This window comes from Sphaeramia orbicularis, chromosome 6, assembly GCF_902148855.1.
Source record: "Sphaeramia orbicularis chromosome 6, fSphaOr1.1, whole genome shotgun sequence".
In the NCBI taxonomy this organism is placed as follows: Eukaryota; Metazoa; Chordata; class Actinopteri; order Kurtiformes; family Apogonidae; genus Sphaeramia; species Sphaeramia orbicularis.
The window spans coordinates 40,405,250-40,525,800 of record NC_043962.1 but is presented as its reverse complement, the minus strand read 5'-3'; the positions used below and the strand labels follow the sequence as shown (position 1 = coordinate 40,525,800).

Below are 120,551 nucleotides of genomic sequence, written 5' to 3'. Positions count from 1 at the left end.
ACACACAGTCTTACACAGAGGTACATTGGATCATAAACATTAAACACTCTAACTATAGATGTGACAATAATAATAATAATCAGAACTGTCAGTTTAGTGAGTCACAGGAAATGTCCGTATTACAATAATTTTTTGTTTGATTTTAAAGCAAAAATGCCAAAAATATTCCTGCTTAAAGCTTCTTAGATGCCATATCTTAGTTTTAGTGACAGAAAACGCTTAAAAATTAATAACTATAGTGAGAAATTATAGCTTAATCTTTAGTTGTTTTTAAGAGGCTAAACACAAAATCTTAAATTGTAAAAAATTATCAGGAGACTGATAAATGCCAAAATTAGATGAAATTCAAACAAAAGTTTAAAAGAATTATAATAAAATGTAGGTGAGTGATAATGTGCAGAACTTCTTTGGTTTTTATATAAAATTTCAGCTACAGCGGTTTATCAATTAATAAGTTGCTGAAACTGAATTAATAGACAACTGCTTTGGTAAGTAATTTTAGTAAAAAGGTAAATATTTCGTTTTTTTAAAAGTGAATATTTCCTGGTTTCTTTTATCCTCTGTGACATTTAACTTTGTATGTTTGAGTTGTGACCAAACACGATATTTGAGAATGCGCTCTTCACCTTTTTCTGATGTTTTATAGACTATACAACAACCCAATTAATCAAAAATCATCAGATACAATAATCAATTTAGTAATCAGTTAGTTAGTAAAAAGCTAGACTGAAAAAGGATAATTGTTGTAAGAAACAACAATCGTAGCTCAAACTGGACAAAACCAAAGACCATCATTGACAATCATCATTGCTGTGCAGCTACACATGGACCCACTTTTATATGTTTATATTTAGACACTTCCATTGTCCAGGGACTCCTATTTTCATGTGTGACTTTTGTAAAAGCGTGTGTGTTCAGACAGGTGTGTGATCGCTATGTAAAAATAAACACTAGTTGTGTTTTCTTGTGCTGTTGATGTGTTTGTGTATCTGCTCTAACCCACGCAGCTCAGGTTTTATTTAACACCCCAAAATGAGGGCATCCCTGAAATGTTCTGACAGCTTTGAGGAAGCGTGGAGGAAAATGTCTTTGTAGTTGTGGAAGTTTTTTTTTTTTTTTTTTTTTTTTTCATTTTTCAGAAAATGTGTACCGACTGCAGTGAATGTCATCTGGAAAACATCCTGTATTTTCCGTCACAACTCAAGCACGTTACCTTTTTACTTTATTTGGTTTTTTAGAATAACCCTTTCATGCATGAATTTTGAGAACCTTAGTCAAGATTTTTTTCCTCAATGTTTTTATTCATCTTTAGGCATAAAAAAACAGTGATTGAAATTTTTTATGAGGCTATTTTTCATGGAGTTACAAAAATGTCCACTCAGCTGGACACCATGCATTTAATATTTGAAGCAAAGATTAAAACCATATACTGTTTGAAAATTATGAAATAAAAACATTTTTCACGCAACTCACATTTTATCATACTCTAATACTAGTTATTACTCACTTCATGGAGATAATATGCAAAAAAAAGCCCACCTTTTTGATCAGGAAAATAGTTAATTACAGTCTAACAACAATTAGCAACTGATTTACACTAAAACATGTTAGTGCAGATCAGGTTTATCACGAACAGCAAAGTTACAGTAATGGTATGAATGTCAGTGTATGGGATGGTGCATAAGCGTCCACTGTGTTGGCTGATGTGGAACTAAAACAACATAAAACATAGATATACAAGAGAACAGCTGTCCACTGTAGTGACCAGTATGCATGAAAGGGTTAAACTACATCGCAGTTCTTGTACTTCTTCACTGATGGAAAAACCAGACGACAACACACCAGCGCCTTGCATCTATTTTTTTTTTTTTATTTGTATAATAAATAAACTTCATCAGTCGGTGCATTTTAAGGGTTGACTTTCGGAATTTAAACCTACGCTATAATTTTTTCTAATATGTCTACGTCTTAAATAGTCTGATAGATCATAACTAAGAGGCTTTTATCGACTTGGTCTGGGTTTAAATATTGTGTAGCATTAAAAGAACTGAGCATTCTGGGGTAAAATCAAAACATCTGGAGCTACTTTTTCATTTCATTGTCTTTAATTATGTCGCTCCGCTGTGTGGCTACAGTGTCAGATCTACTTAGTTCTACTGATGACATTCTAATGTAAGGCCACAGAATCAGCATTTTTCACACTTAATAAGAAATATTTTTGTTTTGGAAGCTTTAAGGTCGTGTACATCTCTCTGTTCTCTCTTTGTTTTCTTTTTAGATGTCCAATAGGCTCCTCAAAGACAAAAAAATATATATTGTAAATAAATACTTTGTACATACAACAGTGTTTTATTAACTTCAGGTGAAATAAAAAAAAAAAAAATAGTGGTAGGAGGGGGTAATGCATCAAGAAAAAAACCCCCAAAATATTACAGATTACAGTATTTCTTTTCAAGTGATTTCTTCATAAATGTACCATTTTGTTCTCTGAAAATCCTTTTTTTTTTTTTTTTTTTTTACCTATTTACCTCTTCATCCACAAAACATTGCTCATTTTTTTGCAAATTCATAAGTTTATATTATAAGAGAATATTTGATTTTTTTATTCAGTTTGATTTTTTATTTGGAAATTTATTAATTTCATTTCTGTACTTTATTATTTGAGTAAAATTACAACTTTTGATCTTTTTCTCACAAATTTCAGATTTTTTATATTTTCAGAGGATCTGCAGCGAATGTCATCTGGAAAACATCCCGTATTTTCCGTCACAACTCAAGCACGTTACCTTTTTACTTTATTTGTTTTTTTTAGATTAAACTACATCGCAGTTCTTGTATCTCTTCACTGATGGAAAAACCAGACGACAACACACCAGCGCCTTGCATCTATATTTTTTTTATTTGTATAATAAATAAACTTGTACTACTTCAGAACCACAGTTCACAACCACACACAGGGGATGATAAACCATACTTTGAAAGTCTGAAACATGAAACCGATGCAGGTAAAAGTGCCAGACTGATGCTCATATGCGGGTCTGTTTCTTTACATTCGTCATGACGACTGTCCTGCAGTGACAGAAAAAAAAAACAAAAAACAGCCGAAACCTCCACCTGCCCCTTCGTTACTGTGATGCTGTTGGTTTTACAGTGAAGGATGAAATCTACCAAACACTCCTTTGGTAAAACACAGCTGTTACAAAAGTACAGAAACAATAATAAAAACATGCAGCCACTCAGCACATGAAGGTCTGCAACACAAAAAGACACAAGCATGACCTCTGACCTGCAAACGAAATAAGACAAAAGGCATGAAAACACCTGACAAATGAGACTGAAACTCACTTTAAAAACTCAGAGTATTGTCATATAAGCACAATCGGATTTGTCAGCATTAAATACTGTCTATGTTGGAATATTATGAGTTTATTTGTAAATCAAATGCAGGACGTTTAGTATCTTTAGCTCAACTTTACTATTTTATTAAGAAAAAAATAAACATTTCTTGTTTTAATCTTGTTTTTTCAACATTGGTGTGGATCCAATTCAGTCAGAAACTCGCATAGTGATGTTTATTTTTTCAGTATTTAACCCTTAAAGACCTAGAACTGGTAATGATTCTCTACATTTAACCATTTTTAGTGATTTATCTCCATTTGTTATAACATTGTCTGCATTTATCAGTAAAAATCTGATATTTTCCTAATATGTGATTTACTGATCATGTACAGTCGTGGAAAAAATTATTAAATCATCAAAAGTCGCCAAAAACAATGGTTATGCAATCAAATACTAACTCCTGTGTATCATGGGACTAAAACAGACAAAAAAGAAAACATGGAATGCCTAAAAGTTTTTGTCAGTACAATGCCATAAATATTAATGTAAGAACTAAAGGGATTTTGGTTATTAACAAGAAAACATGGAAAATGGCTAGATAACAGCTCTGAAATTAAACTCTTATGAGCTATTTTTATTGTTATCATTATATTTGTCCAAACAAATATACCTTTAGTTGTACCAGTCTTAATAATTTTTTTCCACAACTGTAGATGTTCATAAAAGCTCAGTAAATTCAAAGCAAACAGGAAGAAAAGTAACTTTTTCAGCTAAATATATCATTAACTGAACAAAGAAACAAGTGTCTATGATCGCAGTCATTAGTCAAACAATATGGGTTTTATTCATGAATGAATGTTGTAGAACACAGGTGTCAAACATGCGGCCCGGGGGCCAAATCCAGCCCACCAAAGGGTCCGGTTCGGCCCTTGGGAGGAATTTGTGAAATGCAAAAATGACACTAAGATATTAACAATCCTTTTAGTTCAGGTTCCACATTCAGACCAATTCAATCTCAAGTGAGCAGGATTCAGTCAAATACTATCATAATAACACAGAAATAATGACAATTCCAAAGTTTTGTCTTTGTACATGTAAATATTTTCATGTATTTACACTAAAACAAGATATAATTTCGCAAAATGTGAATAACCTGAACAAATATGAACAACCTGAAATGTCTTAAGAGAAGTAAGTACAATTTTAATAATATTCTGCCTGTTATTAAATGTTTTGTGTGTTTGTGGATCCACTGTGATCTGTAAGTTATAAAGTACATGTGTAAATGATAAACTGAGGCAGAATATTGTTAAAATTACACTTATTTTTTCAGTTTGTTCATGTCATTCACATCTTTTGAAAGGATAGTTTGTAGATGTAATCCTTCTCATAATGTAAATTTGCTTTTTTCGCTCTAAAACATAGAGAAAAGTTTGGAGTTGACATTATTTATATATTATTATGTTATTATTTTACTGGTTCGGCCCACTTCAGATCAAATTTAGCTGAACGTGGCCCCTGAACTAAAGTGAGTTTGACACCCCTGTTGTAGATGATGACGGTGTTTCCACGTTCACTATGGAGCCTCTGAACGTCCAAATGGGTCATATCTGATGCAGCTAAAATACTGATAAACTGTATTTTACCTGAATTATTTACATGTACACATAGGATTACAGTTCGTAAGTTATTGGACATTTTAGATCAGTAGATGGCAAGGTTATAATAGTTTGGGATTTTTCATTATAGTTTAATTTAGTTTTGACTTTTTTCCCTCTAATTCACTTGGTTTTAATTAATTTTTAGAGCAGGTTTGCTAGTTTTTATTAGTTTTCATTATTTTCTAAATGCTTAGTTTTAGTTTCTTTATATCTTTTCTCTTCTTCACCGTCAAATTCAAATAAATCCCTGACAGGACTCCCAACTCCCAACTTTAGTCTGCATGTTTCTGGGTAGAGTGGGGACCAGAAGACGAACCTAAATGACAAGTGACGAGAAGTGACCGTTAAATATCATATGAATTTTTATCCGTTTTAGTTAGTTTTGTGAACACACAATACAGTTTCAGTTATCGTTTTTTTCTTTTAATTGTAGTTTTTATTTATTTCAGTTAACGAAAATGTTTTTACAATTCTAGTTTTCGTCATTTCGTTAGTTTTCGTTAACGATAATAACCTTGGTAGATGGTTCTGGTCACCAGTGGCTGTTTAGGTCTTTGAGGGTTAATTTTAAATGAAATGCAGGATATTTAGTTTCCCCAGTTGACTTTTAGAAAAAAATAAACATTTTTTTTTCTTTTAATCTTGTTTTCTCCATATTGGTCTTGTTCCGTTTCTATTAGATTCTTAAATAGAAATGTTATTTTGTTCAGTATTTAAATGAAAAAGCTGTGGCGTGTTGTACTTAACATCTGAAGGGAGGCAGTGTTGTCAATATTATGTCATTTCACCAAAATGCTGAAAAAACAGCAGATTAATGCACAATAAGACGTGAAGTACATTAGTTGAAGTCACTTTTTATTCCAGTTGGAAGAAGCCGACAAACAGATGAACTTTGGTTTGTGTAAATCTGACTGTATAAATAAATAATTTCTGATATTTGTGTCTGGCAGGAAAGTTTCACAGCAAAAACAAGCGAGTGTGTCAGTGTGTGTGTGTAAAATATGTCCAGAGCTGATGGGTTTTATTTGGGTTCGATGGTGTAAATGTGCTTTATGATCATTTCAAATTCTGAAAACAGTAAGTTACCGTTTGTCAGGTTTAATATTCAGTGTCATCACACCCACAAACGCACACATACACTCACACACACGCACACACACACACACACACTCACACACACACACCACACTTTATAGTAGTACTGTATTACATGATGCAATACATACAATAACATTTATACATCTTCTTTTTAGAAATGCCCCACTGACTGTAATGACAAATGATGAAAAGCATTTAATATTCTCTGTGAGGTGAAAATATTCATAAATAAAAACAAAAACAAATGGATCAGTTACAATATAGGCAGTAGTTGTTTTGTTTTCCCTTCATGCTACATTGAAGCAGTGAAACTTGTGGATGAAAATGGACTAAACTCATCAATCAGTGCATTTTAAGGGTTGACTTTCGGAATTTAAACCTACGCTATAATTTTTTCTAATATGTCTACGTCTTAAATAGTCTAATAGATCATAACTAAGAGGCTTTTATCAACTTGGTTTGGATTTAAATATTGTGTAGCATTAAAAGAACTGAGCATTTTGGGGTAAAATCAAAACATCTGGAGGTACTTTTTCATTTTATTGTCTTTAATTATGTCACTCCGCTGTGTGGCTACTGTGTCAGATCTACTTAGTTCTACTGATGACATTCTAATGTAAGGCCACAGAATCAGCATTTTTCACACTTAAGAAATACTTTTGTTTTGGAAGCTTTAAGGTCTTGCACATCTGTCTGTTTTCTCTTTATTTTCTTTTTTAGATGTCCAATAGGCTCCTCAAAGACAAAAAAATAAGTTGTAAATAAATACTTTGTACATACAATGGTGTTTTATTTACTTTAGGTGAAATTTAAAAAAATGTACTGGTAGGAGGGGGTAATGCTTCAAGAAAAAAACCCAAAATATTAGAGATTCAATTTGGTTTTCAAGTGATTTCTTCATAAATGTACATAATACTTTTTTTTCAATTATTTACCTTTTCATCCTCAAAACATTGCTCTTTTTTTTTTTGCAAATTCATAAGTTTATATTATAAGAGAATATTTGATTTTTTTCTTCAGTTTGATTTTTTATTTGGAAATGTATTAATTTTCATTTCTCTACTTTATTATTTGAGTAAAATTACAACTTTTGATCTTTTTCTCACAAATTTCAGATTCTTTATAATTTCAGAGAATATTTGAATGTTGCTTGAATTGTCCAATTTTAATCTATCTACAATCACTCTGAGAAAATATCCACTTTTATCTCCAAAATGTACTACTTTAAACAAAACATATTCTACTTTCTCTCACAAATTTATGATTTCATAATCTCAAGTAATATTTGTGTTTTTTGCTTGCATTTTTTTTCTCATAAAATTAATATTTCTACCTGATAAATAGAAGAGTTTTCTTTTGTCATAAATGTACAATTTACAGCTCCTGGAATATTTAAGTTTAATTTTTTTTTAATTTTCAAAATTGTTTTTATTTTTATGACAGAATTAAGCTTTTATTGTAAATTTGTCATTTTAGTTCTAAACTTAAAACTTTATTCTCAGAGAACATGACTTTTTTTTTCTTATACACTGAAGATTAATCTCAATAATTTAGATTTTTTTCTTGAAATATCACACCAGATTTTTTTTTTATCTTACCCAAAGTTACCTTTCTACCATCATATGTATAAATCTTAAGCCAGATGTTATTTCACATCAGAAAATCAGCCTTGTCTGATTGTCATGTGGCATCCATTCAGTGTTTGGAGGAGTCATTGTTATCGCTGCGGGGAACAAACATTCTGAAATCGTCTCACAGACAAAAGGAGAAGATGCTACACGTGTCATGGGTGGATTGTGAGCGAGGGGGCAGGGGGCGAAGGTCGAAGGTCACATCACTGCGTCAAAGCCAGGAGGATGTCTTTCACCAGCATCGTGCCGATCACCATTTTCTCGCAGTTGACCGTCAGCTGGGCGGCCCCTTCCTCTTTGGTTGCCACGGTGACTAACACCAGGCTGCTGCTGGTCACCGTCCGTCCAGCGAACCTGTGGACAGGATGATCAGGAGGAGGAACAGGAGGACTGAGGTCACAGCAGCAAAGATCGGAAATAAAGATAAAGTCGCAGAGTAAAGGAGGGACACGTTTGTCAGTCAGCAGGTTTAGGTGAAAAAAAAAAAAAAGAAAAATCAGCTCAGTTTACAACGACTTTAAGAACAATGACACACCTTAGATAGTAGGATTTTCTCAGTTTTCCTCAGTGTACGACTGTTTTTTTTTTTCCAGAAGGAGTTTCCATCAGTGGTAAAGACTTGAATCATTTGGGTTTTACATCAAAAAACAGGTAATAAATGAGTTTAAATTAGAACATTTTTACCAGCTGCAAACTTATCTGAGATTTTCAGTGTAAAGAAAAATCTGACCACCAGTAAAACCCATGGAGTTGAATAGACACACTTGTTTTTACATTCAGTTAGCAATATCTTTGCTGAAAAAGTCACTTTTTCTTAATTTTTCTCTGTTTTGATATAATTAACTTTGAATTTACTCTGACTTTTCATGAACATCTACATGATCTTTGAATTAAATATAAGAAAATACATGATTTACACCAAAAAATGCAAAATACAGAAGATAATATTATAAAACAAAATTGGTGATAAATCAGTTAAGAAAAGTAGAAATACAGAAACGTTCATTTGGGAACTGCCACAGAAGTAGCATTGGGTCTTTATGGGTTAATCATATTTTGGAGGCTCTGACTCATTGACTCATCAACTGTCTTTGAAAGTATTTCACATGTGCTACTCATTTATCTGTCTCCTGTCAAATTTTGGTGTATTTTATATATTTACATGTTTATTATTTTCTTCCCCCTTTTATTACCTCCGCCAAGGAGGTTATGTTTTTGCCAGGGTTTGTTTGTTTGTTTGTTTGTTTGTCTGTCTGTCTGTCCGTTAGTGTGCAACATAACTCAAAAAGTTATGGACAGATTTTGATGAAATTTTCAGGGTTTGTTGGAAATGGGATAAGGAAGAAATGATTAAATTTTGGTGGTGATCGGGGGTGGGGGGGCCCATTTCCAACAAACCCTGAAAATTTCATCAAAATCTGTCCATAACTTTTTGAGTTATGTTGCACACTAACGGACAGACAAACAGACAGACAGACAGACAAACAAACAAACAAACCCTGGCAAAAACATAACCTCCTTGGTGTGGGGGGGGCCTACAGGGGGGGCCACTGATCAGCCTTGGCGGAGGCCTGCGCTCTCCGAGTGTTTCTAGTTTTATTTATTTAATTATTTAAATATTCTTATTCATTCTTATTTATTTTATTTATTTATTTATTTTGTTTTTAATTGTATGACTTTTTAATCTATCTTGTATTTTATTCTTTCATTTGGGTTTTATTTATTCGTCTGTATAGCACTTTTTCCTTTTTGTACATTTTCTATGTCTTTAAATCTATTCTGTATTTTATTCTTCTATTTTGGTTTTAATTATCCTTCTGTAAAGCACTTTGGTCCACTGCAGTTGTTTTAAAGTGCTTTATAAATAAAGTTGGATTGGATTAGATTTATTTTTTAATGTTTTGTTTGTTTTTTTTTCTCTCCTTTATCTAACTTTTTGAATTTATGGCAGTGCTCATTAGTTTGGGGTGAGACTTTCTTTTTCTTTTTGTATGTTTTGTCTTTTGTAGTTTTTTTCTATTATTCATGTTTATCAAATCTAAAAAAAAAAAACAATAAAAAGATTATTAAAAAAAAAAAAAAAGATTTATGTTCCAAACACCAACATAAATAGTCGTGTCCACCTTAGTGAACTCTTATCGAGCCTCTGTTTCAGATCTTTTACCTGCACTCTTTATCTGAACCACAGGGGACTCGGCTGAGGTTTGCAGCGGTGGTCACCCTCTGGACGATGGCGTGTTCGTTCCGACATTTCGCGTCCAACGTCAGCTTCTCTGTGATCTCGTTCATCCCCATCAGCTGACCTGCACATGTGAGATGGAAGCACTGGTCAAACTGGAAGCTGATGGATCCTCCCTGACCCAGTAACAGTAACAGTAACAGTAATACATAACCGAGCTGCTCTTTGTATCAGTGGAGACTCAGTGTGGTGCTGCGCTATAACCAGGAAAACCCATTAAATCAGGGGTGTCAAACTCATTATAGTTCAGGGGCCATGTTCAGCTAAATTTGATCTGAAGTGGGCCGGACCAGAAAAATAATAACAGAATAACCTATAAATAATGACAACTCCAAATTTTTGTCTTTGTTTTAGTGTAAAAAACAAACAAACATTAGATTATGAAAATACTTACTTTTATAAACTATCCAAAAAAAACTGAAACAAAAGAAATTTAAATTAAAAGAAAATTTAGTGCAATTTTAACAATATTATTCCTCAACTTATCGTTTCTACATTATGGATCAGATCTACAAAGACACTAAACACTGAGGAACAGGCAGAAAAAGTGTTAAAATTGTGCTTAATTTTCTTTAGACATTTCAGGTTCTTCATATTTTAGTGTTTCAGGATAGTTTGTAAATGTAAATATTTTCATAATTTAATGTTATATTTTGTACTAAAACAAAGAAAAATATTTAAGTTGTTAATTCTAGATTTTTTTTTTTGTTGTTGCTTAATTCAAGATTTTTTTTTTTAATTTATTTGGAGTTTTTTTGGGGGGGGCTTAATTGAAGATTTCTTTTAACTTAATTGAAGATTTTTTTGGCTTAATTGAAGATTTTTTTTTACTTAATTGAAGATTGTTTTTGGCTTAATTCAAGATGTTTTGCTAAATTTGAGATTTTATTGGCTTAATTCAAGATTTTTTTTACTTAATTAAAGATTTTTTTTGGCTTAATTGAAAATTTATTTTTACTTAATTGAAGGTTTTTTTTGGCTTAATTCAGGATGTTTTGCTAAATTTGAGATTTTTTTGGCTTAATTGAAGATTTTTTTAACTTAATTGAAGATTTTTTTTTACTTAATTGAAGATTTTTTTTTTTTGCTTAATTGAAGATTATTTTTTTGGTTTAATTGAAGATTTTTTTTATTTAATTGAAGATTTTTTTTTTTTTTGCCTTAATTCAAGATATTTTTTTTTACTTAATTGAAGATTTTTTTTTTTTTTGGCTTAATTCAAGATTTTTTCCTTAATTCAAACTTTTTTTTTTTTTTTTCTTAATTCAATTCAAGACTATGGAATTTTTGAACTTGGCTAAAAACATCCTAGGGGCCAAACTGCACCCTTTGGCGGGCCGCATTTGGCCCCCGGGCCGTGTGTTTGACACCCCTGCATTAAATCAAATAAATCACCTATTTTTGAGGATGTCTACCAGCTACATACGTACATATACAGTATTCCACAGATACTGTATACGGGGCCTAACACTACAGCGACCTCTATGTAGGGCTGGACGATCAAATCACACTGAAAAATCAGCTGATAGGGATAATTATCATGAAATAATGTTAAACCATTATTTCGTTACTGATTTTGGGTCCTGAGTTAAAGCTGTACAAATCAAAAGATCAGTTGTGGCTTTAAATTATCTGTGAAGCTGGAGGACTGGTTGAAAATTGTTGATGAAATTCACAAAATGGAGAGATTAACATTAACGCTGAGGCTGCAAGATGAACTTTACATGATAAGATGGGGCAAATAAATTAGTTTATTTAAATACAATTAATGTGTGGTTTGTCTCATAGTCCTGTGAAATGGTATATAAACTGCTGCTCTAAAAATTTTATTGTGTAACCTGATTGCTATTTCATCACTGTAACCTAAATGATCTTTACTATTCAATTGTGACTTTTATCTATTGCCGATTGTTGTTTGTTGTTGTTGTGTTCTGTATCACAAAATAATAAATAACTAATAAAAACTAAGTGTCAAAAAAAAAAAAAAATAAAAATATTAGGGCCCAAAATAGGACCAAAATTGGGACATGAAAAGCTACCTAGGTGTCAGAGCGTTTGATCTGGAAAACAAAGCTTGAAATGGTCTTATATACCACTATAAATAAAAACACTGTGTTAGTGAATAAATAAATAAATAATTAATCTGTGAAAGACACCAAAAAGACAAGAAAAAATGTAAAGATGAAAAAAGCATGAAAAACATCTGATGTAATGACAAAAATCACATGCAGTCTCTGATTCTGTGCTTATTTTACCATTCACTTCCATTAAATCAAAATAAAGTATATGAGCACAATCTGAGTTCATGATTTAAAAGACAGTTGTGTGTTTTTTTTTTTTTTTTTTTGCTATTTGTTTTCTTAATCAGTTACAGTTTCACATCACAACCTACACGATGCAAATGAAGTACAACAATGAGAAGTGTTTCAGCTGAGAATGTAAACAACAACAAAAAAAAAAAAACAAGAAAAAAATAAGAACATACAGGGTGTATTAAAAAAACTATGTATTTTGAAAAATTACCCCCAGTTCTGCATTTGATAATTTTTGGAATTTTCTTTTATGGATGTCTGTAGGTAGGGGATTGGTGGATATTTGTCCAAATTTACAGACCCAGGTTTTCATGCATGAGTGAGCAGGGGCAAATTGCGCAATCCAAGTTAAAACTGGTTTGGATTAAGTAGTGGTGGGATTTAAATCCAATCAAAGGTCAGGGGAGGGGACAATGGGCATCCATCTTGTTTTCCACAAAATCACCAGGTTACAGCATTAACACTTTGGCCACCATGTCAGTTTCATTTCTTTACCCATGGCAGCTGTTCCTGCCTTTCAAAGTTAATTCAACTTGTTTAGGCCTGAAAATGTCACTGAGGACAGGCCCGGTTAGGGTTAGTGTTAGGGTTAGGGTTCCATCGCTACTTCATGCAAACCAGTTTTAACTTGGATTACGCAATTTGTCCCCGCTCACTCATGCATGAAAACCTGGGTCTGTAAATTTGGACAAATATCCACCAATCCCCTACCTACCAACGTCTATAAAAATTCCAAAAAATTATCAAATGCAAAACTGGGGTAATTTTTCAAAATGTATAGGTTTTTTTTATACATCCTGTATATTATAATATTTATCACGATAAAGAAAATTACATTGCATTAGTGACAATTGTTGTTTTATCGTCCAGCCCAACTTCTATGTCACTGTGAGCATCTCCTACAGCCTCCTACAGGGGCTCCATGTAATATTTCATACATCATTGATTTAAAGATGCTACTGAATCTAAAACCGGAACGCACTGATGCTTCCCACCGAGCGCAGCAGTGGAGACATTCAGCTCTTTTAGTTAAAGGTGTAAAATTATGCACTAGCAGCAGAATGTAAAACTCATTTTCATGTAATGCTCTGAAATAGACAGATTTTTCTCTACAGTGTGTTTTACAGATCAAAAGACTGAAAAAAGACATTTTCACATACATTTTCATATGTTTAACCTAATATGAGACCTGATTAAAGCTACTACTGCTGTGATTCATTACATTTTTAACAAAAGATGCTGAATTCGCAAGCATTACCCTGTTGTAACTGCATTAATTTGATAACAAATTTAATATTTCAGTTTGGCTAAATGCATTTTTCTTTCATATAACTTTGGATCAATAGTGCAAATCAATTAATTCCACGAAAACTAGAATTTAAAAGGGTTATATGTAGTATTTACAGTTTCAAATATTGAAAATGACCTAAAAATCATCATTAAAGTGTTTAGAATTAAAAGTTCTCAATTTATTTGAAGAGTCCAAGAAAGTGACAAAATCATAAAAGCTAAAGGTTTGGAGTTCGATGCTGAAATGGCAGCGTTTCTTCTACATGATGGAGTTTGATTATGAAGCTTCTGAAGATATAAAGTTATTATGGGATGTTTTTTATCTCTATATATCTATACACATATAGCGAAAAAATAGAGGCATTGCCATTGTTTTCACCACTGGAAATAACTTCTAAATGAAAACAATGAATTTTGATGATGAAATCACAGTGTTTATTCTACATAGGTGAGTTTGATTTTGAAATTTATGAATTATATAAAGTTATTATGGGATGTTATTATCTAAGTTGCCATTTGTTGATCCATGAGTCAGACTAAACTGTGACAGTTCTGAACTTGTTTGCTCAATTCCAAACAGATCTTTACTCCAGCTATTGACAACACAATCCGTACAGAAAATGAAGATGGTTTGTACTTTTACTGTGGCTGTTTTCAGTCTAAAAACAGGGCTGAGTTAACAGAGCTGTAATGTAAACTATCAGCTGATGCTCATGAAGATTATAAGACACCGTCATTTTGATCAACTGTCGAAAAAACCACTTATGAGTTTTACTTTGAAGAAAAAAGGCTAATGATAACATAATACAGATGTGTGTAAACATTTAGCTTTATACTTTATTCAGCAACTGGTACAGTCTGAGGATTCATAGTGTTGATTTGTTGGTGGTTTTGGTATTTTAAATGTGACTTCCCCCTGTTGTTAAAGGAGTGATATTTTGCTTTTTTAAATGCAATTATGCATTTTAAAATATTTCCCTGTGGTCTACATAAACTGTATGCTATGTAATGCTCTGCTTGGGTCTGAATTTTTCATTAATTCAACTCCACAGGTCCATCTTCAACCCTATTTCTGAGTAATGACACCAGAAAGGTCGTTTTGAGTGCTGGCCCTTTAAATGCAAATGAGCCACTTCACGCTCCGCCCCCTCCAGGCTGTTGGCTCTGCTGCTCTGTCCCGTTCAGCCACTTGTGTTCGTTAATACAACCAACAACTGAACATTTTAGGTAATCGGCTCAAAATTTGGGCATATTTTCAGTTTTTACTACAACTGCTGCTGACAAACAGTTATGGCATACACGGAGAAATGTTCATTGGAAGTCTTATATGTGCAAATATCATGATGTAACTAGTTATAGACATAAAAAATTAAGAAGGAATTAAAACGGTTCAATTAATATAAAGATAACTTTGCAGTACCTGGAGGGTTCAAATTCAAACTTTATGATTAGGATCCAAATACACAAATAAATGAACCAAAGACTAATAAAAGTGAGATTACCAAAATATGACCCCTTTAAGAATTTGTAATATCAATAGTGCGCGTAACCCCATTAACCCTCTGGTATCCGGGTACGCCTTTTAGGCACACTTTGCAGTTCGTTTTAAAAAACTTCATATTATTTTTCATAATTTAAATAAGGTTAGAATTCAAAAGTTGTTCATTTTTGCATGATCTTTAAAATTATGGCCACAAACTAAAATGTGCACATTGTAAACAAAAGAAAATTACAAGACTAGCATCTCTCCCAAGTGTGCCTAAAACACACTATTTCTTCCATTTGATATGTATGATTAGGGCTGACCTTGATTTACAAAAATAAAATCAATTTAGAGCAGAAAAATTAATCAATATATAATATTTAATAGTTTGATTTATAGGTGTGCATTTTACGAACACTTGGTGACAGATGCTAGTATTTTTGAACATTTGACCTTGCGCCAAAAATAATAATGCAAATTAACCAATGTTGGAGTTAATCATTGACATATGCCAGGCTGCAAAAATCAAATAATATGTGATCCACTTTTTATGTAGTATATTGAAAAATTCTTTTTGTGTGTGTGTTTTTTGCATCCAGAAAAAAAAAGGTTTGTTTACATTACAAACACAGCATTTAAAGGGTTAAAAAATGTGACAGTTATTGAGTATTTCGTATTTTTATTTACGGCTCAAGTTAATGAAATAGACAAAAGTGTAAAAGAATTAAAAACAAAATGTATGAAATTTTTTTTGGCATTATTCCACAAGTGTGTAAAAAAGGCACACTTGGTGCTTAGTAAGGGCCTTGCTGGACAGGATACCAGAGGGTTAAAACGATTCCCTTTCAGGCACAACAGTTTTTCTTTTCTTTTTTCTATTATTCAATTTTTCATTTTTGTTTTGTTTCATTATTATTATTTTTTCCCTATGTTTTGTATTATGTCTGTGTCTGAAATAGACTAAACTACACTATCATTTAGACTCTTCAGAAATCTGACATAAAATACAAACTAGATGTCTTCAAAGGGCGTCTTTTGATCTGCAAATATCATTGTTTACTAGATTTAGATGTACAACAAACCACTGAGACAAAATGCATTTTAGCCTGAAATCATTTAACACTGCCACAGTTTTAATTATTTTAAAAGGATGGACGAGGGTCAACGTGATGGAGTCGCTGCTCTGGGCTTGTTTTTGTTCCTCATTGTGCTTATAGATGAGTGAATCTGTATCAGTGAACGAGCATTTCCAGACATTCCCGGTGGAGCAGAGTGTGAGCGGCCTCTAAAAGATGCAGGTTAGCGCAGGTGAGCCCGTCTGGAGATGCATTTTAGTGTTGCTTACCAAGGCAGGAGGAGGAGGGGGAGTCAGCGGGAGGCGTTAGAGGAGGAGGGAAGAGGAGGAGGAAGGAGGAGGCAGGGGGGATTGTGGGTTTGTGTGAGGTAAAGGCTGGCTTAAAGGCAAGTGGACACACAAACGGCTGGGGACGACAAATCTGTTAAAGCCGACTTACCGGGACTCTTTAAAAGCGTCTCTATTGGGGAAAAGTACCAAAAGGAAGGAACCATGGATATGATACATGTTTAAACAGTCACTATGGGTTCGGTTAAGGCTCAAAAACCTCAGTCAGTGTTAGTCAGGATGGGAAATGAACACCACACACCAAACACATGCCACACACTGCAGCTATCTACCAAATACTCAGACTGTAGGTGAAAAAAGGGGGAGTTAAAATGACCTCTAGTTGGTAATTTTAATCCAAACAATTCAGAATAGTGACAGAAAACAGTTTGACAAACTCAAGGACTGAAACATCCAGTGATGGAAAGTGAGTAAGTGTATTTAAAACTTGTACTTTCTTGCATTTTAGTACAAGTGAAATGGATGGATAAATGGATAATAGGGATGTAACGATAAACCACTGTAAAATTGCAGATGGTTAGTATTACCGTTTAAATTCTAATTATGATGATAACCGTGTTTGATTACCGCACTTTTAGGGGAAAAAAAAACCTTATGTAAAGATATGCTTTTATGTCAAATATTTGAGTATAGTTTTAATTTATTCCAATTTTAATTTTATATACCTAATATTTGGAAACAATATTCACGTTTAAAGTCTTTGAAAAGGTTTGTTAAGCATCATTGGGTTATTTATGCAATAAATTATATACATTTTTCAAATCGGATTTTACATATTTTTTGTGTTTTCTGTCCTTTTGTGTTTTTATAGTAGGTTAAAGTGAAAAAAATAATAGGCAGATGATATAGATGAAGTACTGCTGAAAAAACAGATACCAAACATGGGTATAGCAAACATTTGTTTATATAGTATATAAAGGCAAAATCAAAAGGACTGAAAATGGCTTAAATAGCCTCAGACCACTAAGGGTTAATACTTGACTGTTTCTACCAACAGAAGGTACATTGTGCCTATTATTTTATTTATTTATTTAATACAACTTGGTTAAATTATTCCAGTGTGTGTATTAGTACTTTCTGAACATTTTGAGCACAATTTCAACAATACCGCGATAATAATGATAACCGTGATAATTTTGGTCACAATAACCGTGATATGAAATTTTCATATCGTTACATCCCTAATGGATAATGGATAAAGTAATGGATTAAAAATCTCTAAAGTTTGGGGCTTAGACAATAAATGTCAGGTTTGTCTTTATTTCTGATAGGAGTAAAATTTCAGGGCACCAAACTACCACCTCTCTATATATCAGAGGTGCCTTTTACTTAACTCTATAACACCAAACGTATCATATTTGATACATGAGTTTTGAAGCCCTCTACATGATCAGTGTGATATTTTTTTTTAATTGAAAAACCTGATGTATACAATTAGATACATGCAATACACAGATAATCCACCAGGGGGAGGAATTCATTCACCAGAGGCCTTTCTAGTGTCACTATAAGATTGTCATTAATGAGGAAAGAGGCAGAACTTTGACAATTTTGAAAAGGAATTACCAATTTGTTAAATATGTTTGAGTTATATTATGTTTTTGTTTGTTCAAAAAAACTAATATTTGAGCATTGAGACCCGATGTATCAAATATGATACAAAATTGAAATTCATACGTGGAAATTGATATTTGAAAAAATTTTTTGGGGTTGTTCAGAAGGACCAATAAAAGCTCCAGTTTTAAAGACCTGGAATTTTCTGTCAATGATTTAGTGGTTCAGGCTTTACAGGGTTAAGTGCATTCATCTGGCATTTCTGTTTCAAATCATGTAGATAAAATAAGCAAGAAACTAAATAAAATGTCACACGACAAATGTATGTTACTGTAAGTAGTTAATTACATACCTTGCTCCTTTCTAAACTCGTTTTCTGTCATAAAAAATGGCCTCATCAGCTCTCCGACCGGCGGCTGGATCGACACGAAAAACTTCCTGGTGTGAGTGCTGAAAAAGAAGAGAAACTTTTAAGGTGTAATCATTTATAAAAGAACAAGAACGTATAGGTTTTATGTCAGGGTGTCAAACATACGGCCCACGAGCAAAAACTGGCCCATGAAAGGTTCCAGTCCGATCCCATGGGGTGAATTTGGGAAGTGCAAAAATTTAACTGAATATGAAGATATTAACAATCAAAGGTGTCAAACTCATTTTAGTTTAAGAGCCACAAACAGACCAATATGATCTGTGATAATAATCTATAAATAATCAGAACTACAAATTTTCCTCTTGGTTTAATGTGAAAAAATAACATTACACTATGAAAATACTTACATTTACAAATTATCATTTAACAATAAAATGTGAATAACCTGAACAAATATGAACAACCTGAAATGTCTACCGGTAATTAAGAGTAATTTTAACAATATTCTGCCTGTTACTAAATGTTTTGTGCATTTGTAGATCCACTGTGATCTGTATGTTGTGTTAATAATAAGCGGAAACATAATATTGTAGAAACTATTATTTTAGTTCCAAACTCCCAAATTTAACAATATTGTGCCTGATACCAAATGTGTGTGTAATACTGTGTGTAATGCACATGTATAAATGATAAGTTGTGGCATAAAAGTAATTTTTCTTATGAAATTTCTTTCTTTTTTTTCTTTTTTTTTTTTTTTTTTACAGATTATTCACATCTTTTTTTCTAAAACAATAGTTTGTAAATGTAAATATTTCAGGGTTTGGACAACAGTGCAACACATTACTGCATTTATATTAGGACACATACAGTAACAAATTCACAATTACAATCACAATTATGTATTACGCCTAATTTATCTATCGCACCTTCCCTTCCAAGCTAAAAATAAATAGAATAAATACAATTAATTAATACAACAAATTAATTTAAAAAGATGGGAGTACCTTTCATAATTTAGTGTTTTTTATTGCACTAAAACAAAGAAAAACTTGGGGCTATCATTATTTATAGGTTATTATGCTACTATTTTACTATTCCTGCCCACTTGAAATCAAATTGGGCTGAATTTGGCCCCTGAACTAAAATGAGTTTGACATCCATGTTTTATGTTTTATAAATTCACCAGCACAACTAAGAAACACACAGGTAAAAGATTATATGTGTATTTGTATGCGTGTATTTGTACTTGTATGTTGTGGGTATATGTATTAATGTATGTATGGATGTATGTACGTATGTGTATATGGATGAATGAGTGTGTGTGTGAATAAATATATAACAAGTGTTCAGAGAACGCAAACCTCCACCAAGCACCCCGAACGGTGTGCATGTGTGGATCGACTATTTCTTTTTAGATTAAACAGTTTCAAGGTTGTTCCATACAGCAGAAAAAGTTGAAGCTTGGTACCAGTCATGTGTGTGTCCAATTATATTAAATTCCAATCATTATTTGTTGAGTTATAGTGAAAAATGGGATTTTCAATGTTAAATTGAAACGTCCACTGAGTCCACATTCCACAGTGGATGTGGACAATTTTGTGCCAGATACAAGATATTGTTATAAGCTATGGGTGGATCAAATTGGAGGCCAATCGCAGTCGTTTTGAATTTTTTTATGAATTTTCAAAAATTGCTCAATGATGAGAGAAAGGAAAATTTGAGATTTTGTGACCTTGCTGTGACCTTGAATTTTGGCCTACTTGGCCCAAAATTTAATGGGTTCATCCCAGGGCCTAGGCCTATCTGTGGGGAAAATTTGGTAAAGATGGTTGTGATAGTTTTCCCATAAAGTTGCTAACAAACAAATAAACAAACAAACAAACACGCAAACAAAAACACAAAGCAAAGTGATCCCAATACCTCCTGGCAGAGGAAAAGGAAGAGGGACATGTATATTGTTAATAATATTTTAGGGAGAGGGGGTGGGATTAAACAAGTTGCACTTCTTCTCACCCCTTTTCAGGCATGTAAATGAAACTACTGTGCTGTTCTTCTGTCTAAGATTGTTATGATTGTTGATAGTGGATTTTTTTTTTTTTGGATTGGATTTTTTTTTTATATAGCGCTTTTCTAGACACCCAAAGCGCTTTACATTATTGATCCATTATTCATTCACTCTCACATTCTCCCTCTGGTGGTGGTAAACTACATCTGTAGCCACAGCTGCCCTGGGGCAGACTGACAGAAGCATGGCTGCCAATTCGAGCCTACGGCCCCCCTGACCACCACCAAACATTCACACGCATTCATACACCAGTGTGAGTGGGACTGGAGGCAAGGAGGGTGAAGTGTCTTGCCCAAGGACACAACAGCACATGGACAGAGCGGGATTCGAACCGCCAACCCTTTGGTCATTGGACGACCCGCTCTACCACCTGAGCCATGGCCGCCCATATTTGTATTATTTTGCATGTTTTGCTTGTTCACATATATGTTAAATTTCATTGCATGTTCGGAATAAATCACAAAATCAAATCAAATTATCTGTTTCTGTTAGTGTCTTCACAGATTTGACAAATATTAGAATGTAAGGCCTTTTCCTCTTCTGTCATCAGACGACTTCAGTGAAATAAAAGTACAGCTTAAACCCAGAGCCTGTCTCACCACAGCTGGAAGTTGGCTGCTTGTGTTGAGTCGCAGAAGTCAATGCCCATCACAGCAGTGGTTGTCTCACCTGCCGGCAGCAGCTCTGTCAACAAAGAAGAAAAACAGGACAACAGTGTTGACACATGCGCCAATAAAACCCTAATGTCAGCAACTCAGCCACTATGACAACTGAAAAATGATACCTCCACTACAGAGTTTATCCAGCCGGGCTTCTATTGTATCATAAGACAACACTGGATGTAACTTCGGTGCACGTACAGCAGCGTGTGATGTCTGTATGTGAGGAGGTTATTCATGAAGTGCTATTTTATATTCATTGCTGCCGTTAGATTTCTTACACAGAGTGCTGCCCCGTGGGGACATTAAAGCTTTACTTTCTTTCAAAGTATCAGTGTGAAAAAAAAAAAAGAATAATTACTTTTTTCCTTTGACTGTTCAGTGGATTTACTTTTAACACAATGCAATGTGAACAATAACTCACAGCTGCAAAAAAAATTAACATACATTACAGGCGGTGGTTACACAGCTTAAGAAAACAAAACAAGAACAAAAAACAAAAAACAAAAGAAGGTACAAAGTCTTGAGAAAAACATATTTTGTATAAGCACATTTAATCCAATATCATTCTGGTTGACATCTGTTAACAGACATACACTGCAAAAATCTAAATCTTACCAAGTGTATTTTTCTAATTTCTAGTCAAAATGTCTCATCACACTTAAAATAAGACATAATCACCTGAAGAGTAACTTGTAAGTGAGATAAAAGAAGATCTTGAAAATCTTATTTCAAGAAATCTCACCAAGATCATTTTCACTTGTTCTATTGGCAGATTTTTTTGCATAAATGAAGCAAAAAAAAAAAAAAAAATCTTCAATTAAGCAAAAAAAATCTACCAATGAAACAAGTGAAAATTATCTTGACAAGATTTCTTGAAATAAGATTTTTAAGATCTATTGTCTAAAAATAAGTTCTTCAATCTCACTGAAAAGTTACTCTTCAGGTGATTATGTCTTTAAGTGTGATGAGATATTTTGACTGGAAATGAGAAAAATACACTTGGTAAGATTTTGATTTTTGAGGTGTATTAGATAATGTTGTTTTAGTACAAACATTGTTACTGTAGTTTTGTATAATGAACACTTTGGCTTTTAGGTGTCACTAAAAAGTCAAGCAAATTTGAAGAACATTTTTTGAAATAATGTAAAAACGAGAATATGAAATATGTTTATTTCCACAGAAACTTGATTATAGAATAATCTATGATGTGTTGTGTCAACAGTAGGTGGTGTTGTAGACACTGTATGTTACCCATGGATCTAATAAACAGCAGAAGACATAGTGCGTTCTGTTGTTTTCCAACTATAATGTCTTTTCTCACAGATGAGATAAGTGAATTATCTGAACCAGTCATGGTTTCACACTTTTTCATGAATATATGGAAGAACACAATTAACACTTGATCAAACAGGTGATCAATCATGTGATTTAAATGCTGTTCTATTTCCTCTGTGTGTATTTAGTCTCTTGTCAAAAAAGGTAAAAAACAAACAAACACCTGAGGCAAAAGAAAAAAAAACTTTTTCTAGATATTTTTGGGATTTTTCTGCAGTGTAAATTTTAAATGTTCTTTAAATGCATTTATAGAAACATCACCTACTGACAGGGTTTTCTAAATTTTCTTTATAATCTTAATAAAAACTAGGTCTATACACTATTAGAAAGAACTAATAAAGCTCCAGTTGTCCTGTGATACACACTATGATAAACAAAAACAAAACAAAAACAAACCCAGATCCTATTTGTACCTGGGTGTTCTATCAGCTAACTTTTGGATGGTAATTGCACCTGTATGTTGACAAAAACATGGACTGATTGGATTAATGGATCAACAGATATTAGATCAGTAGATGTTCTTAGTGGCCAGTGGCTGTTTGGGTCTTTATGGGTTAAAATGATGATACAGGAACAACAGTGCAGATATTTCTATCTTGATCAGTCCTTCCTGTACCCCTACTCACCGATCTCTGGGAACTCTTTGACCCTCATCCCAGACTGGAGCTTCACGTCTTCCATGTGCAGGTTCTTGGTGTCAGACGTGGCGTTGTTGGTGAAGTGCATCTGAACCGCCACCATGTTGGCGTCGGGGCTGAACGGCTGCCGGCTGAAGCAGTACTCCACCGACAGACCCTCCCCCGTGATGCGGTGCAGCAGCTCGTAGTTCTTCAATGCACTGGACGGAGAAATGGTCTGCAGGCGGAAGAGAGGAAGAAGCAGACTTCATCTATGTGTTGTTTTTCATACAGGTTAGTGTGGTTCAAAGTGTCAAATCAGCCAAAGGAAGAAGTGTAGAGAAAGAAATAAATAGACAAAACATGAAACTAAACTGGAAAAGAGTCAAATTAGAAAAACTAGATGATGTAGGTTAAAACTACAAGCACTCGGAGAGCGCAGACCTCCGCCAAGGCTGATCAGTGGCCCCCCCCGTGGGCCCCCCCACGCCAAGGAGGTTATGTTTTTGCCAGGGTTTGTTTGTCTGTCTGTCTGTCTGTCTGTCTGTTTGTTTGTTTGTCTGTCCGTTAGTGTGCAACATAACTCAAAAAGTTATGGACAGATTTTGATGAAATTTTCAGGGTTTGTTGGAAGTGGGCCCCCCCACCCCCGATCACCACCAAAATTTAATCATTTCTTCCTTGTCCCATTTCCAACAAACCCTGAAAATTTCATCAAAATTTGTCCATAACTTTTTGAGTTATGTTGCACACTAACGGACAGACAAACAAACAAACAGACAGACAGACAAACAAACAAACAAACCCTGGCAAAAACATAACCTCCTTGGCGGAGGTAACTAGAAACACTCGGAGAGCGCAGACCTCCGCCAAGGCTGATCAGTGCCCCCCCCGTGGGCCCCCCCACCCCCGATCACCACCAAAATTTAATAATTTCTTCCTTATCCCATTTCCAACAAACCCTGAAAATTTCATCCAAATCTGTCCATAACTTTTTGAGTTATGTTGCACACTAATGGACAGACAAACAAACAAACAAACAAATCCTGGCAAAAACATAACCTCCTTGGCGGAGGTAAATATTATAGCATGAAAAAGGTTAAGATAGCCAAAAACGTTATCTCATAAATGAAAATAAATAGCATACGTTAAAGGTGGGGTCCGAGATCTTCGAGCAAGCTACATTTTGAAAATACTCAATTCAAAAGTCCAACCCTCTTTCTTCAGACATCCCACCGAAGCCACGCCTCCAGAGTACTGGCACGCGCAATGCTTGTACCCAAGGGTTCACGAGCGCTGTACAGCAACAATTCACCAGCTGAGGCTCCAGCCCCATCCCCTGCTTTGGCCCTGTATGGCCCCAGCTCCAGCTCCGACCCCGGCTGAGGCTCCAGCTCACGGACCCATGCATACCTCATTCAGTCTCCTCCAACACCCCCGCTCTTCCAGAACAGCCCCAGTTCATACCTATCTGACTAACATTGCATTTCCTACTGATTTATGTTAGCGACAAAACAGCTTGCACTTTCCATCCTAATATAACTAATATAGCCAAGCTCTGGCTCTGGCTTCGCTTCCTGTACAAGTGCTTCAAACCTCTGAGAACACACGATTCATGCACGAAGAGGGGTACACGCAGAGGGGGGAGGGACAAATGGCAGTTGAGTTTGATAGACATATCACCGTTCAATCATTTCGAGTGGGCGCTCAAAATGATTGGATGGTGTTTTTTCAGTCCTGTCTGTTCCACAGGTGACTAATTTTTAAAAAATGTTTGTGTTCGAGCTTTTAATTAATTAGTTGTAATGAGGGTGTGAAGGGGATTTTAAGCAATATACAGGGTGGGGAAGCAAAATTTACGATATTTTGAGGCAGGGATTGAAAGACAGTGTATGACCAATTAGTTTATTGAAAGTCATGAGAATTTATTTGCCACAAGAAAATTTACATCATAGAAAATGTTTTTATTCTATGTGTCCTCCTTCTTTCTCAATAACTGCCTTCACACGCTTCCTGAAACTTGCGCAAGTGTTCCTCAAATATTCGGGTGACAACTTCTCCCATTCTTCTTTAATAGTATCTCCCAGACTTTCTCGTAATAGTTTTGCTCATAGTCATTCTCTTCTTTCCATTATAAACAGTCTTTATGGACACTCCAACTATTTTTGAAATCTCCTTCGGTGTGACGAGTGCATTCAGCAAATCACACACTCTTTGACGTTTGCTTTCCTGATTACTCATATGGGCAAAAGTTTCTGAAAAGGTATGGATAATAGTGTTAGGTATGGTTATGACATCAATACATGTTTGGTTTCAAAACATTTGACGTAGTGCCTGCTGAGAAAAAACAACTAAATGTTCATTGGAAATTTTGCTTCCCCACCCTGTAGCAAAAAAATGCTCCAGGAAAACATCTCGGACCCCACCTTTATCGATTAAGTTAAAAAAAACACCATTATACAACAAAAAGAAGAATGAAGTACGTGATTCGTGTGAGGTAAATTATAGCCCCTTTTACACAGCACTTCTGTTACGCCTTTATTCCAGAATGACGTCTGTGTAAACGAAATGATGGGGTCATTTTGCCCCTCCTTTATTGCGGCTTTGTTAACACCTCTGGAGGTAGTAACAGAGCTGTGATAAAGGTGGAATCATGATTCGCTGCACTAACGCTATGTAAAAGGAACACCTCTCGTTCCGCAACCAAGATGTGACATTTTGATAACAGTGACCAACGTGCCTGAGAGACAACGGGTGCATATGGAGACACTGGCATGGATTCTGCGGCAGCCGCCTGGGTGCCGTGGCTTCGTACCAGGGGTGTTGCGGGTGCTGCGGCTACATGCCATTTTCACCTGTGGCACAAAGCTGCAGGACACATGGCATGTAGCTGTGGCATTCTGGGCAACTGCCGCAGAATCCATGCCAGTGCCTCCATATGCACACTATACGCTGTGCTGCGTCACCGCCCCTTTGATTCCAGAATGCAGGTCCGCTGTGTAAAAGCCCAGCCTGTCTCACCTCTGTTACTGTTTTGTCTTGGCTGTGGAAATCAGTCAAAGATGGAAAAAAGGTGGGATCACCATCTCATCTTTTTTCTCTGTGTAAAAGTGGCTATTGTCTATAAACCATACTTAATGAAATGTCAGACTGAAGAGGTCAGTTTTAAGATTTCAACACCTCAGATGGACTGTCCCGGAGGCTCAGAGCATAAAACGCTAAAAGGTGCCTCCCCAAACATTTTAGTCTAGCACTTTGGAACAACTGACAAATTCGTCATTGAGGACCTGAGGGACTGCACCGGTTCATACACTATAAGAATATGAGACATGTATGATGAGACAAAACCAAGACATGCAGTTCCCAAATACATTGTTCTCTCTATCTAACCTTTTTCAAGTGATTTATCACCATTTATTACAATGTTATCCTCTATAGCAGGGGTGTCAAACACATTTGCTTCCAGGGGCCACATTCAGCCCAATTTAATCTGAAATGGGCCGGACTAGTGAAATAATAGCATGATAGCCAATAAATAATGACAACTCCAAATTGTTTTAGTGCAAAAGATAACATTCAATTATAGTACTATTTACATTTACAAACTATCCAAACAAAAAAGATGTGAATATCCTCAAAAAAATGAAATTTAAGAAATTTAAGTACAATTTTATCAATATTATGCCTCGACTTATTATTTATACTCGTGCATTATGCATCAGTTCTACAACAGCACAAAATATTTAGTAACAGGCTGAATATTGTTAAAATTGCATTTAATTTTCTTTAGACATTTCAGGTTGTTCATATTTGTTCAGGTTTTTCACATTTCATTGTTAAAGGATAGTTTCTTAATGTAAATATTTTCATATTTTAATGTTTTTTGCACTTAATCAAAGAGAAAAAATTGGTGTTGTCATTATTTACAGGTTATTATGATATTATTTTTGAATTTGATGCCCTAACTTGCACTTTGCAAGTTCATCCCACAGGCCGGATTGGACCCTTTGGTGGGCCAGTTTCAGCCCCCGGGCCGCATGTTTGACACCTGTGCTCTATAGTTTGCATTTTCCACTGTAAATCATACATTTTCCTATATTTAATTTCCTATATTTGATTTAGATATTCATTAAAACTCAGTTAATTCAAAGGTTATTGTATCAAAACAGAGAAAACTGAAAAAAAAGTGACTGTTTCCGCAGATATTTTAATAACTATACATGAAAACAAGTGTCTCCATCCACTTTCATTGATCCAACTCCATGGGTTTTACTGGTGAATCAATGTTGTAGAAGATGACGGTGTTCCATGTTCATATTCTTATGTTCATATCTGGTGACCATGAAAAGATTACAAACTGTATTTTACACCAATTATTTACATGTATTGATAGGATTAGTGGATCAACAGGTATTAAACATTTTAGATCAGTGGATGCTTTTGGTCACCAGTGGAGGTTTGCGTCTTTATGAGTTAAAAAAACAAAATCAGCACAGAAACTGACTTTACAACAGGTGTCACGTGTCTCTCCCACTGATCCTAATAATGACAACAGCCCCAGGATTACACTATGGGTAGAACTGAGAGCAGAGCTAAGCATCCCACAGTTTGTCAGGGTTGTCTAGAGAAACATTTTTGAGGTGATAAAAGCCTAAAAGTTTTGGAGACAAACCCCTCAGGAGCTGCAAAGTTAAAATCTGAGTCAAAGTGCAACAAGGGAATTTAATTTCACAACCAACTCCACTCTCTGAGCTACAGATCCTCTGACTAACACCAACAACCCTGAGACTATTCATTTATTAGCATATTAAACTACTATACTGAAATGTGATCCTTTTATTTCTGTACAAATAAAGTTATATGATTTGTGAGGAGGCACAATGAGAAAATCCTTTTTTTCTCCTTAAGTTTTTACCTCTCATAACAACTGGGATTATAGAGTGAAGATGACAGGAAACAACACTGTCAGTGCAGCGGCTGAGACAGCTCAACACACTGCAACTTTAGAAAACATCATAGGTTTGACAAGACATGCTGCAAAAACAACACAAGTAAATACAGAAAACTACAGCAGGAAGCACAGAAACCATGGAAATGTTTCCAGGGGACAGGTTTACCAGCAGGAAGACTGTCTTGAAGAAATCAGGTGAGGTGGTATAAAAGAGTAACAGACACAGACTCATTGATGAACAGGTCGAATTTGTTTGTTTGTCTGTCAACACTTTAGCAGCAAAACTATTGGTTGAATTCATACCAGATTGGGTTTATAGATTGCCAGTGACCCACAATAAATGCCATTACATTTTGGGAAAGATAGGGTAGAGTTAACATTTGTCACAATTTTTTCACAATCTTCCCATTTACTTAAATACATGAGAGGGGTGGGGTTTGTTGTGCCTGGCACCACTTGTTGTCATTATTATTATTATTATTATTATTATTATTATTATTATTATTATTATTATTATTATTATTATTATTATTATCATCATTTTTCAGTAACAGTTTGGTTTGGTTTAGGAAAAGGTTCTAGTTCGGATTAATGCAGCTATAAGTAGTATTTCCGTTTTAAATTCAAATTAATTCACAGAAAAGGGCTGGTGTGTGACCATGAATGTACTTGACCACTAGAGGTAGTAGTGAGTCACTCTGTCAGCTGAGGAAAACCACAAAAAAAAAACAACTTTCACAGTCAAAATGGTGACAAAGTGATAAAAAAAAATATATTGATACATATAGCAAAAAAGTGCAAGCATTGCCATTGTTTTCACCACTGGAAATAACTTCTAAATGAAAACAATGAATTTTGATGATGAAATCACAGCCTTTCTTCTACGCAGGTGAGTTTGACTATGAAGCTTATGAAGCAGAGGTAATTTCTCATAGCCTGCAAGGGAAGCTCGGCTTCCCCTAAAATTACAAAAATTAAGTGGTCAACTATGTTCGGTTGTGTTGACATTTCATTGACTACAAATGTGTTAGAACACGTTCATCTCACAGACGAGTTCATTCAGAATCAGCTTTATCACAAATCAACAGACTCGATGTTGTTCACTTCTCATACATTCTTGTTGCGCTGTTTTCTCATTCGATCTCTGCTCAGTGCATTTGTCTGTAGACGCTCAGCGTCCATGCACTTCAATGGGACTGAGTGGAACAGTTTTTTTCATTGCCTCAAAACTGGACAGTAATTGGATAAATGCCACGACGTTGTCCCGCCCCTGGACGCTGTGGAGCTGTGGGCGGAGCTGGGCCGGGCTGGACGCTGGGCTTCCATGTGCTGATTGGAGGATCAGTCAAAAGGCTGAATCCTGTTTGATTGACAGCTATTTTGAGATCTACTCCTTCACTGACACAGTTCAGTTTAATACCGTCACACGTTCTACTGTGAAATCGAGAGAGAAACCACTATGAAATTACTTGTTCATTTCTTGCACTGTAAATAAAACACACTCATTGTACTTCCTTGTTTCAATTTAATATAATTTCGACGTTTTCTTGTTTAGTTGGTACGATAAGGTCACTGACCATTTTCTTAAAAAGGAACGGAGGGACGAATTTATGTTTAAATAACTTGACTTTTTTTTTTTTTTTAATGCAGGCTGACAATGAGCTTCCCCTCTCTGAAAGACAAGCAGCTGCCACTGTTATGAAGGTATAAAGTTATTATGGGATGTTATTATCTAAGTTGCTGTTTGTTGATCCATGGTTCAGACTAAACTGAAGACAGTTCTGACCCTGTTTGGATGATTCCAAACAGATCTTTAGTGCAGATACTGACAACACAAACCAGAAAACAGATGTGATTTGTGGTTTTACTGTGTCTGTTTTTTGTCAGAAACAGAGCTAAGCTAACAGAGACTATCAGCAAACTAAACAATCAGCTGATGCATCATGATCAGATTATAAAGCACAGTGTTATTTTAGCTGACTTTTGTTCAAAGGAGAAAACCTAATGAAACTGTAAAACAAATGTGTACATTATGTGAATTTTCAGAGCACATGTTATATGTGATGCACTTTTTTTTCTGAATTTGCTTGTGTTTTTGTCAGTTTTCCTGTTTTCTTTTGCTTTTCTTTTACTATTCCATGAAATAAAAAGCTGGAAAAAGTAATCCAAAACAGTAAAGCAGAAGAAGAACTTACTGCTGGAGAAAGAACGGTGTCGGACAGAGACAGTCCCTCTAGATCGGTCACAAGGCTGTTGGATAGGAAGGTGTTGACGGGTGTAACTTGTGGAGAAGGAGCTGGTTCAACTGGAAAAAGCAAACATGTTTTAAGAAGTTAGTAAGAATCACACCATACTTTCTGAAACCATGCTTGAAGTTCTGTCATTGGAATAATTTTGGCAAGTTGGCAAAAAAAACAAACACAAAAAAAAACAGAAAAATGCAAATAAAGCTGAATAATTAGAAATAATCACAAGGTTTCTACATGCTTGTCTGCTAATGAACCAAGCTACGTTACTTTTCTTTATGAGAACAAAAAAACACACTGGGATAGAAAAAAAAAACAAGAACTCACAGTCATCGAGGTCGAGTAAAGACATTTCTGTTTTCTCTTTCTTGTTCTCTTTTTTGTCGGGCTTTGAAGGAGGTTTGGATTCAGCTGCCTAGAAGTAGAAAACAGGGGACGGACATGAATAACAGATTTTTTACACACCTCAACCGTGAAATGTGATTTTTACATGCAGAAGTATTCATTATTGATACCTTTTTCTTCTTTTTGATCTCTGTTTCAGACTCAGACTCTTCAGACTCTGACTGGCTGCTCTCTGATTCACTGTCCTCCTCTTCCTCCTCAGATTCAGACTCAGAGTCGCTCTTACGGGGTTTAGCCTTCCTCTCGTGCTTCCTCTCGTGCTTCCTCTCCTCTTCCTCGCTGCTCTGTTCGCTGTAATGCAAACACCAAAATATGCAATTATGACCCAAGATTTTCATTTCAACTGCTTCAACACTGCAAATTATTTGGTTCTTACCAAGATTTAAAAAAGTGTTAGATAATTTATCTTGTTTTAAGAGTTAATTTTGAATTTTTGAAAAAAACTTGAATTTCCCTCAGGATTAATAAAGTATCTATCTATCTATCTATCTATCTATCTATCTATCTATCTATCTATCTATCTATCTATCTATCTATCTATCTATCTATCTATCTATCTATCTATCTATCTAATTTCTTATTTTAAGTGTTTATACATCTGTAGACGTGCTTATTTATAGATTTAACAATCTTAATTCAAGAAATCTTGTCAAGTGAAATTATCTTGCTGCATGGACAGATATTTCACTTGTTTTGAGTACCTTTCTCCTCAGATTTGGTGTTTTTATCTTGCTTTTAGACACTCTTTTTTTGAAGTGTAATTTTCTAAAGTTGCCATGATCTAATTACTTTAAACCTGCACTGCAAAAATTTAAATCTTACCAGGTGTGTTTTTCTAATTACTAGTCAAAATATATCATCACACTTAAAATAAGACATAAAGAGTAACTTGTGAGATATAAGAACTTATTTTTAGACAATAGATCATGAAAATCTTTTTTCAAGAAATCTTACCAAGATAATTTTTTAAGTATGTCAGTTAGTCTTTTTAAGTATGTCTGTGCTTGTGTGTGTGTGTGTGTGTGTGTGTGCGTGTGTGTGTGTGTGTGTGTGTGTGTGTGTGTGTGTGTGTGTGTGTGTGTGTGTGAGCGGTTGGGTAGGTGGTACGGATTTTTACAGTTATATGTAAAGCACTTTGTGCTACACCCTTAATGTATGAAAAGTGCTATATAAATAAAGACTGATTGATTGATTGATTGATTGATTGATTGAATTTTCACTTGTTCCATTCGCAGATTTCTTGCTTGAATTAAGCAAAAAATAAATAAATAAATAAATAAATTTTGTATTAAGCAAAAAAAAATCTGCCAATGGAACAAGTGAAAATTATCTTGGTGAGATTTCTTCAAATAAGATTTTCAAGATCTATTGTCCAAAAATAAGTTCTTATATCTCACTAAAAAGTTACTCTTTATGTCTTTTGACAAGAAATTAGAAAAGTACACTTGGTAAGATTTAAATTTTTGCAGTGCAGGTTTAAAGTCATAAGATCAAGGCAACTTTAGAAAGTTACACTGCAAAAAAAAGTGTCTACAAACAAGATAAAAACAATAAATCTGAGGAAAAGGTACTCAAAACAAGTGAAATATCTGTCCATGCAGCAAGATAATTTCACTTGACAAGATTTCTTGAAATAAGATTTTCAAGATCTATTGTCTAAGTATAAGCAAAAAAAAAAATCTTGAATTAAGCAAAAAAAATCTGCCAATGGAACAAGTGAAAATTATCTTGGTAAGATTTCTTGAAATAAGATTTTCTAAAAATAAGTTCTTATATCTCACTGAAAAGTTCCTCTTTATGTCTTATTTTAAGTGTGATGAGATATTTTGACTAGAAATGAGAAAAATACACTTGGTAAGATTTTGATTTTTGCAGTGTAACCACGTAGTGCTGCTGCCTAGATTGAAGAAAAAATGCACCTATAAGATAGTAAGAAAAGAAAACTCTATACTTCATGTGCTTCCTGTAGGAATCAAACCCCATTTCACTGGATGGGACGGACCCACTCACCCAAAGACTTTTAGATCAGTCATCCTCATGATCTATAACATTTACCATGAGTTTGTGCATGTACTTGGGTTTTAAACAGCTCAGAACAGCTGCAAATAGACAATCTGTATAAACTGAACTGGATCCACATGAGGTGCTGACCAGATTTAGTGTTTTTATTTTGTTTTAACACAACCTTTTCTTGCAGTGAATGAAAAAAAGTCTAAAACACATTCTCCTCCTGACCCGAGCTGTAGCTATTTAAAAGGATTAACAATAACAAGGAACTTTTAATTACCTTTCGGTTTCCTGGACTGGCTTTTTCAGTTCTTTCTTTTTCTTCTTCTTGTCCTTCTCCTCCTCATCTTCCTCCTCCTCCTCAGACTCAGAGCCTTCCTCGCTCTCTTCGCTCTCTGATCCCGACCCACTCTCCTCGCTGCCGCTGCCGCTTTCTGAGCCGCTGGCGGAGTCCGACTCTGACGATGAGAAATCGCACAGGCAGTTAAAGTTTATTTAAATGTAGTTATTTCCTCTCACCAAATTAAGCAGCAATGTCCGTTAAAAAACATCAAAAACATATTAATTGGATGCTTTTTGGTTCTCTGGGTTCAGCATATATAATTTCCAATAAAATAAAGCCAACTACTGTTTAACCTTTACACTTTGGACACGATTTACAGAATTAAATACTTTATGTTTCATGCAAATTTCATTCACTCTCGACATAAACTTACCCAGATTACATATAAGACTATGTACTTTAATGGAGCATCACTTATGTCACTTATGACAGTGTAACTGTCCAAAAACTACGTACATGAGGGGTGGAAGAAGTATCCAGATCCGTTACTGTTGCACCACAGCTCAATCTATAAATATAGGAATTTATAGCATTCTGACATTCTACTAATACGACTTTATTTTTTTTATTTATCTTCATCCGCACTGTTGTTATTTCAGAATCATGGATGTTTTTACTTTTCTCAATGGTAATATATCAGTGACATTTATTTTAGTAAACATCAATGATAAATGTGATAAGTGAGAAAAAGACCTGCGGATAATTGGATAAAATTGTAATGTATATATGGATAAATTGTTTTTATTTATTTATTTATTTATTTATTCATTCATTCATTCATTCATTTATATTATTATTAGTAGTAGTAGTAGCAAGAGTAGCAGTCGTATTTCTACTTATACATATTTCTCTTTCGGTTGTCTACTCGCTTGCATGCGATGTGATTGTTGACTGATTTCTGTATCTTTTCTTGTTTGGTTAATTCACTTCAATGTCAAACACTGGAAAAAATAAAGTATACAAAAAAATAAAAAGTACAACTGCCAGTATTATCAGCCAAATGTGCTTAAAAGTAGTCACTGAATTCACTATATGTTATTGGAATAACTTTAATCTTCCACTAATGTGAGTGTTGCATGTTACATCCTTTGTTTACTTTATTTACAGTATTCTTTCAGATCATCAGTTTGTGTCAGTGAGGACCACATCATTTTTCCTCATCATCACATCATTTTTTCATCCTATAAACCCATAAATGAGCACTTGATTATTGATCACAAACACTCAACAATGACACATTTGTAGGTTTTGGAGACGGGGTTCTCACTAAAAAACTACAATCTGAACAGTTCTAAGACACACTGCAAAACTCAAAATTTTACCAAATGTATTTTTCTCATTTCTAGTCAAAATATCTCATCACACTTAAAATAAGACATAATCACCTAAAAAGTATCTTTTCAGTGAGATGTAAGAACTTATCTTTAGAAAATCTTATTTCAAGAAATCTTACCAAGATAATTTTCACTTGTTTCACTGACAATTTTTTTTTTGCTTAATTCAAGCAAAAAAATCTGTCAATGAAACAAGTGAAATTATCTTGGTAAGATTTGCTGAAATAAGATTTTCAAAATCTATTGTCTAAAAATAAGTTCTTATATCCCACTTACAAGTTACTCTTTAGGTGAATATGCCTTATTACTTCCGCCAGGAGGTATTGTGATCACTTTGCTTTGTGTGTTTGCGTGCGTGTGTGTTTGTTTGTTTGTTAGCAAGATAACTCAAAAAGTTAAGGACAGATTCTCATGAAATTTTCAGGAAATGCTGATACTGGCACAAGGAAGAAATGATTAAATTTTGGTGATGATCGGGGGTGGGGGTGGGGGGGCACAGGGGCCCACTGATCTGCCTTGGTGGAGGTCTGCGCTCTCCGAGTGCTTTTCTTGTTTTAAGTTGGATATATGTTTGTCCCTTGGTTGTTTTTTGTAAAGCGTCTTTGAGTACTTAGAAAATCGCTATATAAAACTGATGTATTATTATTATTATTATTATTATTATTATTATTATTATTATTATTATTATTATTATTAAGTGTGATGAGATATTTTGACAAGAAATGAGAAAAATACACTTGGTAAGATTTTAATTTTTGCAGTGTAGGTTTAAAGTCATAGGATCATGGTAACTTTAAAAAGTTACATTGCAAAAAAAAGTGTGATAAAAACACTAAATCTAAGGAAAAGGTACTTAAAACAAGTGAAATTTCTTTCCCTGCAGCAAGATAATTTCACTTGACAAAATTTCTTGAAATAAGATTTTCAAGATCTATTGTCTAAAAATAAGTTCTTATATCTCGTTGAAAAGTTACTCTTTAGATGATTATGTCTTATTTTAAGTGTGATGAGATATTTTGACAAGAAATGAGAAAAATACACTTGGTAAGATTTAGATTTTTGCAGTGCAAATGCAGTGGAGTAAAGCTGTAAAAAAAAAATTAGAAATACTCCACTCTTCCTCTCTATTTACTCTGATCTCCATCTTAAACACAAACACTTTTGACAACAGAATGTAACGATGCCAAGATGACACCGATGACGGGACGAGCGGGGCCCTGAAGTTACCACTGTCGGCCGACTCCGTTGGCCCGGACTCGCCCTCTGAGTCTGAGTAGAAGGGCTTCTCCACCTTCTTCTCCTTCCTCTTCTCGCGGCTGCTGCATTTGGTCCATTCCGGTACCTGGCAGAGGAAGCAGAGTTGAAACAGTGAGCTGTCAGCTGCTCTGCCTCCAAAACAAAACCCGCTCAGACAGAAGCAGAGACGTGGGCAGATTACAGTAGCGTGGCCATGAATGCCTCTGCCTGGGCGTGACGCAGCCAAATGAAGCCAGCCATCCCTGCCGCAGATCTGCTTTTAGATACAAAGGTCAGGGAACAAATTCAATACGGATGCTAATGCTTGTATGGAGTTTCCTTCTTTTTTTTCCACATATAGATGTCAGCACCAGGTGATGCCTTCATGACCAGTTGCAGAAATGGTTTTCATTTAATACAAGGGAGCGTTTCCATTAAGAGAAGTGATGTCTTTGAGGAGCCGTGACTGTCCTCCTACACTTTGGAGAAAATCTGTCTCGTTGTTTGGGCAACCAAACTCATTAACCAACGTTGTCAGCTAACAAGTGTGGACATCTCCAAACTCCTTTTAAAACCCACACGGCTGCTAATGCATCCTAATGTGCCAAAGAACAACACGTCCTGCTTCAAGAATCACTTCTTTAATGGTTGCGACCAAGGAAAAGGGTGCTGTGTTTCAGGTAGCTTTGGCTGAGCTAAGCACAGAACAGCAACTACATTAGGCGGGGTGTCAAAAAGCACTTGGGTTTTGCTGCTATATGGGCTGAGGCTTTAAGGAGGTGGGCTCTTTGCCGCTAACTGACTCACACTCGTTAATGTTGTGACTCTTTCAAGCAGCGCAAAAACCTGGCAGACGTAGAAAAGAAAAAGATTGGGATGGAGGTGAGGTGAGGAAAAAAGGAGGGAAAGAAAAGATTTTTAGAAAAAAGTCAGGAAGGCAAGAGACACAGGCACAGGAAGGTATCTGGGTCTAAAAACAAGACGTGAGAACAGTTTCTGAAATCACAGAGACAAAACATAAACCCCAAATCTCATTTTAGCAAACTTAGAATTTACCACAGTTTAACGTTAACTCAGTATACTCCAATATAACTACTCAAATACTGCAGAAATAATAAAGTCTTTCACATTTACTACTTCAAAAAAATGCATTTAGTATGAGTGTTTTCATCATTAACAAAGGATGGTGGATTAAATGAACAAAATGAGGAGTGATATAGGCGGAAGAGGAAATGGGAGGATGTCATGACGTGAAGCAGAAGTTTAAGAAAATCCATGCACGTCACTCAGAACACACCAATATTTGTGACACATTCACAAACTGTGTCACAAATTATTAGGACTATTAGGTGAAGAAAGGAAAACAATGTTCTAAACTTAAAATTTCTCATAATAATTATAATTTTTTTTTTTGCTGAAGTTTAATCAGTTTTTTTTTTTTTTAATGTAGAATCACTCCCTCTTCTATAATATTCTACCATTTATTTTGCATGTTATTACAAATATGTTCTGTAACTGGCACAGATAAAAGAAATTGTTCTTCTGTTTACTTCATTAGTGCTTTAATATACAGACTTGCTTTTATGTGATGTTTGTCCCTTTTAATTTTAATTTTAAATTTTAAATTTTTTAAAATTTGAATCTTATCCTGTTTGATTGTTGGTTTATATTCTCATACATGATGTTTTATCTCACTCCTTTATTTTTGCATTGATTTGACAGCATCATGTTACATTATCCCTGCCCTCTTTATTCCGATTCATTTAATTTATTCGAAGTGTCATGTTTCTGCATTGTTGTACACATCTCTCTAATTGTGTCGCTTCTGTTTTAGTGTTTTTACTTACATCTTGTATCCTGCTGTTGTGCCCTTTACTTGTCAGTCAAAAGCACTTTGTAAACTTTGTTTTTAAAAGGTGCTATATAAATAAAGCTATCATTATTATTATTATTATTATTATTATTATTATTATTATTATTGTTATTATTATAATATTGTCCACCTACCAGCATCTTTAAAGCCCACCAACGACAAAATCAAATCTCATTAGCTTTGTACAAAAACACGTACAAATTAGAGGTTATATAAGGGATTACTTTTGCCTGAAAGTCTTAGAGATGAGAAATATTAATGAGTTAATTAGTGAGCTTCAAGGTTAGTATTGTTAACGAAAACTAACGAAATGACGAAAACTAGAATTGTAAAAACATTTTCATTAACTGAAATAAATAAAAACTATAATTAAATGAAAAAACGATAACTAACTGAAACTGTATTGTGTGTTTACAAAACTGACTAAAACGTATAAAAATTCTGGATAAAATTCCCTTCGTTTTCGTCTTTGTCAATGTCGGATTGATATATTTCCCTCAAGCAATGTTAGCTGCTGGCACCGTATGATATTTAACAGTCTGTCACTTCTCGTCACTTGTGGTTTAGAGTCGTGTTCTCATCCCCACTCTACCTGGAAACATGGAGACTGAAGTTGGGAGAAAGCAGCAGAGTTCTGTCTGGGATTTATTTGAATATGACGGAGAAGAAGATAAAAGATATAAAGAAACTAAAACTACACTAAAACTAAGCTTTTAGAAAATAACGAAAACTAATGAAAACTAGCAAACCTGCTCTAAAAACTAATTAAAACTAACTGAATTAGACCAAAAAAAGTCAAAACTAAATAAAACTAAACTATAATGAAAAATCCAAAACTATTAGAACCTTGGTGAGCTTTAGAGGGCCCAGCAGGTTAGCTTTGTTAATACTGGAAGAAAAAAATTGCTGACTGGTTGGAAGTAAAATCTCACTTATTTTCAAATCAAATGAGAATCAGAGAGAGACTGTAAGACTGAATAAAAGTGTAGTCATAAAAACCAACACCACTGCAATCCCACACTGAAGGGGCGGGGGGCACCTCTCGCCAGTCTCCTAGTAAACCGATCCGCCCCTCACTGGTGTCTATGACCTCCTCTGTCTGTGGAGACGCACAATGTGCAAAGGGAGAGTCTGTCAAAGAGCAAATTCTGACCCCAACAACTTTTATATACTGACAGTCAACAGAAACTTTGAGGTAGAAATGTAAGCATATTTCTACTTGTAGGGGGGTTGTAATTATTTATTGTGGATTTATTGATGACTTAGTGCTCGGGTAGTTGAGATAATGACAAGTTGTCATGTTGTCACGGTTCATTTCACATGGGTTAGTCTTTTTGCAAAAGTGGACCAAATACACATTGAGCAATACTCAGTGGGTATCTGCACAATTTGAGGATTGATTTTTAAGTCCTATATCAGGGGTGTCAAACTCATTTTCTTTCAGGGGCCATATTCAACCCGATTTCATCTCCAGCGAGCCGCACCAGTAAAATAATAGCATAATAGCCTATAAATAATGACAACTCCAAATTTTTTAGTGCAAAAAATAACATTAAATGATGAAACTGTTTCTATCCAAAACCAAAAAAATGTGAATAACTGAAAAAAAACTGAAATTTCTCAAGAAAAATAAGTACAATTTTATCAATATTATGCCTCAACTTAAGCATGTGCATTACAGAGCAGATCTACCAAGACACAAAATAGGCAGAATGTTGTTAAAATTGTACTTGTTTTTCTTTAGACATTCCGGTTGTTCATATTTGTTCAGGTTATTGACATTTTATTGTTATAGGATATCAGAATTTAATGTTCTTTGCAATAAATCAAAGAGAAAAAATTGGTGTTGCCATTATTTATGGGCATAATATCATTATTTTTCCCACATTAAACCAAGAAGAAAATTTGGAGTCATTATTTCTAGGTTATTATGCTGTTATTTTTGAGTTTGATGCCCTTGACTGTTAATATTTTCAGGGTAATTTTTGCATTTTGCACTTTGCAAATTCATCTCACGGGCCAGACTAAAAGCTTTGGCGGACTGGTTTTGGCCCCCGGGCCGCATGTTTGACACCTGTGGCCTATATAAAGGCCCAAAAAAGGCCACCATTGTTAGTCCAGTGAACGGCATCATGCCACATCTATCACGTGAACGATGTCTCCGGGCACTGGGTATGGTGGAGGCCGATTTGAGCTACAGTGATACAGCCAGGCCTATGTATGGGCTGTTCCCAACCCACAATCAGAAACCTGGTTGAACGCCACAACACCACAGGCTCTGTTGACGATAGACCGCGTCCAGGGTGAGAGAGAGTGACAACCCCCGACCAGGACCGCTACTGTGGTGACTTTGTGTTTGGCAGGTGCCATTTTCTTTTAAGTTTTTTGTTTTGAAATTATTCTTGAAACTTTAGGTTTTTGTTTCTGTACGCCAATATCCTAAACAAATGATTCATATGAAAAAATTCCAGTTTAGGGTTTCAAAATAAAAATTATGGTGAAAAATATGGTCTTAAAGTTTTCATTGACTGTGAGTGTACATGGCAGAGTCCTTTTTGGCCTGACGAGGACCCTGAGCGGCCGGATCACATCAGAGAGTTGGAAATAAAAAGTGTATTCTACATCACTGTCAACCATTTGGAAAGCATTTCCATACATATTAGAAAAAAAATCCTCACTTCTAGACACTGTATTCCATGTGTGAATGTCAGATGCGTTAGCAGAATAGTTGCAATCCTTCAAGGTAAACATGTTCCTCCTCATTAATTCACATCCAAGATGGGGCTACATTGACTTCCTAGGGAATTAAAAACATGTTTCTTTTCAATGTAGTTTACACCTTAGTGGCTCCAGATCTGAAAAACACTGACTACATTTACATGCACAACATACTCCAGTTCTTGCCCTAATTCTGAAAAGGCCTAATAAGCTGTTTACATGGTTAATGAGAATGAATATTCCACTGTTTACATGCAGCCGTGCATGCCCTGATTAAAAATAGCGTTTTCTCAGTTTTCCACCGGTGGCAGATGCTCCGCTGTGTGAACTCAACCTCTCTCTTTCATTTCATAAACACTGTCTTGAAAAGGTCAGCTTTTCAATATTTGTGCTGTTCATATGGTCTTTCATACAACATGTAGGCGTGTTGCTAACTCAGACCACAAATGTGTACTTTTCTTTGCAATGTGAATCTGTATCAGAGATGATCTTTGTCTCTTCTTCAGACTGTGAACAGAGCACATGGGCCACAACCTGCCATTAAACCCACAAATGAAAAGCACATTCTAAATACATCGTATACAGAAGAAAAAAAAAACATCATAAAACCAGAAAAACACCAACTAATTTGATTTGTCTTAATTAATTCAGACTATTAAATCTGAATATACTGTTTACATTACAACTGTCAAATTCAGAATTAGGTCATATTTGGAAAATTTATGGAAAAACATATTGTCAGTATTGTCAAGTGCATGTGTCTAAAACTAACAGGTCCATGTTCTCTCAATTTAATCCTGATGAAGAAGTTTATTTCTCCAATGAATTTGTATTTTGTGTCAACTTACATTTGTATTTTTCCTCTTGTACCATTTGTTGTTTTGCTTGTATCTTCACAGTTTGTCTGTCAGTCTATGTGCAGGTATATATGAGACCAGTCTGCAGCACTATGATGCAAACAACTAAAATATGCAGTTTAAACAAATGTTACAGTTTAACCAAATTTTAGCTGCATCATCTCAGAAACAGCTGCCATGTTGAAACAAGTTTCATGTCTCAAGTGCTGCAGACGGGTATTTTCCATTACCATTAACCCACTTAAAAATGACATCACAAAACTAATCTCATTTGCTGCCTGACTACAGTGATGGAGGGGCCTGAAACCCTGCAAACCCAAGCACAGTTTTATGGTTTCCTTGTCACAAAATCAATCACTTGATCTTAGTATGCAGCCACAGGGTAAGTCTGCAAAAAGGACCTGTTTGCTGCTGAAAAACATGAGATATAAAATAAAAAGTAACATCAGTAATCTGAGGCCAGTTACAAAGTCATGCTAAGGAAACAAATAAACTGCCTGGAAATCTATAATGAATGGAAGGCTTTGACAAAGGGTTGACAGTGATGTAACAATACAGCACACGATCTGTACTTTAAACGAACTAGACCCATAAAATAAACCTTCAATCCTGCGGGAACCAAATCAAATTAAAAGAGAATTTCGGGTCAGTGCAGCTGCGGCCTCACCTTTAAAACTGCATCACATGTTAACACATTGGACACATTTCTATTATAACAACACCAATAATAAATGACAATAAAATCAAACCTTTAGGTCACCCCTGGATTTTAAAGTCAAAGCAATGCATTTTGGCAAAAATGTGACACTCAGGCTTTGATTTTATGTCGACACTTACAAGACAGTATTGGTTATGAACCGATGGCACATGGAGTGGATATGATGGAGAAGAAAAGGAGGAAATCTGGTGAAGAATTCCGTAATAGGATGATATAAATTGTGTATAAAAAAATATTTGTCAAACTAGTGTTTTGGAAAATGACATGTAAATTATGACCTACCAGCTGCATCTGTTGAAAAATACTTACATCATCATAATAATAATTATTATGCATGACAGACCTACTTAACCCTCCAGTATCCGGGTGCGCCTTTTAGTCACACTTTGCACTTTGTGTTAAAAAACTTCATATTATTTTTCACAATTTAAATAAGGTTAGAATTCAGAAGTTGTTCATTTTTGCATGATCTTTAAAATTCTGGCCACCAACTAAAATTTGCACATTGTAAACAAAAGAAAATTACAAGACTAGCATCTGTCTCCCAAGTGTGTATAAAACTCACTATTTCTTCCATTTGATATGTATGATTAGGCCTGACCTTGACTTGCAAAAATAAAATCAAATTAGAGCAGAAAAATAAATCAATATATAATATTTAATAGTTTGATTTATTTGACCTAGCGCCAAAAAATAATAATGCAAATTAACCGATGTTGCTGTTAATCACTGACATATGCCAGGCTACAAAAATCAAATAATATGTGTTTCACTTTTTATGTAGTACAGGGGTTGGACAAAATAATGGAAACACCTTCACCTCAAGATGATAATGCCCCAGTCCATACAGCTAGAATTGTTAAAGAATGGCATGAGGAACATTCTGATGAAGTTGAGCATCTCGTATGGCCGGCACAGTCCCCAGACCTCAACATTATTGAGCATTTATGGTCAGTTTTAGAGATTCAAGTAAGATGTCGATTTCCACCGCCATCGTCTCTAAAAGAGTTGGAGGGTATTCTAACTGAAGAATGGCTTAAAATTCCTTTGGAAACAATTCACAAGTTGTATCAATCAATACCTCGGAGAATTGAGGCTGTAATTGCCGCAAAAGGCGGACCTACACCATATTAAATTATATTTTGTTGATGTTTTAAGGTGTTTCCATTATTTTGTCCAACCCCTGTATATTGAAAAAAAATAATTTTTTGTGTTTTTTGCATCCAAAAAAAAAGGTTTGTTTACATTACAAACATGGTATTTAAAGGGTTAAAAAATGTGACAATTATTGAGTATTTGGTATTTTTATTTACAGCTCAAGTTGATGAAATAGAAAAAAGTGTAAAAGAATTAAAAACAAACTGCATGAAAATTTTTTTTGACATTACTCCACAAGTGTGCCAAAAAGGCACACTTGGTGTTTAGTAAGGGCCTTGCTGGACGGGATACCAGAGGGTTAAATCAACCTCCAGCTAAAGACAACAGGAGGTGTAGTTCTCAGAAAGTGCACAGCTGTTAGTACCATTTGTTTGCTTCTGTTTCACATGTGCTATTGGCTCAAACATCGGTGAGAAAGAGGAATCACCTGGACGGGGAGAGTGAGCCGCCGCTGCACAGATGCAGGTGCAGCAGAGAGGCCGAGTTTGACTTCAATAACAGCAAGTCAGAAGAAGCTTTTGACTATTATCTGTTCTACTAATAAGAGAATCTCCTCTTTCCTCCTTTGTGACTCATTCTCCTGCATGGAGGGTGAGTATTTAAGCAGCATCCATTTGAAGGGGAAAAGGATGCAGCTTATTGATGAGCTGTTATGCTAATGAGCTGTAAGTAAATGAATGATGGTCAGTGGAATCGATGTTATATTGGAGTAAGTGTTGTATTGGGTGTGAGGCCCTGGTGACTCTGTCCAACCCCTCTGAGGCACTGCTCTGGAGCAGGAGAAACCCTCGCTCCCCTCCACTTTTCGGGGCCCATGGAGACCCCATAGGGCCCCCGTGTCTCTGTATGTTACTGTTCCCACTGCACGCACAGACTCCTTCACCTCCACGTTGCGCACGGAGGGGTCTGGGGCGGCTTCAGGCCAGTCGGGCAACTCCTGGTAGCCCCCGGCCTTGGCATTCAGCAGGTGGGACAATGAACCCAACTGGAAATGGTCTCGATCTGTAAAGGACACAGATAAGATTAAGAAATGGAGGAAAAAAATCTGCAATTACATAGATACTAACCCAGGGGTGTCAAACTCATTTTAGTTCAGGGGCCACATTCAGCTAAATTTGATCTGAAGTGGGCCGAATCAGTAAAATTATAATATAATAATATACAAGTAATGTCAACTCTAAACTTTTCTCTATGTTTTAGAGTAAAATTACATAATGAAAATGTTTACATCTACAAACTACCCTCTGAAACAATGTGAATAATAAGAACAAACTGGAAAAATGTGTAATTTTAACAATATTATTCTTCAGTTTATCATTTACACACGTACATTATAACTTACAGATCACAGTGGATCTACAAATACACAAAACATTTTGTAACAGGTGGAATATTATTATGAATGCACTTTGCAATATTATACTTTGTTTTACTGTAAATACATGAAAACATTTACATTTACAAAGAGAAAAATTTGGAGTTGTGAGTATTTATACGCTATTATGACCTACCTGAGACTGAACTGGTCTGAATGTGGAACCTGAACTAAAAGGATTGTTCATATCTTAGTGTAATTTTCTCATTTCACAAATTCATCCCAAGGGCCGGACTCGACCCTTTGGCGGGCCGGATTTGGCCCCCGGGCCACATGTTTGACACCTGTGTACTAACCCGTAAACACCCACAGCTATTTTTGTCTTTTCCAAGTGATTTATCACAATTTACTGTAATATTATCTTCTGCATTTTGCATTTTTCAGTGAAGATCTGGTATTTTCCTACATTTAATTTACTGATCATACAGATGTTTATTAAAGCTCAGAGTAAGTTCAGTGGTTATTAGATCAAAGCATAAAAAAATTGGGACAAAATGACATTTTCAACAAAATATATCATTAACTGAACATAAAAACAAGCGTCTCCATCCACTGCCATTTATCAAACTCCATGAGTTTTACTGGTGAATGTCCAAATGGGTCATATCTGATGACCATGAAAAAACAACAACCTGCATTTTACACCAACTAATTATATGTTTTGATGTGATAAATGGATCAACAGATATTAAATATTTTATATCAGATGCTTTTGGTTGGCAGCAGATATTTGGGTCCTTATGGGTTAGGGACACATCAGACATGTAATGTTTCACAATTGGAATTAAAGGCTCAATATGTAAGATTTGTGCCATGTACTTAAATAGAACCTTTTGTCTTCAGTCTAAATCTCTTTTTCCTCTAAATACAAATTATTGTACAAGTTGTTATCACGGATGTAGGAAACAGAAACTGTCAGTGTAGGAATGAAGTTAACGTCAATAAACAACTGGTTTTAACATAAAGTTCATTGAGTTTATACATATTGAACCTTTATAACATCTGACAATTGTAACTTTACCTCATAACCTAATACTTAAATCAATACTTGTCAGATACTGTGTCATCTGTTTGTTTTTTTTTTTGTTTTTTTAAATAATAATCAAAAGACAATCAATGACCTTACTCAGATAACCATCTTTGTTTTCATATTTTATGTATTGTTGTATGCGTTTTTATTATATAGTGTGCTCTCTTATAGCCTATTTACATTACTGTTGTTTACACATGCTCAAGCATAAAAGATGCAAATTACCCAGATAATTATTTAAAAGGCCTTGTCTCTGTATGAATGAATGAATGAATGAATAAATTTATTTTTGGTTTTACATCAGTCATTGTACTCAGTACATTAATTGTAATAAACATAAAAACCAAAAAAGGAATAGGCTAGAAGCAAAAGCTTATTTTTTTGCCCATCCTTTTCAACTCAACGTCAATTTAAATGTGTACAGCATCGAGCATTTACACCATAATAATAACAAATTAAAAAAAAAAAAAAAGTCAACAACGAAAACACATCTACCATCTCAATTCAATATTTCTGAATAATTTAAACTTAAAGTACTCTTTTTTTTCTTTTTTTTTTTTTTAAATTGTAACTTTTAACTGTATAAGCAAAGAAACAAACATTTGTGCAATAACTTACTGGTAATTCATTTTTTGATTTGGGGTGCTACACCATATTAAAACACCAAAATGTTCATTCGCTCCATAGAAGTACATTTCTAAACCGCTTACTATATCTTACATAACGTTAGCTTCATAGCATAATTGCCTACGTCATATTTTTGCCCAAATTGTGATATCTACATAACTTTACTCTCCTAACACTGCTGCTTCATTTTATGCAGATATCACAATTTGGCCTAAAATATGATTTATGCAATTGTGCTATGAGGCTAATGATAAGTAATGTATGCATGTGGAGCTGGTCTGACCTGAATAATCTGTTAAATGGGTGTAATGTTGTGATGAAATGTCTAGTATAAATATCTGTTAAAGCCTGTAACAGTCTAGCTAAGGAATAAAACAGAACTGAGAACTGTGGGTGGCCTCTGTACCTTTAAATGGAGACTCGAGAACAGGTGCAGGTTTGAGGGCGAGGAACAGTTTCTTGGCGTACTTGCTGAGGGCTCCGCTCTTTTCAGTGGGTACGATGAGCTGACGGATGAAACGAGCCCGGTCGCGGATGTCGTAGTTCTGGTCGTACTTGGCCAAGTTCAGAACATACTGTGTCAGCAGTTTGGTCTGTGAGAAGGAATATGAACAAATACTGTAGCTTAAAGAGACAACGGACAGCAGCACTGCAAAAATCTAAATTTTACCAAGTCAGCTAAAATTTACGTAGGGGGTCAAATGAGTGGCCATTTTTGTCAAAAAAAAAAAAAAAGTTGTAAGAAATGCATAGAACTGTGTTGAAATAATACTAATACATTTGTGCACAGACTACTGATATTATTTGACAGTGGAAGCTATATTTTCAGAAATATTGGATTTTGAATAGCATGTGTATATGAAAACTTTTGCTGGTGGACAGACGTGACATTACCCATGATGCTCTGGTCAGTACCAGTACTTTATTAGTAATAAACTTATAGACTTACTATTGTTAATTCTCCTCTTAAAAAACACTGTAGATGTTATCCTCAAAGCCATCCTCACCTGTTTGGAGTTGGTCAGATAGAGCTTCGCAGCCAAGTTGATGATTTGTAACTTGACAATGTCCTCCTCATTCGTGAACGACTTGGCCATCTTCCTCAGGACGTCCGGTGCGATCTTAGGTACATGTTCACAGTATTCTCCGATGAGCCACAGAATGCTAGCCCGAGCCATCGGTACCTGACAACACAGGGTGAGATTCTAAAAATATGGAAACATGTACAGCAGCTTGAAAAAGTCAGTCTGCCCTTTCACCTCTGAGACTGTCTCATTGTAAGAGTTCAGGCAGCTGCATTAGAGACACTGACATGAAGATCTGAATCTGAATCATGTTTACAGCCATGTAAGGAAACAGGGTTCACATTACTAAGAATTTGCTTCAGTGGTTTGGTGCATACATGGAACATGGAGTAGGTAAGAAGCATGCAGTAAAAAATAAAATAAAATAAAATAAAATAAAATAAAATAAAATAAAACAAAATAAAATAAAATAAAATAAAATAAAATAAAATAAAATAAAATAAAATAAAATAAAATAAAATAATGGTGGAACACTGAGCACTTTTTGTCCTGTCTGTAAGCGTGATCAAGTGCTTGTCTTGCATGTTTAATGTATGTGTTGTTGTAATGCCAAGGCAATCACCTAGACTGCAAAACAAATCTACCTACGGGTATAAATAAAGTAACCTTGACCTTGATAAAATAAAATAAACAAGTAAGAATAAACAAGTAAAATAGAGTTATAGTGGACTATCTTTTTTTTTTTTTTTAATTCTGTGATATATGTACACAAATGTACTCCACAAAACAACCCACACACCAAAGTCAGAAGATGCTTCTCATACCAAATATTGACACTGGCACAGATTCTATAAAGCTGTATTCACTTCAGTTGCACTTACTACAATAACAATTGTCACTGTATCTTTGTTTTGTGAACCACCATTTATTTGTGCAAATAAATCACAGAATGCCATCAGTATTGATTAGATTTTTATCTAAAAAAAAAACCAAAACGAAACATAACTGTATCCAAGCACATCATTTTTCAGTGAAATCAGGTATTTTCCACAACTTAATTTACAAATAAAGTAGATGTTCATAAAATATCAGAGTAATTATAAAGGTTTTTTATATCAAAATGGAGATGTTCACCACTACAGAGCTTCTGAACATCCATATGGGTTATATCTGGTGCTGCTGAAAGGCTAAAAAATGGCATTTTAACTTAATTATTTCAATGCATTGATGAGGATTGATGAGGAGAATAACATTTTTTTAAAACCGTTTCAGGTGAGACATTGATGACAACCTTTGAGGCCTTTGGTTTCTAAAATGTCATCACTTGATCATTTCCCATATTTGTGTAAATTAGCTTAAGTTATGAGTTATAGTCAAGACTTATTATGCGAGGAAGACGTACAGTGTTGAATAACAGGTAGAAAAGATGTCACAGTGAACATGACCTTTAACCTCTGATCACCAAATTCTGATTGGTTCATCAGTGCCTCCAAGCCAAACGATTACGATGCTTATGATATCAGAATGGAAGAGACAGAGGTAAATAATACGACTCATTATAGTTTGTTTTCACAGCACGAATAACAGACTCACGCAACACAAGATAACCAAGTGTAATCTTAGAGGTATTTTTTAGATTATTTAAATAAATAAATATAAAAATAAAGAATTACATTTATATAGCGCTTTTCTATTTACACATACTCAAAGCGCACACATTGGATCCATTATTCATTCACTCTCGCATTCACACTCTGGTGTTGGTATTTGATTGAGTCTCACCTGGATGTTGTCTGTCAGTTTCGCCATGTGCTTGATGATATCGCTGTGCTTCTCCGGCTGCATCTGCAGCAGCTTTTTGATGACGACCACTGACTCGGCTACGACCAGCTCTGTACAAGCAGGTAAAGAGAGAAGTCTTCATTTCATGTCATAACTCAGTTTAAGGAAACACTGGACTGGAATCCCTTTAATAAGTAGTAGTAACATATAAATATGTCAGCAGCTGGTTAAATAATGTAATAATGGTATAAAGACACAGAAGAAATACTTTTAGAACTGTGCTGCATTACACAGATATTTCATTGAACTATTATTCAGTATTAATACAGAAGACATTAAGATTAAGACAGTTACAAAGAACAATGGCACATAATGTGATGTGAGGTAAATATTTAAACACAAACAAACAAAATACATAGAGAAATGTGAATATTAAGCCTGCCTGTTTAATGTGACATCATCAAGTATAGTTTATGGACATAACCTACCTTTTATTCGCTTATTGTATTCTATGTTGACTTTTTTGTGTTATTTTATCTTTTTTTTTTATCTTATTTTTTCTTCACTTTATAACAGTTAACAATTAAGCCCTATTCATACAGGCCTGGTAAAACATGTAGACCTACAGTGACTTAGATATTAACCTCCATGTTTATGATTCATCTGGTGCATTTGTACAGGATAAACAAATTCAATTATTTAGTCAAATTACTGACATTATTCTCCTGTTTTGATGTCAAGAGCAGAACTGCCACTTACAGCTCTTTTGGTGGATATTCATGCTAAACTTCAACACAAGCCTCCTGAATGTGCATCCAAAACACTCAAACACAAAAAATGAAATATTTATTTGCAGGTACCTTCATATTGTGAACACAATGGATTGTGAATGTTTAATAGCAGGAGTGAATATACAGTTTTAATGAGCTTTTTATGCAGCATTTACTTCATAAAATACACTTTCTGTTTTGATGTAAGGTCTGCGGTTGTTATCTAATCTCATTAAACTCTCATTAAATATCTTCTGTTCATGCTGTTTGAATACGCTTCACTATATTAAACTCATGGTCTTGTATTTTAAATGGTTATCAGTCCAATTTTATTCCACTTGTTTCATATTTATCATTAAAAAGATCAGTAAAAGAAGTGGTGCCAGGCACAACAAACCCCGCCCCTCACACATATTGTAGCTTATTTTGGCATCGATCCAGCTGATGTCATCATGTCTATGCGTGTGGTGATGTCAGCATATCAATTGCCCCTATATATGTGGCAAGTTTGAAGTAAACTGAAACAAACTGATGTTTTTATAGACATTTGAAATGTCGCCCATTATAAGTAAATGTGAGAAAAAATAATTTAACCCTTTCATGCATGAATTATGAGAACCTTAATCAAGACTTTTTTTTCCTGAGTGATTTTATTCCTCTTTAGCCATGAAAAAAACAACGTGATTGAATTTTTTTTTTTTTTTTATGAACCTATATTTCATGGAGTTACAAAAATGTCCACTCAGCTGGACACCATAATTTTTGAAGCAAAGGAACATGCATTTACTGTCATACTGTGTGAAAACTATGAAATAAATTTTTTTAATGCAGCTAATGTGATGTTTTCTTACATTTTAACATACTATAACAGTAGTTATCACTCAAATAATATGCAAAAAACAACAAAGCACAACAACTTTTCGTAAAAAAAAACAACAAAAAACAAACAAAAAAAAACTTAATTGCAGTCTAATAACAATTAGCAAATATGTTGCTGCAAATCAGGTTTATCAATAACAGCAAAGATACAGTAATGCTATGAATTGCAGTGTATTATGGGATGGTGTTTAAGTGTCCACTGTGTTGGTTGATATGCAACTAAAACAACAAAATCCATGAATATACAAGAGAACAGCTGTAGAATAAGTGTCCTCTGCAGTGACCACTATGCATGAAAGGGTTAATTTAATTCATAAAAAAATTGAACTTTGACTTACTTTTCCCAAAATGTAACCACATCTATTCTGGGTCACTGGCAATCTACAAACCAAATTTGGTATGAATTCAACTAATAGTTTTGCTGCTACAGACATGTGAAATTTTGCCCATTACAAATAAATGGAAAAAAAAAAAAGATTTTTAAAAACTCCTAAATTTTTTTAACTTTGACCTACTTTTCCCAAAATATAATGACATCTATTCTGTGTCACTGGCAATCTATAAACCCAGTTTGGTATGAATTCAATCAATAGTTTTGCTGCTACAGACATTTGAAATGCTGCCCATTATATGTGAATGGGGACAAAAAAGATTTTAAAAATTCATAAGGAATTTGAACTTTGACCTACTGTTCCCAGAATGTAATGAGATGAATGAACAAAACTCATAATAAACACAGTAGAATATCAAGGGGAGCTCCATATACTTTATGAAGTTTCCCTTGGCAAAGCAAATTTGTTCAGCACCCAAAGGCAGCCAGACTACCATTCTGCTGTTAGGATGCTGGACAAGACAAGTTAAAAGAGAAAAAAAAAAAAAAAAGAAATAAGATCTATTCTGGGTCACTGGCAATCTATAAACACAATTTGATATGAAGTCAACCAATAGATTTGCTGCTAGAATGTCAACAAAGAAAGAAAGAAACAAACACACAAACAAACTAAACCAAAAACAATATCCCTTGCCTCCCCTTGGGGGGGGGGGGGGGGTAATTAAGCACATACCGTCTCTGTTTGATAGCAGCTGCACCAGACCGTTCAGACACGTGTCCCTCACCTCACCGATGTTGGTGGCGCAGCGGCCGATGGCTTGGATTGTGGCCGCCACAAAGTCTTTATCCATGCTTTTAATGTACGTCTGAAAGAATGAATAGAATTATAGTGTATCAACAGTAAGTATGAATTCTTACTGCACAGAGGGAAAGGACTGTTTGGACAACAGAATAGATTTAGTCCTTGAAGAGCTTTTCTAACATGTTATTGTCACTTTACCTGAAACTCTCTGAGAATGGTAGAAATGTTCGTCTCATTTGCCAGATTTGTAAGAACCTCCAGCTGAAAAGACAGAAAAAAATCACAATTTGATACAACAGGCTGTGAATTTTAATACTTAATGTTTTGCTTTAGTAATACTAGAGCTCATATTGAAGTATTTTTATATTATATTATGATAACTTCTTTCAGCATCATCAGCCATTATTATCACAATGTAGTTAAAGTTTATATCCAATAATTACATGTATTTTGGCTTTAGTATTTATTGTGTTTATATTGTCAAATAAAACACTTTTTTTTTTTCAAATTTTACTCATACATGACCATAAAACAAGTTACAAATCACCATCTACTTTCTTCAGCTTTTAAAAAACCAAAAATGAAACTCTACACTGCAAAGACAATTAAAATCTAATAATAATATTTTTGGATACGTTGTCTTACCACATTGTATGAACACATAAAAAACATAACAAAACATAATATTTGTCTTCCAATAAGGATGGATGAAAAATGAGATTACATACCTCAAAACTACATTTAAATTAAGAGATTAAGTAAAAAAACAAAAGGATTTAAAAACTTATATTTTACCGTACATTGACATTTACTCATTTAAAACTGCAGTCCTCTGACTAATGGATAATAACATTTAAAGTGAATGCGACTAAGTATTTTCACTCAAATTCAAGTACAGTTTTGACATACTTATACTTGTTAACAATGGCTCGACTTTGGCAAACTACCACATTAAAATGCTCATATATTTGTTAGTATTAAAACCAGAAAAATATATTGTTCTATTGTTCTATTAATAATGTGATATTTTAAAAGGAGTCGCTCTAAAAATGAGTGCTTTTACTTTAAAGTACATTTTGCTGATATTTCTATGCTGTTGCTTAAATCACATTTTAAAGTCAAGGCTTTTACTTGTAATGGTGTATTCCTACACTGTGATTTATCTACTTCTCATGCAGTAAAACACCTGATTGACTGTATTTGATTTATACGTTACTGTACAGCGAGTGTCATTATATAAAATATGTTCATGTCTGTGAAATGGGATGGGAACACTTAATTATAAAATAGTATCTCATCACTGATCTGTGAACTAAAGAGTAACTGTCAGCGGCAGAGCTCAGACAGGATGAATAAAATAAAAATAAAAAACCTTGAGGATTTTAATCTGCGTTGGGTCTGTGGAGCGGATATAAAAACTCTTCAGGTACGGTTCAAACATCCCCTGTGAAACAAAGAGACAGAGAAAAACATAACAAGTTTGAAGCTTATGGAGAATTGAATTTTCCACTGATGCGTACAAATAAATATCATAAATAAAAGCAGCGCTGCCTCACCCTTCTCTTGATCGTCATTGTCGCTACATTCTGAAGAACGACGTACTGAACCTCGCTGCAAAAACACAAACACACACACAAAATGAATGGTATGAATAATATCTACAACACAAAATAAACAAATCATTTCTTGACAGCAGAACACTAAAATGTCATTTGACTAAACCATCTATGGCATGGGTGTCAAACTCATTTTAGTTCAGGGGCCAAATTCAGCCAAATTTGGTCTGAACTGGGCCGGACCAGTAAAATAACATAATTATATATAAATAATGTCGACTCCTAACTTTCCTTACATGATGAAAATGTTTACATCGACAAACTGCCCTGTAAAACAATGTGAATAACATGAACACCCTAAAATTTGTTTAAAAAAAAAAAAGAGGAATTTTAACAATATTCTGTCTCAGTTTATCATTGACATCATGTTCATTACAACGTACAGATCACAGGGGATCTACAATTACACTAAATATTCAGTAACATTATCAAAATTACACTTACATCTCTTAAGACATTTCAGGTTTTTCATATTTGTTCAGGATATTTACGTTTTCTGTGAAATTAGTTTGTTTTTGTGTAAATACAGGAAAATTCCACAAAAATATTAACATTTACAAAAAAAAAAAAAAAATGGAGTTGTAAGAATTTATAGGTTATTATGATAATATTTTTCCCGATCTGTATGTGGAACCTGAACCAAAATTTTCTGTGATCATCTTAAGTGTAATTTTGCATTCACAAATTCATCCTGCTGGCCGGATTGGAACCTTTGGCGGACCGCATTTGGCCCCCAGGCTGCATGTTTGACACCCCTGATCTATGGATTGTTCTATACTTGCTCCAGTACTAATTCACATAATAAATACATATATAAATGTATATTGTTGGATAATTGGTGATAACTATTGAACAAGAAGCTAAATAAAAGAGAAATTACAACTGAAATTTAAAAAAAATATTAACAGTATTACAAATCAACTCAACTGAGTTTAACGTAATAAGACATTACAGTTCAATAAATTACTTTTTCTTGTGTATTTCATTCTACGTATAAACCTTGGACAGTAGTAATTCCTTTTCTAGGAAGTACACATGTAAATCTGATTTATTACCAAACTAAACCAGTCACATCTAAATAGTACTTGGTCTAGTTGATGCGTAATAGTTGAGTTTACTTTTGTCAGGATTTCAGATGTAGTTGTTCTAAATGATCTGTTTATTACCCTGCGATAAACTGCATTTTTGCATAAGTTTAATGAGGAAATACTTAGTAATTAGGCACAGTTAAAGGAAGGGTTACCTATAATTCTTGGTAATAAACACTACTGTTATTATTAACATTATAACCCTTATTTAATCTTGGAATATATTGAGGCTTCATTTGCAATAGAGACAAAACAGGAGTTAATGGTAGCCAAGTTAATTCTGGAAACACTAACCCCCCCCAAAAGAAAAAAAATTAATGATATTTAATTGTGAGTAATTGAAATTAATCCACAGCAACCCTGTGATTAATCTGATTAAAAATGTTAATCATTTGACAGCACTAAATAAAACGTATTATTTTGTTCACTAAATAGAAGAGGCAATTTTTTTTGTTTTACATCTTATTTGTCTGTTTATAAAATGTACATTTTCACCCAATTCTATGTTAATCCTTTTTCTCCAGCATCATTTCAACTCTTCCAATAACTGCAACACAAGCAATATTTTTAACATTATCAACAGACCGAATGTACTAAAAATTCTACCACCAATTTATGAGGAACACACTGTATGTCAATGGAATGGAACAGATAAGTGCCAAGTTTAGTCAGGAAACTGTTCTAAAACCATTACATTTTTTATTGGCAGATTATTTTATTGCAGATAATAAAACTGATTTTACTGCATATAAAGAATGGGTAATCATTCTTTTTTTTTTTTTTTATCAACAATCATTATTTCACAAATTCTATTCTCAAAAATAAGTGGTGTTATTTCATGATTTTCTAAAAGAAGCGTGAAGTCATGGTAATCTGGTGTGTTTATGTAAGGCATGAAAGACAACAGATTTATTATTAAATTCATTTTCAAGGATCATAGCATGGAATAGAGGCTGACAATGAAGGGAAAATTATACCTGGCAAGACAAAAAAATACAGCAGGAGCAGGAATTCCACAACAATAATTCTTTTTTTTGTATAAAACACAATTCTAAAATGAATGATACATAAAAAATAATGCAAAACACAGTTTAAAAAAAAAACTCTTTTCGGAAATATAAGGCATAAAAGGTGCCAGAAAAATAATGTATTACATTAAAGACTATAAACCTCTTAAAAAATAAAATCTAATACAGGAATGATATGGGACAGAAGTCATTCTTATGTAATTATGATAAGACAGTAGTATTTTTTTTTTTCTCTGTCATGGGATGTTACAAGAATGGGAGTATTTTTGTGGGAGTGGGATGTGACAGGAGTGATAAATCAACTCCCATCTGGAATGAAACTATCCTTGTACAGCAATCAGATGAAAGAAAGAACACATTTCTGATATAAAACTGGGTCAAATTGACTCAAGGATAACAGGGGGTTAAATTACAAATCATCTTATTGTGTGAAGAATATTGATTTTTTTTTTCACACTACATTAACCTTCCATCACAGAATGCCTTAATAAAAATGCCTTTTATTTACCTACAGTGGAATAACCTATTATTCTATTCTATCCTCAGGTGGTAAACTGGATTATAATGAAATCAGGAGTAATGAAATCTAATAATATACAGTGTGGTGGTTTTCTGAAAAATCCCCCCCAGTGAAGGTGTTGTTTGGTTGCAGCTGAATGATGGTGCCATTACTGCACAGCCACAGCCACAGGAGCACTTGTTCAATAAGACGCTGACAGTCTGCATGACTTATAAAGCCACCAGGCCACCTATGCGCTGCCATCACTCTTGGTGGTTTATGCTTTCATGTTTACCACGGCCTCACTGAGCTCCTTGTTTAATTTCACTTTCTGCTCCGGGGCTGTGCAGATTTATTTTACCACCCTCACTTGTCACTTTTGTTGCTGTCATACTGTTTTCCACTTTGCTGGGTTTCATGGTTGTTACACTTTGCCTTATCAAATTCAGCGGCGGATTTCATTGGTCCTTCGACTTCTCTTTTTGTTCTTTTCAAGTGCAACTCTGATGACACGCTAGAATGAGGTGATACCTATTGAACTGGCATCTACAGTGAAACGCTAAAATATACACAAACAGGCCAAAAATACTCAACATCTCCTGAAATGTACTACCCTATGGACACCGGCATGATAAAAATGTACATGCACAAAAAAACTGCCATTAAATCATCTTTTTTCTCATAAATCTGTTAAATGATTTTCAGGATTTTTACCCTTAAAATACCAGTTTAATTATTCCAGTTATAAATGTATTTGTTTTTATTTATTATAACCCCCCCCACAAAAAAATGTATTATGTTCCAAATAATAAATCAGGGGTGTCAAACTCATTTTAGTTCAGGGGCCACATACAGCCTAATATGGCATAAAGTGGGCCGGACCAGTAAAATAATATAAATAATAGGATAACAATAACTTCTGAGTGAAAAACATTTAAATTCTGTAATGAAAATGTTTACATCTATGAATTTTACTCAAACAAATATGAACAACCTGTAAATTCTTAAGAAAAATAAGTGCAATGTTAACAATATTACGCCTTAGTTTATCATTTATACATGTGAATCACAACTTAGAGATCACAGTGGCTCTACAAATACACAAAACATTTAATAACAGGGAGAATATTATCAAAATTCCACATACTTCTCTTAAGAGATTTAAGGTTTTTCACATTTTTTCATCATCAGTCCAGCCCTGAATCAGACCCTCGTTTTAAACCTCAGCTCCTTTGTCAGGTTGTGAAATACAGAGTTTATCATGAACTACTGTGAAAAAGTCATTTGTGAAATTGCAGGAGGTCTCTAAAGGACTGACAACGTGCTGCTTCTGTCACACAATCCTATTTTTCTGTATCTTCCCCATCATGGTTGACATGTAAAATGAGGCTATAATTGATATGGGATTTATGGATGACTCTTGCTGAAAAGAACAAAAGCTTTAGAAACGTGTCTGCTGTTTCTGATCACATTTTCAGGTAGAGAAATTAATAGAACAAAAACAGAAAAATTACTACATTTTTCATCTCAGAATCCACAAAAATGAAAAGGCCTTTTGTGACCATTACAACCTTGAACCTGCACTTGATTTTTCTTGTCACGTTTTAAGATAGAAAATGAAATATTTTTTATGAAACACATTTACTACCAGCACTTATTTTCTTACTGAAATACAGAGTACCATTGTAAGTAGAGGTTGACCGATAAATAATGAAAAACTCATTCTATGATTAACTACAGATATATGTACCACACTGTAACAAAAATCTAGAACTTTAACTTTATTAGAAATGATAAAACCATCAGGCTGATAATAAAAGTCAAAGTAACAAACGCTGAAATGGATAAATGAATGAATAATAAAAACTAAATCACAGAACAGAATACTGTGAGTTAAAAACTGAGGTCTGATTCTTCTTCTTTTTTTTTTTAATTTTTTTTATTTTTCCCTCAGATTGTTACCTTTTCTAGTTGAGAAGCCTGATATTAGCCACTGGCCACTATTGGCACCAAGTTTCACTGATACTGATAGTTTGTACAACATCTATCATCCATCTGTCTTTAGTATTTCTCATGTAATTTTTCTAAAATCTAGATACGTATTTAACAGAATTGATTAGCCAACAATATACCATAATTTTAAAAATTAGTAATGATAAAAGGAAGGATTACACTGCTTTCTTTTTCTTATTAACTTTAAAGACGTAATACTATTTTTGTGGCAACCTCCAAATAAATTTTTCTCTACATTTAACCTTCCCTAACTGATTTATCACCATTTATTATAATATTATACTCGCATTGGGCATTTCTAAGCAAAAATCAGGTATTTTCCTATTTTAATTTACTACTTATGTAGATATTCATTAAAGTAAATTCAAAGATTACTATATCAAAACAGAAAAAAAAAAAAAGAAAAAGCAAATTTTCAGCAAAATATGTTAACTGAACATAAACACAAGTTTCTTCAACTGCCATCATTTGTCAAACTACATGGATTTTATTGACGAATCAATGTTGCAGAACATGACAGTGGTTCCACGTTCACTACAGAACCTCTGAACGTCCAAATGGTGAAAAACTGAAAAACTGCATTTTACCTGAATTATTTCAGTGTATTGATAGACTTCAGACTTCAGACTTGCTTTATTATCATTCAATAAATGCACCATCAGTACCTTATTAAATGAAATGTCGGTGCTTGGCTCACCACAGTGTCAGTTTATAAAAAAATAAATAAAAACACACCTTGCGACATATAAAAGTAGCCTAAAATACTGTAAACATTTAAAATATATCTAACTATATGTAACTACACTGTAAAAAATTAATGTAGAATAAACACCAAAAAGTTGTAAAATTGCAACATAAAAAAGTGTAAGTGACAATACGATGCAAAGTTGTTTATTTGAAAATATTTTTGTGTTAATGATTGAATCAAATATAGCTGTAGTTCTTACAGGAAGAGTATGTGAACAAAACAAGATTTGTATGTAGAAATGATGTATTTCTATTGTTTTTAGAAAATAAAACTGTAAATTGAAATACAATGTGGTGCCGTTTAAATTGCAAAACTGTAATGTTGAAATAATGGCATATTTGCTTTTATTTATATATATATATATATATATATATATATATATATATATATATATATATATATATATTAAATATATATATATATATATATATATATATATATATATATATATATATATATATATATATACAGGGTGGGGAAGCAAAATATACAATGAACATTTAGTTGTTTTTTCTCAGCAGGCACTACGTCAATTGTTTTGAAACCAAACATATATTGATGTCATAATCATACCTAACACTATTATCCATACCTTTTCAGAAACTTTTGCCCATATGAGTAATCAGGAAAGCAAACGTCAAAGAGTGTGTGATTTGCTGAATGCACTCGTCACACCAAAGGAGATTTCAAAAATAGTTGGAGTGTCCATAAAGACTGTTTATAATGGAAAGAAGAGAATGACTATGAGCAAAACTATTACCAGAAAGTCTGGAAGATACTATTAAAGAAGAATGGGAGAAGCTGTCACCCGAATATTTGAGGAACACTTGCACAAGTTTCAGGAAGCGTGTGAAGGCAGTTATTGAGAAAGAAGGAGGACACATAGAATAAAAACATTTTCTATTATGTACATTTTTTTGTGGCAAATAAATTCTCATGACTTTCAATAAACTAATTGGTCATACACTGTCTTTCAATCCCTGCCTCAAAATATTGTAAATTTTGCTTCCCCACCCTGTATATATATATATATATATATATATATATATATATATATATATATATATATATATATATATATATATAAAAGTTATAAAAAAGTAAACATTTAACAATGTAACATTTCAAATTTGTCAATTAATGGGTTGGTAGAGTTGGTAGAGCAGCTCGTCCAATAACCAAAGGGTTGGTGGTTCGAATCCTGGCTCTAACTGTCCATATGTCAAATAGTCCATGGAAGACACTGAACCCTAAATTGCTCCCAGTCGGACCTGGTGGTTTTGGAAAGTGCTTTGGACACCATGAGGGTGTAGAAAATGTGCTAAATAAGTGCAGTCCATTTACCATTTACATCCGGTGTTAAATCTACATGTTTAAAATGTTAAATCTACATGTTACTCCGTAAATATGTTTACAGTTGGATGTGTTTTTTACAGTATTGTTCTGGAAACCATAGCTGCCAGTTTTTTTCCGTAAAAACAACAGGATTTTTTTTACAGTGTATTGATAGAATTACTGGTTCAAGAGTTATTAAACATTTTCGATCTCTAGATTGTTTTGACGTTGGCTGTTTAGGTCTTTGAGGGTTAAGGAACAGTGACAGCTTAGAGCTTTATAATTTATGACAATGAAGCACAAAAAACAGTGAGCGACCTCAGAAGCTTCAATAATGTTTGTACGTGTGCAGTATTGCTCACCTGTGGCTCCTCAGGAGACGGACCAGAGCCTTTGCAATCACTCCAACCTCTGCTTTAGGGGCAAGGTGGAAATATAACTGAGCCACAGCCATCACCACCTTTAATGTGCAGAGAATGAAAAAACACAGCCACGGGTAAATCATGAGTGGATATAAAACTTAAAAAAAAGAATTATTGCACAATGTAATGCAGAATCTTTTTTTTTTTCTTTTTTTATTTGGCGTAGTCTGTTTAAAGCACTGAATAAATCCGTGTAAATTAAAATCAGAAGTCCATTACCAATGCATCACTGCCTCACACTGCCTTATGTAATGTGTTGCAGTGCAGATGTTGAATGTGAATGATTTATTCTGCTGCTGTTCTGAATATACTTCAACAGGCACTCTTTCTTTCATAGCTTCCAGCAATAAGAAAATAACTAGCACATTGACCCACGGGAATCCACGGGTTCTAGAAGCAGTAGAATTGATAAAATGAGGAGGAGAGCTAAGCGTGCTGGTGTAATACACAGATTAGGAAAACATATAATGGCCCTCATTTTGGTTTGTATTGACATTGATGTGAACCATAGACTTTTACACAGGACTGAACATGACAGTTTATTGCGACCAGGGTGCGATTTGTCAAAAAAAACAGAGATGGGGATGTTTTTTTTTTTTTGTTTGTTTGTTTTTTTGGTTGGAGCAGAAGGGGGGCAGTTATATACATTGGGGTGCAGTCCATAATCACTGTCACTAACGCTGGCATACATACTTTCAATGTCCAACTCCTGGGTTCTATTCCTCTATTTTACAGCGGATCCTACATGAAATTTTCACAACATCTAACCCACAGGTGTCAAACATGCGGCCCGGGGGCCAAATCCAGCCCGCCAAAGGGTCCAATCTGGCCCAAATTTGTGAAATGCAAAAATTACACTCAAGATATTAAAAATCAATCATTTTATTTTAGGAGCCATAAAAAGCCATGAAAAGCCAAGTGGGTCAGATCAGTAAAATACTATCATAAAAACCTACATATAATGACAATTCCAAATTTTTCCTCTGTTTTAGTGTAAAAAAGTGAAATTACATGAAAATGTGTAAATTTACAAACTGGCTGTTCACAAAAAATATGAAAAACTAGTAATGTGTAAAGAAAAGTGCAATTTTACTAATATCACTGGTCTATAAGGAAAATGCTTCCAGAATAAAAGTAATGAAATTTTACCACATGAGAGTCACTGATAAAGAAAAATCAAGCCAAAAACGCTGGTTGGCTGAACTTTCCAAGATACAGCCTTGGGTCAAAATGTGAAATTCAAGAATTAACGAGAGAATGGGTTTGACTCAAAAGGAATATTTGTCTCAGAGCTACAAGATCTACTTCTAAACACTGTCTGCACATTAGAATACATTCACTTTACAGGTTCTATTTAGTGGAAGATTTATAAAACTGTTATATAAATGTACATAAACCAATATATATGTGTAATAACACTTAATCATATACCTTGAAAACATCAGCACTTTCGTCATTTATTTTCCAATTAACCTTATTAAAATACGTAACATTTAGCCCATTTAATGTCTGAAGCAAATCATTTCTAAAAAAAATTGTAGACCAGTGTATTCTGCCAGTTACTAAAATATTTTGTAAATTTGCAGATCCATCATGATCTGTACGTTGTAATGCACATTTACAAATGATAAGCAGAGGCAAAATATAGTTAAAATTGCACTTATTTTTCTTAATAAATTTTAGTTTTTTCATGGTTGTTCATGTTATTCACATTTTAAAAAGGACAGTTTATAGATGTAAATGTTTCTATAATGTAATTTTACTTTTTTCACTATAAAACACATTGAAATGTTTAGAGTTGGCATTATTTATATATTATTATGTTATTAATTCACTGGTCTGGCCCACTTCAGATCATACTGGGAGGATGTGGCCCCTGAACTAAAATGAGTTTGACACCCCTGATCTAACCTGTATCCACTGGACACACAAATGTTGGGCCCCATGAATTTGTCACGTTTACCCCCCCCACCCCCTTTATGGCACCCCAGTGGATGGTGATGTTGACGAAATCTGAGACTGCCGACAGTTCGGTTCAGGTGAACGTTAGTGCCAGTAATGTAAGATATAGACGAAAACTATCACAACCTGTCTGTTATTGAGCAGAAGTAGGGATGTAAGAACCAGAGGGGTGGTTAATCCCCCCATCCCCCTCAACAAATCGCACCCTGATTGCGACTCACTGCCATCCTGTGTCCACATGCGCTGAACTGCGGTCCTTGTGATCTGAATCTGTGCAGAACGGTCTGTCAAGTCAGCATAAGACCTTGACACAGGACTGAACATGACGGTTTATTGCATCCCACTGTTGTCCTGTGTCCAGATCCAATGAACTCCAGTCCGTCTGATTGGAGTCTGCACTGTTACCGTGTTACAGTGGGGGGGGGGGGGGGGTCGGGAGGGGGTCGTTAATGGGCCGGGTCTGACCAGTTTTTCAGTTATAAAGCAGACACACATACATGCACACAGAGGCCACTTGGCTTTTACAATATAGATAAGTTCAACATGTAGTTTTTTGGACATTTTAAGCTTCCAATCTCCATATTATAATTACTAGCGGCATTGTACTTGTGGTGCCATTGTATGATAGCATGAGAGGCTAAAATCGCCAAGAATACCTCACAACATTTGAATACAGACATAAAATTGTGCCTAGTAGATAGTCAGGTAATGTTTCTATTCATTTGGCGAGTTTGGCGGCGATCGGGCCTGTGAAGGCTGAGGAAAATCCATACAAATGCCCTCCCGTGCTGCAACATCAATTGGACGGACAACATGCATTATATAGTAGGATTATTATTATTTCTTTTTTAAAATTTGCATTCAATGGATATTTTTGTCTACACGAAGAATCAGAGTTCAATATCTGTCCTTGCATGGCTTTTGAGCTGCTAAACACTCGACCACAAGCTGGTTATTGTTTTGTTTTTTGTTTTTTCTGCCTTTTAATGTCAGTTAGAATAGTATAAGCCCTGTTTTATTAAAGCTGTTTTAAAGAAATCTGCCAAAAGGTAGGGTGTGACAGTGAGCCACAAATAGATTTAAACATCAGCTCATCAGGTGACATCAGTGCTAAAAGGAGACCATTTACTAAATGCTTAATAGGTGCAAAATAATAAGCTGCATGAAGAGTAATTACACAGCACGATGGTAGCTTTCTAAACTCTATCCATGATAAGCATTTGAAGAAGAGGGTTAATCCTGAGCTGCAAGAGTACAGAGGGGGATGTTTCATAATATCTAAGATGGAACAAAACAGGCCATCCAAGGTAATGCACTGTGATGCTTTATTAATTTCCTTTGGGTAATTGTCACCACCGTAGAGTGAGAGGTCAGCTCTAATGTGAGAGGTTTTGCTCAAGGGCACTTCAGCTGGATAGATGCTCGTTAACATGAGAGCCTGAAACAATGACAGGCATCCTGACCTGGTCTAGACTGATGAAGGTTTGTCCCTTATGTTTGATATTTACATACTTACATTTATATGACCGTATAACTCTAATAGGCGGCTTATGTAACTCAGCTGTAATGTATTATGAATAAAATATAGAACAATTAAATTCCCGTGTCTTGTTAAATGTGGTTCTAATTGTGTTTAGTTTGTGTGTAGCAGACGTCACCTTTTGTGAATAATGTGTATGACAGTAATGTAGAAATGTGCAGGAGGTTTCCATGGTTTGTTTTAATATGGCGTTAAGTGTTTTGTGAAATTGATGTCGGATGAATCATTCACTGTTTATATAAAGACTAACCCTTCTATTGTTTCAAATATGATAGTGTCATGAATATGAACCAAGGTTACAATAGTTTTGGGTTTTTTTATAATAGTTTAGTTTTATTTAGTTTTAACTTTTTTTTCTCTTATTCAGTTAGTTTTAATTAGTTTTTAGAGTAGGTTTGCTAGTTTTTATTAGTTTTTGGGTTTTTTCTGAATGATCAGTTTTAGTTTAGTTTTAGTTTTTTCATATCTTTTATCTTCCTCGTTGTCATATTCAAATAAATCCCATACAGGACTCTGCTGCTTCTTCCCAACTTCAGCTTATGACTCTAAGCCACAAGTGACGAGAAGTGACGGACTGCGAAGTGCCGTATGGTGCTGCCAGCTAAAATTGCTTGACTGAGATAAATCGATTTCATATCAATCCGACTTTGACAAAGACGAAAACAAAGGGAATTTTATCTATAATTTTTAGTTAGTTTTGTAAGTACACAATACAGTTTCAGTTAGTTATCATTTTTTCTTTTAATAATAGTTTTCGTTTATTTCAGTTAACGAAAATGTTTTTTCAATCCTAGTTTTTGTCATTTCGTTAGTTTTCGTTAATAATAATAACCTTGATATGAACATATTCCATTTGTGTTTTCAGAATAAAACTTAACTCCACACATAGAATTTACTGATTAGGACATAGGGCTGCACGATATTGGAAAAAAAAATGACATTGCGATTTTTTTTAACCCTGTGATATATATTGTGATATGAAAACATACTCAGGAGGATATAATAGCTGTGTGGTGCTGACGTAAATGGTCAAACAAATGAGTTGTGTTTCCTCTCGTTGTGGCGACACAGAGCACATGTTTTAATATCATCTGTCTTGTAGCTGAAATAATTCCAGATAACTGAAGTTGTTTTTCTTTTAGGCACCAAGTCTTCGTTTTCAGTGTTTTTGTCTTTTTCGTTGTTCATTTTTCAGTGTTGTTACCAGCGACTCACTCCATGTGCAGGGGCGTGGTCTGCTTCAGCAAACTGATTAAGAACGATTGTGATTGGTGGATTGCTGTGCATAGTGTGTGTCAGGTACCCCGTTTGAAATTAGATGAGAACACATCGAGTTAATTTTCCTCCTACATTGCAGGACCTGCGATGTGACTATTGCACACACAGAAACTGCAATGATGATGCTCAAACGATATATTGTGTAGCTCTATATGGATATATGGGATGCATCAGTATTATTCAAGTTTTAGAAGCATTCACTGGAATAATTACACAATGCATTCAGAATATGCATCTCAATTGCGGTTTTTACTGACATTTCAGATATCAAGGTTGCACCAATCCAATATTAGGATCAGATATTGGCCCCGATATCAACATTTTAGCTGGATTGGGGATCTGTAAAAGGAACCAATCCATAAGACCAATCCTTCCTCTTTAAATTTTTGCGACACAGGCCACATCCTGCACACCGAAAGTTGAGTGGAGTTGGTGCAAACACAGACAGACAACATGGAGTGAACTAAGGGGTCTGTGGTTTGGAGGTACACTGTAAAAAATGACTGTAGAATTAACATCAAAAAGTTGTAAAACTGCAACATAAAAAAAAAAACTGTAAGTGACAATACAAAGCAAAGATGTTTATTTGAAAAGATTTTTATCTTAACGATTGAATCAAATATAGCTGTAGTTTTTACAGGAAGAGTATGTGAACAAAACCAGATTTGTATGTAGAAATGATGTATTTCTATTGTTTTTAGAAAATAAAACTGTAAATTGAAATACAATGTGGTGCCGTGTAATTTGCAAGACCATAATGTTGAAATAAGCCTATTTGCTTTTTTTTTTTTTTTTTTTTAAATAAAAAGTTATAAAAAAGTAAACATTTAACAATTTAACAGTTTAAATTTGTAAATGAATGGGTTTGTAGAGTTGGTAGAGCGGCTCGTCAAGTAACCAAAGGGTTGGTGGTTCGAATCCTGGCTCAGACTGTCCGTATGTCAAAGTGTCCATGGAAGACGCTGAACCTTAAATTGACCTGGTGGCTTTGGACACCATGAAGATGTATAAAATGCACTGAATATGTGCAGTCCATTTACCATTTAAATCCAGTGTTAAATCTACATGTTTAAAATGTTTAATCTACATGTTACTTTGTAAATATGTTTACAGTTGGATGTGTTTTTTACAGTATTGTTCTGGAAACCACAGCTGCCAGTTATTTTCCGTAAAAACAACAGGATTATTTTTTTACAGTGTATTTCAGCCTTACCACACCAACTAGCTCGACGTCAGTTTGTAATGCTTGTAAAGTGAATGTTGCCAGGGGTGGTGGTAGCACTGCCAAATACAACACGACACATTTAATTAAGCACCTGCAGAAGTGCCACGCAAAGGAGCATGAGGAATTCCAGCAGCTCAACAGATCAAAAGGAGCCGCCGCTGCTGGAGGTAGTACACAGCTAACGATGGTAGATGCTCCCCAAAACACTCTAAATCAACAATGATATTGGATCGTTATCGGGTATCAACCAATACGTAAGGCCCTAGCATCGGTATCGGCATTAGAACTGAAAAAGTAGGATTGGTGCATCTCTACAAAATATAGAATTGTTCAGGCTGGAGTAGAGAGTAGAGATACATGTCCAACAATAAAAACACTCCAACTTTTAAACATCATGCAAACATCACACTGGCAACCTTTTCAAAAATTAAATGAGATTGAACATTTAACCCTGTAACACCAAACGTATCATATTTGATCCATGAGTTTTGAAGCCCTCTACATGATCAGCGTGATATTTCTTTTCTTGAAAAACCTGATTTATACAATTAGATACATGCAATACACAGATAATCCACCAGGGGGGAGGAATTCATTCACCAGAGGCCTTTCCAGTGACACTACAAGATTGTCATGAATGAGGAAGGAGGAAGAACTCTCGCAATTTTGAAAAGGAATTACCAATTTGTTAGACATGTTTGTGTTATATTAATGTTTTTGTTTGTTCAAAAATAACGATATTTGAGCATTGAGACCCAATGTATCAAATAGTATACAAAATTGAAAGTCATACATGGAAACTGATATTTGAAAAAAAAACAAAGAAATTGGATTGTTCAGAGGGACCAATAAAGGCTCCAGTTTCAAAGAACTGGAATTTTCTGTTGATGATTTAATGGTTCAGGCTTTACGGGGTTAAAGGGTTCAGCAAGTACATGGAAAGCTGCAGGAATATTAGTGGAATATTCAACTTCATCATTATCTTAGTAGATTTGTAGGATTAGGCCTGGTCAATATGCTGAATGAAGTCAATTAATTTAATGTTTTCTGTTTGAAAATCATGAAAATTTGACATTACCTTTCCTGCTCTTGCAATAAAAATTCAAAATGTGATATATTCTCTTTGAACATGTTTCCACATTCATTGCCTGCCAGTGGTGCAGTTTTATTTAAAATCATTTTTGACACCCTCATAAGTACTACTTTTTTGTTATTGCTGTTACTTATTAATATTGCAAATATCTGACAGATTGTTTTATTAAAGAGAACTGTTTTTGAGTCATATTTGTCTTAGGATTATATCAGTAGAAATTCACTTGTTCTGGCAATAACACACAGCCGTCAAAGAAATGCTATTGTTTGGAATAAAACTGAAAAAACAAAAAGAATATTTTGTGCAACGTAGACCAAGGTTATCGTTAATGAAAACTAACGAAATGACGAAAACTAGAGTTGAAAAAACATTTTTGTTAACTGAAATAAATAAAACTATAATTAAAAGAAAATTTTTTTAACTAACTAAAACTGTATTATGTGCTTATAAAACTAAAACATATAAAAATTATGGATAAAATTCCCTTTGTTTTCATCTTTGTCAACGTTGGATTGATACAAAAGCGATTTATTTCGCTCAAGCAATTTTAGCTAGCGGCACCATACGGTACTTCACGGTCCATCACTTGTTATCACTTGTTGTTTAGTCGTCTTCTCATCCCTACTCTACCTGGAAACGTAGAGACTAAAATTGGGAGACAGCAGAGTCCTGTCTGGGATTTATTTGAATACGGCGGCGAAGAAGATAAAATGTACGACAAAATGAAAATTAATACTAAAACTAAACTAAAACTAAGCATTTGGAAAAAAATGAAAACTAATAAAAACTAGCAAATCTGCTTTAAAAATGAATTAAAACTAACTGAATTAGAGAAAAAAAAGTCAAAACTAACTAAAACTAAACTATAATGAAAAATCCAAAACTATTATAACCTTGATGTAGACTTTAACTTTGCTGATAATTTGTTTGTGGTTAGGCATATTAGTGCAATCTGGGTGGAGACTTTTTGACAAAATTTTTTCTATTATGTTTTCTAATATTTGTAATTCAAGTAACGGATCATTTCCAGTGTCACATCAAAGGGTTGTATCATTTTGTGACAATAATGACTCATTTGCTGTACATTCCACTTACTGCATGGCCATTTGCAAAGAAAAATTTGACAAGCAATATATAAAAATGACTCAAAAATGTCCGTTAGATTCTCTAGTTAACTTTGCATGGAAAAGGTTCATTATTTCTCTCTAACAGTCTGTCACAGAGTGCTGTCATGGACCAATCAGAACTGAGGATTAACCAAATGTAATAAACCCTGATCAAAAAAAAAAAAAAATCAGTGTATCATTAATGATGCAATTTCCTTACAGCTGCATTTCGGCTTTGCAGGAGCGGCTTGGTGTTCCTCAGCAGCAGGCGGTGGTCTGGATCCATCACATATGGCTTTCTCTTAGCCATAGCTGCAGCCTCAGCCTTCTTCTCCTTCTCCTCCTCATCTTCATCCTCATCTTCATCAGAGCCATAGAAGGTCTTCTCGCCACTGTTTCCCTCCTCCAACAGGGACTCCTGCAGTATTAGATATACAGTGTGTATAATGAACACACAGAAATCTATCTCTGTGTGAAAAAAATAGTCACTGGATGGTTAAAAAGTCATCAGAAGTCACATGATGGCAATTTGCTCTTGAATATATCAGCAGCAACAGCAGCTACACTGCGTCTGAGCAACATTTTCATTAAACCTGTTTTTAAAAAAGGCATATTGAGCAAAAAACGCTGCACCAATTTCCAACCACAGGCATTAGAGTTGACATAATAACAATGTCCCGTGCTATATAAAAAAACTCATTTTGTTGCTGGTCTCTTATCAGAAAAAAAGTCGACATGTGTCTGAGGAACTGATAAAATACAGAGAAAAGCAAAGCACCTTGCAGACAGTGAGCGAGGAAAATAAAAAGATGACTTTAATTTGTTCCCCTATTCAGGAAATAATAAGTCAACAAAACAGCTGTATCTTGTACATGTTTTCCATTTGCTTATACCCAAATACACTCCAGATACCAACAAACAATGAATAAACATACTCCTGGGTCAAATAATCAAAACAGAATTTTCTAGAGTCTCTATTATCAGTTTTGAAGCCTCTGCGGTAAAATGTATATTAATCCAACATACACTCCAAATGTCCACACAGGATTCTGACTGAAAGCCTCTGGAATGTGATCAAGAGGATGACGGATGGTCACGAACCATCAAACAATGCCGAGCTGCTTCTACTGTGCCAGGAATGGAATAAAGCGTCAAGAGCCACGTGAAAAACAAGCCAAGACACTTGAAAGCTGTGACTGAAAATCAGGCTGATTCAACCAAATACTCATTTCTAAACCCTTCCTAAATTAAAACAATGATGTCCTGATTAATACTGAACATAAACTTGTTTTCTTTGTATTATTCAAGGTCTCAGAACACTGCAATTTTTTACAATACATTTTTATTTTTTAGCAATTTTTGTTAAATATTATTTTGTTGGAATTTGAAGGAGGAAAAAGGAAAATCATACTGATACTAAACACATAAATACTAAAACCAGTAATCTCAAATGTTTATTCTTCTGTGCTTTTTACTTTTTCTTCTTCCATATACAGCCCTGTATGAAGAAAGAAAATATAGCCATTGAAAATAAACAAAAGTGTAAAAAATGTCCAAATTAAAATGTGCATGAAAATGTTGCTGAATGTACAGCGTGAGTGGTCAACTTTGACTATTCACACAACAAGCCTTAATGCTCAATGGATGTCACATTGTTTTCTCCTCTGGACACAGCTTGAAATGAAAAGAATGGAGTTCGATGCTCAAATGTCAGTGTTTCTTCTGTACGGGTGAATTACATTATGAGATTTATGAAGGTATAAAGTTATTATGTGATGTTATTATCTTCGAGAAGTTGCTGTTTGTTGATCCACGGTTCAGACAAAACTGTGACAGTTCTGAACTTGTTTGGATGATTCCAAACAGATCTTCAGTGCCACTACTGACAACACAAACCGAACAGAAAACAGAGGTGATTTATGGTTTTACTGTGGCTGTTCTCTGTTTAAAAACAGAGCTAAGCTTACAGAACTATAATATAAACTATCATCTGATGCAGCACATGAAGATTATAAGCCACAGTTATTTTGACCAACTGTCAAACTCTCATAAATGGCTATGAGTTTTAGTTTGAAGAGGAAAACTTGATAATCCATAGTTGTAAGTGTGTTCTGATTCACAACTTCCCCCTGTTGTTGACAGTTTGGAGTATCAATACTTAATAGAAACCTTTCAGGGCTCTTAAATTTTCTGACACTGCAACATTCCTATGTTCAGCCATTCCTTTCTACATGCTTTGAAAAATAGGATCAAGGGTCCTGTAGTCCAACGGCATATTTAAGGACATTAATTAAAGACATTCATTTGACCTTTTGAGGTCACTCAAGGTCAAAATTCATGGCACCAAATGAAAGCCCATCAGCTAAAATTTACTTAGGGGGTCAAATGAGTGGGCATTTTTGTCAAAAAAAAGTTGTAAGAAATGCATAGAACTGTGTTGAAATAATGCTAATGTATTTGTGCACAGACCACTGATATTATTTGACAGTGGAAGCTATATTTTCAGAAATACTGGATTTTGAATAGCACGTGTATGTGAAAACTTTTGCTGGTGGACGGACGTGACATTACCCATGATGATCTGGTCAGTACCAGTACTTTATTAGTAATAAACTTATATACTTACTATTGCTAATTCTCCTCTTATTCATAAATGTTAGTATTGTGGATGTAAAACAATAACAGCTGACACAAAAACACAAAATGAGGCAGTGGACGGATGTGACATGGTTGTTACGGATCCCATCATACTGATGCTCTGCAGCCATGTCACCGTTTCCACAAATGATCCCTGTGCAAAAACTAGGATCAGAATTATTTATTGTATAGTTTATCATCATACTAAAAAGTAAATAAAAATGTAGAATTGTTATTTCTTTATAAAAATGCTTATTATTAGAAAACTGTTGATTTAAAAAGTGACATGTGACATTCTTAATGTATGTATTGGCGTAACATAAGCAGGATGGATCAGCACCATACTCCATATTGAACCTGTAAAAATAAAACATGTGATATGTAGGATATAATCTTGTATGAAAAACTGGGAATCTAAAATAATAGAATATTTGTTTTTCAGGTAAATTCAGTTCAAATATAACTTGGCCATTTGTGACATGAAAATATAGCACTAATTGTGATGAAATTGGACATTTTTGAGTTGAAAACATAGTTCATATGACCATCAACATGTTGCAACAGAACTGAAATCCTGTAAATTTGCATAACTTGCATTTACCAACACAAAGTTCCTTTGGGGATTCACTTATATTGATTTCTTATGCACAAAGACATAAATAAGACCTCTAAGCAAATTTTAGCCACTATATGTGACTTCCTATCTATTGCCAATAGTAATTATATGAATATCTTCAACTGTTTTCAAGTTATAGCACTTTGAAATGTGTCCCATTATAAACCAATGGGGGATTTTAAAAAATTTCAAAACTTCATAAAAATTCAAAAATCGGTCTTTCCCAATTCTTTGAACAAACTTGGTAGACCTTACCCCAAAGATGTTCCACAACAAATATCAAGTCATTCTGATCGACAGAGAAGAAGATTCTTGAAAAATTCTTTATAGACGACAGACAGACAACAACTGATACCAATAGTCCATCGGACCTTTGGGCCATTGGACTAAAAACACAGCCGATTACAAGTTTTGCTGGTGGAGGCATCTAACCCGATATATTTACCATACAACCTCCCCACTATCCCACTGTCAGCTAAACAGATCACAATGGTCTTCCATGTTAGTATCAAAAGAGACACCCGCCAGCACAGAATTGGGACAAATGGCAATCTAATGGGAGATAAAATTGAGTTGGACTGCAAAAAAAACTAATGTGCATCTGGTTTCGGGCCATATACAGACATCGCCCAAATCGTAATTGAAAGAATGAGATTTGTGATCTGTGCTGCTAGGATTTATGAATGAAAATCAATCATAGTCATATATAACAAAAAATAAGTCAAAATGTAGCCAAATTAAGGACCCATGATCACTCATATGTAAAGCAGTCATTTGCTGGATCACACACACACGCTGCAGGTGTTTCTTACTCACGTTCATATTTGGGTTGAGGAACTGGGTCCTGGCATAGCGGGTCAGCATGTTGATGATGACGACCTGCCCCCACTCTTCCACGTCGATCAGGAGGTTACACAGCTTCCTGTAGTTCTTGTGGATCAGGTCGATACGCTCTGGACACACCTCCTCAAACGCCATGACTACACTTCCTGCCACCAACTGAACCCAAAGCAGGTGAGGACTTTAGAACTTTGTGGTTAAATTCTTTCAATTGCATTTACCGCAGCACAAAATGACATAATCAGCTGTACAATCTGGCTGTTTCTCATGCATTTCAGCTAGGAATGACACCAGTTTACATTAAGACCAGAGAAAATAGAGAGGAAACAATAATAAGCACTGAGAAAGCTGAAGCCAGGGAACACATACTGGGGCTGTTTGTTCTTCTATTTGCATTTGTTAAAAAAAATCTGGTAGAGGAAATATTGAAACAGTGTGAACGGTGCAATACTCACCGTGGTTTTGTCAGCAAGGAGTTTTTCTATGACTTCAATAAGCTGGTCCTTCTGTTCAGGATCCAAACTGAGCACAAAGAGGGAAAAATCACTGGTGTTTGAACAATGATGATCTTCCTTTGACTGTTTACAATAGGTCATATTATAACAGGGGTGTCAAACTCATTTTAGTTCAGGAGCCACATTAAGCCCAAACTGATCTCAAGTGGGCCGGACCAGTAAAACAGTAGCATAATACCCTGTAAATAATGATGACTCCAAATTTTTCTTTTTGTTTAACCGCAATCAAAATTAAATTATGAAAATATGTACATTTACAAACTATCCAAACAAAATCATGTGAATAACCTGAAAAAACTGAAATTTCTTGAGAAAAATAAGAGCAATTTTAAAAATATTACACCTCAATTTAGCATTTATACATGCATATTACAGATTGGATCTACAAAGGCACAAAATATTTAATAGCAGGAAGAATAATGTTAAAATTTCACTCTCAAAAGTTCAGGTTTTTCACATTTTATCGTTAAAGGATTGTTTGTAAAAGTTAATATTTTCATAATTTAATCTAAGTTTTTACACTGAAACTATGAGAAAAATTTGGAGTTCATTATTTATAGGTGTAATGTAATATTATGTTTTTCACATTAAACTAAGAACATTTGGAGTCATTATTTATAGGTTATGCTATTATTTTAGTTGAGATCACATTGTTCTGTATGTGGAACCTCAACTAAAACGAGTTTGACATCCTTGCTTGTTAATATCTTAAGTGTAATTTTTGCGCTTTGCAAATTCATCCCACGGACTGGACTGGAATCTTTGGTGGGCCAGATTTGGCCCCCGGGCCGCATGTTTGACAACCCTGTACTATAACACTTCAGTCTCAGGGTCAGAATCCCAAAGAACAGAGCTTTACAGACAGACTCAAGGATGTTTCACTGATGACATGCTGGTGCAAATACAATCATAAAGCTTTACACCTGAGTGCAAATTGTCCTTATATTGTATTTCTAGTGTTATTTTTTTTTGTCTTGTTTGCATGTCAGTGCACAAATTGGTCTGTAATAAACTGCAGAGTACAAAAACCCTTAAATGTCTTCAATTAGCCAAGATACACAAATAGAGCTTTCCACCATCACACACCAATTATCATTTTGTCTCAGGCAGTTGTGAAATGTGTTTCTTAAAATAATTAAGCCGTAACTTTAACTAATGAGGTTCAGGTGTCACTGAATGTATTAGGAATTTCACAAATGTGGCGCTCAGAGGTGGCAGCAGCTGAAACGATGGAGTCTCTGAACTCCAAAACAGGATGTGCACATCTGCACATGGCGCAGCAGCAACAACTTCATTAGTACTAGATCGGTCGTGATCTGACGGTCACATTCTGCAGCTGTTACACTCAAATTATACGGCAATAAGATGTGGTGTTTGTAATTAGACAACCTGATCTCCATCAGCGCAGCAGCTGACAGTCTGAGATAAGCCTCAGATCCACCAGGTCTACTAAATATCTGCCTGAAAATGCTGTCTTTGATATCAATACACATTAAAGGATTTAATATTTGGCTTTTCTAAATGGAATTATGCATTTTAAAACATTTCCCTGTGGTCTACACAAACTGTAAATGCTATGCTTGGGTCTGAATTCTTCATTAATTTAACTCCACAGGTCCATTTTCAACCTTATTTCTGACTAATGACACCAGAAAGGTCATTTTGAGCACCGGCCCTTTAAATGCAAATGAGCCACTTCATGCCCCACCCCCTCCAGGTTGTTGGCTGTGCTGCTCTGTCCCGTTCAGCCACTTGTGTTCGTTAATACAACCAACAACTGAACATTTTAGGTAATCAGCTCAAAGTTTGGTCAGATTTTCAGTTTTTACAACAACCGCTGCTGCTGACGAACAATTAGGTCGTACTCGGAGAAATGTTCGTCGAAAGTCTTGACCTTATATGGGCAAATGTCATGATGTAACTAGTTATAAAACGTTACAAATTAAGCAGGAATCCACTCGATTTTTTAATGAATATAAAGATAGCTTTGCAACATCTGGAGGGTTCAAATTCAAACTTTTTGAACTATTAGGCTCCCCAAATATACAAAAAAATGTACCAAAGACTAATAAAAGTGGGTTTAGCAAAATATGACCCCTTTAAATGGGCAAATATCTAAAACAAGTAAACAGTCTAAGACCAGCATATGTTACAGATAATTTAATTTAAAGAAAAGACCAATGTGACAAACTGCACTGCTAAGCAAACACTAAGTAGACCCAACAGTACAAGTATTATTTCGCTACTAGAAAACTAATGCTGAGGCCGAGGGTGAGAACCTTTAAGAAACAACTTTTAGTTTCAAAGAAAAGAAATGATAAAAATAGAGGCATTGTTGTTGTTTTCTCCAATGGACACAGCTCTAAAGGAAAAGAATAGAGTTTGATGGTAAGTTTTAATTTACAAATGTCGTAATGTAACTAGTCATAAAACGTAACAAATTAAGTAGGAATTAAAACGGGTTGTAGAAATCTAATCGGTTTAAGCTGGAATGAATATAAAGATAGCTTGGCAGCACCTGGAGTGTTCAAATTCTAACTTTTTCAACTGTTAGGGTCCAAATACACAAATAAATGTACCAAAGACCATAAAAGTAGGTTTAGCAAAATATGACCCCATTAATTCAGTATTATTCAAGCCTCTAAAACTGGAAGAAAAGAAAAAGAGAGATAGAAACAGACAGTGAGTGAGAATTGCATCCACTTTTTGCAGTCGTATCAGTAGCATCGGTATTTGCAACAAGGCTTCTTTGATGAGAAAAGAGTCAATTTTACACAATATTTACAAATATTCCCTATTTTATATCTATGCAAATGACTCAGATGCACTATGGCATTATTTTCATGGTAGTAGAATTTGCTGTGAATTCCACCCTTTGTCTGCTTTGTGAATTACACACTGAATTTTTTGTTACATTTTCACTAGTTTAAGGTCCACAAAAGCTACACATTCCTCTTGTGGATCTGGCCCTTAGTCTACTGGTTCCCAAAATAGCTGTCAGGGCTATTTAGAATGCTGCAAAGAGAATAAGAAATCGTAAAAACTCCTGACTCATAAATATATAAATTATGCTCCTTTAAATCTTGTTTATATAAACTAGGGTTCAACTCATAATAAATGCATAAGAAAAATTCTACAAAAGGCTGAGTTCAGAGCACTGAGAAAACCTACAATGAATGCATTTAATCTGAAAGATGAAAAGTGTTGAAAGAGATTACCTGTAGAGTTTAGGAATAGCATGAGCAGCTGTCTTCCTCACATATGGAGACATATCTGAAGCAGCTTCTTTGATGGCCAACATCATTATCGGCACGATGATGGTAACTCGGATGCTGGAGAGGACTCGTAGAGCGCTGGCTCTGATTAACTGGTTTGGATCCTGAACGGGTAGAAAGCAGAAACATCTAGAAATATTCTTAACCCATAAAGACCCAAACATCCACCATCTACCAAAACCATCTACTGAACTAAACTGTTAAATGATCTACTTATCCTATCAATCCATGTAAATAATTAATGTAAAATAAATGTATTCATCTTTTCATGGTCATCAGATATGACCCATTTGGATGTTCAGAGGCTCCGTAGTTGCCATGGAAACATGTCATCTTCTACAACATTGATTTACCAGTAAAACCCATGAAGTTGGATCAATGACAGTGGATGGAGACACGTTGTTTATGTTCAGTTAATGATTATCTTTGTTGTCAATGTCACCTTTTCTTCATCTACATAATTAGTAAATTAAATGTTGGAAAATACCAGATTTTCACTGAAAAAATGCAAAATAAAGAGGATAATATTACAATAAATGGTGATAAACCACTTAAGGATGGTTGAATTTGTTACTGGTATTATTTGGGCGAATGTGGTATATGATATTCTGTTCATGCTTTCTTTTCTTATATTCGTCATTTAATAGGTGTTATGTATTTTATTTTTATTTTTTTGTAGTTTTGTTTTTTTGTTTTGTGTTTTTTTTCTTTCTCTTCTGACCAGTTTACTCAGTTGTGGTTGTAGTTATTGTTACCATTATAATTATCACCATGGTTGTTACTGTTTGTATTGTTGATATTTTCTTGTGAGGGTCTTCGCCACCTTCTTCTTTCTTGCTCCCCCCCATGTCAGGTCCAGCATTGAAATGTAGTTCAACAAATCTCATAATAAACACAGTAGAATATCAAGGAGAGCTTCATATACTTTATGAAGTTCCCCTTGGCAAAGCAAATTTGTTCAGCACCAAAAGGCAGTCAGACTACCATTCTGCTGTTAGGATGCTGGACAAGACAAGTTAAGAAAAAAAAAAAGGATGGTTGAATATACAGTAGAGAAAAAATTCTTTGGGAAGTGACACAAACGGCACACTGGGTCCTTATGGGTTAACAGTGGGTGACAAGAGTGATTCTAAAAACAGAGAATCAGACTCACATTATAGTTGTTTGTGTATGTGAATGAACCCTCATACTGTAACACTTAGATTGGAATTGCAGTAAGCATCTCTAATGTACCTTTAATCCTCGCTGAAATGTGGAAATGGACAGAAGAGCAAGATCCTGCTGCTCCTCAGCGTAACGCACCAAGTAAACATACACTAACTTCTTCACCTGAAAGGAAAAGAGAGCAAGAGAGACCAACTTAAATTATGTAGATTACTTCAATTATTTTCACTGAGATAAATCTGAAGCAAAGAGATAAAGCACAGAGATAAACCACAAAAAGGGGAGAGGAAAATTGCTATTTCGTTAAGGTGAGATAAAGCTAAACCCTATGGGGATTTTAAAAACTACGATAAGATAAGACATAAATTACAAGCAGGAAAATAAAAAAAATAAATAAATAATGAGCTTTAATGAAGGAAACAACAAAAGCAGAAGAAATGGACCCCATAAAATATGAACCAACATGGAGCTGAGTTCATTACAAACCTCAATGTTTTTACACGCCACATTTTTCACCACAGCAGGGAAGAGATCTGATGCATTTTTACCTCGGGCGATCATCTGCACACAAACAACAAAATCATCACTGTGCACAGTGAGGATTTCACAAGGTGACACAATCGTTTATAATAGAAGGTGTAACTTTTGTTTTTATTTTTATATCATCCTTCTTCATTTTCATCCTCTGTCCTGCAGGAATAATGAATGAATGAGTCGGCGTGGAGCTTCAGAAATAAGAATCTAACACAGATTATGAATATTTAACAGCTGACTGTGCAGTTCCAATCTCTCACCAGTCCATTTATATCATCCAAAATTGTCTTCCTCTTATGGCTGTAGGATATTAAACCCCTTGCAGTTTCAGGATTTAAGCACACATGCATGTCATGTTTTGCATTTAATATTACGCTTAAAACTTCCCATGCCTTCGTCCTTCTTCAGCCCACCATGCTGCCATACCTGCAGATCTGTGAATCCCAAAGTAAACGTGATTTATACTCACAGCGACGATCCGCTTCATAGCCTCCAGCTTCAGGGAGTCTTTGTTGCTGTCCAGCATTTCCTTCAAGTCATCATGTCTGAGGGAGGAAAATACTGATGATTAGCCCCAGTTTTGTTCAACTGACCAGAAAATAACCTTTTTTGATGCTTAAAATGAAAAAAATCATGACATATTTTTCAAGTTACAATCAGTCTCTCTAAAAAGTTTGCAAATGTGACTCAGAAACTACTCGCTTTGAAGTTGGAAATCCAGCTTGCAGATTATGTAAACCATTGGTGCTGCAGCTCAAATAGGTGAGTAATTGGAAACTGACATGATCCCTAAAATATGCTGACTGCTCAGAGAAATTACAGGTACTTCAGCAACAGTCGTTTTAGCAACATTTCTCTGACAGAAATATTTTGCTCAAGGTGTTCAACCTGAAGGTTAAAACACATCCGATTATTCCGTATATTAACAAATGACGAACAAGTGTGAGAACAAAGATTTCTGCAGGTCAAATGATTAGTCCCAATCAGATGTGAAGGGAACACGCCGTCCAAGCACGATGCCTGTTTGAGTGGATCTGAGCTGACATCCCCACCCTGCTGCAACACAAATACACACAAACCGGCAACCAGACAACAGTAAGACAGACAGGATCAGTGCCACAGCTGCCAAGATAAAGAGTCCTGTGTAGCCGAATGTTGAAATACCGATCGATAACATTTCCAAACAGACAGTTTTGCTGCTCTGTATTGTCATGAAACAGAAGACAATAATGCTGCAATCTAAAACCTCTTGTGTCTGGTAGCTCCTTGCATATACCAACACAAACACTCTATTTGTCTGGAATGAACAAAGCCAAATTCTGAGTTGTTTTGACTTTTTCTTTGATATAAAAGTAATATAATTGCCGTCTGGATATTTACAGGCACCGGAACTATTATGGACCCAATAATAAAGATAATTATGAAGCAAAACAGATGAATAAATACATGCAAAATTTAATTTACTGGGTTGGTTGTGAAGATGCAGAGGTAATTGGAAATACACTGAATATTTAAATTTTGAATCCGAGGAGAACATTCATAAAAAAACATAAAAGCGTAGGAGCACACAAAATATCTAAAGCTTAAAAAAACACTCAGTCTTGCCAAATACTGTAGATTCTAAGTTAAGTGTGTTGGCATTACTCTGGTGGCCCATTCATGAACATGATTAACTGAAAAAATTTATTTCAAAAGGTGTAAATGGAATCATTCTAGTACTTTAAGGTGTTTCTGTGTAGTTTTGATATTCCAAACTTTCAACATCAGGGGGGAGTCTTGCACCAGAGCGCACTTACAGCTACCAAAACCACAAACGAATCAATACTATGTATCCACAGACTGTATCACTTACTGAATAAAGTATAAAGTTAATTGTTTACACACATCTGTATTGTGGTATCATCAAGTTTTCTTCTTCAAACTAAAAATCATAGATGATTATTCTGACAGTTGGTCAAATTAACATTGGGTCTTCTAATCTTCATGTGCTGCATCAGCTGATAGTTTACATCAGGGGTGTCAAACTCATTTAGTTCAGGGGCCACAGTCAGGCAAGTTTGACCCCAACTGGGCCGAACCAGTAAAATACTAACATAATGATAAATAAATAATGTCAATTCCAAACTTTCTTCTATGTTTTAGAGTGAAAAAGGTCAAAAATGACATCATAAAAATGTTTACATCTACAAACTATCCTTTGAAATAATGTGAATAACATAAACAAACTAAAATTTCATAAGAAAAATAGGTGCGATTTTTACAATATTATTGCTTCAGTTTATCATTTACACATGTCCATTAGAACTTACAGATCACAGTGGATCTACAAATACACAAAACATTTAGTAACAGACATAATATTTTAAAATTGCACTTCTTAACACATTTCAGGTTGTTCATTTTTCTTTAGGTTATTCATGGTTTTTGAGAAATGATAGTTTGTTTTAGTGTAAATACAGTAAAATTACATGAAAATATTCACATTTTCAAGGAAAAAATTTGGAGTTGCCATCATTTATAGGTTATTATGACAGCATTTTACTGGTTTGACCCAGTTGAGAATAAATTGGTCTGAATGTGGAACCTGAAATAAAAGGACTGTTAATATCTTATGGGTGATTTTTGCATTTCGCAAATTCATCCCACGGGCCGGACTGGACCCTATGGCGGGCTGGGTTTGGCCCCCGGGCCGCATGTTTGACACCCCTGGTTTACATTATAGCTCTGTTAGCTTAGCCCTGTTTTTAGACTGAAAACAGCCACAGTAAAACCACAAATACCCTCTGTTTTCTGTACAGTTTGTGTTGTCAATAACTGAACAAAAGATATGTTTGGAATCACCAAACCAAACAAGGTCAGAACTGTCAGTTTAATCTGAACCATGGATCAACAAACGGCAACTTAGCAAAGATAATAACATCACATAATAACTTAATGACAATGATAAATTGTATTTCAAACAAAACTGGTGTATGAGTGTTTGGTGGTGGTCGGAGGGGCCGTAGGCGCAAAATGGCAGCCACGCTTCTGTCAGTCTGCCCCAGGGCAGCTGTGGCTACAGATGTAGTTTACCACCACCAGAGGGAGAATGTGAGAGCGAATGAATAATGGGTCAATAATGTAAAGCGCTTTGGGTGTCTAGAAAGGCGCTATATAAATCCAATCCATTATTATTATTATTATTAAAAGTAGGAATCTATATCATATCTGTGTGTGTGTGTGTGCGTGCGTGTGTGTGTGTGTGTATTTGCACTGTTCTGAGAAATTGAGATGTTTTTAACTGGCCATTTTGGTACCTACAGTTGAGGCAAGTTGATAGGACCAACATTTTGGGAAATATTAGTCATTGTGGAATACAAGAGCCTTACAATCATCTTGCTCGGTTGACAGGAAACGCAGTACCACACTGCATGACAGGAAATGAAGTTAAAAACAGGAACAACGCACTTTACTAACTTCAGTCCCTAGATATCGGTATAAAATATGATGCGCTACTAAAATATAAAGGTGAGTAAAAGGCAAAAAAATTTACCCATTTAAATGGAACAGTCCAGAATACTGAAGGTAATAAGTTGCCAAAAAAAAAAAAACAGAAAAAGGAAAAAATGTCACACAATGTACAACAATTTCATTATGGCTCTTTAACAACACTTTATGTCTGAAATGGAGCAGGAAGAAGTTAAGCTTACATTGTCCTAACCCCAATTTTACTTGACTTGGCTAATCAGCTAAAGTATACAAAAAAAAAAAAAGTCAGTCATTAAATTACTGAAAAAGAGAACAAATAATTCCATACCATCAGTAACTATTACTGTTGTACTCCTGTTACATTGTTACTATCTGTGAAAAAAAAGGTTTTTATTGATCTAAAATTTTGGGATGTTTTCCCATCCCATATTTTGTTCCGTTCTATTCCACAAAACCACTCCACAACATGATATGTACATGTGTTTAAGATTTAGCCTAACAAAAATGTTGTTTCATATTTATCTGTGAATAATTTCTGTTACTTGGAAGTCATTTATTTCTTGCTTTGTATAATATTTGCGCTGTTTTAAATTCCGTCAGATCCCTTAATTTGAATGTATGTGAGATTAAGAACAGTTTCCTGGTATGTTTCATATATCTGTATTATTTATTATTCGTATTGCTCTCTTTTCAAGTGTTTTCAATTTTCTCCATTCTTTTCATTTAGAGTTGTGTCCATTGGTGTAAAAAAACAAGTGCTTCCAGCTTTTATCACTTTCTTTGACTTTAAATGTTGTTTCTTAGTGGTTCTCATCCCATCTCCTCACCACGTTTTCCTCACCATGGGAGACTGGCAGGATGACTCACTACTCCCTCTAGTAGTCACTAGATCATTGGTATAAATAAATTAATTCATTTCACATCTCTACAACCCAAAACATTTGCATCTTTGACACAACATCAAACACTCTAATCTTAATTTCAGGACACTTTTTAATATTTGAATGTAGAAATATTACATATAGCCCTTTTATAAAGATAAAACTAAAGATGCGGAGGTGTTAAATGGTGATGATTGGTTTTAGATGATTGGTGGGTGGGGTGATTAAGGAGGTGTACATTTCCTTTGACTGGTTTCCACAGTAACAAAGGATGAAATGATGTTAATTGATTTCCCGCCTTCTTATTGTAGATGACAATGATCTCATGAGAGTCTCAGAAAATTCATAGTAATTAACTCCAGGGATCAGTTTGAGAGTCATTCATACAAACACTGAAAGACACCAGGTGTTACTGTCCGACATATATAGTATCATAATCATTCAAAAGGGTAGACTGATGGGGCTTTAGCGCCATCATGAGGTCACTTTACAAGCCATTGTTTAGGGTACTAGACAGCATTTTAAACCAGTTGATACCCAGTCGACCCCATTTTAGTTGATCACATTGAATCCTCTGTACCCTTCAAAACTCTTAAGTACCAGAAGCAGCCACATTTCTGAATGTGTTGCCATGGTAATATTACGGGATGCTTGTACAATATACAAATGCTATGCAAAACCATATCCACAGGAACGTCAGCTAAAAGCTTAAGAAAACCAATTGTGAGACAACAGAACACAATCCACACAACAAGCACTAAAAGGAGTGATATTTTCCTTTTTAAAATGGAATTACGCATTTTAAAACATTTCCCTGTTGTCTACATAAACTGTAAATGCTCTGCTTGGGTCTGAATTCTTCATTAATTAAACTCCACAGGTCTATCTTCAACCCTATTTCTCAGTAATGACACGAGAAAGGTCGTTTTGAGCGCTGGCCCTTTAAATGCAAATGAGCCACTTCATGCCCCACCCCCTCCAGGTTGTTGACCGTGCTTTCTGGTCCGTGCAGCCACTTGTGTTCATTGATACTATCATTAACTGAACATTTTAGGTAATTGGCTCCAAGTTTGGACATATTTTCAGTTTTTACTGCAACCACTGCTGCTGATAAACAATTATGTTGTACTCAGAGAAATGTTCGTCGAAAGTCTTGACCTTGTATGTGCAAATGTTGTAAAGTAACTAGCTATAAAATGTTACAAATTAAGCAGGAATCCACTCGATTTTTTGAATGAATATAAAGATAGCTTTGCTACACCTGGAGGATTCAAATTCAAACTTTTTTAACTGTTAGGCTCCCCAAATATACAAATAAATGAACCAAAGACCAATAAAAGTGGGTTTAGCAAAATATGACCCCTATAAATGGGAAAATATCTAAAACAAGTAAACAGTCTAAGACCAGCATATGTTACAGATAATTTAATAAAACAAAAGACCAATGGGACAAACTGCACTGCTAAGGAAATACTAAGTAGATCCAACAGTACAAGTATTATTTCGCTACTAGAAAACTAATGCTGAGGCCGAGGGTGAGAACCTTTAAGAAAGAACTTTTAGTTTCAAAGAAAATAAATGATAAAAGTAGAGGCATTGTTGTTTTCTCCACTGGACACAGCTCTAAAGGAAAAAAATAGAGTTTGATGGTAAGTTTTATTTTGTGCCTTATGAAAGTATTATTATCATTAAGCTGCTGTATTTTGATCCACGGTTCAGACTAAACTGTGACAGTTCTGACCTTGTTCAGATGATTCCAAACAGATCTTTAGTCCAGCTACTGACAACACAAACCGTTCAGAAAATGGAAGTGATTTGTAAACCACAAACTGTGGCTTGTGGCTGTGGCTGTTTTCAGTCTGAAAACAGAGCAAGGCTAACAGAGCTATAATGTAAACCAGGGGTGTCAAACTCATTTTAGTTCAGGGGCCACATTCAGCTAAATTTGATCTGAAGTGGGCCGGACCAGTAAAATAATAACATAATAATATATAAATAATGTCAACTCCAAACTTTTCTCTGTGTTTTAGAGCAAAAAAAGTAAATTTACATTATGAAAAGGTTTACATCTGCAAACGATCCTTTCAAAAGATGTGAACAACATGAACAAACTGAAAAAATAAGTGTAATTTTAGCAATATTCTGCCTCAGTTTATCATTTACACATGTACATTAGAACTTACAGATCACAGTGGATCTACAAATACACAAAACATTCAGTAACAGGCAGAATCTTATTAAAATTGAACTTATTTATCTTAAGACGGTTCAGGTTGTTCATATTTGTTCAGGTTATTTAAATTTTTTGCGAAATCATATTTTGTTTTAGTGTAAATACATGAAAATATTTACATTTACAAAGAGGAAAATTTGGAGTTGTCATTATTTATATGTAATTATGATAATATTTTACAAGTCCCACCCACTTGAGACTGAATTGGTCTGAATGTGGAACCTGAACTAAAAGGATTGTTAACATTTTAGTGTAATTTTTGCATTTCACAAATTCATCCCAAGGGCTGGACTGGACCCTTTGGCGGGCCGGATTTGGCCCCCGGGCCGCATGTTTGACACCTGTGATGTAAACCATCAGCTGATGCAGAATGTAAAGATCATAAAACACAGTGTTATTTTGAACAAATGTCTGTTTTTGTTTGAAGAAGAAAACCTGATGATACCACTATACAGATGAGTGTAAATAATGAGTTTGAGACATTCAGAGTGATACAGACTGTGAACAGCGTTAAATCCTATACCCCTAATTTAGCTGGTTGCTACTGAAAAAAATATTTGAGTGAAATATATTGTGTTTTTTTTTTTTTCCTTCTTTTTTTGGGGGGTGGGGGGTTTAAACTCAAGTGGGTGCTATATTACTGAGTCCAGCTAAATTAAACTTCATCTGAAACCAGCTGAATAATTCATCTTTGTTTTTGCTTTTTAAATGTCAAGACTCAGCTCTGTCAAAATAATTATTAAATTATTTAAAACACACGCTTTATCCTCCAAACACATACAATCAAAGAGTGGACAAATATTTGAGGCTAGTGTGGCCAGAGGTTTTTATGTCTCTCCAGTGTGTATTGAAGGCTGCTGGGATATACTATATATTTCCTCTGTGTTGGAGGTTTGACGGCAGGGAATGGACGCCTTGCAGTCTGTGAGGAGGTGGCTGCTGCAGAACCGAGCTGATTTATCACGACTCTGCTTGAGTTGTGTGCGCACCCCCGTTTGTTTGTGAAAAAGACTCCTGCTTTTGTCTCCTTTGAGAACCAAAGTGTTAATAACTACATTGCATGAATAATATGGTTCACTCAGTCACACACTTCAAACACTAACTTCATCAAAGGGTGTCAAATCAAAAACCTGAGAGTATCTATAAAACACCGTTTGTGGAGGATTATTTTTGGATTTAAGCAGTGAGCTGAAGCTGGTTTCTTAGCTACAAATATGTGGCTGTGTCCCAAAACAAATGCAAAAATAAACTCTAAGAAAATGTAAAGATGAGCTGCCTGAGGCGATGATGGTTCAGACACAAGGATGACTTACTAAACCGCACTGATCATTTTCTGCAGAAAATTAAAATGGTTACGGTCCATTTCGTCCTGTGAAATCACGATGAGAGATCTGGAGCTTCTGGCACAACTCTAGATATGTGAACATTTATATTGAACTAGTCACTTCATTTCAGTTTTCATGTCTGTAACGCCCTTTAATTCAAGCTTCATAAACATATATTTTTTTAATAAGGATAAGACAAAAATACTTAAGGGAAAAGACATAGCCAAAAAGTATACACTGTTGTTCTAGAGCGGGGGTCTCAAACATGCGGCCCGGGGGCCAAAACCGGCCCACCAAAGGGTCTAATTTGGCCCCTGGGATGAATTTGTGAAATGCAGAAATTACACTGACAATACGAGCAGTCAGGATGTTAGAATCATTTTAGGTCAATTCAATCTCAAGTCGGTCAGAACAAGTAAAATACTATCAGAATAACCTATAAATAATGAAAACTACAAATTATTCTCTTTGTTGTAGTGTAAAAAAAAAGTAAAATTACACAAAAATGTTGACATTTACAGACTAGCCTTTTGCAAAAAATGTGACTAACCTGAAATTTCTTAAGAGAAGTACGTGGAATTGCACCAATATTCTGCCTCTTACTAAATGTTTTGTGTATTTGTAGATCCACTGGGATCTGTAAGTTGTGATGCATACGTATAAATGATAAACTAAGGCGTAATATTGTTAAAATTGCACAGATTTTTCTTAAAAATTTTCAGGTTCGTATTTGTTCATGTTATGTTCGAGTACGATTCATAGATGTAAACATTTTCATTACGAAATTTGACTTTTTTCACTCAAAATCAGAGAAAAAAACTTTGGAGTTGACATTATTTATAAGTTCTTATCCTAATATTTATATTATTTTACTGGTCCGGCCCACTTTAGATCATATTAGGCTGTATGTGGCCCCTGAACTAAAATGAGTTTGACACCCCTGTTCTAGAGTCTGTAAAATGTAAACAGCATTTAGTTTTGACTTTGCTGTGATTAAATTTATGTTCAGATTCAGGTTAATTATAGGGCAACCTACAATTGTTTGTGTGTACTTTTGTGTCTTAATAAAAGTATACAGATAAGACTGCAAATGTAATAGATTTTCCATTATAGTAAGATGATACTATTGTTGCTCTTACATTTTTTAGCACGCTCTCACTCTCACTTTCCACGGAAAACTAAAGCTGAATGTGGCGACTTCACATCCTTCTTCTGTATTCCATTAAAAAAACCATTGTGAGACAAAGTGATTAACTCATTTTTTACACTCATGACTCATCTAAGCCCTGAAATGTACCTGCCAAATTCTAATGGAGGAGGAGACATCCTTTGTCTCGTGGCTGATGGTAATTTGCCACCTTGATCAGCTTCACTAATTAAGTCACAGTGGATTCATGCAGCTTGTTTGAAGACAAACAGGCATTTTAAGGATCTAATTAAAGCTGGACCTGAAAACATTGATTACATTTGCTGCAGCTGTCAAAGAGGCATTATCAGCCATCTGCAGCCACAAACAAGGTACACATGCTTTATTAGCAATGTGTTATTGGGAAAAAATCATGACGGCATAATGGTTGCTTAAAAACAATTATAATTAATTAGAATCAATTGAAAAAAGGAGAAATAATGACTTTTGCAACTATTTCAAAGCAATTTCTGAAATTATCTATATTTTTTCACACTTTATGATACGATACAATATACTTAAATGTCCCCTTGGAGAAATTTTCCTTGGGTGTAGTATATGCTGCAAACAATAATACACAGTATAATAGATAGAGAACATAAACAATACAAAGTATGGAAACAGATATTGGACATTTCTTAGGCCACTATTGCACCAGCAGTATTGAACTGATGAAGCATAAACCAATTTTTAACAAAGTCTCGCTGACAGAAAAATGACTGTCCCTGTTGTGTTGTTATCGTCTTTGTATGTCTTGTAGTGTGATTGTTCTTTGTATCAAGACTATGATATTCTCATGTAAAGACATTATCCTGTACATGTCACCCTGTGTGTGATCTATTATCGTTATCATATGTCCAATGCATGCAGTAAGTACCTGACATCACAACTTTTGGGTATATAAGTGTCTTCTGTTAGGATGGTCGGCAAGGATCTCTCCTCACTTTCCCGTATTTACATTTTGCATTGAATTTGATAAAGTGGAGACTAGGGCTGCACGATATCAAAAATTTATTGATGTCAACGCTTGCAATAGACATACTGCAAAGATTAGTTAAATTTTGATCAAATGTAGCCTAGAATTTATGTGTCGTGCATTCACAATCAGTGTCAACATATTTGGCCAGTCAGATGGTGCCTGAGAAGCCCGCCAGAGAGTCGTCGTGATGGCTGAAGGTAATCAAGACCCCATTCTGCAACACCTTCTTGGCTCAACAAATTTGTGGGTAGAACATTGGTTCCCAACCATTTTTGGCTCGTGACTCCATTTTAACATCACAAAATTCTGGCGACCCCAGACATTCAAAACCAAGCCTTTTTTTTTGCTAAAATTGATTTGTTTCTGATCATGTAATAGTTTACTATTCTATGTTGCAAATAAACATTAATTCTAGATGACATTTAGTCTATATAATGTATATTATTATGGACGGAGGCAGAAAAGCCAGGTGTAGATTACTGCACAAAGTGACAATTTTATTTTCCTTGGTCAGGATATGTACAGTCAGTCCAGCTTGGATTTACAAGGCTGACAATTAATACTGAACAAACAAGAACTAAAACTTTGAATTATGAAAGAGCTGCAGCATCTGAAACCGACCGCAATGAACATTTGAAAGATAAACAGAGCCACAGTGCTTCAGTTTCAGCTTTGCAGTTTGTCATGTCTTTTATGGATTGTGATTGTCCCTCTCAACTCACCACATACTTATTTTTTGTAAGTAAGGTGTTTGGTTTTTTTTTAATCAATTGCTAGAAATTTCAGGCAACCCCATTTGAATTCCAGGCAACCCCATGTGGGGTTCCGACCCCAAGGTTGAAAAACACTGGGTTAGAAAAAGGTTTCCAGTTTAAGGCCATGTCCACACAAAACTGCATCTTTTCCTATCCCACCTTTTTCTTTGTTGTTTTCAAAAAATTGCTCCATAAACACTGAGTCATTTCAGGAAATATCTGTGTCCACTTGAAATTACTGAAAACGATGTAGTACAAATGTCAGGCCTGTATGTGGCATTGTAATGCTATTGTAAAAAATGGAGACGAAGGCATGGAGCATGTGCACAAAGCTTGTGTGATGTATACAAACCATAGACTACAGAAGGAAGAAGAACAACAACTCTCCGCGGTAGATCCAAGAGCACGTAGTGAATGTTGTTAGCTATGGTTGTTTGTTGTTCATTGTAATGAAACAGTAACCAAAAAATTTGATTCAATATTTCCAATAAGCTCAATAGTTGTTGTAGCACGAGCACTTCTCTGTAGTCCGCCATTGTTGTTGTTGTTGTGAAGTGGCATCTTGCTTCCTGGGCGAAAGGTTAGAGACATGGGGCTATGACATCATCATTTTGGAAAAGTTGTGGTTTACAGATGGAGATGCAAAACCGGTGTTTTCAAATTTATCCACTCTGGGACCAAAAGTTGCAGTTTCAGTGACTGAAAACACTGGTTTTGTGTGGATGAAAAGCCTTTCCGATACAAAACTTTTGCGGATATGACCGAAACCATCTTCGTTTGGACAGGGCCTAAGTTGAGATGTTAGAGTTGGAGTTAAATGATTATGTTTAAATTTATTATCAATTTGAATGCTTTAAATCGCTTTCAGGTTTTTTAGTTATTTCAATTGAATTTTGTTTGCAGTAGCAGAAAATGTTTTAAGGGTCAAGGTGATTTATGGCCAGCACTGCAGGTGTAGCTGCATTTTTCCCAATAGAAATAATGTTAGAATGGAAACAATGCATTTTTGGATTTTAATTGTCTGCATCACTCTATGTTGGCAGCAAGTAGAGTGAAGAAAGACATTAAATATTTAAATATCACAAGTCGTTATGTATTGTTATTGCAATATTCAATAATGTTAATCGGCTAAAATTTACTTAGGGGGTCAAATGAGTGGCCATTTTTGTCAAAAAAAAAAAAAAGTTGTAAGAAATGTATAGAACTATGTTGAAATAATGCTAATACATTTGTGCACAGACTACTGGTATTATTTGACAGTGGAAGCTATATTTTCAGAAATATTGGATTTTGAATAGCACGTGTATATGAAAACTTTTGCTGGTGGACGGACGTGACATTACCCATGATGCTCTGGTCAGTACCAGTGCTTTATTAGTAATAAACGTATATGCTAATTATCTATTAATATTAGTTATTATTATTATTTGTAGTATTATTATACTATTATTATATTGCTAATTATCCTCTTATTCATAAATGTTAGTATTGTGGATGTAAAACAATACCAGCTGAACAAAAACACAAAATGTGGCAGTGGACGGATGTGACATGGTTGTTCCAGATCCCATCATACTGATGCTCGGCAGCCATGTCACCGTTTCCACAAATGATCCCTGTGCAAAAACTACGATCAGAATTATTTATTGTATAGTTTATCATCATACTAAAGAGTAAACAACAATATAGAATTGTTTTTTCTTTATAAAAATGCTTATTATTAGAGAACTGTTGATTTAAAAAGTGACGTGTGACATTCTTAATGTATGTATTGGCGTAACATAAGCAGGATGGATCAGCACCATACTCCATATTGCACCTTGTAAAAATAAAACATGTGATATGTAGTATAAAATCTGGTAAGAAAAACTGGGGAATCTAAAAGAATAGAATATTTGTTTTTCAGGTAAATTCAGTTAAAATATAACTTGGCCATTTGTGACATGAAAATATAGCATTAATTGTGATGAAATTGGACATTTTTGACCTGAAAACATAGTTCATATGACCATCAACATGTTGCAACAGAACTGAAATCCTGTAAATTTGCATAACTTGTATTTACCAACACAAAGTTCCATTGGGGATTCACTTATATTGATTTCTTATGCACAAAGACATAAATAAGACCTCTAAGCAAATTTTAGCCATATTGCATGTCGCATGTTTTCCTAATATCGTGCAGCCCTAGTGGAGACTGACCCAATAAACAAAATATTCACTCCAGAGCCTCTGAATAGACAACAAAGTCCTCCAAAGTAGATCCAGGACAAAAAGTGACAGCCTTTGTTATCTAACTTCATCTGTCCAACTGTATTGTAGCTTAATGTACTGGAAATCACCTCCTTCTGAGAAATCATAGAAATGTAAGATAAATTATTTTAGAATTAAAGTCAGATCACCGCACCTGTAGGAAAATTGACCCTCTGACTGAGTTCACACATGTCTGCACATGCTCAAAAGGCCTACAGTAATTCTACACCAACATGGGTTCTCTAATTTCTCTGGATTTGGTCCCGTCCTGCTGAACCACTGCTGAATTTACAAACAGCTCTGAATTATTTAACCCACTGTCGTACAACACAGAACACCGGCGCTCAGGTTACGTGGCACCAACGCCAAGAGATCAGCAGGACTCTGCAGCTGACAGATCTGAGGAAACAACCTGAGACGCCATGCTAGTTTGTCTTCTAAAATCAGAATGCTGCTGAAAAACATACAAAGTAGCAGGTCTGAAAATTGTTTTCCGTAATCAAAGGTGATGAAGCTGCTGAGACTTATTTACATAGTTACAAGTTTGAGAGCTGATTCATTTGAGATGATTCATTACTGTGACCTAATAAACTCAAACAGCACACTAACATTTCCTCTGAATTTAATTCATTTCCGCAGAGCAAGAGCTTGAATGTGATAGTCTGCAATGTGATTAATTAAAGAGGAGGTTTTAGGACTTTCAGTGCTGTCAGTCTGATTCCTGATACTGTACACACTAATAATGTTAACCCATAAAGACCCAGAGCTACTTTTGTGGCAGTTCCCAAATGAATGTTTGTCTCTATTTAATCCTTCTTAAGTGAATTATCACCATTTATTATACATTATCCTCTGTATTTTGCATGTTTCACTGTAAAATCATGTATTTTCCTATATTTAATTTCCTATGTTTAATTTAGATGTTCACAAAAACTCAATGTAAATTCAAAGGTTATTATATCAAAACAGAAAAAACTGAAGGAAAAGTGACTTTTTCAGCAAAATATATCATTAACTGAACATAAACCAAGCGTCTCTAGCCACTGCCATTTATCAAACTCCATGGGTTTTACTGGTGAATTAATGTTGTAGAAGATGTCGTGTTTCCATGGTAACTACGGAGCCTCTCAACATCCAAATGGGTCATATTTGATGACCATGAAAAGATGATAAACCATATTTTACACCAATAATTTAGGATTAGTGGATCAGAAGATATTAAAAATGTTATATCAGTAGATGGTTTTAGTCGCCAGTGCATGTTTGGGTCTTTGTTCGACTACTTGAAATAATGCAGATACAAGGAAGAACACAAGGGAAAATTGGTAAATAAATTATATGGGTAGATTCAAAAGTTTTGTCATTCTTCATTCTGAAGTATTTTCCCTTTTGCTGTGAGTTTTTCACAGTGCTCAGTCTGAAACTCTTCTTACATGTTGCATCTAAGTTGTTTGTAACAATAAGCTTAGTGTTTCATTGTGGTAACAGTATGTATTTGGAAGGTTTAAACCACAGGTGTCAAACATGTGGCCCAGGGGCCAAATCCGGCCCACCAAATGGTTCAATCCGGCCCCTGGGATGAATTTGTGAAATGCAAAAATTACACTGAAGATATTAAAAATCAAGGATGTTAAAATCATTTTAGGTTATTTCAGTCTTAAGTGGATCAGACCGGTAAAATACAATCATAATAACCTAGAAATAATGAAAACTGTAAATTTTTCTCTTTGTTTTAGTGTTAAAAAAAAAAAAAAAAAAAAGTAAAATTACACAAAAATGTTTACATTTACAGACTAGCCTTTTACAAAAAAATGTGAATATATGAAATGTCTAAAGAGAAGTATGTGGAATTTTAATAATATTCTCCCTGTTATTTAATGTTTTGTGTATCTGTAGATCCACTGTAATCTCTAAATTGTGATTCACATGTATAAATGATAAACTAAGGCCTAATATTGTTAACATTGTACTTATTTTACTAAAGAATTTTCAGGTTGTTCGTATTTATTCATGTTATGTTCAAGTACAATTTGTAGATGTAATCATTTTCATTACAGAATTTACTTTTATCACTCAAAAGTTCTTATCCTTTTATTTATTTTATTTTACTGGTCCGGCCCACTTTATATCATATTAGGCTGTATGTGGCCCCTGAACTAACATGAGTTTGACACCCCTGGTTTAAACTATCAACTTCATATTACCGTCATGATCCATTAAATCTATCCAAGCTTGTACTACAGTTTTAGTTGTGATCTGCTGTGTAAAAGTAACAAAATGCACTCAAAATAATGTTGCCCAGATCTGGATCATTTCTAATATCCTACCGCAAAGGTTGATTTTGGAAACTGCCCCCACCACCACCACCTTCCTCCAGTGGTGCTTTTTCCTCCTGGTCTCCACTTCCACCTCCCCCAGTGCCTCCAGATCGGAGGTGTCGCAGCTCGTCGGGCTGCAGGGCGCTGTACCAGGCCTGCTGCCCACCATCGGGGGTCAGCACCGGGCTCTTGTCCTCCTCCTGGCCCTGAACCTGGCTCTGCACCGTCTTCACTATGTTGACGGCGTTCACCGGCAGCTGTAGCAGCTTCTGCATGGTGGTCATGTTGGAAACTGAAGAAAAAGCTCCAGAACAACCTGTAGAATCCCAGGCGGGTGAAGTGGAAAGATGGGCTGCAGTTTGCTCAAGCCACTCCTCGGTGCTGTAGCTGTTAATCACTTGGATGAGTCGAGGAAATTCTCAAGATCCTCCTTCTCAGTTTTTCAAAGAGAGGGCAGCTCTGGTTAGACTGTGTTATAAATACACCTTCCCACTGAGGTTAAGTACATCCAATGTGGACATTTCTTGCAAGAATGACGCAATAAAACCTCTCCAGAAATGCTCTGTTGCCCGCTGAAATGCTTCTCCACGGTGGTGAGGTTGATATACTTTGCTGCCTGAGTGCTGTAATCCAAATCCACTGGAGCTCCTGAGTACTGTGGGGTTTTTTTCTCTGTTACTGCTGAGTCTGTATGCATTCAGTGAAGCAGACATCAGCCGCTCTGTAAATGGATGCTCAGCAGAGAGGGGCGTGGAGTTTTATTCGCCGTGAAGCCTTGCGACTCCTCCCGTTGCCTCTGTGGTTCCTGTTGCTGCACCAGCCTCTCTGCCGATACGTATACATGCATACGGTGGAGTGTGTACACAATAGGTCCACACAGACGCATCTGAGCTCTGTTTTTCAATGACACAGCCTCTCCCACCTTCTGCCACGTTATCGCTCCGCTCATCTTCGCTCCGCCTCATTGCTTTAATGGGTGGAAATCTCGTCCCCCGCTTCCCTCATTCATGTCAACTCTCACTCTTTTCGCAGCTGCCTTTATCTGCCTTCACCTCAACTCCGTGCCAACAAACATTTGCACAAACCCGACAGATGCTTTTAATACTCTTCAATCCTCTTATTCTTTATGTTTAAAAATTGTTCAGTCTTATTCATTTTTAATATTCTATGTGCTGTCTTTTTTTTTTTTTACCTCTCATCTTACATGACTCAGCTTTCTTGGCAGTGTCGTGATAAGGACTCTCTCTCTCTCTCTCTCTCTCTCTCTCTCTCTCTCTCTCTCTCTCTCTCTCTCTCTTCTCTCTCTCTCTCTCTCTCTCCCCTCTCTCACTCTCTCTCTCCCACTCGTTTCTTTTCGGCTCAAACAAAAATAACTGCCTTCAAGCGCAATTCACATATGCTGTTTTCTGGGATATGCAACAGCTCTGTCAGGATGTGTTGACATTTATTTAACACTAATAAGGTTTTTTTACACTTGATGTCATGAAAAAATAAATGCTCCCTTGCAGTATTTCAAATGAATTACAACTACTGAATGTTTGGAAATGAATTTGCACGTCTACACAGTTGTGCTGCAGCAGCTCAAAAAGTCTTGGTCTTTTTTTCTTTTGTTTTCTGTTTTTTTTTTTTTTAACAAAATGGAGTGTTTGATGTCTCTGAGGAGCTCTAAGACTCCATTGTAAGTCTAATTCCTCTCCATCTTGGCTAATTGTAGAAAAATGAAAAGCATCACAGTCATTATTTTGAAATCTGAGGAAGATATGGTTCTTAAAATTAGAGTCGACTCCTGCCAGCCACTATTTGAATTTCTTTTATTGTCTCGTGCTCAATTTTGGATGTAGTGCAATGCCATAATACCTCTATATTAAGGAAGACTACAGTCAAAACAAGCAGAATAAAAAACAGAGAATAAATGTGGGTTTTTAAAAATAAATAACTCTAGTGTGTCTCAAAGCTAAAGAATTAATCATTATGGAAATAAGCCTTTTGGGTTTACTGTAGTACACTTGTCTCTGTTATGTTAATGATGTTAAACAGACTGCTGATATTGGCAGACTCGGTTGTAATTGTGACTCAAAAACTAAAGATATTTCCATCCATACTTTAAGACACTGATGTTAAATTCCACATTTATTGATTAATTACTCAGATTCACCCTTTCATGCATGAATTATGAGAGGCTTAGCCAAGATATTTTTCCTGTGTGTTTTTATTCCTCTTTAGGCATGAAAAAAACAATGCGATTGAGTTTTTTTTTCTTTTTAAGGAGTTACAAAAAAATCCACTCAGCCGGACACCATGCATTTAATTTTTGAAGCAAAGAAATATGTATTTAAAACCTAATATCAGAAAGTAATATGGAAAACTATGTAATAAAAACATTTTTACTGCTGCTAATCAGATGTTTTCTCACATTTTAACAAACTCAAATTCACTTCATGGAGATCATATGTAAAAAAAAGAAAAAGAAAAAGAAAACTCTGTTAATTACAGTCTGATAACAATTAGCAGTTGATTTACATTAAAACATATCATTGCAGATCAGATTTATCAAGAACAGCAAAGTTACAATAACAGTATGAATTGCACTGTATGGGATGATGCATAAGTGTCCACTGTTTTAGCTGATATAGAACTGTAACAACAATACCCATGAATATACAAGAGAACAGCTGTAGAATAACTGTCCACTGTAGCGACCACTATGCATGCAAGGGTTAATGTAGTTAAAATATGTTCAAATAACATCAAATCTGTCTGTTTGTTTGTTTGGTTGGTTGGTTGGTTGGTTGGTTGTTTTTTTACTTACCATCTACTTGAACTCTCTGTTTTACTCTATTCTACTGTTAGGACAAAGCTTTAACATTAACAGGTAAAGCTGCACAATTAATCCAATCTCATTTGCAGTAGCAGCCTGTTCAGTTAAATGCAGTTTAAATGCTCAGTGTACAGTATTTGAGGTGTTACATTTTTTAATTTATACTTTTTATACTATATAACACAGGTGTCAAACATGTGGCCCGGGGGCCAAAACTGGCCTGCCAAAGGGTCCAATCTGGCCCCTAGGATGAATTTGTGAAATACAAAAATTATAATGAAGACATTAACAATCAAGGATGTTAAAATCATTTTAGGTCAAGTCAATCAAAAGTGGATCAGACCAGTAAAATATTAACATAATAACCTATAAATAATGAAAACTGCAAATTTTCCTCTTTGTTTTAGTCTAAAAAAAAAAAAGTAAAATTAGAAAAAAAAAAAGTTACATTTAAAGACTATCCTTTTACAAAATATATGAATATCCAGAACAAATATGAACAATCTGAAATGTCTTAAGAGAAATATGTGGAATTTTAACTATATTCTGCCTGTTACTAAATCTTTAAGTTGTGATTCACATGCATAAATGATCAACTTAGGTGTAACATTGTTAACATTGCACTTTTTTTTTCTTAAGAATTTTCCGGTTGTTCATATTTGTTCATGTTATGTTCAAGTACAGTTTGTAGGTTTAAACATTTTTACTTTTTTTCACTCAAAAACATAGAGAAAACTTTGGACTTGACATTATTCATCAGTTCTTATCCTATTGTTTATATCATTTTACTGGTCCGGCCCACTTTATCTCATATTAGGCTGTATGTGGCCCCTGAACCAAAATGAGTTTGACACCCCTGCTATATAATATTCTAATAGTTAATTTTTTTCAAGTGAAATGATCAGTCATCAGTGTATTTTCCTTAATAATCAAGTACACAGACTCAAAACACAAATTTGCAAATCCACAGTATTTCACCAAAGCGTTAAAGGGTTTTTCCACTAGTAATACACCAGGCATCCACCAATCACATAATATAGTCATGAAAATCTTTAAAAATCAGTCAGCAGCTCCTATATTTATATTTTTTACATTTATATCTGCCTGTTTTTAGGATCTGAGAATCTAAAAATAAAACAAATTGTGTGGATTGTGGAATGATTAATACTAGAATATGTCACTTTAACAATATTTTATGAAAATATTAGTACTTAAACCTTGACAGCAAAATCAGCTGCAGCCACCTCTGATGAAAACATTACAGGTAACAGAAGTTTAGCTCTGAGTGACACGAATCAACTACAAAATCCAAAAAACACTGGTGAGTTTGTGTTCAAGGACAGTGAAGAGCTTTAAAGATACAGAGAAAAGACACTGAAGAAACATTTAACATCTGCCTGTTGCAGGGCGGCAACAATGAGCAGCGAGCTCACGGTCATGTTTACAGACAAACTGGTTAATCTGCTTCCACTGAGGAGATCTGAATAACAAAGCCCAGCCTACACTTCAATCAATTAATGCCAACAGAATTACAAAGTCAAACATGGTGTAAGCAGCTTCAATAGCAGTCATTCTCCATTAAAAAAAAAAAAAAAGAGGTCACAGTTTACTGCCTGAAAACATCTACAGTGCCTGAGCGCCCTCTGCTGGTGGAAAAAACACAACTCATAGTAAGAGGAATGCATGTAAATGTGCTTCGATGCAGTTTCTCTTACAGATTATCTGTGACTGAAATCTTGGATATTTGATGTTGTTTAGACGTAAATTGTCAGATTTTACAAACTGACATTCCTCTCACATTATTATTGTTGTTAATTGATGATGGTCCTCTGATAATCTATGAAAAGTCCTAAACATTCCATTATTTTACATTATTATGTATACATACAGCTTTGGCAATATCTATCAGACCAGCTGTGATTTTCTCTAGGAATTTAGCATAAGAGCTTTTTCATGTGAAGGAACATGAATATTAACAGTTTCTAGATTATTTTTCAGTATCACGTGTTTTTAATTCATGCCATTTTGTATTGAGAACATTTTGTTTTGCTTTAAATCCATGTTATATACACGGTTCCATTGTTTTTTCTGTGTTTATGGGTGACTTAGGTGAGCATGGAGGGTGTCTGGGAATCCTCCTTAAAAATATAGAATTTCACATTATTTTGGACCATTATTATAACCATATCTGTGTTAGACATCCCAGATAGCAAATATTTTGGCAGTATTATGGCATACATTTGGCATTTTGGCTTTCTTTTGGCATTATGAAAACCTTTAGGCTTAACTGTGGTATGATTAAGGTTATCCATAATAGATATGGAGGCACCAGCAATATATGGCTGAGTTATGGCATATGTCTGGTTAACCAAAAGACTGGGCAAAGAGCGGGATCAAGTATAGGGATGGTATGGCATGTTTTGACTACTTTTTGGCTGGATTATGGGGATTTGGGGCTTTTCTGGGACAATTATGGCTATATTTTGGAAGTCTGCAATTAGTTTTGGGTGAATTTTGGCTTCCTTCTGGTTTGATTTTGGCTTGCCTATTTTGGGGCACTTAGGGCCCATACATACGCCCAGAACTTTGCCAAATGGCATGCCAGTTTTGGGCCAGATTTAAGCCATAATGATTTTGCTATCTGGGATGTTGGATAAGGTGGTGTAGATTGTACATAAACAACATCCACAAAGCTAAAAAAACAAAAAACAAAAACAAAAACAAAAAAAGCTTGTTAAGACATTGACTGTAGACCAACTGCAATTTGGAAAAAGTCTGTTGTTGATGCTCTCTGCATTGGTTTTATATTCATTTGGTGGTATACACAAAAGTTGTGATGGTAGAGAAATTCCTGCTTATTTTGTTTTTTTCCTCACATTTACACACAAGAAATGTCTTAACACAGGGGTGTTAAACTCATTTTAGTTCGGGGGCCACATTAAGCCAAATTTGATCTGAAGTGGGTCGGACCAGTGAAATAATAACATAATAACATATAAATAATGTCAACTCCAAACTTTCCTCTATGTTTTAGAGCAAAAAAAGTAAAATTATGCGATGAAAATGTTTGCATTTACCAACTATCCTGTAAAACACTGTGAATAACATGAACAAATGAAAATTTCTTAAGAAAACTAAGCGCAGTTTGAACAAAATTATGTCTCAGTTTATCATTTATGCATGTAAATTGCAACATACAAATCACTGTGGATCAACAAATACACAAAACATTAATAACAGGCAAAATATTGTTAAAATTACATTTCAGACGTTTCAAAATGTTCATATTTGTTAAGGTTGTTTGTGTTTTTGTGAAAATTTAGTTTGTTTTAGTGTAACTACAGTAAAATGACATGAAATTATTTACATTTACAAAGGGAAAAACTTGGAGCTGTGAGGATTTATAGATTATTATGATAGTATTTGACTGATCCGACCCACTGGAGATTTAAGTGGTCTGTTTGTGGTCCCTGAACTAAAATGACTAATATCTTCAGTGTAATTTTTGCATTTCACAAATTCATCCCAGGGGCCACACTGGACCCTTTGGCGGGCCGGATTTGGCCCCTGGGCCGCATGTTTGACACCTGTGTCTTAACAAGTCACATTTATAACATATATGGATTTGCACTGTGTCACAGTGGTCTCATAATGGGCTCTATGCACAGCCCCACTACTTCCTGAACTTCAGGTGGGTCCTTTATTTCCTGTCTTTCCTTATTGGACACACTGATTAATCCAGGTGTGCCTAATTAATCATGTGGTCACAACAAGAAGTAGCAGACACACCTGGATTAATCAGTGTGTCCAATAATGAAAGACAGGAAATAAAGGACCCACCTGAAGATCAGGAAGTAGTGGGGCGATGCATAGAATCCATTAAACTCATAAGTTGTACAAACTGAATGATAGTGAAGCCTGTGTGGCTCCAAATAGTAAGAAGAAAAGTTTTCATTTATTTGTTTCATTCAAAACGAAGAGATAATGTTAATGTCCATATATCCAAACCTCCTGGTAAAATGTAGACCATCTAATACACAGGTGTCAAACATGCAGCACGGGGGCAAAATCCAGCCCGCCAAAGGGTCCAATCCAACCCGTGGGATGAATTTGTGAAATGTAAAAATTACACTGAAGATATTTTCAATCAAGGATGTTCAGTCTAAAGTGGGTCAGACCAGTAAAATACTATCATAATAACCTATAAATAATAAAAGGAGCTAATTTTTTCTTTTTGTTTTAGTGTCAAAAAAGTAAAATTACACAAAAATGTTTACATTTACAGACTGGCTTTTCACAAAAAATATGAACCTGAAATATCTTAAGAAAGGTATGTGGTATTTTAACAATATTCTGCCTATTATTTAATGTTTTGTGTATTTGTAGATCCACTGTGATCTGTAAATTGGGATGCACATGTATAAATGATAAACTGAGGTGTAATATTGTTAAAATTACACGTATTTTTCTTAAGAATTTTCAGGTTATTCATATTTGTTCATGTTATGTTCAAGTACGGTTGGTAGATAGAAACATTTTAATTATGAAATTTTGCTTTTTTTGACTCAAAAACACAGAAAAAACTTTGGAGTTGATGTTATTTCTAAGTTCTTATCCTATTATTTACATTATTTTACTGGTCCGGCCCACTTTATTTCATATTAGGCTGAATGTGGCCCCTGAACTAAAATGAGTCTGACACCCCTGATCTAATATCTCAGATCTTGGTCTGAAACATAAATGTGTCATGCCCTACTCTGTTCCTTCAGTAACGGTGATACAAGTAAAAAACTGCCATCAAATGTTGCTTTACAAATAAAACCCTTGTCTTTGTCATGGGGATTGTAAAAGTATATATACACTTTATGGAGGAAACTACTTCCACACTACAGCTGAAGAAAGACCGATGGCAAATTTGAGAAAATAGGACCGCTATTCACAGGAAATGGACAATGAATAGGATTTTCTTACTCTTGTCTTACTTTTCATTATATTCTTTTGTTTCCTATGCGATACGTCATCAGGGAAAGTTTCTGCCCCAGTTTCTGTGCTTTTCCTCATCAGTGTCTGACCTTATATTCTATGTTCCTTTGTTTTTTTGTTTTAGAAAAGTGAAAAACTCTTTTAGTGTGGGATATTAGAGCAAAATTCAGTTATATGTAGATGCACTGAGATGGTAAAACATTTAATAGCAGCAGGGGTGTCAAACTCATTTTAATTCAGGGGCCACATTCAGCCCAATTTGATCTCCAGTGGGCCGGACCAGTAAAATAATGACAATGAAAAAAGTAAAATTATATTATGATCAGATTTACATCTACAAAGTTTCCTTAAAAATCTAAATAACATGAACAACTTGAATTATCATAAGAAAAACAAGTGCAATTTTAACATTTTACCAAAATTCTGCCTCGTTTTTATCAGTTTATCATTTACACAGGTGCATTACAACCGCACAAAACATTTAGTAACAGGCAGAATATTGGTAAAATTGCATTTACTTTTCTTAAGACATTTCTGTTTGTTCATATTTGTTCAAGTTATTTTCAGTATAGTTTGGTAATGTAAACATTTTCATGTAATTTTACTTTTTTACACTAAAAAAACAAAGAAAATTTGGGGTTGTCATTATTTATAGGTTATTATGATAATATTTAACTGGTCTGACCCACTTGAAATCTAATTGGACTGTATGTGTCGGCACGTGGAACCTGAGTTAAAATGATTTTGACACCACTGACTGTCAAAATCTTCAGTGTAATTTTTGTATTTCACAAATTCTTCCCACGGACCGGATTGGACCCTTTGGCGGGCCGGATTTGGCCCCCAGGCCGCATGTTTGACACCTGTGGTACACAGTATAATAGACCATGTTTTAACTTTTTCCAGTACATATCTGATTCCTTTAAAAACTTTGTATATGTATTGCTGTTTTACATTAATAGCTCACATTGCTTTGCTTTGCTTTGCTTTGCTTTGCACGTATGTTGCATTGTTGTATGACTGCCTAATTTAACCTCTGACTCAGGGATAACAGCTGAAAATTAATCATTTGACTAACACTGACACATTTACAGTATTGTTGATTGACAGGTACTGTGACTGAATAAACAAATGAGCAAATAAACTAATGAGCATACAGGGACGCTGATGAGTCAGAGCAGTGTCAGCACAGCTATTCAATGTAGCACTGAAAAACAAAAAAAAACACACTTTTTCTATAATATTCTCAGTCAAATCCAGTAACTATTTACAATTCAACATGTATAAGCACAACTGCTGCGTCACTAGCATATATGGCCCACCCACGCAACAGAGAAAAGTACAGAATAAGAGTTTATCTGTGCAGGTTTTCACTGGCTTTGGATGATGTATCCCATCTGAGTCATATTCAGCTGTATGGTGAGATTTTAGCCAATGTACCTGAGTCCCAGCTGTTTGTGACCATTTCTGATTTAGCACATAATGAGGTGACCATGTGAGCAACTCAGCAGAATGAATTTACATGAATCAAACATCCTTGATGTCTAATAGCATCTGATTGCTTTTCCTCCAAGGCTCAATCCTCAATAGATGACAATGAATTGAAAAGTTGCAAAGTTGTAAAACCATACTTAAAAACATTTAGATGTATTAGAGATTGTCTTAAATACTTTCACCCATGCAATAATAATGTCACATTTAACTACGTTATTGTGTTGTATGGTGATATACAATCAAGCAATTACAATTTTGGACAGGAATCCAGTAAGATCACATCATTGTTATATTCTTAAGAAATCAAATATGTTCAAAACAGTTCATTAAATTTCTAATGCAAACCTCATCTATAAATGCCTAACATTACCAGACAGTTCTGGTGCTCAGTGACATCATGGTTCCTCTAAAGCAGGGGTGTCAAACTCATTTTAGTTCAGGGGCCACATTCAGCTAAATTTGATCTGCAGTGGGCCGAACCAGTAAAATAATAACATAATAATATATAAATAGTGTCAACTCCAAACTTTTCTCTATATTTTACAGTGAAAAAAGTAAAATTAAACAATGAAATGTTTACATGTACAAACTGTCCTTTCAAACAATGTGAATTACTTGAACAAACTGAAAGAATAAGTGTAATTTTAACAATATTCTGCCTCAGTTTATCATTTACACATGCTCATTATAATGTACAGATCACAGTGGATTTACAAATACACACAACATTTAATATCCAGCAGAATATTGTTAAAATTACACTTATTTTTCTTAAGACATTTCAGGTTCTTCACATTTGTTCACATTATTCACATTTTTTGTGAAATTATACTTTGTTTTAGTGTAAATACACTACCAGGCAAAAGTTTGGACTCACCTGGTTTTTCTTTATTTTTATGACTATTTCCATTGTAGATTCTCACTGAAGGCATCAAAACGATGAATGAACACATATGGAATTATGTAGTTTAAAAAGGTGTGAAAAAACTCAAAGCATGTTTTATATTTTAGATTCTTCAAAATTGCCACATTTTGCTTTTATTACTGCTTTGTGCATTCTTGGCATTCTCTTGATGAGCTTCATGAGGTAGTCATCTGAAATGTTTTCCAAAAGTCTGGAAGGAGTTCCAAATGATGCTGAGCTCTTGTTGGCCATCTGTGGTCCATCTCATGTCATTTAAATAAGAAGGTGAGTCCAAACTTTTGCCTGGTAGTGTACATGAAAATATTTACATTTACAAAGAGACAAATGTGGAGTTGTGAGTATTTATAGATTATGATAGAATTTTACTGGTCTAACCCACTGGAGATTGAATTGGTCTGCATGTGGAACCTGAACTAAAATGATTGTTAATTTCTTAATATCTATTTTTGCATTTCACAAATTCATCCCAAGGGCCGGACTGGATCCTTTGGCGGGCCGGATTTGGACCCCAGGCCGCATGTTTGACACCTGTGCTCTAAAGTCTCCCCTAAAGTCCGGTGGTAACTGTTCAGTGCCGTTACATAAATCCTCATTTAAACAAACTGCTTTTTCTGCTCATGAAATCATTATGTGAAACTCTGCCTTCAGAACTCAAATTGGACATTGACTGAAATCATCTTACACCGAATTTGAAACAATTTTTAAAGAGGGAACAGTCATGTTGTCGCAAACTCACTCTGTCTTTTATCATTCTAAAATTATTGTATTTTTTTGGACATTAGTCTGTATTGTGTTCTACTGCAGTTTACAGTTTTTATGTTGTAGTGTTTCAAGTGCTTTAAAAGCCCAGCTCAAGACTAGCATTGCAAATTAGCATTCTGCACATACATATAAATGCAATACCTGATTTCTCAAAAAATGAAAAATGCAGAGAAGAGTATTATAATAAATGGTGATAAATCACTTAAATAATGTTAAATGTAGAGTAAAATTTATTTGGAAGCTGCCAGAAAAATAGATTCAAGGGTTATAGGGGTCATCAGAGTGAGGTACAGGCTCTTAATGTGTGCTATGTTTATCTGGTAACATGCATTATGTGTAGAAATACAATCAAAAACCATAACCAGCATCCTTAAGATATTCAGTAGAGGAGTAGTAGAGAGTGTGTTGACATATGGCATCTCAACACTGATCTCAGAAGGTTGTGAGAACAGTACAGAAAGTAACTGGTCTGTCACTTCCCTCTGTTCAGGAAATATCCCAGACCTGCTGCACAAACATGGCCCTGAACATCACAAGAGACTTTTCACACCCTCCACAAATTCTCTCAGCTGCTGCCCTCTCAGAAATGATACAGAGGTGTTAATTATGACACCTCTAAACCTTAACAGCATCCTACCTCAGGCTGTCAGATTTTGAAACATGCCATTATGATGGACTTTGTATTTTTCTCATTGCTGCCTACATACTGGTTGGACCATCAGAGTGTGCACTGTGACATATGTATGTGTCCGTGGTTTTATTTAGAATTTACTTGTTTTTATAATCATGTTTCACATTCATATTTTATCCAGTTTTATTTTCTATGTTTTATTCTACTGAGCTCTATTCTTATGTTACTTTGTTAAATTGTAATTTTAAGAAAAAATTATATTCTCTCATCTTATTTTTCAGTTTTTGTAATTTTATATTCACTCTATTCTTATTTGTGCAGCACTGTGTTTGGAAATATTGCTGCACTGACTGGAGTTGCACTCCTAATTTCATTGTACGCACAATGACAGTAAAGGCTATTCTATTCTATTTTATTCTATTCTATTCTATTCTATGTTGTTTTTTATGATGATCTCTGAGAAAACCTCTCTCATTGTCTCCGAATCCGGATCCGAATCAATAAAAACATAAGGTCGAAGGCCCAGGTCCAGCTGAGATAACACACTAACAAGGTCAGTCTGGTTCTTATTCTGGCCCGGTTCCACTCCTCCAGTCAGACCTGGCCCGTTAACGTCCGCCTCATTCTGTGACCACGAGAGGAAGTAATGAGTCACTCTGTTGGTCTCCCATGGTGGAGAAAACTAATGCTGCAGGGCCTTTGACCGAAGGCTCAGAAAGTGACCAGATGGGACGAGAACCATTAAGAAACAACTTCTAGAGTCAAAGAAAATGACAAAGTACTAAAAGCTAGGAGAACTGTTGTTGTTTTCTCCACTGGATAAAGCTCTAAATGAAAACAATGGAAATTGACTCTGAAATGGTAGTGTTCCTTCTACATGGGTGAGAGTTATGAGGCTTATGAAAGTATAAAATTATTAAATGATGTTATTATCTACATTAAGTTGCTGTTTGTTGATCCATGGTTCAGACTAGACTGTGACAGTTCTGACCAACTTCAGTGCAGCTATTGACAACACAAACCGAACAGAAAACAGAGGGTATTTGTAGTTTTACTGTGGCTGTTTTCAGTCTAAAAACAGAACGAAGCTAACAGAGCTATGATGTAAACTATCAGCTGATGCAGCACATAAAGATGTTAAGACACAGTATTATTATGACTGACTATCAGGATAATCATCTATGAGTTTAAGTTTGAAGAAGAAAGCTCAAAGATACCATAATACAGATGTGTGTAAACACTAGGGATGGGTACCGAATTTGGTACTTTTATTATATCGACCAAACTCCGTCAATACTACCAAGTATTGATTCACATAAAGTCACACGGTACCATATTTCGGTACTTGAATGCATCCTTGCGTTGCATGTATCGGAGAGAGAGTGGAAGAGTGTCTGCCTGATGTGACAATGTCAAGCTGACAAGACAATATCTGTAATGCCAAAAGGTAAAGCCAGCCACAGCAATACCTCAAACCTGAGGAAACACTTAGTCAAACATAATATACACCTGAGGGCTGAGCAATGTATAATATTGGAATGCCCCAAAGGAGTGCTGGCTATGACTCCCACGTCAGGCACCGTCACTGCACCTGCAGCAGCTGGCGGTTCTTCACCTACAGCCAGCATCAGGGAGAAGAAGTGGCGTCAAAAAAAAAAAAAAAAAAATCAGTGGAGTGGGTTCAGCTCTTGTCAGAAAAAATAGATATGTTGGTGATCCTGAAAAAGAACTGCTGAGCAGGTGCAGTACAGTTCATACTAGAGGGAGTGGTTTTTGTTTGTAATACTTTAGTTTGAAAAATGTTATATATGTTATATTTATTTTTAAGTTATTTGCCTTCCCCCACACACTTTTCTCAAGTTTTATGTTATGTTATTTCACTTGTGATGTTGAGAAATAAATATTCAGAATTCAGAAGCTTTTACTGTTTTTTTGTATAGACAAAATGACTTTTAATCACCACACATAGACACAATAAGTACTGAAAACCATTGTACCATTGTATACCGGTACCAGTTCCCAGGAACCAAGTATCGGTACTGTATCAGTTTAACTGTTAAAGGTGCCCATCCCTAGTAAACACAGAGCTTTATACTTAATCAGTGACTGATACAGTCTATGATACATAGCATTGATTGATTGGTGGTTTGGTAGTTTTAAATGTGACTTCCCCCGGCACATAGCACATGCAACCCCTTTAAAACTGTCATTTAGAAATACGGCAAATCTGACTTTAAATACAAACTAGATGTCTTCAAGGCATCTTTTGATCTGCAAATATCATTGTTTACTAGATTTAGATGAACAACAAACCACTAGGCAAAATGCATATTAGCCTGGCATCACTTCAGACTCAACATTGTCAGAGTTCTAATTATTCTGAGTGAGTGATACAGTCTGTGGATACATAGTGTTGATTCCTTGGTGGTTTTGGTAGATTTCAGTGTGTTCTGGTATGTGACTTCCCCCTGCTGGTGACAGTTTGGAATATCAACATTACACAAAACCCCTTCAAGTTAGTAGAATTTTAGTTTTTTTCCACAGATCTTATAAAAAGTCTCCAAATGACCTGCCTTTACTCTTATCCTAAGAATCCTTTTAAAATCCTTTAAAACCGTCATTTAGAAATATGGCAAATCTGACAATAAATACAAACTAGACGTCTTCAAGGCATCTTTTGATCTGCAAATATAATTGTTTACTAGATTTAGATGAACAACAAACCACTGAGGCAAAATGCATATTAGTCTGGCATCACTTCAGACTCAACATTGCCAGAGTTGTAATTATTCTGAGTGAGTGGTACAGTCTGTGGATACATAGTGTTGATTCCTTGGTGGTTTTGGTAGATTTCAGTGTGTTCTGGTATGTGACTTCCCCCTGCTGGTGACAGTTTGGAATATCAACATTACACAAAACCCCTTCAAGTTAGTAGAATTTTAGTTTTTTCCACAGATCTTATAAAAAGTCTCCAAATGACCTGCCTTTACTCTTTTCCTCAAATACCCTAGTACATGTGTGTTGTTTCCTCAGACAGTCTGCTGTGGTGTGTTTGGTGTGTGTTCGTCGTGTTGTGTGTGCGGTCGCTCAGTGCGCTGTCCAGGAGGGTGGTGCTGAAAAGCCGGAGCTGCGGCCTGGCATCCCGTCTACCAGGCCTTCCACATTTCATCTTCCAAACACAACAGACACACACCCCACACCCTCCGCTGCTTTAACCAACACCCGTACACGTATATCGCATTAAATAAACACCAGAACCGACCTTGGGCTGCTGCTTTTGCCACTAAATCACGGTGTCAGACTCAAAGCAGACGCCGCTTTCAAAGACGGGCCTGATCACAAACAAAGTTGAGAACTATGTGTCTGTTTATGTGGCTTTTCTGCTCACAATTAACACTCTGATATGACAGGAAACTGCAGTAACAGTGCACCTCCCCCGGGCATAAGGTGTCCCGGTATATCCGCATTTATGTGAGAATAAAAACGGCGTCAAGCGGCGCCTCGGCAGGTGTCTCCGTACCTTTTGTAGTCGGAGGAGAAAATCCCTCCGCTGGCCGGGTCGTGACCATATTCCGGCTCCGCCACACTGGAGGAGCCTCCTTTCTCATCGTTAAAAGCAGAGCTGGCCGACATTTCCGTGGCTTTCTTGTTTTTTTTTTTTTCTCCCTCACGGAGCTGTGGATGGAGATTTAGTGCAGAAGGCGGCAGGGTTTGCGGCTCTTAAAGGCGCACAGACACATAAACCCTATCGCGGAGGATTGAGGATGCTCGGTGCAGAGGGGGGCGGGCTGGTGGTGCACGAGGAGGGGGATGGAGCACGGATTTGATGATCTGGTCACGTGACTCTGACAGTTTGTTGTCCTCTTAATGCATTCATACTGGAGCCTGAAACCCGGAAGTGCTCTTTCAAAGTCCCCTCAGCTGATTTTCAGTGGAAATGTTAAGTCAAATTAAAGTACTAACAGCACATGGCACATTGTGTTATTTTAGGTATGTTAAGTATTGTGAGCAAAATGCACTTAAAACATGAAAATTAATTATGTATTAAAATTAATGTTTTAGATTATTACTGCTGCATTAATCTGTATATTGCATTTTAATGCATTAGACCCTCTTCATTAACCCTCAGAGACATAGACTGTTTTTATTTTTTGTGTTATTTATTTATTTATTTATTTATTTTCTTGACAACTGAAAACTTTCAAATGAATTTTCTGCACATTTAACTTTAATAAGCAGTTTATCATTCCGCATTTGATAAACCAGAGTTTGAATTTACTGAGCTTTTAAACACAGTCTGTAAATATTATGTAGGAAAATGCCTGATTTCCACAAAACAAAAAAAAAATATATATATATAATGAAAAATATTCTAATGAGTTGTAATAAATCACAAGGTTAAATTTAGAGGAAAAAAATTATAATTTGAAAGTCACCACAGAAATAGTTGTAAGTCTGTAAAATAATAGTAATAAAATGAATAAATAAGTAAAGAAATACTACTACTACTACTACTAATAATAATAATAATAATCATCATCATCATCATCATCATATCATTATTTATTATTATTATTATTATTATTATTGTTGTTGTTGTAATTATGATAATAATAATAAATAATAATAATAATAATAATAATAATAATAATAACGATAAGGACAATATAATAATAATAATAATAATAATAATAATAATAATAATAATAATAATGATTTAGTTGATTGAAGACGGCACCTATGGTTAAATTATCATTTATTACCTTTTATGTTATTTCTCCCTCTCTCTCTCTCTCTCCTCTCTCTCTCTCTCTCCTCTCTCTCTCTCTCTCTCTCCTCTTCCTCCCTCCTCCCTCCCTCCTCCTCTCTCTCCTCTCTCCCCTCTCTCTCTCCCTCCATCTCTCTCTCTCCTCCTCTCTCTCTCCCTCTCCTCTCTCTCTCTCTCTCCCCTCTCCTCTCTCCTCTCTCCTCTCTCTCTCCTCTCCTCTTCCTCCTCTCTCTCTCTCTCTCTCTCTCTCTCTCTCTCTCCCCTCCCTCTCTCTCCTCCTCTCTCCCTCTCTCTCTCTCTCTCTCTCTCTCTCTCTCTCTCTGTCATAGTTTGCGAAAAGGTTGCTCTTAAAGAAGAAAAATGGCTAAACACTGATGGAGAAAACTATTAACTGTTAAGTACGTAGGTCTGGTTTAACATAAAGCTGTTTCTACTGATGTAACACCTGTGAATACAACACAAAATGATCAGCCCATCTAAACCAAACAGAAGTACAGGGTAAGAGTGGTCACATTTTTCTACTGTTAGCTTCAGTTAGCTAGCATAACTAACTGTATGCTAATTGGAAACAATCACTGACGGCTATGCTAACACAAAGTTGTACACAAATATTTTTTACATCATTGCCACTTTTTTCTCTAGCTCTTCTCAAAAGATGAAATCTAGCATATCAGGAATTCGTGGAAGGAGCTCAGGACAAGGAAGGAGCATAGGAGGTTCTCTGATTGTTGGTGGCAAGGTGAAAAAGGTCAAGGAAGCACACCCAAAGAGAGCCAGGGTAGGTTTTCTAAACTACACATGAATTCTTTCAAATAGTCAGTTGGTTACTGTAAGGTTTAAGCTTAGAAAAATCAGGTAGTTTATTTACTGTTATGGATGGGTATTGTTAAGATTATCTACTGCTACTTTTGTTCATACTGTTTATTATCTGGTGCTTTGACGGTGTTGTTGTTAGTTGATAATTGAAATGATGAGCAGAATTATTTGCTTTAATTTCTCATTTGTTTCTTAGGTTTGTAATATTTTAATGATAATAATGTGAGATAAATATCATGTATAATTATTTACTGCAGGAGAGAATAATCTTCCATTCATCATTTAAAGTGACTGCAGGACTGTCAGTATTTTCTCATTGTGGGGGCTTTCCTGCAGCCTCCAGATCTCTAAACCTCTGCTCTAAATCCATGACAGATCAGATGTTCTGACCATTTCACATCAAATACTCTGGTCTTCACTAATCTGGTTGGCTCCAGGACCACTGGGTTCACAACCCTCTGAAGTTAAACTGTTGCTGAAAATATGTGTGAAACTGTACTACAAAAAAACAAAAAAAGAAAGAATACCTCTCAGTTAGTAGAACAATTTATTGAAAGATGTCAACACCTAATAAGTTTGAATGACCACAATAATGAGTGGCTGCTATGTTCACATGTAAATACCTTTACATCTCATTAATGATGTGCTTATGTGTGTAAATATAGACATGTACAGCTATTGATATCCTAATCTGGATATTGTAATGTTTTCCAGATTAGCATCACTGCAAAGCAGAATAATTAGAGCAAAAGTAATTTTGTACACAAACAAAACTAAACCATAAACATCTTGAACAAACGGTAAAGAGGAACGCTTCATGGACCTCCAGGCAGTAATGAAAAATAATAAAAGAGGCGCTCTATGGCGAAGAGACCATCAATGCGCAAAAAATACAAAACCAAGGCACTTTTTTATAATTTTAAAATGCCTTTATTAATTATGGCATGTGTCAATAGATCTCACTGTGCCCCAATGCGCTCCAACCTGCTGGCCTTCATCAGGGGGACAAAAACTGTAACATGTTACCTAAAGTATTAAACAGACAGAAACTAACAGCTTTCCCACTGCAACTGAGGTGATGCAAAACTATAAGACATGCCACATTTCTGCGCCTATATTTAGTATTTTATAATTTTCCTTTGAAAATCATGTTTCCTTTGAGAAGTAAGCTTAAAAAAAAAAGATTTGTCTTTCTTATTCTTCTCAATTTTATTATAAGTAAGATTTATTTTATTGTCTTCTCTCTACACCAGTGGTTCTCAAACTTTTTACAGTGGAGTACCCCCGAAATATACTTTTTTAGCCAAGTACCCCCAACTCTCACTTCAGCATTTTGATGAAAAAAAATTGGCAAAATTTCTTCCTGCGCCAAAGGTGTGTTTATATTTTCAAAAGTTTGTAACAAACAACATATATTTAACTGTAATATATGAAAAATAACACATTTTTAAAGTATATTTTTAGTGCAAAATATAAACTGAAAAGTGCCTTCTTTCATTGACACGAAAAATAAATAAATTGGTCATTAATTAATAAATTAACTTTTCATCAACAAGAAATAATTACTTAGCTACACAAATAAACTAATTTGATTGATATAAACACAAATTGTTATTAAACAAGATGATATACTATTATATGAATGTAGTTTTGTGTTTTATATTTCAGCATTAATTCTCAATATTTATTGTGTATTTGGTATATAATGACTTATTTCAAGTACCCCTGGGCTTTTCTAAGTGCCCCTGGGGGTACTTGAACCCCACTTTGGGAACCCCTGCTCTACACGTTTTGCATGTGGGCTTCTCTGTCCCATGAGGCATATTGGGTCTCACAAACATTTCTAAATAAAGGTTGATGCAAACTGTTGAATTGAATCTGTGTCTAATTATACAAAGTCTATGGTCTATATTTGAAACTTTATTAACTTTCTATATAGTATTTTACATTAAATAAATTATTGTCATAAATCATGATCAGTTGCTGCTTATTTAAAGGAAACAAATCAGATAACAAACATATCTTTAGGTAGAACTTTTTTAGCTGGATAATGAGTTTGACATGAGAACATGGAAAGAAAGTTTCTCTGCTTGCCTTTTTACAGATTTGGATGATGACGGTGCTGATGTACACCTCGGCCTCTGTACCAGGCAGAACCAGGAGATGTACAGACAAAACATACCACATTCTGTCTGGATGATGTTGTCCTGTAGACATTCTAGTTTCCTTTCCTCCAGGTGAATGTATCAGAGCTGTAATGCTTAATAGAAAGGGGAAAAAAAAATCTTTAGCTTGTTCCAACTTCTTAAATGTAAGGACTGCTGTTGTAGACTGCTGGTTAAATTCTTAATCAATTGAAGTCATAAAAATAAAATGAAATAGGCTAACCTTCATCTGATGGAAACATTACTTATTATTTTGTGCAGTGTATAAATTGAAATATTGTTTGATTTTAAAAAACAGTTTAATAATATAATTCATAAAAAATTAAAGCAATCTCTAATCGATAATTTACCTACCAGCTGATGTAGTGAAATGAAAAAAAGTTAAAGATACTTAGTGCACTAAACATGTCACCTCTAAAATGCATCTTAATTTAGATTTTTTTTTTTTTTTTTTCCCCGAGCAGTACCACACCACGTCAGTGTACTAAAACCTCACACCCACCACCGGTTCATGGCGGTAATTTTTCATTTCTTTCATATATTTGTTAGTTTGCTGTATGCTTTCTGTTTGGCATTGCTGTTTTCTCCAAGTGATAATGATATCTTCAGTTGCTTAACCAGTGCATCATTCATCATTTATATATTCATATTTTTAATCTTTCACTCTCTAGTAGCAGAGACAGTGACTATGGAATATCCACTGGAACATATGTTTAATAGAAAAACATTCATGTTGGATGAGAACATCTACGTTTACTTCAGTGAGACCGACACCATTTCGCTGCTGGACCAGCCCCCTACCATGGTATCAGAGGATGATGAAGATGCTGACGCTGTCAAGTCAGTAAATGGTCCAGTGTCATGTATTTGTAGTGACAGAAATACAATAGGATAGAAAGTGGAATGTTTTAAGTTCTGATCACGTATACTGTTATGTTATGTAAAAGAAAATGTGCATGCCTGATCTATAGATGTCATAGCGATTCATGTTGATGTAATGGCGTATTCCTCTGTGGTGCTAAGAAGTGTTTTTACTTTGTACATACAGAGAAAGAAACAGTCGCTTTGCTGAGCTTTGCAAGACAAAACATAGCCGTTATAAATGTGGACGGTCGACGCAGACTTTGAACGGTGCTCTGAAAACTCAACCTGTTCAGACTGAAAAAGTTGTGACAGTGGATGCAGGTTGGTTTACATATATTTAATGCAGTCTTTGTCTTCATTCTTATTTTGTTCTTTGACAGATCAGTTATTTGCTTGTATATGCAACTTTAATAGAAGGAGCTGTTTATTTAGTTCATGTGTACTGTGGGATCTAATTTATTTAGAAAAACAGAGTTCATGTTCGTGTTCATGCTTTCTTTTCTTATAGTCATCATTTAATAGGTGTTATGTATTTATTTATTGTAATTTTGTTTGTTTGTTTGTTTTGTTTAGTTTTTTTCTTTCTCTCCTGCCCAGTTTAATCAGTTGAGGTTGTAGGTATTGATACCATTATAATTATCACCAGGGTTGTTATTGTTTTATTGCTGATATTTTTTGTGAGGGTCTTCGCCACCTTCTCCTTTCTTGCCCCCCCCCACCATGTCAGGTCCGGAATCGAAATGTGGTTCAATGAAACTCATAATAAAGACAGTAGAATATCAAGGGGAGCCTCATATACTTTATGAAGTTTCCCTTGGCAAAGCAAATTTGTTCAGCACCAAATGGAGCCAGACTACCATTCTGCTGTTATGATGCTGGACAAGACAAGTTAAAACAAAACAAAACAAAACAAAAAAACATACAGAGGTAGTGGGGCTGTCAGTTGATGAAGACAGCCATGTGCAAAGAAAACTACTGAATTCCTACACTTAGTGCATTGTAATAATCTTAATTTGTCAAACTGATGCAGTTCAGTTTATGTATTACAGTATCTGGGTACAGTAAATGTCATAGTTTTGTGCATGACTCTAGTGTATCAGTTTTTACAGCAGGCAATTAAGATTTTCTTTATGTCCATCCATAGACACTATGGCAACTGCCTGGGACATCTATGACTCTGTCCATAACGTAAATGAAATGTCTGGAAATGACAAAGCTGACTACCCAGAGACTACTGCAAGCAACAACAAAGATACACAGCAGAGAGGAGAAAGTTGTAGCCATGGTCTGGAGGGTCCCACAGGGCTGTCTGAGACATTCCAACAGAGTTTATTAAGTATGGAGAGGACTGTTGTGGCAAACATCTTTTATCCAAAACTGGCTGCTTATAGACAGTTGCCAATAGTTGAAGGTAATTCCCTGTTTTCTACTCTTATGTAAATACAGGGGTTGGACAAAATTGGAAACACCTTCACCTCAAGATGATAATGCCCCAATCCATACAGCTAGAATTGTTAAAGAACGGCATGAGGAACATTCTAATGAAGTTGAGCATCTCGTATGGCCGGCACAGTCCCCAGACCTCAACATTATTGAGCATTTATGGTCAGTTTTAGAGATTCAAGTAAGACGTCGATTTCCACCGCCATCGTCTCTAAAAGAGTTGGAGGGTATTCTAACTGAAGAATGGCTTAAAATTCCTTTGGAAACAATTCACAAGTTGTATGAATCAATACCTCGGAGAATTGAGGCTGTAATTGCCGCAAAAGGCGGACCTACACCATATTAAATTATATTTTGTTGATTTTTTAAGGTGTTTCCATTATTTTGTCCAACCCCTGTATGTATAGCCTATTGGATTTTATTACTTACTACCAGAGGTGGGTAATCCCAGCTCCATAGAGTAAAAGTCCTGCCCTGTATTTGTTCCAACCACTCACTGAACCAGCCCAGTTTGATGAGCACAACTCCTTATCCAGGTAGATGAAGGGATAATTAATGGAATCACCTGTGTCAAGTGAACAGGTAGAACCAATTCATGGCAGGATTTTTACTCTATGAAGCTGGGATTACCCACCTCTACTTACTACTGTTATTAGTTTTTGTATTGTTTATCTTTTGCACTAAGTCTGATCTAATCTAGTCTTTCTTTTTTTCCATATTTATTTGCTGGATATTGCCGTTTTTTGTTCCTATACAAGAAAAATAATTTTGGTCATTTACTAAATGTATGTGTATCATTTCCTAAGACCCTTACAGCACAGAAAAGCCTGGGACAAAGGATCGGTTTGAGGAGGATCAGAAGACCTCTGTAAGCCCGACTCTGGAGCGTTTCTGGGCCTTCAGCTGTGAACTCACTAAAGGATGCATCATCAACAGCATGACCTGGAACAAGAAGAACCCAGTAATAGAACTACAGCTGAACAAACCCTCAACACCAGAGTCATTATCATTTTGTATAGTAAAAGATTGATAATTGTTGGCTACAATATCAGATTCTGTACTTCACTGTCTCTGCTTATATATTAATTATGCTGCTGGTTTAAATGGAATGTTTCTCACATTGTTTGGACTTCCTCTGTGTAAGGATATCCTGGCAGTGGGCTATAGTAACTGTGACTCCAGGAACCCCCAAGCAGGACTCATCTGCTGCTGGACCCTCAAAAATCCCACAGTAAGTAAAAACCAAAAAATCCCTTTTCATGGAAGTCAAACATCCACAGGGGAATGAAAGGCACTAAAAATCCGCTGCTAGAACTAGTTTATAGACTTTTAAACAGATTTTAGACTTTTAACAGATTTTTTATTGTATGCACACAGCACTTTTTATATTTGATATTAGATATTGACAACAATATTTTTTATTTTGTGTTCAAGAGTCATACAACGAAATTTCATTCTAGTGCATTGTTTATTTTGTATGTGTCCTGGAGTGACAATAATGTGGTCTATCTAGCTATCTAGCTATCTATCTTTAGGCATTTCATGTACATAAGTTTATTTGAATAGTGAGAGTGAATCTCTAATTGTAATGTGTCCCTTGTTAAGTGGCCCGAGCGTGTCTTTCAGTGTCACAGTAGTGTGACGTCTCTGGATTTCTCAGCCAACATCCCTAACCTGCTGGGTGTGGGGATGCATGATGGCACTGTTGCCATCTACAATGTTTGTCCAAGGTGCAGATACTGAAGCATGTGTTGCCGACAGCAGGTGAGGGCTGCAGGATGGTATGTGTAAATATTCTTAAACTACACTTAAAAACCCTTTCTGTCAGCTTAAGCAATATTATATGTTTTTTACTTTGTAGAAATTGCCCCAAAAAGCACTTGAGCCCTGTCAGTCAGGTCAGCTGGACTAAAGAGGAGATGATACTGTTGAGAGAGGTCGAGGCTGAAGCTCTGGTCTCTGTTTGTGTAGATGGCAGGATTAAGAAGTGGTTTTTCAGCAGTGATGGCTTTGATTCCAGAGGTATTAGAAACAGCAACATACTGTGACATATAGTGTAAATGCAGTTTACAAAGTTGTTTTAAACTTAAGAGTTTTAAAGACAATTAATTGCTCTTATATTTAGAAAATAACATTTATTTCTCCTAACAGGAAATCAGTAAGAGATTCACCTTCTAGTTACATTAATGATAACCAACTTCATATATATCTTTTGAAAATGTTGTTTTTAGACTTGATGGAACTGAAGAAGATTCCAAAAAGGCAAAGAAAAAGAGATACGCAGAAAATGTCTCTTCTGTCAACTTAAGTGTCCTGCAATTTGTGACGTCTGGCCTTTGTTTTGACTTCCATCCCTCTGTAAGTTACCACAGATATTAGACACACCTAGGCATAGTCCTGCTTTGGCGGTGTGTTCATTTGACTTCGACCTCAGATTTCCTTGGAAATGCCTATTGGATTTTATTAATTCTTCAGGATTCCAGCGTCTATCTCATCGGGACAGGAGAAGGCCATATCCATAAGTGCTCCATCACCAACAGAAACCATTATCTGGAAACATATCAAAAGCACTTTGTAAGTCCTAATGAAGAAACCCTCTGACTATGACAAATCCTGCCCATGTTTGATTATGGTGACACCATCTATAGCAGGGGTGGCCAACCCTGGTCCTGGAGAGCCACAATCCAGCATGTTTTAGATGTATCCCTCTTCCAACACCTGATTCTAATGATAAGCCTATCATCAAGCTCTGCAGAAGCCTGATAATGACCATCAGGTGTGCTGGAAGAGGGAAACATCTAAAACATGCTGGATTGTGGCTCTCCAGGACCAGGGTTGGCCACCCTGATCTATAGGATGGCTTCTCATTCCACCCTCAGCAAACTTGACCCTCTCCAGCATTCTGCCATCCGTTTCGCCACAGGTGCTCCTTTCTCAACTCACCACTGTGACCTGTATAACCTAGTTGACTGGACCTCCCTCCACACCAGACGTCACTGGCTCCAGCTCATTTACAAGACCTTACTCAGAAAAAACCCTCTTTACCACTCCTCCCCTCTGCACCTCTCCCATTCTGCACTCAGTCTTAGGTCTAGTAATCTCATCAAACTCACTATCCCCAAAGCCTGCACTGTCTTCGGTCGCAGTGCTTTCCGATTTGCAGCAGCTAACGACTGGAACACTCTACAAAACACCCTCAAACTCACTGTCCTCACATCTCTCACTGTTTTAAGCAAACCTGGAACAAATTTAGTTGACTGTTGCACCTGTTGAGTATTTGTCTTGTACATGTCTCACGGTTATTGTTGTAATGTATTTATTTATTAACTGTTTGTTTCTGTAATTGTTTAACCTTGTTTTTACTTTTAGCCCCCTCACCCCCTACCCCTCAAGGAGCCATTGCTCTTTGATCAGGCTGCATTTATAAATAAGAAACTGTTCTTAATTGCTTGCCTGGGTAAATAATGGTTAAATAAATAAATAAAAATAAATGGGTTTGATACAAAACACTAAATGCAAATACAGTATTTGACCCAGAGTTAGGCACAAATTGTAGGATACCTGGAAAGTTTTGACTAAACCCAGGCTTTTCACTTTCATTTTCACTTTATTCAAGTATTGAGTTAAAATTATTACTATTATTTTATTATTACTATTGGATTTGTTTAATCTTTTAAATGGTATTCTATTTTATTTTGGTTCTATCCTGAGAGATTTTCTAAGAGAATGCTTTTTGTATTCATTTATTTATTTTATTTTTTATTTTTGTCCTATTAATGTTAGTTGTTAAGATAAAAATAAAAACATAACAGAAATAAGAATGCAGAACATGAATATAAATGAGTATGCAGACCATAGGACAACATGTCTTACATGATAAAATTTAATATTAGAATTATACTCTTGAATGTTTGTCGTCCAGGCAGTATTCTGGTCTTGAAAACCACAGATTAAAAAATGATAACCCTTCTATTATTTTCCATGTATAACAAACATGTAGAACCATCTGTTGACTGTATCATATATTGTTGGTCGTCAGGGCGCTGTGAACCACATTGACCGATCCCCCTTCTATCCTGATGTGTTCCTGAGCTGCTCTTATGACTGGACCATCCAGCTGTGGAAGGAGAAGACTCTTACCCCTATCCTGGGTTTCTCCTCCTCCCAGAGGTCTGTGGTCACAGTCAGATGGTCACCACACCAGCCTGATGTATTTGCAGCCATTAATGGACAGCAGATGGAGATCTGGGACCTGAATACAAACATGTGAGTCTGTCCTCAACTCAGGCTGATTCTCTTTCTTGCTGCATTTTTAAATGAAACAGACAGAAATAATCTTGCATCTACTTCTATTTCAGCCTGAATCCGATCATTGTGCATCGTGCTGCACCTGGCGTGGAGTTTACATCTTTGCTGTTTGCCAGAGCAACAGACTATGTCCTAGTAGGAGACAGTGATGGAGAAGTAACTGTCTACCAACTGAGGAACCTACGAGTAGACAGTGAGCAGGCAAAACTGAAGCTGCCAACCAACAGATTAATAGTTTTACATTTACATTCAGGTCAAAATACTGGACATAAAAATGAATGAGATGGAAAATTTACATATCAGCTCTAATTTTGTGTTTGGACTTGGAAAAAATAAATAAATGCTAGAGGAGATAGATATAAGACTTTTTCCTGAATTTTTGAGCATTGATCTGTACAAACCTGCCCAACCAAAGAACCAAAAAGTCAGTATGAGGTAAAACATTTGCATTGAGTAAACTACTGCATGACAAATAAACTATGTCCTTCCTTCTTTTTTCAGGTGGCCACTTTGGAAGAATTATTCACTCTGTTGTCTCTGAATAATTTTAAAGCACAAGCCTGTGATGCAGCTAAAATCTGTTTTCCACTTTAGGTTTATCAGACAGTATTACTGTAATTCTACCTGTTTTGGCTCTGTCATATAGGTTAAGGCTGCACCTTGAGAGATACACTAAGGGAATTCTTTTTCTATGTAATACTATATATTACTGTTCTATTAATTTGTGTTAAAATGAAAAAAATAAGTTTCTTTAACCAGTTTCAGCTTTTTAAAGCTGTTCATGCAAGAATAGACAAACACTTTAGGTAATGGATATATGTAATATTTGGTATTTGTGTGGAATGCAGTTTTTCCGTATGAGTAACTGAAAGTAGCTCATGTAGCCTTGATTTGAAGCTCAGTAGAGATGATATGTTGAAGTCCTTTAGAGTCTGTTTTTCCTCTCCATAGAGCAGTCTGAAAATGTGAAGGGAGAGTTTAAGAGTCCTGTGAACATTTAAAAGCAGACTGAATACTGTCAGGGCAGAGGGTCTTAACATACTCCCAGAGAAAATAACTAAAGGGAAATTTCAAAATTAATGAAACAATACAATTT

At 35.2% G+C, this 120,551-nt stretch overlaps 1 protein-coding gene and 1 pseudogene across 10 annotated transcripts; one reads left to right on the top strand and one right to left on the bottom strand.

The window, feature by feature from the left end:
- Positions 1–5,705: 5,705 nt before the first annotated feature.
- Positions 5,706–108,859, bottom strand: ap3b2 (adaptor related protein complex 3 subunit beta 2). 10 transcript variants are annotated; one of them, XM_030136077.1, is made up of 29 exons: positions 93,488–94,370; positions 78,550–78,625; positions 78,033–78,107; positions 77,616–77,711; positions 76,326–76,486; positions 73,048–73,114; positions 72,569–72,751; positions 68,720–68,917; positions 60,236–60,333; positions 53,103–53,157; positions 52,919–52,990; positions 51,745–51,807; positions 51,478–51,610; positions 48,765–48,874; positions 46,965–47,141; positions 46,364–46,550; positions 43,779–43,927; positions 36,409–36,447; positions 35,593–35,707; positions 32,969–33,146; positions 30,792–30,972; positions 30,604–30,691; positions 30,226–30,335; positions 23,089–23,317; positions 21,065–21,149; positions 18,383–18,480; positions 16,568–16,588; positions 9,894–10,032; positions 5,706–8,119 (listed from the first exon to the last, which is right to left on the bottom strand). In XM_030136077.1, exons 1-29 carry the CDS (start codon positions 93,760–93,762, stop codon positions 7,933–7,935), a joined length of 3,645 nt encoding a protein of 1,214 aa, XP_029991937.1. In that variant the 5' UTR covers positions 93,763–94,370; the 3' UTR covers positions 5,706–7,932. The 10 variants fall into 10 exon arrangements, with proteins under 10 accessions (XP_029991937.1, XP_029991938.1, XP_029991943.1 ...); XM_030136078.1 differs by having other exon boundaries at positions 43,809–43,927; XM_030136083.1 differs by lacking the exons at positions 36,409–36,447; positions 93,488–94,370 and adding an exon at positions 108,612–108,859 and having other exon boundaries at positions 43,797–43,927.
- A 1,655-nt stretch (positions 108,860–110,514) lies between these two features.
- On the top strand, positions 110,515–120,174 carry LOC115420379 (WD repeat-containing protein 78-like; annotated as a pseudogene).
- The last annotated feature ends 377 nt before the right edge of the window (positions 120,175–120,551 follow it).

Coding starts and splice junctions, on each gene's coding strand:
- ap3b2 (XM_030136077.1), bottom strand. CDS start 93,762: ATGACCACCATGCAGAAGCTGCTACAGCTGCCGGTGAACGCCGTCAAC. Junction 51,808..52,918: donor CGCAGATTAAAATCCTCAAG/GTTTTTTATTTT, acceptor CTGTCTTTTCAG/CTGGAGGTTCTTACAAATCT. Junction 33,147..35,592: donor AACGGAGTCGGCCGACAGTG/GTAACTTCAGGG, acceptor TCTCATCGTCAG/AGTCGGACTCCGCCAGCGGC.